General features: G+C 33.6%; 7 protein-coding genes, 1 long non-coding RNA gene and 1 pseudogene across 9 annotated transcripts; 4 read left to right on the top strand and 5 right to left on the bottom strand.

Annotated features, from left to right (window-relative positions):
* The first annotated feature begins 18,862 nt into the window (after window positions 1-18,862).
* Window positions 18,863-22,019, top strand: LOC114419863. 2 transcript variants are annotated; one of them, XM_028385666.1, is made up of 3 exons: window positions 18,863-19,353; window positions 19,600-19,690; window positions 21,152-21,488. In XM_028385666.1, the coding sequence occupies exons 1-2, from the start codon at window positions 18,941-18,943 to the stop codon at window positions 19,646-19,648; spliced, it is 462 nt and encodes a 153-aa protein (XP_028241467.1). In that variant the 5' UTR covers window positions 18,863-18,940; the 3' UTR covers window positions 19,649-19,690; window positions 21,152-21,488. The 2 variants fall into 2 exon arrangements, with proteins under 2 accessions (XP_028241467.1, XP_028241466.1); XM_028385665.1 differs by lacking the exon at window positions 19,600-19,690 and adding an exon at window positions 21,671-22,019 and having other exon boundaries at window positions 18,864-19,353; window positions 21,152-21,259.
* A 16,170-nt stretch (window positions 22,020-38,189) lies between these two features.
* Window positions 38,190-44,797, bottom strand: LOC114419861 (phosphate transporter PHO1 homolog 3-like). Its single transcript, XM_028385664.1, has 13 exons — window positions 43,994-44,797; window positions 42,407-42,788; window positions 42,274-42,322; window positions 42,109-42,180; window positions 41,876-42,005; window positions 41,552-41,672; window positions 41,172-41,430; window positions 40,981-41,085; window positions 40,853-40,897; window positions 40,579-40,728; window positions 39,419-39,697; window positions 38,675-38,811; window positions 38,190-38,555 (listed from the first exon to the last, which is right to left on the bottom strand). Exons 1-13 carry the CDS (start codon window positions 44,574-44,576, stop codon window positions 38,456-38,458), a joined length of 2,412 nt encoding a protein of 803 aa, XP_028241465.1. The 5' UTR covers window positions 44,577-44,797; the 3' UTR covers window positions 38,190-38,455.
* Window positions 44,798-92,070: 47,273 nt separating this feature from the next.
* Window positions 92,071-96,143, top strand: LOC114419860 (ribulose-1,5 bisphosphate carboxylase/oxygenase large subunit N-methyltransferase, chloroplastic-like). Its single transcript, XM_028385663.1, has 6 exons — window positions 92,071-92,618; window positions 92,963-92,991; window positions 93,150-93,361; window positions 93,697-93,822; window positions 94,137-94,541; window positions 95,602-96,143. The coding sequence occupies exons 1-6, from the start codon at window positions 92,146-92,148 to the stop codon at window positions 95,818-95,820; spliced, it is 1,464 nt and encodes a 487-aa protein (XP_028241464.1). The 5' UTR covers window positions 92,071-92,145; the 3' UTR covers window positions 95,821-96,143.
* On the bottom strand, window positions 96,103-103,452 carry LOC114419859 (rhamnogalacturonan I rhamnosyltransferase 1-like). The gene is made up of 9 exons (XM_028385662.1): window positions 102,940-103,452; window positions 102,532-102,827; window positions 100,173-100,240; window positions 100,003-100,091; window positions 99,754-99,916; window positions 98,002-98,291; window positions 97,381-97,585; window positions 96,719-96,876; window positions 96,103-96,625 (listed from the first exon to the last, which is right to left on the bottom strand). Exons 2-9 carry the CDS (start codon window positions 102,782-102,784, stop codon window positions 96,352-96,354), a joined length of 1,500 nt encoding a protein of 499 aa, XP_028241463.1. The 5' UTR covers window positions 102,785-102,827; window positions 102,940-103,452; the 3' UTR covers window positions 96,103-96,351.
* A 6,285-nt stretch (window positions 103,453-109,737) lies between these two features.
* On the bottom strand, window positions 109,738-110,529 carry LOC114417684. Its single transcript, XR_003667879.1, has 3 exons — window positions 110,362-110,529; window positions 110,166-110,267; window positions 109,738-110,071 (listed from the first exon to the last, which is right to left on the bottom strand). It is a non-coding gene; the product is annotated as an uncharacterized LOC114417684 (long non-coding RNA).
* A 2,419-nt stretch (window positions 110,530-112,948) lies between these two features.
* LOC114419858 (transmembrane emp24 domain-containing protein p24delta9-like) lies at window positions 112,949-115,966 on the top strand. The gene is made up of 4 exons (XM_028385661.1): window positions 112,949-113,410; window positions 113,534-113,743; window positions 115,192-115,268; window positions 115,533-115,966. Exons 1-4 carry the CDS (start codon window positions 113,177-113,179, stop codon window positions 115,675-115,677), a joined length of 666 nt encoding a protein of 221 aa, XP_028241462.1. The 5' UTR covers window positions 112,949-113,176; the 3' UTR covers window positions 115,678-115,966.
* A 7,696-nt stretch (window positions 115,967-123,662) lies between these two features.
* LOC114419857 (integrin-linked protein kinase 1-like) lies at window positions 123,663-130,964 on the bottom strand. The gene is made up of 11 exons (XM_028385660.1): window positions 130,393-130,964; window positions 130,053-130,127; window positions 129,848-129,964; window positions 128,942-129,036; window positions 128,396-128,516; window positions 128,211-128,290; window positions 125,834-125,893; window positions 125,511-125,632; window positions 125,332-125,417; window positions 125,133-125,248; window positions 123,663-124,110 (listed from the first exon to the last, which is right to left on the bottom strand). Exons 1-11 carry the CDS (start codon window positions 130,657-130,659, stop codon window positions 123,984-123,986), a joined length of 1,266 nt encoding a protein of 421 aa, XP_028241461.1. The 5' UTR covers window positions 130,660-130,964; the 3' UTR covers window positions 123,663-123,983.
* Window positions 130,965-136,080: 5,116 nt separating this feature from the next.
* LOC114417784 lies at window positions 136,081-136,841 on the top strand (annotated as a pseudogene).
* Window positions 136,842-141,614: 4,773 nt separating this feature from the next.
* Window positions 141,615-143,460, bottom strand: LOC114419856. The gene has a single exon (XM_028385659.1). It carries the CDS (start codon window positions 143,049-143,051, stop codon window positions 141,978-141,980), a length of 1,074 nt encoding a protein of 357 aa, XP_028241460.1. The 5' UTR covers window positions 143,052-143,460; the 3' UTR covers window positions 141,615-141,977.
* Between the last annotated feature and the right edge of the window lie 719 nt (window positions 143,461-144,179).

The following is a 144,179-nucleotide window of genomic DNA, read 5'->3' as shown; positions in this document are numbered from 1 at the left end:
GTGTTTCACATTTAACTCTGTTGGAAGTTAATATAATATAATAATGTTTGGTATATATTATTGGGCATATAAATGCTTGAGGTACCATAATTAAAATATAAAGGGTAAAAAAAAAATAACGGAAGGGTAGAATCCCTTTATACACGCGGCTTTCATTTTGATCCTCCTAACTTAACACACTTTTTGGACACAACTTTTTTTAGTTGAATTTTTTAATAAAAAAACACAAATTTTGTTAATCATGCATCTTATTTCTTTTCACTTGATTTTTTAACTTTTGATAATTTGATTCATAAGAAAACATATATTAAAAAAGTGATTTTCTCTCATGTAAGTATATTAGTAGCTCCAAATCTCAGCACTAATTTTTATTTCACTCGTTTGTAGAACTGCTCCAAATCTCAGCACTAAATTTTTCAGACAATATATACGGAAGAAATCTAGTCATATTGGCCCCCCACACCCTTTTTATTAGTTGTGTTTAGTCATAACAAGTAACAAGGTAGATAGGACACCATAACATATGGGACCAAACTACTATCCCAACTAGATCAAAGCATCACGAATGCTTGTTTTAATTGTAGACATTTCTACCTTAACTTTTTATGATGTTTCAAGATACAACTATAGAAAAAGACCAAGCTAGACCCACCATAAGACAGGGCAAGTGTTATGGAGTGTCCAATTTTAAACATTTGTGATTTGTTCAGAGGGGCAAATAGGTGAGGTTCTATCAGAACATGTTATCTAGTTTGATTTGATTTGTTTATTAAAAATTAGGCTTAAATTTTTTAAAAAGGTCAACTTTCAGACTTTGATTTTTTTATTAGTCGACATTTTTTATATTATATAATAATATAAAAACACAATTATTGATAATAATAATAATTTTAAAAAATATCCTATTTAGACTTATAGTTAATATTCTAAGTGTCATGAGTATTTTAGTAAATGAACTCAGACTTATAAGAATGATTATGAGTATTTTGCGGTAATTTTACAACAAAAAAATTCTACGCAATTGTAGAAAAATTCTCAAAACTTATTTTTAATATTATAGTTAATATTGTAACTGTAAAATAAAGCTTCTACAATTTTTGCAATTATATTTTGGCTAAAAATGAGATATAGTTAATTTGATGACCCTAGGGCCATTTTGGTCATTCTTAGGCTCTGGTCCTAAAATTATTTAAAAATCACGTGTGGATTAATTTGAAGACAATGGTGTGTGTCAAAATTCTCAAATTCTCTTTAGTTTTTCAAGTATAAATTTCTGAATAATTTAGAAATAGAAATTGGTAAAAATTGAGATGTTACATAGTCTTATATAAATTTTTAAAAAAATATATATATTTTTCATTTTGTTCCCTTCTGACTTGGACGCAAGAAGAAGAAAAATATATTTTAAAAAATAATTATTCATTTTGGTCCTTGAATGTTTCAATTTAATTAGTTATTGAATATTTCATTTTAGTTTTTGCTGACATCAACACAACTAAGAAAATAAAAAAAATTCCACCACATTTTGATATATATATATATATATATATATATATATATATATATATATATATATATATATATATATATATATATATATATGTTTTAATTTGGTCCCTACTACGACATGGATGCAACGTGGAAAGCACTTGTGAGAAAGACCCACGTCCGACATGACATTTCACATTGGTATTGTTCATTATCCACCGATAGTTACTAACGACTACTGATGAGAGAACTAACATGATGAAATGTAGTTTTAGGGATTATTTTACATTTAGGGACTAACTGCTTGTCAGCACTCACACTGTCAATAATTAATTTTGTGGTTTACTATACTAACTTTAATATAATACTTTTTATTAGTTGGGCACACACGTATTTTATGTATGTGTGTGTTTTCCCACCATACTTATTACTTGCAATTTTAACTTTAAAATTGAAATATAATTTACATGTTTGTTAGACAAACTAGTTAAACACATATACATGTTATTATAAAACTAACATTGATGATAAATACAGTATATAGTTTAATTAAGAAAATATTTAAAGATAATCAAATATCAAATTATAAAGCATTTACAAATTAACTTAACTAGATTTTAAACTATCCGACGGGTTTATTTAAATTATATGTTTTTAATATTTATATATTTTAGTCAAATTAAATACTTGTATATTTTTTTTAAAGTGTGAACATACATAAAAGTTTTTTTTAAAATGTTTAGTAATATAATATCGTATTAACATTCTAAACTAATAAAGCAAAATGTGTAGAAGATTTTTTTTTTTCATTCGTGATGCAAAAAATTAACATAAAAATCAATTAACGAATTAAAAGATAGTATTAAAAAATATTAGGCATCGTTGTATTAATGAATATAATATTTATATATATTTTTTAAGGAATAAAAACACAATCTTAGAAATAGTAAAAAAAAGAAATTAGACATTGTTTTATTTAAAATTATAAAAAAAATTGTGTTAAGTGAATTACATAAAAGAAATTATAACAAAATAAAAATAATGAATAAGAAGTAAGGTTGTAACAACAGTAGGCTCCCATTATGTCCTGTTAACAATAAAAGATATTGTAACTTTGTAAGTTGCTATGTTGTTTATGTGTCGTTAAAGTACGTAGTGTGTCGTTTTCCTTCTCACCCATTACCAAATTCAGTGGATTATGCCTCAAATTTATTGGATGATTCATTGTTGTAAAACTTTCTTCTTGCTTATTGTAAGTCAATTAAGACATATTGCGTCAGATTCCCTTTCTCTCAAATTGTAAAAGCAAAATGAAGGAAAGGAAGTGCTAAACAAAAAATGAAACAAAAAACAAATGAAAATATTAGTCCAATTTAAAACATCTATATGAAAGAATATATAAGTAAAAGTTATGCTGATGATTCAAATGTTTATTCAGTTTTACAAAACTCAAATAAGAAAATTAATTAGACCTAAAAACTGTATATAATCCTAGTTTGACCTAAAAATGATATTCAAAGTCACTGAAAAAATAATTATGATTTTATAATGAAGAAAACTATGTTGAATAATTAAAAGTTACCCTTCTCTTCAGCAAAACTAATAAAGAAGAAGTGACCCTTCAGTTTTTTTAAATGCGTTCATGATTTTTTATTATTCACTATATTTAAAAATATACTCTAAAATTAATGATTATATAAATAAATTTGTTTATTATTATTATTACCCTTTATTTTTTAAATTCAAAACCCACTCATTAAAAAAATATCTTTTATAAAGTTAATTTAATACAAAGTTTGAAAGAATTATAAAATATTTTTTTCTATAATGTACATGAAAGTTTTTAATCATTATATTTATAAATATATTCCAAAATTAATGATTTTATAAATAAATCTGATTATATTTATACGTTATTATTTGAATTAATAGGGCATTAAAGAACTACGTTATTGATAGTACATTAATATTTGTGCATGAACGAATCTGATTTTAAAAAATATTTTATTGTGATTGCATAACTAATAATATATTTAATAAAATATCAACTCGAGTACTAAAAACATATTTTAATGTGACTAATCAAATTTCTATTAATGCTAAATCTTATTAAATCAAACCAATAGCTATTGTAAAATCCAATTCTAATAATAATCATTATTTTAAAAATCAATCATAAGAAAGTAAAAGTAAATTATTTTACAAATATTATTTTTAATACTACATTATTTACTATTTTTTTAATAAATATGCAAAATATAATAATTATAAAAATAGTAAAATCTTAAAAATATATAATTTCTATTAACTTATAATTTTTCATTTTCCTTTTTTAATACACCTGTTTATGTCTTTTCAAAATCATTATTACTAAGTTTAAGATGTCCATTTAATAATTTTATTTTTAAATAAAATTCATATTAAATTAATATTATATTATCTCTTATTTTTATAAGAAATTTTAAAATATACGTGTATTAATAATTTATACACAAATTTAAAATAAACTTCAAACCTTTATAAAATATGCATACAGTAGTATTTTTGTAAAATAAACAGTAATTATTAAATTAATAAGCCGCCGTTTCATAATATTAAATTTAATATATTAAATAATTATTAATTTTTAGAAGCAAATAATTATTTTAAATCAAAGTTTTCGGATTTTAAATATATAAAAATAATAATTATAACAATAGTGAATCATTGTTTTAAAAAATAATAATCATCCATTAGTGTTAGATTACATAGAATTATATCAACGATTATTGTGAAGTGTTCGATCTAATGACTATAAAAACTTCAAGTGAAGCTTATATTTTTTTATTAGATTATAAATTATATATATATATATATATATATATATATATATATATATATATATAATACAAATAAAATAATAATAATAATAGATTGATAGATATAGAGAGAAAAATATTTAGATTTTCACATAAATTATATAATAAATGGTTTAATATTATTAATTTAATTATAAAATCAATTCTAATAAATCAATTAATGAAATTTTATACTACATTTAAAAATGGATCATTATTTTAAAAATTAATTATAAAAAAGTAAAAGTAACAAATATTTTAAAAACATAATTTTTGATGTTACAAATATATATGTGTTGGAAGTCCACGTTCACGTTCCACGTCCTTTTTTATTTTATTTTATTATTTTGAAAATTTTTGTTATTTCTGAATTTGGTCCATTTTTTATTTACATTTAACTCATATCTTTGCAACATATTTGCAATCACCCTCAGTAATAAATCACGTACTCATCCTTTATCTCACATACTGATAATTTTTATCTTACGTTCTGATAACACGTTGAGCTCTGTGACAGACTCTATAAATAGGATGGAGTGCTCTCAGTTTTGTATCACTAAACTCACTTCTCTATTCAGAGTGAGTAAGGGTCTGGAAGAACAAAACTGCCTTTCAGGTTCATGTGTGTGCCGCTTCGCGTTCGATTTACAATGGCTGGAGGTACGCTCTTAATATTTAATTTCCGCTGTTCGATCTGAATATGCCATTTAAATTGATTGACATGTTTAGATCAGTATATGTATATTTACATTTGGTAGATGAAGATGTGCGAAGATGGGCTGGTCTTGAACCCTTGCCCTGCAGCATGAAATGACTCCCTTTGCCGCTAAGCTATTGCGATTTAATTGTTTATTAGGTGCAGTTCATGTATATTTATAACTTCTTAAGGATAAATCATTTATGCACAAACTATTTAAAATTGTGTGTCTCTAAGTTATGCTGAACGTGCAATATTATGTTAAATACTGATATGTATTGGATTTAATCCTTTAAAGTTTATTACATGTTGAATGAATATACGTGTAATGTTATTTTGAATTGGTATACATGTAATTTTTGTGATTTAATATTGAGCACGTTTGCATTATTAAGTATGTTATGCAAAGATTATTTTTGAATGTTAAGTGATTAATATAATTTTATTAAATTAGAGAATAGGCACAACATCTTTAATTGAGTAAAATTATATGCTAAATTTATAATCACATTAGAAATATTAATTGTGATTAATCATATGTAATGTGATGAAATCTACCCACAGGAATTTTGTTGTATTTGTATGATTAACTAGGATAAAATATTAAATTATATTTCTTAATTTACCCTAAGGAATTAAGGGAAAGAACATGATTTAATAGTTGTATCATAAAATTGTATGATGAATCTAATTGAGTAGGAATTTAGCCCACAAGCAAGTTTTGTGTCACTAGATTCATATATTGAGACATGATTTGCATTGGCAAAACATGACATTTGTTTAGTCTCAAATTTTCTTAATGAGCATGTGTGTTTGTTTGCAGTTTCACAATCTATGAATATTTCTTGTGACCTTCCCATATTGAAAGGTGATAATTATAAGGTTTGGAAGGAAAGAGTTCTCCTTCATTTGGGCTGGATGGATATTGACTATGCTATAAGGAAGGATGAGCCACTGGCTATTACTAAAACTAGCGAACATGATGTTGTTGACCTTTATGAAAAGTGGGAGAGATCTAATCGTCTCTTCGTTATGTTCATAAAAACCAACATATCTGCTAGTATCCGAGGTTCAGTTGACCAACATGATAAGGTAAGAGATCTGTTGAAAGCCATTGATGAACAGTTTACGACCTCTGAGAAGTCGCTTGCTAGCACACTCATCATGCAATTCTCTTCCATTAAGCTTATTGGAACGAGGGGTGTGCGTGAACATATCATGCGCTTAAGGGACATAGTGGCTCAGTTGAAAACCCTGGAAGTTACCATGTCTGAATCCTTCCTGGTACATTTCATTTTGTGCACCCTACCTCAACAATATACACCCTTTAAAATCTCCTACAACACACATAAGGATAAATGGTCTATTAATGAATTGATGACCATGTGTGTTCAAGAAGATGAGAGATTGATAATGGAAGAGGGTAAGAAGGTAAATTTGACTACTTCTACGTCTAGAAAGGATAGGAAGAAGTCTGTAGGCACCAATAAAGGAAGGATTCCGACTCAACCAACAATTAAAAAGGAGTCAAAGTGTTTCTTGTGACACCCTCTACCCCACACATGTATGTACTAATAATAAAAGAAATAATTAAAAAAAATTAAACTTAATTCAAGTTTATAAAACATATTTAAATACAAGCCTTTCAAGAGGGTAGCAGGCTCACATTCACCTTTCTAACATCATCATAAAACTTTTCTAAATAAATAATAAATTCACTTCGACTCAAACAAGACCGTCTATAAAACCCTATACCCCAATGTCACATCCTATCAGAGTGTTGTGTCCCGACGTCCTTCAGCACATGGTTCCTTAAAGCAATTCACCTAGTCATCTGCTCCCCTGAACACAAAGTTCAAGATCATCACAGGATCCAAACACAAACAACACACGGGGAGTGAGTTATCACATTCCTAACTAATAGAGAAACAAGACAACTAGATATACATATCATATAAACCAAATAAAACTTAGTTACACGTAATTCACGTAATTCCACCACTTTGTCATTCAAAGTTCACTTTTCAATCATCAATCACATTACACAAGAATCACACGCTTTGATCAAGACATAATAGCACATCAATTTCATAATAAACAATTAGCAAGCGCATGAGACAGTTATGCTAAGACTCAAGCCTATATGCAATGTGGTACTATGTCAGTGAAAAACCACCCTGGGGCGCTTAGGAGTACATAACAAGACTCACCAAACAATGAGTTTGTTAGGTCACTCTCACTAAGTAAGATCATAGGGAGACTAGTCAGGGTCACGATGTTTTGCGACAATGCTCCAACCATATGGGATCAGCATAGGCTTAAAGGAGCACTCAAACCTAGAGCTGTCAAAACGGGCTAGCCTGGTCCACATGGGCTAGCCCGCAACGGGTTGAGCTAAAAATGGGCTAGCCCAGCTCGGCCCACTTTTGTGTGGGCTAACAAAATGTCAGCCCGGCCCGGCCCACCACGAGTTGGTGGGTTATGCAGGCTGGCCCACTTTTCTGCCTTTTTTTGTAAAAAAAATAAAATTATTCTAAACAACTTAAAATAAAATCCAATATAAAAACCAAACTAAATCAAATCCAAACATTCAATATTAAAGTGATTGAAGTCTTCAAAATAAACATTCAACATTAAGATAATTGAAATTTAAATGTCATAAAAAATAAACTTCTAAACTATTGAAATTAAACATTAGAGTCATGGACTGTGAAATCCATAACAACTTCCTCTTCTTTCTCAACATCACCATTAATTTCATCTACAAAGACAAAAAAAAAATATCATTAATAAGTCAAATAAATGAAACAACACACCAATAACAAACTAAAAATTATGGAAAAAGAAATGTAAATTACCAATATCTTCAAAACCATTTATCCAATTTTGGGTTAAAATTAGTGCTTGAACATTGGAAGGAAGAAGACTAGCACGATACTTGTTTAGCACACGAGCACCAATGCTAAATGTCGATTCCCTAGCAACAGTTGTTATAGGAATGCTTAACATCTCACATGCCAATCTACAAAGATTTGGATAACGTTCTTGGCGGTCCTTCCAATAGCTCAAAATATCCAACTTAGGAAAAAACTTTGGCTCAAGCGGTGTCTTAGCACACGAGCACCAATGCTAAATATCCAATATTGCTAGGGCACCCAGCAAACAGTGAATGGGCGAAATTGCCTTTTCGTGAAGACTCTTTCCAGAAGAACCTTCTTCCGGAACCACTCTGGAAGACACTTTTCCGGAAAATTTCCGGAAGAACCTTCTTCCAGAAGAAGATGGTGTGATTTCGGAAGAACTCTGGAATATGTTCCGGAAGAACGTGTTTCGGAATGTTTCCGGAAGAATGGTCTTCCGGAAGACAACCTTCTTCTTCCGGAAGAAGGTTCTTCCGGAAATTGTTTTTTTTTAAATGCTGTTTTTTGTAATTATTTAATTTTAATAAATAAATTACGTTATAAAATAAATAATATTATTATACATAAATAATTAGTGAACATAATTATGACTAATATTTGTAATTCCTTTTTTACGCGCATGTAAATATAAATATTAATTTGTGTGACAATTCAGTATAATTTAAATCATAAAAATTAATTAATTTGTATATTTTATAAAAAATATAAAATATTTATTATGATAACATTTAATTTGTATTACAAAAGTTAATATATAATAAAAAAATAATTATAATTTTATAACAACGTCAAGTAAAAATAAATTTCATTTTATAATAATAAGTAAAAATAAAATAATATTTAATGCATATGTAATGACGATTTTGCCCCTATGTAGTTTTCTTTAAATTTACTGCGCTTCCTTTTTTATTTACACTCGTCCATTCCTTCCATTTCACCTGCATGCTTCCTTTTTCATGTTCTTGTTGTTGCTATCCTTCCGTAAAAAGCTTTGAAGATTTGGTGGTCCTGTGAAGTAGTTGTTACGTATTTGAAGATTTGGTGGTCCCGTGAAGCAGGTGTTCCGTATTTGAAGTTTTGTTAGTCGTTGGTCTTTCTATTTCGTCGGAGGTACGCATTTATGGGCATTTTTTGCGTTTTCTGGGTCATTTTTAGAGAAGATAAACAATAAAAAGTTATTTCCGGAAGAAATTTTAACTAGAGGAGGAAGTAGTTCCGGAATGAGAATGTTGGATTTCCGGAAGTACTTCTTCCAGAAGTTACTAAGCTCAATTCCGGAAGAAGTAGTTCCGGAATTGTTTTCCGGAACAACTTTCGGAAATGAGCCTTAGTAACTTCCGGAATATTACATTATTAACAAATTTTTTTAATTCTGTTTTAAAATATATATATATATATATATATATATATATATATATATATATATTCAATTGTGGATAATTGGTTTAATTAAGTATAATGATTTAGGTAACATAATTGTATTTTGTTGTAGTAGAAAAATGTTTTATTAGTTGTTTATTATAGTGTTAAGTTTAGTTTAAGTAAATAATGTAGTTATAAATTTAGAATATATTTGTATTAGTTTTTAATATGTTTGTTAGTTAATATGTAGTCAATTTGTGGATGTGGTTATATGATAATTTGAATATACTTATGTATGATGCATATGTCCTGTTAATATGTTTGTTAGTTAATGTGTAGTAAATTTTTGGATGTGATTATATGATAATTTGAATGTACTTGTGTATGATGCATATGTCCTTAAGATGGACGAAGATCAATGGAGGTATGACTATGCGATGTCACAAGAAGTTCATATGGATTATGATTATAATAATGAAGAAGAATGTGGGGGTGAATGAATCACATGTCGATTGTTCAAATGCTTTTAATACGTCTCAAGTAATCATAGATAATTTGAGTCATTTGGTTGAATTGATGTTTTGTATAAAAATTAATATGTTTGGGTTGCGTTGTAGGTATTCGGTACTCGAGATGATGTTTTGCAATGGGCTCGAACAGTTGCCCATGAAAATGGATTTGTTGCAGTGATTATGAGGTCTGACACAGATACCGGTAGCAGAGGAAGAAGTTCATTTGTCTTAATTGGGTGTGAAAAGAGTGGTACGTACAAGTGTAAGAATAAAGAATTCGTTAGAAAAGACACTGGGAGTAGGAAATGTGGTTGTCCCTTCAGGCTTCGTGGGAAACCAGTCCATGGAGGGGAAGGTTGGATGGTGAAGTTGATCAGTGGGATTCACAATCATGAATTGGCCAAGTCCTTAGTTGGACATCCATACGCTGGGCGATTGACTAAGGATGAAAAGAAAATTATTGCTGATATGACAAAGTCGATGGTGAAACCAAAAAATATCTTGCTAACGTTGAAGGAACACAATGCCAACAGTTGCACCATGATAAAGCAAATTTACAATGCAAGAAATGCATATCGTTCTTCAATAAGAGGAGCTGATACCGAAATGCAACATCTGATGAAGCTTCTCGAACGTGATCAATACATTCATTGGCATAGATTGAAGGATGAAGTTGTGGTGCGTGATCTGTTTTGGTGTCACCCAGATGCAGTAAAGTTATGCAATGCATGTCATCTGGTGTTTTTTATAGACAGTACCTACAAAACAAACAGGTACAGACTCCCACTACTTGACTTTGTTGGAGTGACACCAACGGCGATGACATTCTCTGCTGGGTTTGCATATCTGGAGGCTGAGCGTGTTAATAATATTGTATGGGCTTTTGAACGATTTCGAGGCCAATTTTTAAGAAACGATCGCCTCCCTGTTGTTATTGTCACTGACAGAGACCTAGCACTGATGAATGCAGTGAAAACTCTGTTCCCGAAGTGTACAAATTTGTTGTGCAGGTTTCATATCAATAAGAATGTGAAGGCGAAGTGCAAATCTTTAATCGGTGAAAAAAATGCGTGGGACTATGTAATGGATAGCTGGGATACTTTGGTTGATTGTCCGTCCGAACACCAATTCGCTGAGTCGCTTCAGAAGTTTCAAATTGCTTGTTCGCCTTGGCCAATGTTCATTGACAATGTTAACGACACATGGATTATCCCCCACAAGGAAAAATTTATTACAGCATGGACGAATAAGGTCATGCACCTAGGCAACACAACAACAAACAGGTATTAAGAACTGATTTTATTTGTTAGTAAGGATTATTAATAAATGATATTTAATTGTTGTATATTTTCATGTTTGTTGTGTATTTTAAATGTAGGGTTGAATCAACTCATTGGGCTCTCAAAAGAGTACTACAAAATAGCGTTGGAGACCTATGTAGTATTTGGGATGCCATGAACAACATGATCACGTTGCAACACGTTGAAATTAAAGCATCCTTTGAAACCAGTACGCATGTGGTTGGGCATGTATATAAAAAAACCTTATACAAGAGGCTTCTTGGGATGGTTTCAAGGGACGCTTTAAATCATATTGCTTCTGAGGTTGACCGTCTACGTTATCTCGGCAACAATCCCTCTTCTTGTGGTTGTGTGATGAGAAGCACGCACGGTCTTCCTTGTGCATGTGAGCTTTCTAGGTATACTGCTTGCAGCATCCCAGTGGAGTCAGTCCATATTTTCTAGAGGAGACTTTGCTTTTTAGACCAAGGGTTATGTGAGACGGAAGTCAGCATCAAGGAAGAGATAGAGACCATATCTAAAAGGTTTGATGAACTTGATGTGTTTGGCAAAGTAACTCTAAAGAGTAAACTTCGAGAAATTGCATACCCTGATCATAACTCTATGTGCCCTCCTCCATCAAAGGTCAACACTAAAGGTGCACCGAAGAAACCGATGAAAAGAAGTCAAAGATCCACAAAGTGTGATCCATCTTACTGGGAGTATGTTGATGCTTTTCATTCTGTTCAAAGCAGCAACTCTCCAGTCAAACGTAGTGCATCATGTTCTGAACTGCCTTAGCCAACAAGGATCATCCCGATGTTGGATCAATTTGCGCCATTCATTCAAGGTTTCATTCGTGACGTTGTGGATGTCAAAGCGGACGGTAACTGTGGATATCGATCCATTGCCATTTTATTAGGTATGGGGGAAGATTCGTGGCCGTTAGTGCGTAATGAATTGATTAAAGAACTTGGCAGGTGGTCGCATGAGTACATGAACCTCTTTGGTGGCACAGAGAGATTTGAACAATTAAAGTTGTCCTTACTTGTTGATGGGTTTTCGAAGGTATGTTTTTAGGTTAATTTTTTTAATAACAAACTTTAAATTACTTACATGTGTATGTTTGGTTGATTCAGGTTAGAGTGGACAAGTGGATGGATATAACGGAGATGGGATATGTGATTGCATCACGGTATAACGTAATCCTTGTATCATTGTCCCGACAACAAAGCATGACATTTTTTCCTCTTAGAAGTCAACAACCACCTGATTCTTCTGGGCACCGCATGATATGTGTCGGTCACGTGTTTGGAAATCATTTTGTTCAGGTACATTGAATATAGTTAGTATAACAATTATGCAATGACTTCGCTGGTTCATTTGACACGGTCACCGCATGATATAATCTTTGTTCATGTACAACAGGTTTATTTGAAAGACCATTGTCCCTTACCGTCTCCAGCGTTGTTGTGGTCAAGCAATTGTTATTCTCAGGCAAAGAAGTGGACAACTCCATATATTAGTAGAATGCAGCAATACACAAGCTTGATGTCATTCAAAAGACACTATGTCGACCTAAATGAAGACTAAACATGCATTGTTTATGTAATTGTATTCATTATGCGATATAATTTGTTGTAAGCCATTACTAACCAATTAATATTATTAAGTACTCGTTTCGTTAAGCAAAAAAATTGTTGGTCTAACAAAAATCATTTACGCGTGTAGCATACATCATTGTCATAATTGACAACACATAATGACATGCACACGTATTAAAGTTTGAGCACGATAACACATTGACTGGCTTGACTACACATTCTGAAGGAAACATAAACATGAACCATGTTCATGCGTGTCTATTTTTTTGTAAACAAAGTGAAGTAATCACTTGGTCACAACCATCTCTATATATAGCAGACACGACTAATAAATCACGCATTATCTTGCTTTCACATAGTCTCCCAATTGATACACAAAGTATGACATTTTTAGGAGAAACTAGCAGTCAGACGATTGTCAACTCAAGGTTGGCTTTCATTTTTCCAAATGGATCAATTATTCACAATGATACTGGCGTTTACTTCCAAACTTCAACTCCGGTGCCCATTCGAGTACCAAACAGCTGTGATTTTGCAAGCCTAAAAACCTGAATACACAATACCCTTCAGCTATCCGACAAACAATTTTTGGATGAAATTCACTACCGGAAGCCATTCACCAATACAGGTAACCAAATTTGCTTTCAGTGTATGAAATTGATAAATGATGATGATGTCAACACAATGTTAATGTGTAATGATCAATTTTCTTGTGTTGGTCTTATTGAGTTATTATGCACCGTTGGAAGAACACCAGATGGAATAATAAACTTACTTCAACGCATTATGCCCCGTACTCATGACGCGATCCTGTATTACAACGGGAAATGGAACATGCCACCGCAGAACAAATTTGTTGGATGCGCGTTCACAGGAAAAAATCCTAAGAAATTTCAAATTCCTTCAACATGTACCATCGATGAACTGAAGAATTTAATAAAGCAAGTTGCACCTAAAAGGATTCCCCGTCTTGGAATTCATGAATCACAAACGGTAAGACGATTGTTTTTCTGCCAACTAGGTCGCTTTGAGTATTCAGATACGCTTATAAAATATGAAATAAATGAGCTGAGGACCAACGAAGAACTGCTGAAGGTGTTAGTACAATCTAACTACTGGAAAAAATATGGACCAATAGAAATTTTAATTGTCTTTACTAAATATGTTGTGAAAATCGAAGACGAGGTGACTGCGACATCGCTAAACAACTGAATGCAATGTTTATTTTTTTGCTTTTTCGTTGATGTAACCTTTATCTGTTTACGGCGTGTTTAAATCCCATAATAAAGTTTAATGTGTTGTTTCAATGGTCCAAAGCTAATTTATTTTAATTGTTTGACCTTAAAACCTTACGCATACTTAGAAGGGTCGGATTCCTATTTTTTTGGATTTTCTGGCTCTTTTTTTAGATGTTATTTGACAGAACCGGGAAACGAGAATAATTTTTTTGGGTTCTTTGACGTCCAAACATGAGAAATAGCGGTCCTCCATTGTCTTACGGCACTCGCACACCCATGGAAAAAAATTCCAAACATGGGTACTTGAACATTAAAAAGGGTCCCATTCCTATTTTTTTGGATTTTCTGGCTCTGTTTTATGTGTTATTTGATGGAACCGGGGAACGGGAATAATTTTTTTGGGTTCTTTGACGTCCAAACATGAGAAATAGCGGCCCTCCATTGTCTTACGCCACTCGCACACCCACGGAAAAAAAAACCCAAACATGGGTACTTAAACATCAGAAAAAGGATCTGATTCCTATTTTTTTGGATTTCCTGCCTCTTTTATAAAAACATTTATTTTTAATGTAATTCTTACGAACAAAACTCATGATTTTAGCTTCACTTTAAAAAAAAATTAAAACACTCCAAAACTTCGCTTAAGGACCACGATCGGAATCAGAATCGATACGTCAGTTAATATCATAAAATAATAAAGTGTGCAAAACAAGTCAACTATATTAAACTAAAAAGTGTAACAAATACAAAAATTCATGTCAACTACAAAACAAAAAATAAATACAATAATCAATGCTCTATACGGCGTCTCTGACAAGCCCTAACACTTCCATCAGCACTGGCTCCCCCTCTGGCGATCGTCAGGCAGTCCTGAACTCTGTGTCTGCAGTGACCATCCTAAGGTTGAGCACATGCTCCAACCTCTGTGCAATCGCCTCATATCCGTCGTAATCATCATGTGACAGTCATTAAAAACATTTATTATAAAATTTAAAATAAATAACAACTCATCAAACATTAAACGTGCAAAAAATCTTACCACTGCATGTTGAGGGGGGTCAAATGCCACTGGAACCTGGGGGCTGGGCGGCTGTATGTACTCCTCAGGGTCTGCGGCTGGTGCATCCCTGGGCTGGTCACCTGCCTGGGTCGGTATCATGAATGGGTGAGATATGCGGAAAGTTATCAAAAGTAGTAGGTGAAGACAACATCAAATGCTTTGAGGTTATATATAAACCTTCAACTTCTAATAATATTGTAAACATTCAAGAAGGTTTGGAACGAAGGAAAGTGATACAAGCCACTGCATAACCTATTAGACTGCCAACTATTTTTGTAACTCTTGATTGACTTCTGACAAGGAAAGATGAACAACAAGCTACTGAGTGGCTACTTCCTTCAAGATCATTGCCTCTATCTATTCGTTCTCATAACATTCCTACTGAACCAAACGTGAATGTCAGATTCTACCCCAATTTCAAAGGACATCGAATCTTAGAATGGAAAACATGCAACAAAGTCTGGAGAAGCAAGATAGATATTAGGACTCAGGTCCTTGATCCTAAGATGCAAAAGTTGGAGCTGGAAGCTCAATCTAATTAAGCTCTAGAAGGAAGGATTCCCAGGGATTGATCCTTTCTCATATCCATCTTAGGACACCTTACTTGAAGAGGAGTAACATGCTTTTGATTTCTATGGTGCAAATGGACCAGTCCTTCAAATGCTTCCTCCTTAACAGACTACAGTTCCCAATCCCAACAACATTATCTTTGAGCATTTGCCAACAAAGTACAAGGTTTATCCTCCTAGCGCGATCATCTGGAAAAGTAGAAAAGTTGCATCTACTAATACACCTTTCTCCACTACCATGAATTTACAACAGTTGATAAGTCTTCTATGCACATCTAATGTTGTTCTTCCCTAAGATCATTCTTAGTCTGACGTGACCTTCCAGACTGAAGATATTTTATTGGTTGATCCAGAAGCTAGTCTGAATTTCTCTGACTAGGAATCATCAAATTATAGGCTAGAACTTAGAATGATGTTATCTGCCTATAAAGAGGAGATTCAATCCAGACAAACCTTTTTAGGTAGAATTCAAAGACTCAACAATCATTTTCCCTTCATGTTGGGAACCTAGTTCTTGTGCTTGGCCACATCAGAAACTAGCTTTTAGATTGTTGTTGACAAGCTTGTACTCTGTCAGAAGATCAATTTCTATAAGGGTAAAAAAGTAATCCTTAAATATGACGAAGATGAAGCCTTTGTGCACTTTGTTAAAGCTTGTCTAGGGCGTCTGGTTAAACACGAAGATGAATCACTTGATAGGAAAATGTCAAAATCTGAAGAAAGCAGAATCTGAGGGGGAGCTAAGCCTATATGTTCGAAGGAAGCACAATCTAAGGGGTAGCTTCTATGGTGACTTATGTCCTATCTATTTATTATGTAATCCAAAATAAATCTCCTTGATGTGAAATTTTTTACATGAATAAAAGAGAAATGATTTTTGTTACCTGTTCAAACTTTGTCTTGAAGTCTTATGATGCTTTAAGTTTTCTTTTTTGTCTTATACTTTCTTGCATCTGATAAGACTACTAATATGTTTTTCAATGAAATACTTTAAGTTAGTATTCATCTTTTACATTTTTAATTGTTTGACATCATAAAAAAGGGAGAGATTGTTGAGTCAAAAGGACGTTTACGTCTTAAAGACGAATCAAGTTTCTTAATTATTTTGATCAGATGCAAACAAATACAAAGGTCAAAAGTTGTGGTATGCATCTGATATCGTTATAATATTTGTGTCTGATGTTTTTCAGATGATAGGAAAATAAAGTCATGATTTGCTACCACATGTGGTATAATCTTTAAAACTTCATTTATTACTATGTGTCTAAGATTCTGTTTGCAGAAACATTCTCTTAGGATCTGCTAAATCCTATGAAGAATATATGAAGTCAAGATCTGATATGTCATCTTCACTATCAAAAGAAGAGCTTTGCTACGCAAGACCTGCTTTGACACAAAGATGTGACTACCTGCTACAATTTCTTGTATATGCATGCCTTAAACAAAGAGATATCCGCACGAGGAAAGGATGGCATTAAATGCACCCAACGACCCTCTTTTGTTAGACGAGGATCAAGGGAAGATCTACTCGTTATGAGACAATGGATACTTGAAGACGAGGCCTATATAAACCATAAGCTTTGAAGACTAAAGTAGTTGATCTCGCACAAATTATTCTTACTCTTCTCCTTCAACAAGATTCTTTGTATACTCTTGTAAGATTAGAAAAAGCTCTTAAAACACCTTGAACATCCTGAGAGAAAAAAACTAAGTGTTGATTTTGTTTATGTGTTTGTAAGACGATTCTACTTTAATCTTTGAGTAATCCCCAACCACAAATTTGTCTGACTTGGTTAGAGCCAGCAATGACTTGGTAGAACAAAGAATATTAGGTGTTGATCAAACTTGGGATAGAGTTTGATTTGTAAGAGTCAGAAGTGGTTGTGGTATAATACGTGTAACTTGTGAAAAGTTAGTGAAACTTGGTGGTTTCCCAAGAACTGGACATAGTCTCAGTGGTAGAGAAAAACTAATATAACATTTTGTGTATGCTTATCTTTTGCCTTCTTTATGATTTTGACTGATCTTAGGTCTGAATTGTGTTTCGATTTTTTTAAGATATACTACATTTTTGCAAACTCATTTTTCTCATTGTTTGAAGTGCTCTTGTAATAGAGGTTGTTACAGTTTCTTACGTAGGTATCTTTATAGACAAACAACTTCCATGGTTTTGAACAATTTTTCAACATTACGTTAAATCACAATTCAACCCCTTCCCTTCTTGTAATATTTATCTTTATATCTATATCTATAATTAGGAAAACCTAGTGCTTTAAGACCAAAATCCTCTCTAAGATTCATTAAAAAAGAAAAAAAAAAAGTGCTAAAACCTGAGTATCACAAATAACAAAAAATGTGTGGACAAGCTAAAATTAATCTGACTAGAAACTAATGATCATAGCGTGTTATATAACAACATTATGACAAGTTGCTTTATGGATTGCCTTGTTGATCTTGCATGCTTTTTTCTTTCTTTTTATACAGCAGATTGTTTTTAGCAAACTTTGTATGGTGCAATCAACACGGAAGGAATTGAAGATCCTAATTGGAAACCATTTTTTTTTATCGTATGAAATAACGTCACGAAGAAACGTGTCGGCATTTTTTAAATGTAGAGACGATGACACTTACCCTCGTTGTGGGGTTGCTGGAGAAGGACATATGGAGCATAACAAAATGGTTTTCGAAGAGTTACCTGATGAGAAACAAGAACTTTGAGACGTATAACATAAAGAAAATAAGAAATTGTGGAAGAGGGTTGTGCTTGTGCAACAAATAAGAATTATTGTGCTGCCATTTTTATTTTATCGTGCCATGGGTGGGTTAGGGATTTGTTAAAGGTATTTTAAGAATTGAATGAAAAATACATATCTTAAATGACGTATCACCATTTGATTGGTGAGGCAGAAAGTGAGACAACATATTTAAATTCAAGTTAATGAGAATAAAATTAGTACAATAGTAATATTTTTTTCTTAAAAAAAAAATTTACCTATTTTTATTGGTATGTGTAATTTTGTTATAAGTGCCTCTTATTAGGGACCTAAGGAAGTACATTGAAGGTTTCCTTTTGAAGTATTCAATATAAAATATGTAAAAATATATGAAATTTAGGTTAAATTAGTCTATAAATTCTTCAATTATATGACAACTTTTAATCAGATTGTTTAATTAAAAAAATACAAATTCAAAAAGCCAAGTTCAAAAATGTATTTAAAAATAACAAATAGTTTAATGCCTAATTAAAAAGATTATTATTATTTTGTTTTTTGCTTGATAAAGAAGTTGAGTCAAGGGTTTTAGAGGGTTTTGCAGCATCTATTCGTGTCTTTCGTCCGACGCAGCTACCGTCTCAGCTACATCATCCCAACAATGTCCACACACGCGAACCAAGAACCTCTAAATTCCCACCAACCCGAAGCGAAACCCCAAGATCTCCCTCCTGATCAACCAGGTTCGGTGTCTCCCGGAGCCGAAGCCGAAGCCGAAGCCGAAGCCGGGGAAGAGGAAGAAGGAGAGTGCGGGTTCTGCCTCTTTATGAAGGGTGGCGGGTGCAGAGACGAGTTCGTAGGGTGGGAGAATTGCGTCGAGGAGGCCGAGAGCAACAACGAGGACCTCCTCGAGAAGTGCGCCCAGGTCACCGCCGCGCTCAAGCGCTGTATGGAAGCCCACTCCGACTACTACGAGCCCATCATCCGCGCCGAGAAGCTCGCTGAGGAACAGGCCATCGTCGAATTGGAGAAGGAGAAGCAGAATCAACAACAACCACCACCACAAGACCAAAAGTGAGAACCCTAATTTTTTTTGTTTCTCACTGACTGGCTCAATTATTTTGTCACAATAAATTGGAATGGAGAATGGAAAGTATTTTCTTACTTGGGTAATTGGATTCATAGATCTGTCTCTGTTGTTCAATTGATTTAATTTGTCATATGGGTGCGTTACATGGCATCAGTTGCTATTTTACTGTCTAGTTGTTACTGATTCATGCCGTGGTAACATGAGTGTGTGATCAAGGTTTTCAATTGCAGTTTGTTGTGGTCCTTGATAATGTGGGAAATTGCAAACACATGTGGCTGATGCGGCTGCAATTATGGTGGTGGCGACTCCAGAAACCTTGATGTTGTAACATTCTTTTAAAATTTTGTGTGTGATCTATGCATGTCTAACTCTAGGATAGCAAATATTCAGTTATTGAATGTGATATTGGGTTTCCAGCTTGGTGATTCAGTTATTGTTCATTTGCAGAATTTAACTGCTAGATCTAGTAGTGAATAAGAGATAAGAATTAGTGGTGAATAACAAATGAGAAATAGCTTGACTTCATGATTCTCAATTAGGAGTCAGTTTGGATAAATTTTTTTGACAAGTAGTTGTAAGAGAAGAAAATAAAGAGGGGAAATGAATCAATTGTTTTGCACAAGTTATATATATAGCTTATGTATCTTAGCAGGCTTTCAAATTGCAGTCACAGTTTTGTCACAATCCCTGATGTTGTGCGGAATTGATGACAAATGTGGCTTCAATTGCAGTTAAGATGCAGTCACTCCAAAAACGTTGGCATTGTAAATCATGATCATGTAAACCTTTTTTAAAACCTTGTAGCTTTGCTTTTAGAGAAGTAAGATGAGAGAACTCTTAAAAAGGTTGAGATGGATAAATTAACATTAACTTAAAAGAAAAAATTATTTATTTTATTGTCTTATTTTCTTTTCCTATAAGTATGTAGGAAGTTTATCTTGCTCAACTCATTTAACTTCTCCAAGGTTGAGGTGTATCAATTGATTTTAGTTTATGAAAGAAGTTTGATTCATTTTACTTATTTTTTTCTTATAGTGTTTTCCGATAGGTGTGTCCAAACTAGCTGCTATATTCAGATGCTGTTTCATGTAGATTGTGCAAGTTGAAATTTGCATCTTTTTTTTTTACTTTAACTCTGTGTTTCTGTTATGTTTTCATTTCCATTTGAAATAAATAAACAGGTTGACTTAGATTAAGTGTTATTGTTAATGCTAGTAACACGTAGCCTGTTTGTTTTACTGCAAAAGTCATCTTATGGGCCAGATAACATGGTTTATACTGTACTGCTTCAAAAATTGTGAGTTTCTGAAACCACTGCAGTGGTTAGTAGAATTGATTTGAAGGAAAGTAAAATCTTTTAGCTTTTTTTGTTGAGTATAATTCTTACAAATGCCTATATTTTCACTTTAAAGTTTATTTACTTTATCCTCCAAGCATCATCTTTTTAAATCTTAGAGGCATTAACATTGAAATCAAATTTTGTAACATCTATTCTTTGAAATCTATTATTTCAATGTTAATGCCTCTAAAATGTTAATAATATGGACTCTTAGCTATCCTATGATCCATAAGTCAGTGGAAGGTTTTGCATTAGCCATTAAAATAATATTGGTATGAATTTTGTGGATGAAAATATTGTGTTTGAGGTACTGACCTTAGAAGTGGATGAAGTATGAAGTGTTGAAGCTTGGATATTTGAATTACGGATCTTCTATAGTGAAATTTTGAAGTATTAAAGCAGTGTATGGATGCTCATTCTGATTACTACGAATTCATTCTCAGGGCCGAAAAGGTTGTTGAGGAAGTAGCCATCATTGAATTGAAGACGCCAAAGCAAAGTTTGACACCAAACGAGTCCCAACCCCCTTCAACTTCTAGTCAAGACCAAAAGTGAGACCCCAATTTTATTTCCCTTTTTTGTTTCTCTTAACCCGCTGTCATACTCATACCGGTACTGTCATTGCAAATAGATTACACTTATTTTTGACACAATAATCGTGACTCATTTTTTTGTCACAATAATTGGTATGACCAATATTTTATTGGATTCGCAACTCTATATCTGTTTGATTAATTATTTTTAATTTGCAATAGGGTTGTGTTGTATCAGTTGCTATTTTACTCTCTAGTTACTGACTAGTGATTCATGGCTTAGTAACAATAGTGCCTGATCTATGCATGTCTAGTTCTGTTTAGTTTGATCCACTCTAGTGTAGCAAATATTCAGCTACTGTGGGTTTCCTGCTTGATGTTTCTTTTATTACTTTATAATGGTGGGAATGCTTTACTGTTGATTTGCAGAATTTAAATGCAGCCAATAGTGAATAAGAAATGAGAAATAGCTTGACTTCCAGATTCTCACTTCAGAGCTACTTTGGGTAATTTTTTTGACAATTAGAAAGAAGAACATAAAGAGATAAAATGAATCATTTTTCTTTTCACAAGATATAAAAAGCTTATGTATCTTAGCAAGGTTTTAAATTGAGGTTGCAGTTTTTCGCAATCTTTGATGTTGTGGGAAATTGTGAACAAATGTGGACACGGTAATCTTAAAATGTTGATGTTGTGGCTAAAATTGCAGATACAGACCATTTTTTAAAAAGTTGTATCTGAGCTTGTTGAGAAGATGAGAGCGCTTTTAAAATGGTTGAGGTGGATAATTAATTTTAACTTACAGAAAAATCTGATTTATTATATTTTCTTAATTTCTATTCTTATAAGTACTTTTTAAGAATTTCATCTATCTCAAACTCATTCAACTTCCACTTTTGAAGAAGTGGAGGTATACAATTATAAATTGATTTATTTTACTTTTTTTTTTTCTCTTATAAGTGTTTTATGTTAAGTTTATCCTTGCTGCCATATTCGGCTGTTGTGTTGCTGATTCTGCTAGTTAAAATGTGCATCCTGTTCCCACCTCGTTGGCAGGATTTAACTCTGTATTTCAGTTATCTTTCTATTTCCGTATGAAATAATTAAAACAGGTTGGTTTTGTTAATGCCAATAACACTTAGCCTGTTTGTCTTACCCCAAAAATCATCTTAGGGGCCAAAATAACATGTTTGTACAGTGCTGCTGCAAAAATTGAGTTTCTGAAATCAATTGGGTGATTATTATAATTGATTTGAAGGGAAGTATAATGTTTTAGTTTTTATTATTGGTATAATTCTTAAAACATGCCTATATTTACTTAAAGATGATTTACTTTACCATCCAAGCAAAATCTTTTTATACTCAACTTTAAAATACCATTCTCAAATACAAATAAAATTTTGTAACATCAATTCTTTCAATGTCAATTCTTCAATAATCAATACTATTAAAATCTAAGCCAAATGGACTTTTGGCTATCTTATGATACGTTAGTCAGTAAAGGTTGGTTTGCATTAGTCATTGGCATAATATTGAAGTTTTGAGGATCGGTATATAAAATTGATGAACTATGAAGTGTTCTAGCGTGCATATTTGAATTTATGATATTTTTTCTTAATTGTATATTTAGTCTTTTAATTATAATTTAAAGTTTAATTTGGTCTCAACTATTAAATGTTCAATCAGGTTCCTTAATTGTTTGAGATGAAACAATTATGCCCCTTTCATCAAATTATAATTGATACCATTAAGTTGTAAATTGTGGCGGCATAAATTTGTAAATAGTGAAGATTAAAATCCATCATTATATTTATTATTTATTTTTAAAATTTTATAATAGAATAAAAAATATTTTTAAAAAGTGACTGTTTATAACCCCTAATTTAATTATTATAATTTTTTTAAAAAAATAACTATCAGATTACCCCAAAACAATTTCAATCAGTACCCTAACCTCCCCCAAATTAACACAATCATGACCCTAACCAGCTCAAATCAATACAATCAAGACCCTAATCACCTCAAATCAACACAATTAGAATACAATCAGAATGAAAAAAAATTTTAAAAAAATCCAGATTTGAGTTCATGGTTGTCATCTTTGTTGCCACCCTTTGTAACCGGTGTTTCATCGTCCTTCTTGGTCGGAGCTGCTCTTGGTTTCAGATCTGAGTGGTGGGTTCATAGAGGTTGTGGTGGCGTGTAGAGTTTCTTGTTTAGGATGAGGGTGGATCCAAGTTTGTGGAGGTTGGTGGTGGCATGACCGTGCTTGTTTGGGCTGGGTGCGGAGGTTGGTGGTTTCATGGGTGACAGTGCATAATGTGGGGCATTGGGTGTGGATGTTGGTGGGTATCGTGGGTGATGGTGTCATGTGGCTTTTGAGTTACTGAGGGTTAGAGAAAGAAGAAGAAAAGGCTGACCCCGTTGGCCAATGGTACAAAATTAACAGAATGGATATAATTGTTCAGTTCTAAACAATTAAGGGATCTGAATATTTTAATAATTGAAAAATCAAATTAAACTGAATTATAATCAAGAAATCAAATGTATAATTAAGTCAATTTTCTTTAGTGACATTTGTCATCCTTCTGTTTATCTTCTCTGCAATGCCGAGACTTTATTTGAGACGTGGATATCATTAGAAATGATGTAAATAACAAGTATTGAAATTTGAAGGGAGTTGTTTTGGGCATCCAATATTTTTGTTGGGACATTCAACAATCAAGGGGAAAGGGCTAAAATGTCATTCACCTTTTTGTTTATAAAATAAAAAAAGTGACTCGTACATACGAGTTATTTTTACGCCGCCTTTGTTGCTTCTTTCTTGATGTTCTTCTTCCTTTCCATTCCTTGGTGCTTCTTCTTCCTCCATTCCTACTCCTTTGTTGTTGCTTCTTCTTTCTTGTTTCTTCTTTGTTCATGTTCTTCATTACTTCCATTTGTGTTCCGTTCATTGACACATTTGCGATCTTCTTCGAGGTAAGTTATTTTCTTCATGATTGTTGGTGCATTATTTTGTTTGAATGATTGTTGGTTGTCGACGATGTAGTCTAACATTTTTTGTCAACAAAAATCATATGGATTGACAATCTGTATGACCCATGATTCGTATGGTTCATGTAGATTCTCAATCCGTATGAACCATACAGATCAATAATCTGTATGTCGTATGTTTTTTTATTTTAAATTTATTTTCTAATTTATTTTTTAATTTTTAAAATTCTAATTTATTTTTTATGTTTTAGTATTTTAAACGATTTTTTAAAATTTTAAAAAATAATGAAACCAATATTTAAAAGATTTGAAATTTGTTAGGTATAAAAAATATTGAAAAAAATTTAAAGTAATTTCAGTTTGTTACTTTGAAAAAAATATTCAAACCAATATTAAAAAGATATTAAATTTTTTAGTTTTAAAAAATATTGAAACCAAAATTTAAAATAATTTAAATATTGTTAGTTAGTTTTAAAAAATTGTTGAAACTAAATTTTAAAATATTTTAAAATTGTTTGTTAGTTTAAAAACTGATTGGAAACAAAATTTGAAATATATTAAAATTGTTAGTTAGTTTCACAATAATGATTGAAACCAAAATTTAAAATATATTTAAATTGTTAGTTAGTTTTAAAAAATGATTGAAAACAAATTTTAAAATACTTTAAAATTGTTGGTTAGTTTTAAAAAATGGTTGAAACCAAATTTTAAAAATTTTAAAATTATTAATTAGTTTCATAAAAAATGATTGCAACCAAAATTTGAAATATATTAAAACTGTTAGTTAGCTTTAAAAAATGGTTGAAACCGAAATTTGAAATATATTAAAATTTTTAGTTAGTTTTAAAAAATGATTGAAACCAAAATGAAAATTATATTAATATTATTAGTTAGTTTTAAAAATTGATTGAAAACAAATTTTAAAATATTTTAAAATTGTTAGATAGTTTTAAAAAATGGTTTAAATGAAATTTTAAAATATTTTAAAATTGTTAGTTAGTTTCAAAAAATGATTGGAACCAGAATTTGAAATATATTAAATTTGTTAGTTAGTATCAAAATAACGATTGAAACCAAAATTTGAAATATATTAAAATTGTTAGTTATTTTTAAAAAATGATTGAAACCAAAATTTAAAATATATTAGAATTGTTAGTTAGATTTAAGAAATGAATAACACCAAATTTTAAAATATTTTAAAATTGTTAGTTAGTTTTAAAAAATGATTGCAACCAAATTTTAAAATATTTTTAAAATGTTGGTTAGTTTAAAAAAATGATTGAAACAACATGTTAACATAAAATTGTTAGTTAATTTTAAAAAAATGATTGTAACTAAATTTTAAAATATTTTAAAATTGTTAATTAGTTTTAAAAAAAATTGAAAAAATATTTTAAAATTGTTAGTTAGTTTTAAAAAATGATTGAAACCAAAATTTAAAATACTTTAAAATTGTTAGTTAGTTTTAAAAAATGGTTGAAACCAAATTTTAAAATATTTTAAAATTAGTACATAGTTTCAAAAAATAATTGCAACCAAAATTTGAAATATATTTAAATTGTTAGTTAGTTTTAAAATAATGATTGAAACGAAAATTTGAAATATATTAAAAATTTTAGTTAGTTTTAAAAAATGATTGAAACTAAAATTTATAATATGTTAAAATTGTTAGTAAGTTTTAAAAAGTGATTGAAACCAAAATTTAAAATATATTAAAATTGTTCGTTAGTTGTAAGAAATGAATAAAAAAAAATTTTAAATTGTCATTTAGTTTTAAAAAATGATTGAAAAAAAAATTTAAAATATTTTAAGAATGTTAGTTAGTTTTAAAAAAATGATTGAAATCAAATTTTAAAATATTTAGTTAATTTTAAAAACTAATTGTAACTAAATTTTAAAATATTTTAAAATTGTTAGTTAGTTTTAAAATATATTAAAATATTTATTTAGTTTTAAAAAATGATTGAAACCTAATTTTAAAATATTTTAGTTTGTTTTGAAAAATGATTGAAACAAAAATTAAAAATATATTAAAATTGTTAGTTAGTTTTAAAAAATGATTGAAACCAAAATTTAGAATATTTAGTTATTTTGAAAGAATGATTGAAACCTAATTTTAAAATATTTTAAAATTTTTAGTAATTTTTAAAAAATGATTGAAACCAAAATTAAAAATATATTAAAATTGTTAGATAGTTTTAAAAGATGATTGAATCTGAAATTTGAAATATATTAAAATTGTTAGTTAGTTTTAAAGAATGATTGAAACCAAAATTTAAAATATATTAAAATTGTTAGTTAGTTTTAAAAAATTATTCAAAAAAAATTAAAATATTTTAAAATTGTTAGTTAATTTTAAAAAATGGTTGAAATCAAATTTTAAAATATTTTAAAATTGTTAGTTAGTTTCAAAAAATGATTGGAACCAAAATTTGAAATATATTAAAATTGTTAGTTGGTTTCATAATAACGATTGAAACCAAAATTTGAAATATGTTAAAATTGTTAGTTAGTTTTAAAAAATGTTTGAAACCAAAATTTAAAATATATTAAAACTGTTAGTTAGTTTTAAGAAATGAATAAAACCAAATTTTAAAATATTTTAAAATTGTTAGTTAGTTTTAAAAAATGATTGGAACCAAATTTTAATTTTTTTTAAAATGTTACTTAGTTTTAAAAAATGATTGAAGCCACATGTTAAAACCTAAATTTAAAATATATTAAAATTGTTAATTAGTTTTGAGAAATGAATAAAACCAAATTTTAAAATATTTTAAAATTGTTAGTTAGTGTTAAAAAATGATTGAAATGAAAATTTAAAATATACTAAAATTTTTAGTTAGTCTTAAAAGATGATTGAAAAAAAAATTTAAACTATTTTTGAATTGATAGTTAGTTTTAAAAAATGGTTTTAACCAAATTTTAAAATATTTTCAAATTGTTAGTTAGTTTCAAAAAATGATTGGAACCAAAATTTGAAATATATTAAAATTGTTAGTTAGTTTTAAAAAAAAGTTTGAAACCAAAATTTAAAATATATTAAAATTGTTAGTTAGTTTCAAAAAATGATTGAAACCAAAATTTGAAATATATTAAAATTGTTAGGTAGTTTCATAATAATGATGGAAACCAAAATTTGAAATATATTACAATTGTTAGTTAGTTTTAAAAAATGATTGAAACCAAAATTTAAAATATAGTAAAATTGTTAGCTAGTTTTAAGAAATGAATAAAACCAAATTTTAAAATATTTTAAAACTGTTAAAACTATGGAAAAAGTGTCACAAATATCATTAATGTGTTGGACATAATTTTAAAAAAAATGCAGAACGTGGACACTTAAGCATAGTTACAAGGGTCCAAATCATAGTTTTTTCGATTTTGTGCTCCTATTTTAAGGTGGCTGTCCATGGAACTGGCGCACGATATTTTTTTTTTGGATTCATTGACATTAAAAAATTTTATAAGATGACCACTTAAATATTGTTTTAAGGGTGACAAACATTTTTTTTAATTTTTTACTCTTAATTTGAGGTCTTGGTTGATGAAATCGTTGCAGGGGTTCTTAAACATATTTGATCCCATTATCACAACATTTTATACTTCAATGACCAAGACGATGACCAATCCCACAAGGTGGTGGACGTTGATTACATCGCGGATTTCTTCTTTCATGTATGACTGGTTCTCCCACGTCATGATGATGTTGTTGTTCGATATCAATATATTTAGTGTGGGTTGTTGTAGCTGAAGAACGTTGTCCTTGTTCTCCTAACGAATATGGTGCATCAAATTGTTGTAAAGAAGCTAAATATGATGTCGTAGAATTTGGTGTATTCAAATCGACACCAAATAAATTGATCATCCATTCATGGCTGGTTGCACTGAATGAGGATGTGAAATTTCAAAATGTGTTTGTTCAACACTTGTCCTTGCAACATAATGGGTAATTGTTGTACGTGGATTATTTAGTTGTTGTGCAACAGACAAGAACATAATAGTGTTTTTCCTATACTATTCCATGTACGCTGGTGTATGTATCACTATTCCTTCAACCCAATGCCCAGTTAAAACATCATTGCTTTTGTTTTTCCAGATATTAATCCACTCCTCATGATATTGTTGGATCAAGTGGCCTCAGAATAATTAAGAAGGGGGGGTTGAATTAATTATGAACGTGTCATAACTAATTAAAAATCTATCCTTCTTAATGTTACTAGATTCAATTAGGCTTTTACTACTAAGTTAAGAAAGTAAAGAACGAAAATAAAAACTTAACCAAAAGTAAAAGAAATAATTAAAAGTACACAACGGAAATTAAAGAGTGTAGGGAAGAAGAAGACAAACACAAGATTTATACTGGTTCGGCCACAAACCGTGCCTACATCCAGTCCCCAAGCAACCTGCGGTTCTTGATATTTCTTTCAACCTTGTAAAATCCTTTACAAGCCAAAGATCCACAAGAGATGTACCCTCCCTTGTTCTTTTTGAAAAACCAAGTGGATGTACCCTCCACTTGAACTGATTCACAAGAGATGTACCCTTTCTTGTTCTCAGTATAACAATCCCCAAGTAGATGTACCATCTACTTGTACCACAAAGGATGTACCCTCCAATGTGTTGGGACAAAGAATTCTCAGGCGGTTAGTCTTTTGAATCTTTGTAAGGGGAAACAAATGATATCTCAGGCGGTTAGTCCTTTGAAATCTTTTGCTTAAGGGGAAGGGAAGAATCAAAAGAATTCTCAGGCGGTTAGTCCTTTGAATCTTTTGTAAAGGAGAAGAGAGACACAAAAGAATTCAGGCAGTTAGTCCTTCGTTCTTTTGGCAAAGGGAGAAGAGAATGAAAAAGATGAATAACACAAGTTTTTGAACAAAGAACTTTTCTTGGAAGAGAAAGTGTTGATAAAAAACTTTTAGAAAGATGAAGAGAAATAATTCAGAAAGATTTGTTGAAAAAGATGAAAGAAGATATTGAAAGATAGATGATTGATGATAATCATTCTTGAAACTCATGCCATGGTCACATATTTATAATCTCTTGATGACTCAAGTCAGAGCTTGTGACTCTTGGCAATTTCTTTAAAACTAGTCACTTAAAATAGTTGTGTCTTTTGAAAAAATCTTTAGAAACAAGTCACTTGAAGAATTGTGACTTTTGGAAATGTATTTTTCGAAATCAGTCACTGGTAATTGATTACCATTAAGGTGTAATCGATTACACATCAACATATGTGACTTTTCATTTTGAATTTTGAAAATTAAAACGTTTAGAAGCTCTGGTAATCGATTACAAGTATTGTGTAATCGATTACACAAGTTTAAAATACTTTAAAACTGTTTAAACAAAAGTTATAACTCTTGAAATTTGAAATCCTAACGTTTTAAAACACTGGTAATCGATTACTACCTTCTGGTAATCGATTACCAGAGAGTAAAACTCTTTGGTAATGATTTTGTGAAAACTTCTTGTGCTACTCAATATTTTGAAAAACTTTTTTAGTACTTATCTTGATTGAGTCTTCTCTTGATTCTTGAATCTTGAGTCTTGAATCTTGATCTTGATTATTCTTCAAACTTGATTCTTGAATCTTGAATCTTGATTCTTGAAACTTGATTCTTGAATCTTTGGATTTTGCTTGACTCTTGATTCTTTGGCATCATCAAAATAACCTTGGAAGACATTGCTTCCACAGATATTCCATCAGTCATTGTAATGATTGCCTCGCACGTCAATTTGATGCAGTCGATCAAGATTCATGGGATCAACAGGGATATCTTGTTGTAGTCCAAATTGTAGCTTGACCCGGTTTGTTTGATGTCATTCCACAATCAAGAAACAAATAATTGCAGTACATACGTACCAAATCTCCATGTCTCTGTATGCATGTCTCAATAGGTGTTCTTCAAATCCTCTATATGGGACCCAAGAAAACTGAAATATATGCTAACAATGCAACATTAGTAAATGTTAATATGTACATATTGATGGTGCATTTCATGATAGTATTACACCTCATGGCTTTCCATATGATCTATATGAGATCTATATCCGACCAAGTCACCATGAGGTGTAACCCTATATTCTAATCTACCACCACTCCATCTGAAATGTAAAACATACAAAACCAATATTCATTGTAATGTTATAATACGCGCCATTGGAATTAAAAATTTACATTTCATCATATGTAAATAACCTTTTAGCTAGTGGATAAGTTGTTTCGGGTCGTGGGAGTCTTGGTGCAATAAAAGGCATGCGGTACCAGCCCATGACTGCAATAGTATGGCACCACCACCCATTACTTTACCAACCTCCGATGATGTCCGACATAGTTCTCTATACAGGTTTGCTAAACACGTAAAAAGGGTCAAATACATTAGATAAACTTTATTTCCAGATTTATCAGGAATTAAAGCACCACCAATCATGTACATTATGTAAGCTCTACAACTACATTGTAGTTGGTGTATTGTTAGTTCTTCAAGTAATGGTGTGCACAAGATGCTTAGCAACCATGTCAGCTTCAGTGAAGCTCCCTTACGTGCATTTCCTGGAAGGACCTCCCTTAGTAACTCGTCGCATAACTTATCCCAATGTAAGAAGCTAGGTCCAGTCACAACACGACCATTGACTCTAATGCCTAGATGTAGTGCAACATCTTCGAGTGTGATGGTGCACTCACCACATGGCAGGTGAAAGGTGTGTGTTTCAGACCTCTATCATTCAACCAATGCAATGATCAATACATGATCAATTTTGCACTGTTTGATTAGGGCAATATGTTGGAACCCAGTAGACAATAATAATGGTATAATTTGTGGTTCTGGTTCAGGTATTGTATGGTAATATGAAGTGATTAAGTCATTAATCGTGGCACGTGAACGATGAACGTGTTGATGATGCAATAGAGGTTTATGAGCCATGACAATGATGTCAAATGGTAAACCGAGTAAAAATGATATAAAATTTGGAGTTGGGTGATAAAAATATGGTATTGCCATGCACCGCCCATCTATTTATCATATAAACTGTGTTGAGATTCCAAAGCATAATACACTTTATCTCATTGTAAGGCCTCGAGATTCCAAAGCACATTTATAATTTGTCTCATTGTAAGACCTCGAGATTCGAAAGCATGTTAACACGACTGTGCTAGTGTCACACATCGAGATTCTAATTCACGTGAACCATGCTCCCATGATTGATTGTATATATAAACGTACCATATCCCCAAAGATTTATGCGTAAGTTTATATCAATGGTGACAAGACAAAATCGTTACTATTGAATTAATGGAACAGAAGCTCCACAATTCCCTGAAATTAGAATGAATAATTTAACATATTTTGTTGTTGTATTACGTTTAAGTTTTTCTCAGTCTTTACTATGTATTTGTAGTTGTTCCATGCTTTAAAGTTGTTTTTTTCAATTTACTTCAATAATAATAGTCTACGCATGCATGATTTCAAAGATGTGAAACAGTGTTGTACTTAACCCTCACATGCACCGAGAACCCCATTAATGTGTGGTGTTGCATACTTTTCACTCACATGCGTACGTTTACCACATTAATGTGGTTCTCAACAATTTGCATGGGCTCGACATTTTACTTTATCTCATTGTAAGGCGTCGAGATTCCAAAGCACATTTTTAATTTGTCTCATTTTAATGCCTCGAGATTCGAAAGCATGTTAACTCAAATGTGTCAGTGTCACGCATCGAGATTCTAATTCATGTAAATTATGGACCCCTCATTGATTGTATATATAAATGCACCATATCACCATAGATTTTGCATAGTTGCATCAAATCAAATTGTGAGAGCAAACAAAGAAAGCAGGCAAAATGAGGTCAGAGCCAATTTGTGCGTACATTTATATCAATGGTGAAATCATTCAAAGTTCAAGTGCAAATGCAGTTTTCAGAGGTAACAAGAAAAAATCATTACTCTTGAATCCAACAATGACGATGTCAAACATAATTACCGTAATACAGTCATCAATTATAGATAATGATGTTACGCCTATAATTAATGCACTTTGGTATCGTTGTCCTATATATGAATTCAATGGTCAAGTTCAATATAGGGCAATTCAAATTATTGACAAAGGTGTTTTATGCATCTTTCATACATTTGTGAATATGGAAAGTGTAATATGTATGGAACTTAAAGTTGATGTTCATAATTCATTATCACCTACTCAAGTTAATGATCTAAGTTGGGCCGACATGGAGCAGAAGCTGAATAATTCCCTGAAATTAGAATGAATAATTTAACATATTTTGTTGTTGCATTGCGTTTAAGTTTTTCTGTCTTTATTATGTAGTTGTAGTTGTTGCATGCTTTGAAGTTGTTATTTTCAATTTACTTCAGTAATAATAGCCTACACATGCATGATTTTAGATATGCGGAGCAATGTCGTACCTAACCCTCACATGCACTGACAACCCCATTAATGTGTGGTGTTGCACACTGTTCACTCAGATGCGTATGTTTACCCCATTAACGTGGTTCTCAAAAATCCATGTGAGCTTGGCACGCGATGCGGAACACCACGGTCAACACTCATGATGCAACGGACAATTTGTCATGTACATTAATGTGTGGTGTTGCACACTGTTCACTCACATATGTATATTGTTCCACAGTTGCACAGTATTCACTCACATGCACTAAATATCCTACCTATGTCTCTCACCTAACTCTCCTACCTAACTTTGCCACCTATCCCTCCCACCTAACTCTCCTATCTAACTTTTCCACCTAACCTTCGTAACTAACCTTACCACCTAACCTTCCAATATAACTCTCCTACGTAACTTTGCCACCTAACTGTCGTACTAAACTTTCTCAGCCTATATATATAATCTCACCATTTGATAACATATCACACATAATAACATTCTCAAAAAACAAAACTATGTTTGTAACTCTCACAGTATTTCCACTCATATCCCACATGCACCACCATGACTCCACCTAAAGAAATTGTGACTGTCATTTATCACAATGGTCACATAGCAAACGACCTAGTTTAGGGATCGGTGTACACATGTGCGAACCCAATATTTATTTATGTCAGTCATTCTATTACGTTAAAACAATTGATTTGGAAAATTAACAAACGTTTCCCTATTCGAGCAATTGAAAAAGTTGCTCAATTTTTATTTTGTGTCCCTATTTCATTTCATTAGGGTCAAACACGTTATATTTCAGCACAACTACTCGACAATGACGATCTCAGAGGTGCGATAGAAACAATTCTCCAAAATCCACAGTTGAATTCTGCCGAATCCTTTGTTGTTACTGACCTTATTCCTCAACCACAACCATCGTCTCCACAACCATTGTCTCCACAACCGTCATGTCCACAACTACAACTACGCCTCCACGACAATTACCGTACAACAACCTGGACCTCAATGATCTAGTGTCTTCATACAACAACCTTGAAACACAAGACTTATACTTCATACACACAACTATTATCCGAAAATGATTCTTTTTTTGATGTCCAACAAACCTCCTTTGACCAACAAAACCATCCTTTATCCCCCTTTAGGTCACCCTCACAACAACAACAACCATAAACACAAACATCAAACGGAAATGAACATCTCATCGCTAACAAAGATCCCATTTTACGATTTCATGAGAAAAACATTGATGATTTTAGTGAGGATGAAGATCAACAGTTCTTTGATCACATCAATCACCTAAGCGAGGACCAAAGTGATGATCAAAGCGATGACGAGGGTGTTGGCAAACCAACGACACCTCCATCACCTCCGTTGTAATATCACCAACCTAGGTGTCCAATAGACTTGAACCTTGACCACCTACCACACTACATTGATCGACACCATTTTGTTCAACAACAACATAATGTATAACCATCAACTAATGCACTCGAGGTTGGCATGACCTTTGATGAAAAAGAACAATGTATTTGAGCAGTCAAAGAATACAACACCAGACATCATTTTGATTGTAGAACAATTTATTCTAACCAAAGAAGGCTAAACTTCATGTGTAAATCACATGAAAATGGTTGTACATGGAGCTTAGACGTATGCAATTCAAAGAGGTATAAAAAATGGATTATCAAGAGTATCAGAGATCATCACACTTGTCTTGTGCTAATGCAATGCTTAGACAAGATCTTCGGCAACTCGAGAAACACGTCACAACATAGATCATCCAACCAATTGTCAAAACAAACTCAACCGTCTCCATCAAGACATTGATTGCAGAGATCAAAACGTTCATGAATTATACCACATCCTACAAAAAGACATGGTTAACAAAGCAAAGAGCGTTGGAGATGATTCATGGAAACTGGGAAGAATCATATGCCAAGCTGCCAAAACTTTTGGGAGCTTTGCAATCTTGTGTTTCTGGGACTGTGGTCGCTGCTCAAACAGAATCCGTATTTGAGGGAGGAGAAATCGTACTGGGCAAAAGAATGCTTAAATGTGTCTTTTGGTCATTTGCTCCATCCATTAATGGGTTTGCATAGTGCAAACCCATGGTAGAAGTAGATGGTGCATGGCTTTAGGAGAAGTATACTGACACACTATTGATAGCTACAACACAAGATGAAGCTAACCATATCTTCCCTATTGCCTACGCCATTATAGAAGGGGAGACAACTTCAGCTTAGGGGTTTTGCTAAAGAATTTGAGAAGAGATGTTACTCTACAAATTAACATTTCTCTCATTTCAGGTAGACACCCCTCAATTATAAGTGCCTACAACAACCCAAGTAACTTATGGGTTCACGACACATCCTATTTCTTTTGTCTGCGCCACATTGTACGAAATTTTCTTCGCGGTAACTCAAACTGGAAACGTTTAAAGAAACCACTCATGCTGTCTGCTGAGAATCTATTTTATTTCTTCGTTAAACTTTACTTTCAATCAAATTTCATAAGAAAATAGATTGATTGAATATTTACATGTTACGCATACACGGAGAATGCACTGGCGACATCTTGGGGATATCCGGGTGAACAAGCCAAGTGTAGCTGAATGGCTTGATCAATTACCCAAACAAAATTGGGTACAATGCTTCAATGAGGGGGAACGTTGGGGACATATGACTACAAATTTGTTTGAGTTTGTTAATTCCATGTTCAAAAACACGAGACATTTGCCGATGTCATCGTTGGTTGAGGAGATGTACTTTAAGACCGCACAACTTTTTGTTATTAGAGGCCGACAAACTAAGGCAATGATCAACTACAGCTCACAGTATTCTGAAGTCGTCTCTAAGGCAATGAATAGCGGTCACTGAGAATCAAATACACACATTGTAAACGAATTCGACAGATACAACCACACATTTATTGTAACATAGACCCAATCCCCACTTCAAACACCCAGACCACCTGGAAGGTTTAGAGTAATGTTACAATCCCAAAAGTGTGATTATGGTGAATATCATGCTAAACACTTATCTTGTTCTTCTCACGTCATGGCTACCTATAAATTTGTCAATGTTAATCCCATGAACTGTGTGTTGTCGCTATTCACTTTGCAACACATTTTGCACGTTTATGATAACTCCTTTGATTTACTGCTACACGAATTAACGTGGCAAGAATATGAAGGAGATCAGTGAGGTCCTAATCCAAGGAGAAAAAAGACCACAAAGGGTCGTCCGATTTCAACTCGCATTTCTGTTGAGATGGACGAAGACAAAAATAAACGGGAAAGTAGAAAAAAATGTTAAATTTGCCAGCAATATGACCATAACAGAAACAATTGTCCCAACATGTCTCCATCTTGAGTTTTTTCCTTAGTCAAATGTGATTGTTTAAGTATTTTATTCGTAAAGTAGTACAATGTTCTTCTATACAAATTTATAAACAAAAAGTATTATCATTTTTAAAAAAGCTAATAGCATAAGCAAACAAATTATATTTAGTAAAATAATAATATTAAAAGTCTTAATTTTTTTACTAAAGCAAATATATTATAAGACAAAATTCAAATTTTTTTAAAAAATGTTCACCTAAAAAATGTCTTATATAAATTAAATAATATAAGAAAAATAATTATATTTAATATTATCATTTTCTTATAAAAAAAAATTATTTTAATAAAAAATTATTTTAATTAAAAATATATTTATATAATATAATATTTATATTATTTTAATAATTTAAATTTTAGAAAAACAATGTACGGAAGTCAAGGTGGTCAAACCCAACTTCCTTAGATTTTCATTAAAGTGGTGCAATTTGGGAAATTTTTGAAGAAGTTGTGTATTTTAAAAAAATATCATTATAGATATGAAAAGAAAACCCAAAATCTATCAGGGTGAGAACATTGTCTGCAGAGGTGAAAATACTTATCACATACTTCTAGATGTAACAATATATTTTTTACAATTTTTATAAAGGTTTAAATATATTTTTTATCCTTGATATACACTCAACTTTAGCATTTGATCCTTGATCAATTTTTCTTTTAAATCGGTTTATGATATTTGATAACTTTTGTTTTAGATCCCTACTATTTGACAATTTTTGTTTTAGATTTCTACCATCAAAATTAAGTGATAATTATTTGTTTGAAAATCAAATTTTTGCAATTAACCCACAAAAATTAATATTTTTAAAATTACAAAAAAAAAAAAAAAAACAGTCAGCAAAACCCCCGAATGAGGATGTCGTCGTTATGCTCGGGGTGCGCCTCTTTGGTGAAGTTTCTAGCAACAACATTGCGTCGTAGAGAGCTTAGGGTATGTTTGGGACCCTTCCACTTAATCTGGAGCACGAAACCTTTCTCTACGGACGCGCACACCAGATCGCAGCCCTGGAGAGTTAGGGTCTTCACGACGAGCTTTACCTCGTACCTTTTCGAGACGAGGGAGCCACGACCTCCACCGCATCATCTTCACCACCATCGAAATGGTGTCGTGTCGTTGGTCGGCGTTTAAAGGGAAAAGAGAGAGAGGTTTTTGGAGAGAAAATAGAAATGAAATAAAAGTGGGATACAAATATAGGGGGAGGGAAGGATTTGGGTGCTCTCTGTGCTCTGAGGATGTCGTTCTCGGCTTCCATAGCAAGGGCCAGAACTTCACCACTGCGAGGGCGACGATGAGAGCTTCACCGGCTATCGCGACGATGCCAATGTCGCCGACGAGAGCTTCCACACCTACGACACCAACATCACCGGCAGCTCCAACGAGTTCAAAAACTATTCTAGCAACTCCAACATCCCCAAATGTGATTCACCACCTACTCCAACATCACCAACAGGAGAACACAATCGTTGAGATGAACGTTCCCGAACTCGCTGGATTTCTAGCTTTTGCTTTGAATTTTGGGGGTTTTGTTAGGTTAGAGAAATTAGGATTTTGCATATCTGATTAATTAGAAAAATGGGAAAATTGAAAGGACTAGGTAGGGGATTGAGAGGGAGTTAGTTCATGAGAAGACGTAGAACTGGTAGAGGAAGATGATGGAGAAGAAGTGGAGACGGATTTGTTTTAAATCTGATTGAGGAGTGAGGGAGATGATGGAGAGAGAGGCGATAAAGAAGAAGGGAATACGAGAGAGAAAAAAATTTATTTTAAACTTGATTTACTAACCCTTTTTTTAGTCGCCTCATACTATCAAATATTTAATAAGTACGTGGACCAAAAATATATTTAAATTTTTTATTAAACTAATAATTTTATAAACATTCTTAAATATATATTTACACTTTTAAATATTTGGCCTCAAAATTATAAAATATCATGAAACCTTTTCTTTTTGTAAATTTGGCTCAAACAATATTGCAAACATTTGATGAATATAATTTTTTACAAATAAAATGCTTCTTGTGTATCACTCTTCTCTTCTGTTAACTCACATCAATATGAGAAGGAAGTATCAAAATGTATGTAAGTAGAAATTCCAACCGTATCAACAGAATACCACCCCTTTTTTCCCAACATATTGTCAACTAAGTTACTTCTATTAACCTTTAATGTTGAAATCCAATGACAATGTTACCATTGGTGGACCAAGGTTTAGGACAAGTTCAAAATTGATAAAAACGATTTCTTCGGCCATATAACTACTATGCATTTGGAATATATGCCCTGAGTGAAGAAGTCGAATTTATCACTCGAGAGTAACAAGTGTAGTTACAAAGTTAGATGATACAAATAATATTGTGGTGCAGATTCTTGTTGTTCTGTGCTTGCTGTTCCTGCCAAATCACTCATCCTTATCTTCCTCCTCCTCGTAGTTGAAGGGTAGTGGCACAGACTTGAATGCACGGTACTTGCCAACGTTGTTCAAATGCTCATTCTCTATCCTGAACCACATAACTGTACTAATTAATACATAATGCAAATGAACTTTTGAAATAAAGTATTTTGGCTTCTGTGGCATGCAAAAACAGAACTAGAAAAATGTTATTTTTTTCTTCATTACCTAAAGAAGTTCCAAATGCCTCGACGAATGATCTCTAAGTTGGCAACAATGCTGACCATGGCTTGTCTATGTAAGGAGGAGAAATTCAAATTCAATATTGTCTGTAACCATGCAAACCTTAACAAGACATTCAGCACCTGTATATGGTTTGAATAAATCATTAACTTCCACGAATAAAACATACCAAAAATGAAATTCATATATTGACAGTTAGTATAGACTTAGTCTAAAGAGAATAGTATTATTAATAATATAGATATTGGTCTACCCTGCATGATGTATAGTACTAACAGATAATTCCATTAATAAGGAAATTCATGTATACCATTGGTGCATCAAAACGTTAGTTTGATACTTGCATATTATCAGCATAGACCTACAATGTTTACACTAACAGTTCAATTTTTGTTTAACAAAGTTTATATTAGCAGCCACTAGTCAAAGTACTGAGTATATAGATTTTTATTTTTCAAGTCAGAAAAGTAGATATTCAATATAGAATAAAAATGTATATGCACTGACATTATCGTAAAGTGCTTTTACACTATCATCCAAGCACAAGACATCTTCTATAGTAAGTTTGTTGACTTTGAAAATAACCACCCAAAAAATCACACCAAACATGACTCCTAATTGGTTGACAAGTGCAAAATCTTTTATGCTGACAGTACATAACCATTAAACACTTCAATATAAACATCTTGGAAAATTCTAAGTACAATATATTTGTTGTTAACAACATACCATAGCTGCGAAATATACACTTTTCTGAGGGACTAGAAGCTTGTCTCTGAGCCAGCGGTTCTTGGAATGTCTTTGGAGGAGGCCCCAATCTAAGACAAGGTCCCAATATGTGGAAAAAATGGCTGTAGATATTGAGAATATCCAGGCCATCACTTTCAATCCCATTCCTTGATGAAGAGTATAAGCTGTCCTTAGGCAAACAGCTGCAATAGTGAGGAAATACTTCAACGCGTTATATCCTTGCATTTTATCTTTCTCCTCGAACAGTCGCCTTAGGCACTAACAAGAGAAAGAAGATTATTCGGCAGTCTCAGTCATTTCTTAATCAAAAGCATGCATATTTACTTTCTTAATCAGGGGCATGTTTGGATAAACATGATAAGAATTTACCATATAAGTGCTTTTGATTCAGCAAACTTATTTTGATAAACTTCACAGTGAAATTTTTGAAATGAGCTAATAAGATCCTATAAGAGGGTCATAAGTCACTTTCATTAGCATAATAACTCAACACTTTTTTAATTTCAAACATAGTTGCTTATATGATAGAAACCCTTCCAAATGCTCCCTTTGTGTTTGTGTTCATGTTAGAAAAACTAATTATAAAATAGGGTATAAGACTAAACAAAGAAAGCAGTAAGATCAAACAAAAATGGTGTATAGGACTATACAGGAAGACAGTAAGAGTGTAGGACGATGCATAAAATAAAATAAAAAAGTAATCAGAAACCAAAATCAGACTCACATTTACCGACATACAGAAGGGAGCAAAAACTGTTTCATATTTCAATTATGTGCTCAAATGAAGTGTTACAGCATGAGCTTATGTAGAAAAGCTATGAAGTCCCACACAGGACAAAGCAAAAAGCAATAACAACTAAGCTAAAAAGTAAGCATCAATAGCCTATGATAACAACTAGCTTTTTCTGAACATAAGCAAGCTATGTCATTAAACTTTGCAAAGTAGTTTTGTGAATTCCAATTCACAGGAACGATTTTCTATGCATCATATGTAAAAGGAAAAAATTATTACTTACAGAATAAAAGTACTTTTCAGCTCTCTCAACTTTAATCCAAACATACACGCAATCTTTAACCAACTTCATATATAACTACTGGAAAATCTCAACATCAGACGAAAATGGAATGAAGTTTTGTACCTGAAGAAAGCGTGACCAGTATGGAATCACAGCAACAATGAACGAAAAAGCTATGAATATCCTGTTTGACTTGCAAGATGTTTCTCTTTGTTTGAAGTCTCCCCAACCATAGTAGCATATATAGAACTCAAAACTTCTCAAGGCTTGAACCTGTACGAGTAAAAAGGATTATTGTGTCTGAAGTATCTCGATCACTGAAGGGACAATGAGCATAAAAGCTATAATATGGGAGATTGAAAACCAAAGTTTATTCCCATTTTGGCTTTTGACTTACCTGGCTAGTAAACTGATCGGCCATGAAGAAATCTGGCAGTGTAACCTGAACCAGTGTTAGACTTCCAAACAAAATTATTTTCCAAATAAGTGGGGAACTTCAGTAACTTAGCTACAATTTTTCTTTACCTTGTACAGGGGAGCACAGATGCAGTGAATCAGACATGTAAGGAAGAACATACGGCTTGACCGATAAACGATGTTTAATGGGCATAATAAAATGGCAATCAGAACCTGCAGAGCAAAAATGAATTAACTATGCAATTTTAGAAACAAAACTCAATGACAAAGTTAATGTGATAGACTAATTATAGCCTTACTAGAACCAGGATAAGTGGCAAAAGTTCAGTGAACGCTTTGTATTCTTTTGTCTCTGGATCTATTTGCATGTCTAGATTCGCTAGGACACTGGCTAGTGCCAATGCTGCCAAGACAAAACTAAAGAAAAAGACTTGATGGTAGCTTAAGTCAGTGCCTTTCTTAAAACCAAATATGAATGAGTGATTCACTCGGTATCGCCTCCAAAAGTATATATTTGCAGCATACATGAGCATGTGTAAAACTACAAATCCAAATAAACTGCATAGAGAATTTGAAAATGGCAAGTTAGCTACACTTTTCCACTTCTTTTTCAGATTAGAAGGATTAAGAGTTAAGAGACAGACATGACATCTATTTCAAAATCTGCATATAAAGTAACCTGTAAAGAGGAAACATTATTTCCATGTATCGGGTACTTCCTGAATGATCCATGATTTTACGGGCACGGACAATTAGAATAAGGGCCACTGTTAGAGCAGCAGAGCATCCGGCAGAAAAACCTGTGAAGCAGTTATATGTCATGTGAAGATTGTTCAGGACCATGAATACGTGGTCATCCCAGACCAATGGAGACCATGTAATAATTTCTCATGAAGTTTATCAACATAGAAAGTCAGGGGAAAAGTACACATTACACATCAAAATTTCATTTTTTTTTTTTTATATATATACTATGTAAAACACACACTAATTACTGGTTTACCCATGGAAAATGTAACCCTATGCCTTTCTCTCTTCGGCTTTGGTCGCAGGACTCTCATTCCTATATTTCGATTTGAGTTGGAAAAATGCTTAATGAATACATTTTCTACCCTCTCCATAAGCCTAGTGACCTGCAGGGAAAAATGATTCACAAGGAAAAGCAATTAAAAGCATTTCATATATGCATTCAAAATGATGATGCCAAGGCTTAGGTCCAAACTATACAATTCTCACCTCATCAGAGCTCCCAATGTTGGACTTATCAACCATTTTCATGTAAGCTTTTGCTGCACCTCTTGATGTGATCTAATGCATAAAACAAAAGGAGGTCAATAGGAAATTTTATTTTGCTTTGAGGAGAAGCTTCAACTTCAAGTTTTTTAAGGTTGAATAAGTTACCTTATCATATTTCTTCATTATCTTTGAAAATGCCAACACATTTAGAAAGCTGTTTCACGAAGAACAAACCCATAAGCAATGTTATGACAACACATTTATTGATGTAACAAAAGATTGTGATAGCATCTACTACGTGTAGTTCTTTAGAAGTCGAAGCTTCTGATAGAACTCAATAAAAGCCAGTTTGAGTGTTTCTTCAACTTTGCTCAAATTTTCCTTGGTGAAGTTTATCTCTGTTTGGCCAGGGTACTTGATGAAGCCTCTTATAGTCGAACGAGGAGTCTCACAAGTGTTATTTAGTTGCACTCGGTTAAGTATTTCCACAGAAGCAGGTCTGATGGGTTTGATGGGGGTGATATTCTTCTTCTTCTTGTTCTGTACTTCAACTCTTTTGTTGGTAGTTTGAATCTCTTCACCTTTTTCACTATCCCGGGATTCCTCTGAATGACCATGATGGGTACTTCCTTCCTCTTTGATATCTTCAATTAGTGTGGGAATTCTTCCTGTCTGTGCACCTGAAAACCACTCAACACATAAATTGAGAACTTCTCCATCACTCAGTTTAAACATTAGAATTGAATTTACTAGGATGAATTTAATTAAGGAACTTAAGTTAGACACTGGACTGGTTAGTTTGTAAAATATTCACCATAGATTTAATTAAGGAGTATTAAGAACTATTATTCTGAAAATCTTAGCAACAGTTGGGAGAACAATTTTAAGAATCACTCAGTGTGAAGAGGGATCACCACATAAGTGCGAGGGGATAATAGGGAGGGACAATTTTTCAAGTTTATCTAGAAAACTTGTCACTTGTTTAAGATAACGAATAAATCTTAAGATGTTCTCGTAAACCTAGGAAAAAAAATGTCGAACCAAGTTAAACTAGTGCCCTTTCAGTATTTCCATTGTGTATTCTATTTCCTTTGATCCTCGTTAGAGTGAAGGGATTGTTTCCCATCAACAACTTGATAAAATCAACCATTATTTTTTAAATATAGCTCCCACACAAAATTGACCATATGGCTCTATTTTCTCGTAAATGACAATATGGCCATGTGTGCAAACAGTCAAGTGCAATTAGAAAACTCATTTTAATGGATTTGACAAACTGTCTATTCTAAAGTGAGGAAAAGTAAATGAATAATCTTTATCTCTTTAATGAAAAAAATTAACATATTAACCATTAATATTCCAGTACCTTCATTCATGTACACACAATATTAACAATTTTTTTTTCAGCAACAGCTAAGACTACTTACTTACTTCATCTTCTAAAATGTAATCTGAGTTACTTTATCTACTCTCTAATAGAGTAAAAGTAAGTTGCTAAATTTAGAAGAGTAAGATCCCAAAATAATTATGGAATTTAACTCTAGTAAGGTAACCCAATTTCAGTTGAGAAGAATTGCCTCGTTTGAAAGAGTCTGGTCCCATTTTAATTATGGAATTTGACTCCTACGAAGCGAGCAAAAAAGTAAAGTAAGTAACCCCTGACTGAGATCAATTTGAACACATTAATTATGGTTGAAAATCAATTTTTTTTATCCAAATCAATTCTACAAGACTCCAAACAAACAAGGCAAGATCAGGAACCCCCTAGTTGATTGCACAGACTGTGTGAGTTGTTGTAAAATTCTCAGTACTATATTTAATTCCTACGGATTAAAAAAAGAAAAAAAGAAAGAAAGAAAAGCAAGATTAGGATGGAAAAATTTACGGTTCAGCTGGACACCCCTGGGTGTAGAAGCATGCAATGCCGTGGCTGAAGCAGAGACATCAGAAGCAAGACGAGTCATCTCAACGGAGCCATCAAACGACGCAGTTGGGTGCTCAACTTTCACCCTGAAAGCCACCAAAGCGTCCATTTGCTTGTTCAACTCAGCAGCTTCCTTCATCACCTCCTCCACTTTGGACCTATAGAACTTGTCAACCTTGTTGAACTCATCATCGAGCCTCTTGAAGTACACCAACTCGTACTCTCCGCCTTCTTCTGCAGCCATAAGAAAATTAGTCTCATATTTTTCATGACCATCTCGCTTCACTGAGTGCACCAAAATGGGTTGGTTCTCGATGTCATGCTCAGGGCTCACGGGCTGGTAGTATCTGTGTGTGAGGCCGCTGAAGGTTCTGTTAAGTGATAGCTTTCGCATTAGTGCTGCTGGGGTGGCACTGGAATGTGGCTTCTTTCTTTGCTTGTGGAGCATTATGTCTTTCAAAAGGGATTTTAGGTAGCCATAATCCATGTATGCTTCCTGCCATTCTGGTACCATTTGTGCAGCAAATTCCTTGCCAAACTTCATTTTAATTTGGCCTTTTTTGTGCAAGCTAGACTCTTCTAGCAGCCTCTTTGGTATTTGGAAATAATGAGAAGTGATAAAGAACTAATGGATATGAACAAAATAATGCTCCCTTCTAGGCTTTATAGATCATCTTTGCAAAGTGAAAAAGAGAGGAGCTTTTGATTAGGGATCCAGATTGTTCTTATTTTTTATTTTTTTTAAGAGCTAATAATGGCAGATATAAGGGAGTGTTTCTATGCGGTTAATAAAGGTATTTGCTTTCCTATGCGGTTGAGGGTGTGTTTCTTCTTGTACGTTGAGTTGCTGACAGATACATCTCACCTGCATAAGGGTTTAAGAGTATTTTTTTAGTGATAGATTTTAAATTATTTTTTGATGGATATTATAATATCACATAAGATTGAAGATTTATGAAGATTTTTATCATTTTTTTCTTCTCATTTTAGTAAATAATTTTTAGTGAGTACATTGACCACTTTTATATATTTAAATATTTAATAAATATATAATTAAGTAATTAAATTTAATTAAATTAACAAAAAAATATATAAATATTAAGAAATAGGAAAATGAACATTAATTTAATTTTTATTTATGACTACATATTAAAAAAATGAAAAATAAATAAATTTGATAATAAAAAAATGTAACACATTAATTTTGGATCGAAGGAAACATGTTTAAATTGGGTGTATCTATCGCTAACTAAGATTGATAACTAAGATTGAATTTGAAAAATAGAGATTGACAAATAAAAAATGAAAATGAAAATTGGGTGTACAAATTTTTACTGTTTGAACTAATTTATTAACAATTTTTTTTATTATTACTGTGCATTTTTTCCAACCATTCATACTTCTTCCTTCGTTCAATTTTTCAATTGTTATTATGTACTGTTAGTCGTCTTATACGACTAACTTTTGTATAAAAAACTTTTGCAAAATATGTATAGTTTTCCCCAATTTATAGTTCTTTTGTACGTAGGAATTGTAAATAAACTTTGTTATGTTTTGATCTCTGTCATTAGGGTCTCTTTTATTGGAATTAATGATTAAAATCTGTACAATTTTAGGTAAAAAAGACCTAATTTCTTGAAGTGCCAAAGGGGTCGTCGCGCTAAGCGAACTCAGTGGGCTTAGCGTGTATCTATCGCTAAGCACGACTTCAACGCGCTTAGCGTGAAGAAAGAATCTGGAAGAGCACCTGAATCGAAGCAGAGCGCTAAGCGCGAGATCAGCTCGCTAAGTGAGTCATCCGTCTCTTGCCAGGCTCAGTGCAGCATTGGCGCCAAGCCCAAATCCACTTACTCGCGCTAAGCACGACGACGTGATTTCAGAGCCTATTTAAAGCCTGAATTGTCAGAATTAAGGTAAGAAATTATTATGCTTTTGCACAGAATTTTACACACAGACTTTGGAGAGTGAGCTCTGAAGATAGCAGAGGAGAGGCAGCACAGCAAGGAGCCTAAGGTTCATCTTTGAGAGAGATTAAAGAGTGTTTGAGTGATTGTGAGGTGCCAAGAAGTGGAGGAGGGATCCCCCTTCCTGTGTAAGCAGCAATTTCTCTGTATTCTTTGTCTAATTGTAGAAAAGGCCTCCTTTTTATGGCTTGCTAAAACCCTAGTTGGGGATGTTGGATCAAGTGGTCTCAGAATAATTAAGAAGGGGAGGTTGAATTAATTATTCCTAAACCCTTACTAATTAAAAATTTACTTTTCTAAGGCTTTTACTATGTTGTTAAGAGAATAGGGAGTAGAAGAGAAACTTAACCAAAAGTAAAAGCGGAAATTAAAATGCACAGTGGAAAGTAAAAGAGTAGGGAAGAAGGAGACAAACACACAAGAGTTTTTATACTAGTTCGGCAACAACTCGTGCCTACATCCAATCCCCAAGCAACCTGCGGTCCTTGAGATTTCTTTCAACCTTGTAAAAATCCTTTTACAAGCAAAGATCCACAAGGGATGTACCCTCCCTTGTTCTCTTTGAACCTAGTGGATATACCCTCCACTAGAACTGATCCACAAGAGATGTACCCTCTCTTGTTCTCAGTCAACAACCCAAGTAGATGTACCCTCTACTGGTACCACAAAGGATGTATCCTCCAATGTGTTAAGACAAAGATCTCAGGTGGTTAAACCTTTGATACTTTGTGAATGGGGATACAAAAGAATTCTCAGGCAGTTAGTCCTTTGAAAACTTTTGTATAAGGGAAAAGGAAGAATCAAAAGAATTCTCAGACTGTGTCATTTTGAATTCTTTGACAAGGGAGAAGGGAGACACAAAAGAATTCAGGCGGTTAGTCCTTCGTTCTTTTGGAAAAGGGAGAAGAGAGACACAAAAAGAATTCAGGCGGTTAGTCCTTGGCGAATTCTTTTTGGCAAAGGGAGAAGAGATGAAAAGAATGAATAGCACAAGTTTTCAAGGTTTAGAAAACCAGAAAACTTTGGAAAGCTTTTTGGCACAAAGAAGAAGAAGAAGTTCAAAGAGATTCAAGGCTTGTAAAGGATTGTAATGAATTGATTGGATAGAAAGATTCTTTGAAAGATTGAATGAATGAATGAATACAAAACAAAGTCTTGCTTTTATTGACTCTTCATGTCTAGTCAAGAGGACCATTTTGAAGAGTTATAACTTTTAGAAAAACTTAAAACCAATTTGAAAAAGTCAAAACCCATTTGATGAGTTACATCTTTTGATTTATTCAGAAACAATCACTGGTAATCGATTACCAAATCAGTGTAATCGATTACACAAAGCTTTTATGTGAAAGGATGTGACTCTTCACATTTGAATTTGAATTTCAACGTTCAAAGGTACTGGTAATCAATTACCAAAACATTGTAATCGATTACAACCTTTTTGAAATTAATTGTAACGTTGTAAATTCATTTGAAAACTTTTTCAAATTCATTTTGCTACTGGTAATCGATTACAACAATCTGGTAATCGATTACCAGAGAGTAAAAACTCTTTGGTAAACATGTTTTGAAAAAAATCCATGTGCTACTCAATTTTTGAAAAAACCTTTTCATACTTATCTTGATTAAGCCTTTTCTTGATCCTTGAATCTTGAGTCTTGAATCTTGATCTCTTGAATCTTGATTCTTGATTCTTGAAATCAACTTTCCTCTTGAATATTGAAGTATTTTTTATTCTATCTTGAATATCTTGAACTCATTCTTTGATTGACCTTTAAGCTTTTTGTCATCACCTTTGTCATCATCTTTTGTTATCATCTTTGTTATCATCAAAACATCTTTGAATCAAATCAATCTTGATTCATCATGAAGCTTTGCTTCTACAGGGGATTTCTAATGAGCAGTTGATGTAAACACTTTTCATATCTAATTAAGTGTGTTTTATGTGTTCATTGCTTCTATCGATGCTTTATTGTTGCATGCTTTTGGTCTGATCACCCATTGGTGTGTACTGTTAGGAACTTTAGCACTGGAAAGTGTACTGTTTCCTTAGAACTTGATAGAGCAGGGCTAGATAACTGCATTGCCAGGGATAGATTGCAGGTTTTTTAATTTTTAATTATGTTGTGATTATAATACTGTTTAAATTAAGCCTATTCCAACAAGAGGGATCTGAGGACGAAGCTTGGTTCAAATTAGTCTAAACTTACGAGGGATCGAGGTTTAGCACTTTAGTCTTCAGCATAGAACACAAGAACACTCTTAATTAGAGAAATATCTTTATATGCATCAACTCTTTTATTAGAAAGACCCAACGCTTTTAAACCACTGTTGTCACTTTTAATTGCTTGCGTTTACTATTTTTCTAATTAGGATATATCATACTTTTATTTCAATTCACAATTATTATTTTTCGTCAACAAAATGCCTGATTATTGAACAAAGCTTTGCCGAATAAACAAGTTCCTTGTGCTCGATACTCGGATCATTTCGTTTTAATTTTAAATACTTGGTGACCCGGTGCGCTTGCCGGTATATCACTTCCCCTTTGATATAAGTGTTTGTAAATTTAAAGAAAAAAGAACTGTGTGGGGAGGCGAACAAGTATTTTTGGTGCCGTTGCCGGGGAAACTTATTTTCATTTGGAAAGTTTAGTTCAATTTAAGGCATTGATTCATTTTATTTTTTTTCCTTTGATTCATTGATTATTTTTGTGAATATTTAGTTACTGTAGAATTTATTGTTCTTTTGAATTGGTTAACTGTTTTTTTGCTTGTGTTGCGTGCAAGGAAGGTCTTTTGCGGGTGTTTTGATTCCCAAGACTTGGAAACTAATGCTAGTTGCAGGAAAAGAAATGCAGAAAGAAACAGAAATATTTTGTAGGACATTGAAGTAGCAGTAACTCTAGAAGGACCTCTATCTTTTGAGGCATCTTCTAGTTTTCCAACTCAAGGGCAATCTCACACAGTTTTAGCTGAAGCAAATATCATGGCTGAGGAGCCAAGAAGAGTTACTCTGGAAGACTACTCAAGCTCAAGTGTGCCGCAATTCTTTACTAGTATTGTGCGGCCGAAGGTTCAAGCACAAAATATAACCTATCCACATTCATTAATTCAGTTGATACAGAACAATTTGTTTCATGGTCTGCCTAACGAGGACCTATATGCACATCTAGCCACTTATATTGAGATTTGCAACACTGTTAGATTGGCTGGTGTGCCTGAGGACGCAATTAGATTGAGCTTGTTCTCGTTCTCTTTATCTGGGGAGGCTAAAAGGTGGCTTCATTCGTTCAAAGGTAATAGTCTCAAGACTTGGGATGAAGTAGTTGAGAAATTTCTAAAGAAGTACTTCCCAGAGTCTAAGACAGCTGATGGGAAAGATGCCATTTCATCCTTCCACCAATTTCCAGACAAATCTTTGAGTGAGGCATTGGAAAGATTTAGAGGCTTACTGAGAAAGACACCCACTCATGGATTTTCAGAACCAATACAACTCAACATTTTTATTGACGGGTTGAGACCATAGTCCAAGAAGCTTCTTGATGCTTCTACAGAGGCAAAGATCAAATTGAAGACCTCGGAAGAAGCTATGGAATTAATTGAGGACATGGCTGCTAGTGGCCATGCAATTCTGCGTGATAGAGCCCACATTCCTACCAAGAGAAGCCTGCTAGAGCTTTCATCGCAAGATGCATTGTTGGCACAAAACAAGCTGTTGTCCAAGCAATTGGAGGCATTGACTAAAACATTAAGTAAGCTGCCAACTCAATTAAATTATGTACAACCTTCACCTTCTTCTGTTTTGCAGGTTGCAGGTTGTAGGTTGTGTCATATGTGGTGGAGCACATGAGTCCGGCTGTTGTATTCCCCAAGAAGAAACAACACATGAAGTAAACTACATGGGGAACCAGCCAAGACAAAATTTCAATGCAGGTGGATATTCTGGATTTTAGCATGGCCAGCCATACAATTCACAACAGGGACAATGGAGGAATCACCCTGGAAACCACTTCAACAAAGACCAGGGTGGTCCCTCTAATAGGCCACCACAACAAGGGCCTAGTCTCTATGATCAAACAATGAAGCTGGAAGAGACTTTTGCTCAGTTCATGCAAGTATCTATGTCAAACCAAAAGAGCACAGAGCCAGCCATAAAGAATCTGGAAGTCCAGGTGGGACAGTTGGTGAAACAATTGGCAGATCGTTCGTCTAGCAGCTTTGGAGCTAATATTGAGAAAAATCCAAAGGAGGAATGCAAAGTTGTCATGACTAGAAGCAGATTAGTGGCCATGAAAGAAGGTGAGAATGGAATAGGTGCAGAAAAACAACAGCTGGTGTCTGGCCCAACACTTGATCCTATGGTAGAGTCTTTGAGTGAGTCTGATGAAGAGTTAGAGGTAGAAGATGAGAAGAAGGAGGAGACAACAATAAATTTGAGCGAACAAGAAATAAATGAGGATAAAAATAAATAAAAAGAAAAAGAAAAAGGAGAAGAAAAAGACAAAGAAAAAAATGAGAAAATAGAAAAAGAAAAAGAGAGAAAAGAGGAGAAGAAGAAAAGCAAGAGTGAGTGTGCTAGAGAGAAAAAAAGAGAAGCATCTTCAGCTGAAGGGAAAGAAGTACCATATCCTTTGATACCTTCTAGGAAGGATAAAGAAAGACATCTAGCTAGATTTCTGGATATTTTCAAGAAGCTAGAAATTACCATGCCCTTTGGAGAAGCTTTACAGTAGATGCCGCTCTATGCTAAATTTCTGAAAGATATGCTAACTAAGAAGAATAAGTGCATTCATAGTGACACCATAGTCGTGGAGGGAAACTGCAGTGTTGTGATTCAACGTATCCTTCCACCAAAACATAAGGATCCAGGAAGCGTCACTATACCTTGTTCTGTAGGTGAAGTTTCAGTAGTCAAGGCTCTTATTGACTCGGGAGCTAGCATTAATTTGATGCCGCTTTCCATGTGTTGAAAACTTGGGGAGTTGGAGAGAATGCCTACTAAGATGACTTTACAGTTAGCAGATCGCTCTATCACCAGACCCTATGGAGTGATTGAGGATGTTCTGGTTCAGGTCAAACATCTTATCTTTCCTGCAGATTTTGTGGTTATGGATATAGAGGAGGATCCTGAAATTCCCATAATTTTGGGACGTCCTGTCATGTCCACCGTTAGTTGTATAGTAGATATGGGGAAAGGAAAATTAGAACTGAGTGTTGAGGATTAGAAAATTTCATTCGACTTATTTGAAGCAATGAAGCACCCAAGTGATCAGAAAGCCTGCTTTGATGTGGAGAAAGTAGAAAGAGAGATAGAATTAGCAACTATAGCCATGGTACTGTATTCCCCTTTGGAAAAAGCACTGAATAATCATGTAGAATGTCTGACCAAGGAGGAAGAACATGAAGTGCAGGTTTGTATTAAAGAGTTAAAGGGAGCAGGAGAAAATTCTGAGAGACATACCATGTTTGAAGAATTGAAGAACAGTGGACAAATAGAAAAACCCAAATTGATGGTTGTCTATCAAATATGAAAAAAGTATTGTAGAGATGTGAAGAGTCTAACTTGGTGCTTAATTGGGAGAAATGTCACTTCATGGTTCAAGAAGGCATAGTGCTGGGGCATAAAATTTCAGTGAGGGGAATTGAGGTGGACAAGGCAAATATAGATGTCATTAAGAAACTTCCCCCTCCAATGAATGTCAAAGGAGTGAGAAGTTTTTTAGGACACGACAGGTTCTACAGGAGGTTTATAAAAGATTTCTCAAAAGTAGCCTGAAAGGAAAATTGCACGGAGTTACCATCAACGTTTATTCGAGGAAAACATCGAAAAAACCGGAAAGGTGTGGTCTACGAACTTTAATCGTGAAAGGTTCGGGAGTTGTTTTTATGCACGGGGAGGGTATTAGCACCCCACGCGTCCGTCACAAGGGACGACAACCTTTAATCAAGTGTGCAAATATGACTTCAAAATGTTTTATTTTCCCTTTTTTATGTCTTTTTGTGTTTTTATGCTTTTTATGTTTTTAATTTTGGTGTGGTCGACAAGGGTGTTTCCCTCGCTCCTACGTATCCTTTATTGCGATGAGGAAATCAGACATACGTAGTTCTTTCAGAACTAAACGTTGGTTAAGTTGTTTTGATCTTTTTCCGCAAGATCAATTTTAACCGAACAAAAAATCATTTAAGGCGTTGGACCATTAAATGATCTTTTGATTCTTTTGAAAGGAGAGAAACGTTAAGGCGTTGGACCATTAACGATCTCTTGGGGTGGTCGACAAAAGTGGGGCTTTTGCTCCTACGTATCCTCAATTGTGATGAGGAAATTAGACCTACATAGTTATTGCAAAAGTGATAAAGTTACATGTTGATTTTATGCTTTTGAAAGGTCCACGTTAACCGATAAAAGCAAAGAGGACCATTTAAGGCGTTGGACCTTAAAATGGTTTTTAGTGATTTTTGCGGACAAAGCTTGATTTGTGAGTTGATTTTAGCCTTGGTTTCACTTTGATTATTAGTCAATTAATTCAAGGAAACTTCCAAAGAAAAACGTCCGATTTTATTTTTTTGATTATTTTATTTAAAGATATTTTGATTATATTATTATTATTTTGCTTTTTTTTGTTTAACCGAGGTTACAGCGTTAACAATCGATTAGATTTTGTTTTAACAGTGATTAAACGAGATTACAACACAAATGATCTTTGAAATTCATTTTATCATTTATTAGGTGAGAAAACGGCTTAAATAAACGGTTAAAAACTCGTTAAAGCGGAAGAAAAGAAAACTGAAAGTAAGCGAAATTATCGAGTAGATATGGGAGCAAGTTAGCATATGACATCAAAATTTAGGGTGAATCCTACAGGCTTTTTGCTGCAAAATTCCTTTTTGGTTGGTGTTTTGGTTTGTGCTAAAGGTGGTGTTCATCATTGGAAGTGCGGTAGATAGACTTTGTGGTTGATTTAGGGATGACCTTTGTGAATGATTGGGTGAGAGGGATTGTTATTGGCTGAGTAATGACATTGTTGGGCTGATGGGAAATTTGACCGTGTAGGAATGGCAGTCATAGCAAGGGTTTCTCCCTCATTCTCATCCTCTTCATTTTCCCCAGCTTTCTCACTCATCAAAGTAGGATGATCAAATTTGCCTCTTTTCAGACCCACTTCGATCCTTTTGCCGGCGAAGACCAAATCCGCAAAGCTTGAAGGTGCGTACCCCACCATTTTTTCATAGTAAAACACTGGTAATGTGTTTACTATTATTGTGATCATCTCTTTCTCCGTCATTGGAGGTGCCACTTGAGCTGCCAGGTCTCTCCACCTTTGGGCGTATTCTTTGAAAGATTCATGCCCCTTTTTGCACATGTTCTGTAGTTGCATCCTATCCGGAGCCATATCAGAATTGTACTGATACTGCCTAACGAAGGCAACCATTAGGTCCTTCCAAGAATGGACTCGAGAAGGTTCCAAGTTAGTGTACCAAGTAACAGCTACCCCAATAAGACTTTCTTGGAAGAAATTTATCAACAGTTCCTCATCTTTTGTGTATGCCCCCATCTTCCGACAATACATCTTTAGATGGTTCTTGGGGCAAGTAGTCCCCTTGTACTTGTCAAAGTCCGGCACCTTGAACTTGGGAGGGGTGATGATATTGGGTACTAGGAACAACTCTTCTAGGTTAACAAAGGCATAATCTTTGGCTCCTTCAATGGCCCTGAGCCTTTCCTCTAGATGATCCAACTTTCCCATTTCTGCCATAGCATGAGGGTTTTTAACCGCTGTGGAATGTGAGGGGTGTGGTTGTGGGTGATACTGAGGGCCCTCCAAAGTGTTTTGCAGGGGTATACCACCAACTGCTTGCCCTTCAGTGGCATATCCGAGGCAAGACTCAAAGTCCGCTAGATTATGGTGGGGCATTTCATGTGTCTCCCCCATGGGTTGAGAGGCATGTGCATGATCAGTTTGAGGTTGTCGGCTTTCAATGAGTATGGGAGCAGAGTTATTGACATCCTCACTGGGAGTGTATGCCACATTGGGTAGTGTATAGTTGGGAGGCAAGCCATATGGTGGAAAGGCGTGCTTGTTTTGAATTTGCACATAATAGTGGCCGCTCATACTTCCCAAATCTTTGCCTACCATAGCTGAGGTTGGATGATTCATTTGGTTGAGGCCAGATGGGGGCATCGGGTTCACCTTAGCAACAGCGTTGGTAGCGGCAATTGCAACCGCATTGGATTCCATTATCTTCTTCATGCTCATCATGGCCTCCATCATTGTGGCCATTTGCTCTTTCATGACCTCCATGTCGGCCTTCATCTGCTTTTGCTCCTTCTCTACTTCACCCATTACTCTAGCTCTAGCACGGGTTCAGTAAAGGCGCCGTAAAGCGTGTTCTTTCCTTTTGATAACAATGATTAAGTTCATTTTTTTTCAAGGAAAGAATGCAATGAACAATGCAACCAATGAAAAGCATGGATGTATGCGAATGATGCACAGTTGAAGTATTGCGAATTTTTACGCAAGACATAGGGTTGAATCAATTTAGATTTTCAACATGGTCCATGACATCTTTGTCAAGGTGAAACTAGAAGTAATAAGGACATCAATAGTCCTAAATGTGTTTGGCAGTAGACGAAGCAACGATGTAACCCGATCCATCTTTTGCCCCAATTTTTGCAAGATGGTTACTTCCATACTTCAACTTGACTTGATGAACTGGTTGTTAAAAGCATGAGCTTGGTTCAACCCCATAACCCAAGGAATGGCAATTTTGATCGCCAATACTTCGACAACATTTCATAGAGATGAAAGACTTGGGAATATGTATGTTATGCATGGAAAATGTAATTATGAGATTGAGATGCCCGAAGAAACATCATTTCCTAGTTAACCACGCATTAGGTACCATGCTCAATCATTTTGTTTTGTTTTTTTTTTTTGGAAATAGGTTTATGATCCCAACATGATTGGCTCATGGTACCTAACACATGAAACTAAGAACACAACGTGAATTTTCATGCTTCTTTTTTGTTTTTGTTTTGCATGAAAATAAAGGGTATGCAAAAACATGTTAGATGCATATGCATGGTGATGAAATGACTTATGCAAAATGCAATGCATGAAATGATAAGTGACAAATGCAGGAACGATACGTCCATTATGATGCCATGGAGAGATTCTTATGCGATGCATGATATGAATGCATTTACGAACACGAGAGCCTAGAAAATCATCTCTTCTTACTTGCGCATTCAGGGGCACAGTGCCCCATGTGTGTAGTTAAGAAGGTGATATGGACCTTCCGGCTTCCTGTGACAAAAGATGAGACCAACATACAACACGTGCATGACGACATGATGCAGATGCACAAAAGCACAACACCGGGATGTACACAGTATGGAAATATCCACAAATAATCATACAGCAAAAGCGTACATGACATTTAGGTTATATGCATGGCAGTGTTAAAAAGGCACGCAGCGTGTTCGCTTCGTGCCCCTATTTTAGGGACCTAAATGGGAGGAACTAAAAGGCTTTTAGTGATAATTCCCAAGGTGGTCATATCTCTCTTGATGGTTTCTAGAGGTATCATCCCCTTAAAAAAAACATATTGTGGCAGTAGGGACTACCGGCAACAATATGTTATCAAAGAGAAAAACTCTATATGAGGGTTCACTGTTATCAAGCAAGTCGGAGACCCAACATGACCACAGATTCACCTCCACTCCTTATGTTCCCATGGACCCGGGTATAGGGCCCCTTTTCAACTCACCGTGTGTACAAATAGTGTTGGTGTTTGTGTGCATCAAATGAATAAATATCTATCTCATGCATACATTTCTAAAAACACACTAAAAGCATCAAAGAGTTATTTACAAGAACGTAAGAGAAATAAAAGGAAACCGACAAAAGAAGAAGTCATGATATTGCATGAGATTAGAAGGCCTAACTCTCTAAAAATAGTCCCCAGTGGAGTCGCCAACTGTCGTAGCCTACCCTTCGGCGGGAGGGCGACGCGGGGCTTAAGGGTGCGTCTTCCAAGAAAGGAAAATGCACGGAGTCGCCACCAACGTTTATTCGAGGAAAACGTCGGAAAAACCAGAAAGGTGTGGTCTACGAACTTAATCGTGAAAGGTTCGGGAGTTGTTTTTACGCACGGGGAAGGTATTAGCACCCCACGCGTCCGTCACAAGGGACGACAGCCTTTAATCAAGTGTGCAAATATGACTTCAAAATGTTTTATTTTCCCTTTTTTTATGTCTTTTTGTGTTTTTATGCTTTTTATGTTTTTAATTTTGGTGTGGTCGAGAAGGGTGTTTCCCTCGCTCCTACGTATCCTCAATTGCGATGAGGAAATCAGACCTACGTAGTTCTTCCAGAACTAGACGTTGGTTAAGTTGTTTTGATCTTTTTCCGCAAGATCAATTTTAACCGAACAAAAAATCATTTAAGGCGTTGGACCATTAAATGATCTTTTGATTCTTTTGAAAGGAGAGAAACGTTAAGGCGTTGGACCATTAACGATCTCTTGGTTTTGAAAGAAGAGAAACGTTAAGGCGTTGGACCATTAGCGATCTCTTGGGGTGGTCGACAAAAGCGAGGCTTTTGCTCCTACGTATCCTCAATTGTGATAAGGAAATCAGACCTACATAGTTCTTGCAAAAGTGGTAAAGTTACATGTTGATTTTATGCTTTTGAATGGTCCATGTTAACCGATAAAAGCAAAGAGGACCATTTAAGGCGTTGGACCTTAAAACGGTTTTTAGTGATTTTTGCGGACAAAGCTTGATTTGTGAGTTGATTTTAGCCTTGTTTTCACTTTGATTATTAGTCAATTAATTCAAGGAAACTTTCAAAGAAAAACGTCTGATTTGATTTTTTTGATCATTTTATTTAAAGATATTTGATTATTTTATTATTATTTTGCTTTTTTTGGTTTAACCGAGGTTACAGCGTGAATGATCGGTTAAATTTTGTTTTAACAGTGATTAAACGAGATTACAACATAAATGATTAGTTGAAATTCATTTTATCATTTATTAGGTAAGAAAATGGCTTAAATAAACGGTTAAAAGTTCGTTAAAGCGGAAGAAAAGAAAACTGAAAGTAAGCGAAATTAAAGTGAAAGTACACAAAACAAGTAGGGACCACTAAGGGTGTATAGAATGAATTGAAAGATTCAATTTTGGGAATTTACCGGTTGAAGACTGAAGAATGACGAAGAACGAACGAAGAACGGTGAAGAACGATGAAGAATTTCCACAGAAACGCTTACGGAAGCACCTCGGAAGCACTTCGACTCGATTTTTCTTCACGAAAACATGTTTTTTGCCCAAAATAGCCGAAATGCATAGCCAAGGGGTCCGGAATATTTTGAAACAGCCCCTCCTCCCCTATTTATAGGGAAAAAGGGAGGTGCTTGCCGCCCAGAGACTTCTTGAGGAAGATTTCTAAGTGTACTCCAACTACTAAGTTCACCCTCCTTTTCGTACTTTACGGAAAAGTTACGGAAGCCTTACGAAAGTGTTTCGGATTTGATTTTCATCTTTTTTTCTCTTCCCTTTCACCAATGTTAAGTGAAATATGCTTACCCAAGGTTTTTAGAAATTTTACGGTAGCATTACGAAAGCCACGGAAGTCTCGAAAACCATTTTTCAGCAACGTGGAGGAGCTTGTCGCCCAGTTGCTTCCTCCTTAAGCAACACAACTTTCAAAATGTTCTCGAAAGGCCTAGATTATTGCTATTTACACCCCTATCTTGATAAGTTCACCCCCCATTTTTGTGTTTTTGACTGTTTTCTTTCCAAAATCTCACGAAACACTACAGATTCCACCGTGATGAGTGTTTAAGCCTTCCGAAGCGATCAACAATGGTCCTCGGATGAAATTATAGTGTAACAGTTTATTTACACACACCCCACTTTGCTAAATACACTCCCGTTTTCGTGTTTTTGACCGGTTTCTTCTCGAAATATCTCAGAACTTTACGGATTCCATAAAGATGGGTGTTAAACATTTTGAGGTGGTCAAACGAAGGTCGCATGCCGACAAACAATGGTCCCCGGACAAAATTAGGGTATGACATAGCCAAACCACTCAGTAATCTATTGAATAAAGACGTTGCTTTTGTGTTTAATAAAGAATGTATGGAAACATTTAATGATCTCAAAGCCATACTAGTATTTGCTCTGGTGATTACAACACCAGATTGGGGGCGAGAGTTTGAATTGATGTGTGATGCAAGTGATTATGCTGTAGGTGTTGTGCTTGGACAGAGAAAAGGCAAGATTTTTCATGCTATATATTACGCCAACAAAGTTTTGAATGATGCACAGGTTAACTATGCCACCACAGAAAAAGAAATGTTGGCAATTGTCTATGCACTTGAAAAGTTCAGATCTTACTTGGTAGGATCAAAAGTCATCATCTACACTTATCATGCAGCTATTAAATATTTGCTCAACAAGGCCGATTCTAAACCTCATTGATAAGATGGGTCATGTGAGAGTTACATGAAGGAATATGTGACCTCCATACGGGGGGCACTCCCTGGAAACCAAAGTAGTGCATGCTAGTTACTATTGGCCGACACTTAAGGGCGACACCCTCAACTTCACAAGGAGGTGTAGATGATGCCAAGAATTTGCAAATGTTCCACGCACACCACCCAACAACCTCCATAACTTGAGTTCCCCATGACCTTTTGTCGTGTGGGGGATGGACATACTAGGGTCGTTGCCAAAAGCCCTAGGAAAAGTTAAGTTATTGTTAGTCGTCATTGACTATTTCACTAAGTGGATCGAGGCAAGGCCACTACGAGAAATTTTGGCTAGTGAGGTAGAGAAGTTCACCCGAAAGCACCTCATATGCAAATATATTCTTATTTACACCATTGTCGCTGACTACAGCACCCAATTCAAAGCTCAAGCCTATGAAGAATTCCTACCAAGGCTAGGTGTCAAGCACCTCTTGACTTCTATCGAACATCCCTAGAAAAATGGACAGGCAGAGGCAACAAACAAGGTTATCCTTAAAGCCTTGTGCACAAGACTTGACAAGTCCAAGGGCCCGTGGAAGGAGAAACTCCCCAACATACTTTGGGCTTATCACTATTCACCCCAGACGAGGACTAACGAGACTTTTTTTTGCCTTACATACGGCACAAATGCCATGATCCCTGTTGAAATCAGGGAACCATAAGCAAGAAGATTGTTTTTCCAAGCGCACTAGAATGAAGAAAATATGAGGGTGGAATTAGAGATGAAGGATGAAGTCCAAGAGATGGTCAAAATCATGGAAGAGGTCACCAAGCTCTGAGTATCAAGAAGATACAATACCAAGGTTCAACCTCGAGCCTTTCAACCAAGCAACCTAGTGTGGCGAGTTTGAGGTGAAGCAAGAAAGGACCCATGAGCAGGAAAGTTAGGACCTAATTGGGAAGGTCTATTGAGGGTCGTGGCAAGCTTAGACAATTGAGCATACATACTACAAGCACTAAATGCAAAAGCAATTCCAAGAACATGGAATGCTGCCCATCTAAAATTCTATTTCAGCTGATCTACAAGAAGCCCAGGTGTTATACTCTTTTTCCTACTCAAGTCTTTTGTCCCAAAAGATAAAAATAAGGGTTTTGGATTGAGAGGTTTTAATGAGGCACACCTAAGGAATGGAAGGAACTTGTACTCAAATGATTGAACTAAAAAGAATTCCTTCTCTCTTCAGTCTTTATTATTTTCTTTGTGCATATATTGATGACATGAACCTCCAAAGGCTCGTCAAACCCAAGGTCAGTCCCTGGTGAGTCTTGCTAAACCCAGGACAAACATGTCCCTGGTAGAATCTCCAAAGGCACGTCAAACCCAAGGTCCACCCTTGATAGGCCTTTTTACCCTTAAGGTTTGTCTTTCACAATTAACACTCTTGGAGAAGTCACAATCAGGGTCCAAATTAACTTAACATGCTACTCGTGTAAGTCCTCATGGCTTTAGGTAAGAAGCTCCGCAAAGCGAAAAGGGAGTAGCTTCATGTTGAACCTAACCCAAGATTATTGGGCAAGACTTTCAACAAGGCTGAAATTAAACCTGAGATGATCGGATGATATCTTGTTCTCTATTTTGTACAAATCCATCAAGTAAGGCAAAATTGCGCTTAACGCAAAGGACCACTCTCATTATTCTACGACAAGTATCAAAGGCTAAACAACAACATGCAAGTCCTTAACACCGCAGGAGAGGACAACGATAAAAAATAAAATGCATTAAAGAAGAAAAGATATTGTCAAAGTTTCAAGGCTAGTACGACCATAAAACCAAAAAAATAAAGAAAAGTAAAAGGAAACACGGCCTAAACATTGGCCTCATTGTCTTCTCCATCATCGTCCTCCTCCCCAACAACAATCTCCTCCTTGTCAAGCAATTGATCATCCTTCACATCTTTAAACGGGTCAAAAAGGCATAAGTCAAGACCCTCAGTGAAGAAATCGACCTGCTTGACGGTCTTGAGGAATCCCTTCTCGTGTTGCTCCACGACTTCCTTTTTAAACATTATTAGCTCCTCCTCAAGCTCTTTATTTTCTTCCTTCTCCTTTGCCACTTTAAGCTCGAACTCCTTTAGCTTAGCCTGGAGACTGGACGCAATAAGCTTTGACTCTTTTACCCAGGCTTAGAGATCAACAATCTCCTTAGCAGATTCAGACACTATCGCATTAAGTTCTTCCTTCTCTTTAGTGAAGCGCTCTACCTTGCTCACGAAGTCATAACTTTCCTTCAATAAATCTTTGCAACGTTCGAACACCTCATCACCATCCAGTCATGTGCTCACTAGCTTAGCAAAGACATCATTGCCCATGAACTACAACTGGTAGTTAGACCTAACGACTTCAGCAAGGGCAATAGTAGTGTTGGCCACTTTAGGATGCTTTACTCACCACACAGTCCGAGTAATGGCTCTCCATTTGGTGACCTTAGTCTCTAAAGATATAATCTTGTTCAGAGCCTCCTTGTGCCTTTTCCATTCTCCTCCAAGATAGCCAGACTCCTTTGGAGAAAGACCTTCGTAGCAACGGTTGAATTTTGTACCCCGACTGATCGAATAAGGTTTTGATAAAAAAAGGGATACAAAGTTAGTAGGATTCCTCTGCTTAGGCTTGTAGACCATGCTCCACAATGACTTTGTATCCCGACAAGTGTATACATGGTCTAGTGAAACACTTGGAGGCGAAGAGGAGGAAGGTATTGCTGAAGGCAAGATGGTTGGAGCTGAGGGTAGCAAGGCCGAGGAAGGAGGATGCAGGTTCACCAAGGCATCTATTGTTGTCACACCAACATTTAGCAATGGCATCATAATAGAAGAAAGAGGAGCAGAAACAGGAACCACCAAGGGGGTTGACGTAGCCAGCATAGTGGAAGGGATCGCCTGAAGAGGCACAAATAGAGGTATAAGGGAATCAAAAATAACCACAACAACAACAACAACTTGAGAAGGCAAAGGGGCTGAAGGTGAATCTTAGGAGCTGGTAGGGAAAGGGCGACTCAAACAGGACATCAACCTAGTAGCTTGCTTCAAAGCTCAAAGACTAAAGGGGGCCCTCAACTTCTTGCGCTGATCGGACCCCCTAGCCCCTTCATTGCGCTTCCTCTTGGTTGCCACAGGTGGAAGCACGTTGGGTGTAACCTTAAAAACTTCTTCCTCATCAGCTTCAAAAGCTCGAGGAGGGTTGACTCTGGCTTTAGTTTGACCTCCTTCCCTAGCAGAAGGCTTAGGAATGACGAGGTAAGAGGATGTATATCATCTCCAGTAGGTCCAACATGTTTTACCAAGGGCCACCATTCAAAAATCAGAAATGACAAAGTTATACTAAACAAACGCAAAAGAGAAATAGTCAAGACATTTACCATCCAGAACAGTAAGGGGGTCGCTTGCCAAAGGTAAAGACAGGATGGCACGTGCGTCAAGTGAGGTTGGCAATCATTCCAAGATAGCCATGTTTGTCCTCTCCTCTGAAGACATTAGACGCTCATCGAAGGACTTGAACCTCTTGGGGTCCGATTGCTAGTAAAAGGGGAAACGAGGTTCCATATTCCAATCATGCATCAGTGGAAACTTATCAGCGATGACACTGGTTGCCTTGACCTTGAAGAAACAGTCCTTGAATATATGAAACACGTTTGACTTGAACTCGAACATCTTCTTGGACACACTGCTCAACAACACCCAACCAATCTTCCCAGTCAACTTCATTTCAAAGAAGTAGAGGAACATAGGCACGTTGGATCTGATATTGAAGAATGGACACAGGACCTCAAAGGCCCTTACCATCGCCTAGCCATTAGGATGAATTTGGGAAGAAGCTACGTTCAAGCGCTTTAGGAGGGCAAATTGGAAGGTGTGTAGCGGAAAAGTCAAGTTCAAAACCTCAAACATGTAGCAGTAGACTTAGAAGAAGGGTCAACAGCCTGAACCATCACACATGAATAAAAACTCGTCCTTCCTACAAACTAGGACAATCATCTTACGGGAGTTGCCCGGCTTGGCCAGCTCAAGTTGGTGCCATAGAGCCCATTGAGGATGTTATCGAGGAGAAATACCTTAGAACATCGTCCTTCACCCATTTGAAACCAACAACAAAGGGAGGGGACGAAGGCGCTTCGATACCACAATGACGCCTGTTTTGAGGAAAAATCCTAACTTCACCTCCGTTACCTCTTGTAGTAGTCGCCGAAAGTTCTTCTTCCAGAGCAGCAATAAAGGGCTCTACCCCTTCATGGGGTCAGGAGCTACCCTCGCTGACATGACTCGGCTTCATCAACCTCTTGAAGAAGGAGGACTCGCTGTCAGAAGCCTCATGAGGTGATTCCTCCAATGAGTAATCACCAATGAGAACCACTTCCCATTCCACCATGGGTTGTTGGATGGAACACCCGAAATTGCTTCCACCTACACCTAATGCGGAACCAAAAATAGAAGACATTGTCGAGAATGAGGAATACCTGGAATGACGAAGAAAATCGAATGAAGGAAACATAGAGAAAAGGTCCAACAAATCCAGATAGCATTTGGCCGAAGTTGTGAAGAATGCGACAATCGGGGCATGTTGCAAAGACAAAGGCAAAAGAGGTGCTTAAGCATGATGATGACGAAAACCTAATGTACACCCCATTTAAATGACAATGCGACCTTTCGATAACTGACAGGAGTTGAAACGACACTCTAAAAACCCATGCAACGACGTAACCCCCACCAAACCACATAACGCGTCTTTAAGACGTGCCCTCTCGTAGAGTGACACATGTACAAAAGCAACATGCATGCATAACACGCGCCCACCTTAAAGTAAAACAAAACATCTTTCTTCAATGCTCTTTCTAACAGTCAGAAATGTCAAAATTGTCAAATACAGGGGCTTCTCACATAAGAACACTAGACTCTACTCGAAGGGATGAAAAACACGCTTACCCTAGACAATCTATCCATTTTAACCTAGATAACATTTGTCCAGGTTGGGGGGCTTGACAAGCCTGCTACCCCTAAAATTTGTCAAGGTTATCACCCTCAACATTGAACAACCTCTTTTGGCAACAAGTTAAACTCAGAGCTTGCCGGACTTATGTATTGTTCAGGGTCCACAAATTGATATGGCAAGTGATGTGGCGTTAAAATGTACACGTTAGCCCTCCTCGTTAGCTCTAGTACAAGAGCATAGACACTACTCGCTCAACAGCCGAGTGGTTGGGCTGACAAGCTACTTATATATGTTTGAATTTTAATGATAAGATTATTATTTGTTTATCAAATTGTAGGTACCTACTTATCTAGTGGCCATGAATTATCTATAGAGTTGTTATGCTACTATAACAACCCCCCACCCCCGGACAATCAAGGACCCAAGGCTCCCGTTCAATGTTACAAATAATCAGGTTTTACCTTTATTTTCCATCTATTTTTAACTCACTCACATATTTACTTGAACGTCGGAGTCCCTTTTACAGGTAACTCCCTCTCATTCCTGTGGTGGAGGACACCTACAAATACGATGTAGGAGATCGTTGAACCCATCCTAATAACAGTCAACCTTAACATTAATCTATTCAAATTTCAATGAGTACAAATATATATATATATATATATATATATATATATATATTGTGTGTGTACTTGTGCGTGCATCAATCCATGTCAATGCTTCTCAGTCCAATAATCCTGAGTTTCTTACACAGTAACTAGAAAACAACCCTTTATTTCTTATATGATGGAAGCTTCAAATAACGTATGTACTATTGAAATTCCCTTAGAGTGTGTTTGGATGGAGGAATTTAAAATTCTGAGAAATTTAAAATTCTAAGAATTTTAAATACTTCAATTGAAATTCTTTTATTTTCAAAATTTTGTGTTTGGATAAAAAAAGTTAAAATTATGAGGGTGAAAAAAAATGAAGGAAAAAAAGAAAAGATATGATTGGTGTGCTAGTTATACGTGTTTCTCTACGCTCAGACCCGATCGATGTTCCACAATCTCATAGGGTGTTTCTTGAAGAAGACTGTAAGAAAAGAATTTCAATTTCTCACCTTTTAGAAGGAAATTGAAATTCCAGATTTTTAGTTGTTTAAAATTCTGTTTTAAAATTCCAAAATTTTAAATTCTTCACAAAAAAACATCCAAGCAATGAATTCTAAATTACAGAAATTCAAATTCTCTGATAAATTACTTTCCTCGATTAAAATTTTCTATCCAAACATACTCGATTTTCAGGAAAAATTCCAAAGATTAAATATAGGAAAAAACAATGAAAAAAACTTCTTGATTTTCAGGCAAAAACATGTAATAACTAGTAAATGATAGATCGGAAAGGACTAAAACTCAAGAAGAAGAAAAAATAAAAATATACGTTGATTGACCACAAAAAAGTTAGGGAAAGAGTGAACATTACATTTAGCAAAAGGTGTGCCCCAAACTTGGTCAATAACAAGAAGCCGTATGCTGGTTCTTAACCCCCAATTTTCTATTAATAAAACCAGCTCCCAATACAAATAGCATCTATATTCGAATTCGAGACTTGAAACGAGAGCGAAAAAACAAAACAGCTTCTCAAATGTAATTGCTACAGATATTATGGTGCTTTTACTGCAGACACCTCCTATGCCGTGCATAGAACGCATTCTTTTAATATTGGGTTGAATAAATTTCTTTTCAGATGTATTTTTAGAAGAAAAAAATAAAAAAAAAATAAATTAAACTTTTTAAATGTTAAGATTAATTTATGCATAAATTAATTTATAATTTTTTCATATAAATTCTTTAAATGATTATTATTTTTAATATATAAGCTACTTATAAAAAATTAGTTTCATTTTTTTTCTTATTTTCTTCTTATCATACCACGTGATTCTGAAAAGCAACATGTATGTCTCTGACCAGCTGTGGGCAATAATTTATCACGTTAATTACTAAAGTGAGTGGATGCCAAAGTTGGAATCCAAACAATTGCCTCGAGAAAAATGGGGGTTGAGGGATGCTAATTGCTTTTGACTGATACGGTAGCAGAGATGGGAAGGAAGTATAGCTAATTTGTCCTCCACGTTATATATAGTGAATATTGCTAATCGTTGAAGGTATGCGCGGCCATGAGAGGAAATAAACGAGCAATGAAAATGTTAAATGATCAAAATCAGCAACTCAACTTTATTGAATAATAACAATGATATTTATATACAAGTGAGAAGAAAGCTTGGTAGGGAAGCTTGTTAGTTACAATAGAAAGCTAACTAATCTAACAAACTCAGTCTCACTAACTATACTTGCTAACTGATTTATTATTGTTGAGACTAGTTACTCTGATTAAGCGAACTTATGAAATTCTGATTTCTAATTCCAGGGGAAGGGTTCATGTAGTGTCATTGGTGAAAGGCTTAAAAATAGTTTTAGTTCCTTAGATTTATAACTTTATTTTGTCAATCTCCTAAATTATAAATTGCATTTTTTAATACTTTAAATTTATGAGACGCTTATTTTAGTTCTCCTGCAATAAAAAATTATCACTAATTATACATATAATAAACTACCGAAAATTCGTCAAGAGAAAAAAAAAACATTTTACAAGTTTAAAAGACTAAAAAAATTTTAATTTAAAAAATTAAAAAAATTTAAATGTAAGGAACTAAAAATATACTAAACTTTTTTTTTTGTCCGTAACACTTAATCTAAGTTTTGTTGGACTGATATTATCCTTTTCAAATAACTTGATTAGATGGGAGTCTACTTCTCTGTATTATAAGTTTGGGTTGTGCCTTATATAATATAATATAATTTTTTCATTAAAAAAACAAAAATCTACTGCTCTTTTAGTAGTACTGGCATAAGACTTATAAAATGTGTATAAAATGGCAAATACCCATACTTCTATGTGTTTATCCATCCCCACCCGCAAATCCAAATTATCTGACAACTTTGTCTTGTCAAAATATCTTTTCAAAATTTTATTGGAAACCCATACTAGATATAGAACCATGTATAGAGTTCTTTCGTATGTCATCGTCATTGTATTTACTTGCAAATAATGTATCGCTTTTTTTTTTTCTGAATCTGTAAATGTCACTGTATTTTTACTCTACAATTCACATGCATGTTATGTTGTACTTCAATCCTTGTCCATTTGTATTCGTATGGCTCCTTTCTCTAAGTCGATTGTTCACAAAAGAACAAAACATATGTAAATAAGGAAAGATTTTTAGAAATTATTTATTAATGAAGGTGGAGTCCACCACACTGTCCCTTTTCTTTTCCAAGTCAATGGTAGTCAAAGATGTCCGCTGTTTTCTAGTACCGCAAATAGATACATGTCTAAATTAAGCTTTAATTATTAAAATAATCCATTTATTTATTTAAAAAGTTTAGTCAGGCTTCTCTATTTCGAAATTATTTTTATTTTTTAAAAATATTTCAATGTGATTCTTTATTTTTTTTTTAAAAATGCTTAAATGTGATCTTTTTGTCCGCTTGATGTTGACCGCGTTAAGTTACAAGTAACATTAAAAAAAAAGACTACAATAGGCCTTTTTAAAAAATATAGGAACATATTTAGCATTTTAAAAAAATAAAAGAACTTATTGAAACTTTCAGAAAATAGAAAAAACAATTGAATATTCTAAATAAATAAATAAAAATTAAATTAATAATTAATCATTAAATTAAAGCTATCAAACTTAAATTTGAATTAACTTTATTTTATAAATTGAGCTTGCAAAAATAATATTAATATTGCTTTCAATTGAAACTTAATTTTAGGCTAAATGTTAATGTGCTAACATATTTTGAAGGGAAACTAAATATACCACCAAGATTGAGTTTATTAGACAAACCTATGTTTGAAAAGTCCAAACACTAAACCAATTTAGTGTGTTTGAATTTCAGGTGAGAAAGTTTAAAAGTGTGTTTAAGAGTAAAATCTATCTCACTGATGAAAGGTGGGTTTCTTCTTTTATGGGAAGTTTGTTACTGTTGGAACAAGTGACCTTGGAATAATTAAAAAGGAGGGGTTGAATTAATTATGAATGTGTTTTGACTAATTAAAATTTATCCTTCTTAATGTTACTAGATTCAATTAGGCTTTACTACTAAGTTATGACAAAGTAAAGAACAGTAACAATAATTTAGACAAAAAGTAAAGCGGAAATAAAAAGTGCACAGCAGAAAAGTAAAGAGTGTAGGGAAGAAGAAAGCAAACACAAGATTTATACTGGTTCGGCAACGATCCGTGCCTACATCCAGTCCCCAAGCAACTCACGGTTCTTGAGATTTCTAATAACCTTGTAAAATCCTTTACAAGCAAAGAGTCACAAAGGATGTACCCTCCCTTGTCCTCTTTGAACAACCAAGTATATGTATCCTCTACTTGAAGCGAACCACAAAGGATGTACCCTCCCTTGTGTTCACTATTACAACCAAGAAGCTATCTGCTTCTTACACATAATCCTTAGACGGCTAGTTCTTTGAATTCAGTGTTTAGGCAAAGAATTCTCAGACGGTTAGTTCTTTGAATTCTTTGTTTGGGGAATCAAAAGAATTCTCAGACGGTTAGTTCTTTGAATTCTTTGTTTAGGGAATCAAAAGAATTTTCAAACGGTTAGGTCTTTGAATTCTTTTAGCAAGAGAGAGAAGGAATGAAGAAGAAGAAAAACTAGAATAACACAAGTTTTTGACCAATGAACTTTTCTTGACAAAGCAAGTATTGAACAAAAACTCTTAGAAGAATGTTTTGAATGAATGAAAGAAATCTCTCTCTTTAAAATTCGTGTCATGGTCACATATTTATAATCATTTGATGGCTCAAGTTAAAACTTGTGACTCTTGGCAATTTATTAAAAAACTAGTCACTTTAAAAGTTGCGACTCTTAAAAAATCTTCAGAAACTAGTCACTTTATGAATTGTGACTTTTGACAATTTATTTTTCAAAACCAGTCACTGGTAATCGATTATCATTATAGTGTAATTGATTACACATCAACAAATGTGACTCTTTATGTTTAAATTTGAAAATCAACGTTTAGAAACACTGGTAATCGATTACCAATATTGTGTAATCGATTACACAAGTTTAAAAATGTTTTATCACAAGTTGTGACTCTTGAAATTTGAAATCCAACGTTCAAAAACATTGGTAATCGATTACATGCCCATGGTAATCGATTACAACTTTGTAAAACAGTTATAAAACTGTTTGGGCTTCTTCATCGGTGTCATCCGAATCTATTTCATTATTTACAAAACTTTGTCCTTGACACTTTTTATCTTCTTCTCATTTTTCAACTACTTTAAGAAGCCTTTGGGAAAGGTGAGTTTCTTCTAGGAAAGATATTCCGGGTTGTTTGTGTTCCTCATAAGGAATGTATGATTCAAAATATGAACAATGCCATAAGTTCATCATGGACATTCTAGAGGGTTCCATTTCCTCTTCTGGGGGATTTTGTATGTCTTCATAATCAGTAAATCTTACTGAAAGACTATTTCTTCTATTTGTTATTATGGCAGAAGCAGGAGTAGTTATTGCACTCCTAGAGGATCCGGCATCAATATGTGTTTGCCATTGATTATTTTGGTTTATGGAGGAATCAAAAATTTCTGGTGGCAAAAATTGAATTCCATCTGATGATAGGGTTGTTACCAAAGGATTAGTGTTTATCCTGTATCTTGGGGATATTTGGTCACTTATTCTACCAATGAAGGTAATATCTAAGTGCAAGTTATGCCCCTCAAAATTTCTTCCAAACCCTATTGTTTGGACTTCTAGGTTTATATTTTGTATGAAGTCACTAAGGTTCATTGTATAATTAGGGGCAATATAGATCAGGGAAACCGTTTGATTTAGATCTATTTCTATCATCCCTATTATGGCTTGAGAGTTATTATCTCTAAACCTTTGATCAAAGAGTACTACAAAAGCTTTAGCTCCTACGAAGGATCTTGTTAGAGACCTGACACCTATGGCGATTAGTCCTACGTGTACATATCTTCTATTTGTATTTAGGAGTTGTCGTCCTGTTTGTTCAGAGATTAATCTGATAATCTCATGTCTTCTGTCAGGGAGATGAAAATCATCAATCCTTCTGTATCTGTATAGGCTAGTTCTATCCGAGGCCAGCCAATTTAGGTTATATAATTGTCTAGGATTAAGGGAGTCTATCCTAGAATTTGATCCAATATCAACATTGGATTCTATATCTACTATTTGTTCCAGTTGTCTGGTTCGAGAATTTGTCCTTCTAAAGAATCTATCTAAGATTCCAGGAGATTGGTTTATGGATTCTGTAACAGGATTGTGTCCTGAGACTGTTTGTGAGGTTCCGGTGAATGGTATTGTCCTCATTTTCTAGGTTTTGCCAAAATGAATTTTGTAGAAATCTGGCTCTTGTCTTTCCTAAGTCAAGTTTGGAAAGCTGTGTTGTAATTTTATCTAGTTCGTTTGTAGATAAACGAATTTGTTGGTCCTTAGTTTTGAGAATATTCAAAATATCGTTAATTTTATTTTCTAATATTTGTATTTTGTTAAACAACAAATTTTGTGTTTTTGTTAAATTGTCTAAGGTTTCAGATAAATCTTCAAAAGATTTTATCAAAAATTTGTTACTAGAGTTATTATTATTATTTATATCGCGATGTCTATCGAGAGCTAATAACAATAAAAGATTTTGAAGAGCCCTTAATTAATAGCTACGATGCGTTTTTTTATAGTACTATAGTCCTACTTGCAGAGCAGGTGGCAATGAAAATCTTTAAACGTCTGTTGCTAAGAACCCTTATTTTTTCACACCTGAAATCTTAGACCATACCCACTTTGCAGATATACATGGTTGTAAGGGTAAGGTATTGGGGTGTAAACTATATTTTTAACTTTGCCAATAAATTATCAAAGCAAACTAAGTATGTTTTTGTGACCATTTGTGGGGATGCAAACTTACGTTGGCAAGATGATGCATTCCTTTACATATGCATTTAAAATTGATATAAAAATATATTAAATTGAAATTTTGAGATGAATAATAAAATATAAAAGGTGAAATAAATTGCTGGATCCATTTAAGAAACCTATTAGAGTTACTAAGAAAAAAATCAATTGAGTTATTTAATATAATAAAATATGCGTATTACAAAAAAAATTGAAATATTATAAATACTAAATACTCTGCAACTCATGAGATGCTAGAATAAAGATTCCCTCATAACTTTCAAATTCATTGATCCATTATTTATGATAGAATTGCAACATCTAAAATCTTTAATTTTGGTGTAGTTTAATAAAATTAGTTATTTTCTGGTGGAATTTTCCAAATCCTCAAAGTTACAATTTGCAAGAGTAACAAACAGGTCAACGATATTTAAAAATCTTGATCCCTTTAATCAATCTAAATAGGAGAATTTTGTGTCACCAATATAAATAGGAGAATTAGGACATCTCATAAGTCGTCAAATAAGCACTCTTTATTTTTTTTTATAAGTAATTTTTTTTATTAACAAGGATACTTAAATTGAGCACTCAAGACTCCAACCACCATTGCAGTACATTAGAATAGCTATAAAACCCATGAGTGCCAAGCTACAAGCCAATGTAGCAAATGACAATAAACACCTTCCCAATAGTTATTGAACCCATCCACAAAGAATAGACAGTAAAGTGCCCAATCATGTGACAGAACCGTGTATTTTCTACACTACTCTTTTAGTTGCTTCAATCTCTTAAGACCCTATATGCACACCCATGGGTCCCCAACCTCATTGCATCCTACGACCTAATTGGCGACCAAGTTGTTGTAAACCTAAAGTGGTGGCCCTTCATGCCACTTTGATGGGCCATGTTCCCGTTTAATACAAAACACTACACGCGTCAATTTGTGACATCAAATCAAATATAGTGGATAAAAACTCTAGGCAAGAGACCTGTCAACAGATTCTTTGTAAATCCATCTAAAACCATCACTCTTTGTCTTTCTTGGGAATTGCTATTGGCCCCTCCACAATTGCTATCGGCCATACCATCTTCACACAAAGATTAAAATATCCTTTCCTCCAATATTGGTACCCACCCACCTTTTATTTCTTTTTTCTTCCTCCTTTCTATTCCTTCTCTTCCCTAGTTCCCTCATGAATCTCTCCCTTGTGTAGGCATTTTTTATCCATGTTTGTCAACTCAATGGAATCATGATTTCGTTGTGCAATTTATATAATAGAATAGTGATTTCATTTTTATTTTTATTTTCTTGGCAATCCAACAGAATCACGATTCTATTGTGTTGTTAAAATCACCTCACAATGGAATAGTGATTTTGTTGTGTTTCAAATTCCCCCATGTGTTACAATTTCTATAACACAACAAAGTCACGATTTCATTTTGGGACCAATTTTCAACACAACAAAATCGTATTTTTGTTGTGTAACGAAAATTGCAATACAACGAAAGCAGGATTTTAATTGTGTTGCAAATTATGCCGCAAGCAATTTTAAAAAAAAATAACTAGTTTTTTCTCTTGATTTTGTAGGACAATGGATTGAAATACTTTTATATTTGACGAGGTTGCAATGCCAACTGGATGGAAAAATATGGATGATGGAAGCTAAGGTTTCTTTTACCAACCCGACCTTTTATATGGAGTTGAGCCTAATGATACTGGTTTGGGGAATGATAATGATGAAAATATGGGTGGTGATGACATTGATATGCAGCTGCAACCTAACTATCTTGACTTTTCTAGTTATTTCATTACTAATGAGGTATATTTCATGACTTTTATATGTCTATGTTTTGTGAAGCATTGTGTTTTGTTACTTCGTGATTTTTTTATTCTTTTAGGTTTTTCAAGTGATGATTTATTAAATTTGGCTCAACGTGTGAGAAAGGAGCACAGGTTTGTGGTTATGATTCAAAAGTCAAAAGCAAGTAAAAAAACATACATTGTATTGGGTTACGAAAAGAGGGGAAAAAAGTACAAACAATACAAAGACAATTTAGTGTGCAAGACCATCGGAACCAGAAAATGTGGGTGTTTGATAATTGTTGTGCATACTTAATTTGTACATTTAAATTATATGACAATTATTTAATTTCTTCTCTTTTAAGGCTTCTTTTGATTTAAAAAGAGAGGAATTTAGCTTTTTCTAAGTTTTTATCCAGAGAATGCTAAAATTAGTGAATTCACAATGTTTTGGTTTAACTTTTTTGTAGAGATGGACATAGCAGCAGAGGTCTGGAAGATGTTGAAGAATTGGAGTAGTGCACTCAACACGAGAAGCCAAGTTGGAAGCCAGTTGTATCGTGCATGTGCTCTAAGCACACATTTGGAGGCTTAGCGCATCATCACTAAAGCCAACAATATTTTGCATGTGAGATTAGCGCGCACATGCAGTCTTAGCACACAGTCATTTTCAAAAAGCATGATTGTGCAGTGTTTTGAAGAATGTAAAAAGGTGACAATGTGCTTTTGGAGGGAGTTAGTCAACAAGGGCACGAAATAGAGCCAAACTCACTCACATGCAAGCTTAACGCATAGTCATTTTTGAAAAGCATGATTATGCGATGTTTTGAAGAATATAAAAGGGCACATGATTGTGCTTTCGGAGGGAGTTAGTCAGCAAGGGCACGAAATAGAGCCAAAGTCACTCACTTTGGAGCTCTTCTTCCATTTTGTTTGTTTCATCTTTGTTTTCTAGCCTCTCATGACTATGAGAGGCTAAATTACCCATTGTTGGGGGCTTGGATACCAAACACTCTTTGATGTAATGATCTTTACTATACATTTAATGTTATTTTAATATTATTGCTTTCTTTCTAAGTTTATTGCTTTGTTTATGGTTTGATCATCCATTCACATGTATGTTATAGGATTTTAATGATTGAGAAATGTTTTTACCCTAAGAACTTGAAGGAGCTTCTAGGCAATCCATGTCTAGGGATAGAATGGTGTTATTTAGCCTTATTTATGCATTTTTATTCTCAAAACAAATTATTTAGTTTATATCTTAAGGGATTAAGAGTGAAATTAAGTGATTTAGGCTCTTTCACATGAGGAATCATGGTTAGAGTAGTTTAGTGTTGGACAAGTGGCCTTAGAAATTTTAAGAAGGGGAGGGGGTGAATTAAGATTTCATTGACTATTTCTAATTGAAATTTTCCCTTTCTTAATTATTCCCTAGATTCAATTATTTCTTTGTTAATAAGTTACTGAAATAATAAATGAAGGAAAATAACTTGCGGAAATATAAAGACAACAGAAAGTAAAAGAGATAAGGGAAGAGAGAATGCAAAACCAGATTTATCTTGGTTCGGTCACAATCCGTACCTACATCTAGTCCCCAAGCAACCCGCTTGAGATTTCCACTATCCTTGTAAAATCCTTTACAAGCAATGAACCACAAAGAAATCCCCTCCTTTGTGTTCAATGATTACAACCAAGAATGTATGCCTACTTCTTGAAAAGAACCCAAAAGTGATTAGTCTTTTGAGTCCAATGATCAACCAAGAAGTTATACCCACTTCTTACAATGAACCCAAAAGTGGTTAGTCTTTTGAGTCCAGTGATCAACCAAGAAGACCTTCTCTTGAAAACAGTCACCAAGAGTACGGTTCTTGAAAAGCTTTTTGTAAGAATGGAGAAGGAGAGGAAAATAGGATAGCACAAGTTTTTGCCCAATGAACTTTTCTTGACAAAGTAAGTATTAAACAAAAACTCTTAGAAAGATGTTGAGAATAATTCAGTAAAAATGTTCTTCTTGAAATTTGTGCCATGGTCACATATTTATAGCCATTTGATGGCTCTTGAAGAAATCATGTTAAAAGTTGTGACTCTTGGCAATTTCTTCAAAATTAGTCACTTTAAAAGTTTTGACTCTCTTCAAAATTAGTCACTTTAAAAGTTGTGACTCTCTTCAAAACTAGTCACTTTAAAAGTTGTGACTCTTGGCAAATTCTTCAAAAACCAGTCACTTTTAAAAATTGTGACTCTTGGCAATATATTTTTCAAAACCAGTCACTAGTAATTGATTACTATTATAGTGTAATCGATTACACATCAATAGTTGTGACTCTTCATGTTTAGATTTGAAAACCAACATTTAGAAACACTGGCAATCGATTACAAATGTTGTATAATCGATTACAAAAGTTTGAAAATGTTTTCTCACAAGTTGCGACTCATGAAATTTGAAATCCAACGTTAAAAAATAATGGTAATCGATTACATGCCCATGGTAATCGATTACTGTCTTATGGTAATTGATTACCAAAGAGTAAAAAATCTGGTAAAAGATTTTTCTTTGAAAAATTCTTTTGGACAAATTGTGCTATTCAATCTTTTCTTTGAAAAAATCTTTTTATACTTATCTTGATGCTTTTCTTGATGTTCTTGCATATCTTGAGTCTTTTCTTGATTCTTCACTTGAATCTTGATTCTTGATTGAATGACTCTTTGATTCTTGAAACACTTGCTTGAATCTTGATTCTTGACTTAAGTCTTTGGCATCATCAAAATAAGCTTAGAAGCTTTGCTTCTTAAGCTTGGTTAAGAGTGAAATTAAGAGTGATTTAGATCTTAAGGGATTAAGAGTGAAATTAAGTGATTTAGGCTCTTTCTCATGAGGAATCATGGTTAGAGTAGTTTAGTTGGTGAAGGTAATAGTTGGAATAACTTTAAATGGTGAAAAATCATTTACATTGCATCAAGAGTAATTTTGGTAGGCCAAGCACCCAACATTTCCACAAAAATTTGCACTAAATATCACCTTCCACACCTAAGTGTTTGTTTTTCTTGTCTTTAACACCTTGCCCTATTTTTATGTACTTTATCATTGTTGAAGTTTACATTTCTACATTTTAATTATGAAATATATCTACTTTTAGTCATTTCGTTGCTTAAAATTTCATATATACAAACTCTGAGCATAATCAAAGTTCACGTGGACTCGACACTCAGTCTTACCATTTTAATATTACTTTGATAAATTGGTACACTTGCTCGATTTTTATATCCTTTATCGTTGTTGAAGTTTACATTTCTGCACTTTAATTATGAAATATATCTACTTTTAGTTATTTTGTTGCTTAAAATTCACTACATACAAACTCTAAGCACAATCAAAGTCCCTGTGGACTCGACATTCGGTCTTACCATTTTAATATTATTTTGACAAATTGGTACACTTACCAAGAAGTTAACAATGTCGTTTTAAATTAAAAAGGAATTTTGTGAGAACCTTAGGATGAAAACTTATTGCATAATATGGTTTGATCATAACCATAAAGTTATGGCAACATTGCTTGGTTATTCATATGTTGGTCGGTTAAGTAGTGAAGAAAAAATTATGGTTAACCAATTGACCAAAAACATGGTGAAGCTTGATCAAATTTTGTTGACAATCAAATCAAAGATCAATATCCAAAAATTTTAGCACCATCAAAACCATATACAATAAATGTCATAAATATCATTGCGACTCACGATCAAAAGGGTCTAAGAACAAAAATACATCTCATGAAGTTGATAGAATGCGACAAATATGTTTACTGATTTAGACTGTTGAACAATGAAGATATTGTCAAAGATATATTTTAGGCACATTCAAATTCCATCAAACTCCTGAGTTCAATTCCAAAAATGTTGATTTTTTATACAACTTATAAGACAAACAAATATTGTCTAACTCTATTTGGAAATCATTGCTATCACTTAAATAAACATGACTTTCGATGTTGCCTTTGCTTATTTAAGTTCTAAGAGAATGAATAATTTTGAATGGGCTTTAAGTAAGGTGCAAAAAAAATTTGTGAAAGATGATATATTGCCTTGGGTTATTATCATTGATATGGATCTTTCTTTAATGAATGCATTGGAGACTATGCTTCCTTCTTCAACCAACTTGTTATGTCTATTCCACATCATAAAGAATGATATCGCAAAATGAAAAATCCATGTGAAGAAGACTAAAGAGTGGCAAAATGTCATGGATACTTGGGAATTATTGTTGCAATCTCCAAATGAGGAATCATATAATGAATGTTTGAAAATCTTCTCAAAATGGTGTTTTCAAAGTATTTGTTGAATATGTTCATAATACATGGTTGATGCCTTTTAATGAGATGTTTGTATACAAGCATCGGCTAATCAGATCATGCAACTTGAAAACACAACAAATAGGTACATAAATTTGTTGAATTGCATAATTACTTTGACATTGATTATTTAATATTAAATAATTTTTTACATTACAATTTGTTGCATAAAAGAGTTGAAGGCGAGCATGTGAGATTGAAGAGGTTGCTTTGTGATAGCATTAGATATTTGTGTAGTTGTTGGAATGCAATGAATAACATGCGTATATTGCAACATATGGAAATTAAAGACTTTGTTTGAGAAAAGCATAAATGTGGTTGAACACATGTTTAATGTAAACATAAAGAGTAGATGAAAATGAAGACTCGGTTTATTTTGATAATGTATCTGTATTATGGAACCTTAGTCATTATTAGGATGTTTGTTTATACTTAAAATGCTTGAATGTGTGTGGTAAATCATGCATACATGCATCCTAGACAAGGAGAAGTATATCAATATTACTCTACATGTTGATCATTGCATTGATCATAGATCTTAAGCCTTAAAGAGTTGAAATTCTTAACTTATTTTTCAAAATCACTAAGTTTCCACTCTACATCATGACAATCGACTATATGCTATTATAGTTGGCTATATCGAGCCTTTGAATTCTCATAATTGAGAACAACTCGCAGATAGTCAACTATCTTAAGTGTCGAGTTGATTATTTGGTTCTGAAGAAGTTTTTCAGATTCACAAACAGTCAAGTAAATGGTGATATAATGGACTATTTGTTTTTCAGAAAACCCAGGTGATGTGAAGAAAAATTTAGTCAACTATCTCTATGGCACAATCGACTATTTTAGTTTTGAGGCTACAAGAATGAGTTTCGAAGGACTTTGGTGTGACACCATTTTCATTGTGTTTTCACTAAGAGAGTTTCTAAAAACCTTAGAGTGTCACCACCACCTTGATTCTTGACTAAAAACATTATTTCACATGGATTCAATGGATCTTGGCATGGATAATGAAGAGTAGTTCGAGGCTACATAGGAAGTATTTCAAAACTTTCACATTCTTCACAAATTTGTGTTTCTAATTTTCGTTTTCATTGAGTAGATTTCTCAATAGTGTGCATGTAGTGGGTTTATTACATGTAGGTTTAGATAGGAATTTGTGGTGCATATTTGCTTGTGAGTTTGTTTGTAACTCAAAAGGTTATAATGGAAAGATTCAAGTGAATTACTTGGATCAAATGGATGTAGATTTGTTTGAAACCGAACCATTATAAATTGTTGTGAGCATTTTTTCCTTTAAACTTTAATATCTTGTTTTGCTTCTTGCATAAGTTTCTTATCCTTTGAGTTTTAAATAATTGTTGTTCATATTTGGGTAAGTGTTTGATTGAGTTTAAAGAATCAAAGAGTATTTGTGACACACCTAAATCTCTAGGACTAAGAAAAGTATTTGCAAAAAGTTTTCATTTGGGGTCATAAATCAATTTGGAAACCAATTAACCCCCTCTCTTGGTTTAAGATAATTCTTTCCATTATTTATAACATTTAATACCCTGGTATATAAGAAGATACCTGGCTTTGTATCAAGAGAAGTACAAAACATAATTTTCCATGAGTTGAAACAAGTTGACACCGTAGGTATTGACAACTCTGCTTGTGGCTGCATAGAGTTGCTCACTGTCTACCATGTGCCTGTGAACTTGCTAGATTTATCAATATCTATCGCTTCATTCCCTTGAAGTCTATTCATGTACATTAGAAGATGTTATCCTTTTGTAGTTCAGATGATATGAGCGACTCTTAGGGGGACTTAACTCTAAGACATGAGGTTAATACATTGTTTAAGAGATTTTCTAGACATGTAAACATGAAGGGTTTATGAAGACTTTGTAATTCTTAGTGTTTTGTTGATGATGAGTTGTAAAATTTATAAACACTATTTGATTAGGATGATTTTTATTGCTTTATTGCTTAATTGTGTGTGATATCATGCATATATGCATCCTAGACCAGGAGATGTAATTCAACATGTTCAAAATGATTGACATTGCATTAATTCATGGTTGTTAGCCTTAAAGAGTTGAAACTCTCGTAACTTAGCTTTTGAAATCACTAAGTTTCAACTTTGCATCATTATAATTGACTCTATACTGATATACTAGATTAAATTAATCTTTTATTTTTTTAGAATTGGGGTTCATTCGCATTTAATTGACTATACTTAGTATCTAATCGATTATATTGGGTTTCATGAGTTTTTGTTTTCACAAAATAGTCGACTATATGGTAATATAATCGACTATTTGTTCATCAGGAAATCTAGGTGATGCAAAGAACAATTTAGTCGACTATCTATACGGGACAATCGACTATATCTGTTATGAGGCTATAACATTGAGTTTTTCAAAGGACTTCGGGTGTGACACTTTTTCTCATATTTTACATTGTGATTTTCATTGAGAGAACTTCATAAAGTTTAAGTGCCATCACCACTTTCATCCTTATTTGAAAACATCATAGTACATTAGGTGCAATGGATCTTTGCTAATGATCATGAAGAAAAGTGGATACTATAAAGAAAATGTTTTTAGACTTTCACAATATTTGGTGAAATCTTTCCTTAATTTGCGTTTTTTTATTTTTATTATCATTGAGTAGGTTTCTTAATGGTGTGCATATAATGGGTTTTCTACATGTAGGTTTAGTTCTTTATAGGTTTTCAAGAGTTTAGGCATTTATGGTATGCATTTATTTGTGAGTTTGGTTGTAACTCAAAGATTATAGTGGAAAGATCCTAATGTGTTACTATGGATTAACTGGATGTGGATTTCCTAGAAATCGAACTAGTATAAATTGTGTGTGCATCTTTTTCTCTATCCCTTCAACTCTTTATTGCTTATCAATTAAGGTTCTTAACACTTGGCTTTTGTAATTTGCTTGGTATCTTTGTTTAAACCATAATCTATGTTAAAAGAAAACATAAGTGTGTTTACAATATATCTTACTCTCTTGGATTAATTGGATTAAAGGAAAAGGTTTTGCAAAAATACCTATGATTTGGGTATAAAATTGTTTTAAAACCAATTCAACCCCCCTCTTGGTTTGTGGTTTCATGCGCCATTATTTCTAACAATTGGTTATCAGAGCTTTATTTGATAGTCATTCAAATGGTTTTCATAAAGATCTTCATAATGGCTAGAAATCATCAAACCTTGGTGGAAAGTGCTTCTATAAACTGACCCCTCTTTTTATTGGAGAAAACTATTCATTTTGAAAAGTACGCATGGGAGTTTTCCTTGAATATGTTGATAGAGGAGTATGGGATCCCGTTATGAATAGTCCTTACATTCCTAAAGTTGTTGTTGATGGAAAAGAGGTAGAAAAAGACTTTAATTCTTGGACGCCGGAAGAAAATAAGTGTGCTCAATATAATGTTAGAGCTAAAAATATTCTTGCCTCCACTTTAACGCTTGATGAGTTTTATCATGCTTCTCAATGTCCAGATGCCAAGGAAATTTGGGAAATCTTAGAAGTGACTCATGAAGGTACTAAAAAAGTCAAGAGGGCAAGAAAAAACACTCTTATTCAAGAATATGAAATATTTCAAATGTTGTTGGGAGAAAACATTTCTGATGTGAAAAAGCATTTTACACATGTGGTGAATCATTTATTGGCTCTTGGCAAAACAATGGAAAAACAGGAGCTTAATGTAAAAGTTCTAAAAAGTCTCAATTGAACTTGGCAACTCAAAAGTACAATGATATCAGAATCTAAAGATTTAACTACAATAACAGTATCTACACTTTTTGAGAGGCTAAGAGAGTTTGAGTTAGAGCTTGGGAGACTCAAGGATGAAGAAGTTGACAAGAAAAAGAAGGGATTAGCCTTAAAGATGAGTACTTCACATCATGTAGCTAGTGATGAAGACCCTACAGAAAATTCGGATAATAAAAATATGAATTTGCTTGTTGAGAATTTCTCCAAGTTCATGAAGAAGAAAGGAAGAGACAATTGAAACTCTAAAAAGAAGAGCACAAAGAAAATTGACTCCACTCTCACAACCTACACATGCATTAAGTGTGGGACACAAGGTCACATAAAAACATATTATCCAACCTACCTCAAGAAACAACAAGGAGGTGATACGAAGCAAAAGAAGTCATTTAAGAATAGAAGAACATACATAGCATGTTATGATAATGATGCTAGTTCTTTAAGTGACTCAAGTGATGAAGAAGAAGCAGACTTGTGTCTCATGGACGACATTTATGAGGATGAGACCAAAAGCAATGTAAGTGACTCTTTTTCTGAATCTAACACAAACTATGACAATCTACTTGATGCATTCAAAGAGTTACATGAAGAAGCACAAAGACTAATCTTTGCAAACAAGACTTTAAAAGGCCAAGTTAGATGGCATATTGATGTAGAAGCAAAGCTTCATGGTGAATGTGATTCAAAGGTGTTTTGATGATAACAATGATGACAACAAAAGATGATGACAAAGGTGATGAATAAAAAGCTCAAAGATCAAAGAACAACTCAAGTGAATCAAAGAACATCTCAAGTGAATCAAGAACAAGATCAAGATTCAAGAAGAAAGCCTAGAATCAAGAATCAAGATCCAAGATTCAAGACACGACATTATCTCTATGTTCAATTATATGGCAATTGCAGCTTTGGTAGGCTAGGTTGAGGATTTTTGGTCTCTTATTCACCAAGATTTTATTCGGGAAATTCAAACACGACACTATCTCTATGTTCAATTATATGGCTTTGAAGAAAGACTGTTGGAATTAATAACCTCATTGTATGTTGAATGTGGTCCAATACCCACTACAAAGTGGATGACCATTCCAAACATGGGTTATGTCATTGCTAGTCGGTATAATAATGTATTGGTCCACTTATCTAGGCTGCAAAGTTGGACCTTTTCTCCACTTTGGAGTCCCGCACTAGTTGTGTCCTATCTTATTGCAATTGGATATGTCAATGGAAATCACTTTGTGCAAGTATATATTATCTACTAAAGATACCATTTAGTTTTGTCAATATATATTGATTTATTCACTAACTTCGCCTTTTGTATGATAATGTAGTTTTTTTTAAGGGATAAGTTGTCCCTTGCCTCCTATTGTACCACAATGGATAAGATACTGCAATCGTAAACCTCGTTCATGGAAAAGGCCTTACACTTAACGCATCTAAGTTTCAACTTAATATAAATTCATTCATCTAGAGGATCTCAATATATAGTAGACATTTCTATGGATTGAAATAATTTTAAATGTCTAATGTGTATTCAATTTTAGTGATGTTATCACACAATAACTATGCAAAACTATGAAATTTGTTTTAATACCTACGTTATTTCTATCTGTCAAACCTATCTATCAAATAATGAAAAAAAAAACAAAAAAAGGTTAAACGGAAGTATGATTTCATTGTACATTGTGCAACAAAATCAAACTTCCATTGTACAATGGGCACATGGGGAAAAAACTATACAATGGAATTAAACTTTTGTTGTACTAACCCCTAGTTGCATAACAAAATCATGATTCTTTTGCATAATGTTTTTTATACCCCCACTGGTATAGAGGAAGTGTGTTTCCGATGTGCATTGTGGAGGAGGGTGTTTCTAGAATTTTTTAGTATTGGTAAGGGCCAATAACAACTCCCTTTTTTATGTTCCTTTGGTTTTGTCTTGATTCGAGCCCATTTCTAACCTTTGAGCCACAAAACTTCTTATGCCCACCAGATATATGATGGAAGCCCAAATAAAAAATTAAGAGCAACTTAAAACAACACCTCTTGAGTTTTTATTAAATTACACATTATTTCTTCCTTTTTATTTTCCTACAATAGCACCATTTAAGTTTGAAAATATTATACTAGCACCCCTTTATATGTTTGGAAATATTAGACTGACATCTTCTCAAACCTTACACTAACACTCCCTACAAGGGAGGTGAAAGTAATGGTTTAAAAGGCAAGAGGACTTACGTAATTAAACAAAACCTTAGGGGATGTTGCTATAATTTGTTCTATAATTAAGTTATGCTTCAAATCATAAAAATCTCTTGTGTGCCAATTCATTTTTTTCTTCTAAAAAGCCAAACAAATTTTTATGAAGATAAACCAAGCAAGCACAAGATACGCATGAGCCAGGTCACACAAAAACCAACAGCACCACCAAAGTTCCCCAAGTACTGACAATCACAAAACTCCAAATAATATAAAGTAAAACCACCAGACTTTGACTTACCAATGCATAAAACTACCCACTAAGCACCTTACATGCTTACTACCTATATACATTCACTTGGTTTGCGCATACTCCTCTTGCGCATCGATAGAGTACACCTAAAAAATACAACATGTAATTGATAAAATAAATGCATGGAACTATTGAAATAATGATGTTGCAATCTGGTATCAAACTGTGTCTTCCAACCCGAATGTCCTAGTTGCTTCACACCAACTCCTGAACCGACCAGTTGCTTGTAAGAATGCCCCTTAACAATGCCCTTGTAGATCCATCTTCCCATCAACTCACAGTGTCCTCTCCAACCTCCACCATCCAACAAACTCCCTCCTTTAATAATCATATCACTTTAATCTCCCCCTACACTCCCCAGATTGTTCCCGCTAATCAAATATTAACATCAAGCAAAGTTTAACATCAACTCCAATGATAACCCCAACCAGTCTAACACATCGAAACACAACCATTCCCCTATAAGCCTCATATACTTTTGAGCCCCACAAAACCTATACCATATAGTTACACTATCTCATCTTAGAAACACACTAACCTTGCAAATTGATATTTAACTTTTGATACCCTCTATAGCATCTCAACACCCAATGCACATTAATGGACTCATCATCCAAGCTGTCAATGATTAGCAAAACCCTTTCCTTTTAGCCTTGATCCATTTCCAACTCATCACTTTAGCCGAATCTGGCAACTCTAGACAATTAGATACCTTATTGTGGAAAATCACTATAAACGCAACAACTATAGTTCTTTTCACTTGGAAAGAAATTTTACTAGTGTTACAACCTGAATCATGTTTTTAGGATGTCTACCAATTTGCATCGTTAGAGATCAGAACACAATTGCTAATATGATCATGTAATATAAGTAAGTTGAAGTTAAAATATCTTGGGTTTCTCATCAGAAATTATATACCTTGCAATGGAAGGTCTTTTTTACTATAGGTTTAATGGTACTTAGTACTTACTATTAAATTCCTTTTTGGTACCTCAACTGTGATCCGAAGATTTTTTTTTTTATGCCTCCTGTGGGTCTCAAATTTAACTTTACATAATTCCTAAGTCAATAGCCTGAGGCAAGCTTGATTTATGTTTCACTTAATTTTTTTTAGGATAAATTACTAGGAACTAGGCTTGAATTCTACTATAACCAATTAACATTTACACAATTATAAAGATGTGTAGGTAAACCCTAAAAATTAGTTTCTACCTTTTCTTGGTAATAAAAGTTTCTTATATTACAGGTTGACCTTGCCCATCTACTAGCAACTTGTGATCAAGAGTTACATACACTTTTTGTATAGGTAATTTAATTATTTCTTGTTCTAGTGTGAAATGCTTGTGCAAAAGTAAATGTGATCATCTTAATGTGCCTTTATCTTGTATATAAAAATTCCAAATGTACATTTCTATAATGACTTTTATAATGAGTCATTTTATCCTTTTGGCAAAATGTTGCTAGTTAGTAACCCCAATTTTAGGGAATGTCCCTGAATCTCTATTATTTTATTTTCAATTTACATTTTGATTAAGCAAAATGATCTTATACATGATTTTTTGCCATTGGTTTTTGAAAAGGAATTAAACTGTGTGATAATTGTAAAGGGAAATAAATTGTGTGATGTTTATAATCTTGCTGGTTTTTCTAATTATTTTAAAACCTAGATGGATAAGCATCATGACATGTTGGAAACTAACACAATAGAGATAGAAGAGATGTTACCACCATGCTCTGTAGGACCTAAAAATCAATCTAATGCATGGGATCACTTTGACAAATTGCAGCACCCAAGCTAAATGTAAGAACTATGGTGCATCGATCAAATATTTGAGTGGAACAACCTCTATGAATACTCATTTGAGAAGATGTCTAGGTATACCGACCGATGCAAGCAAGAAGCAAAAATCAAGTTCATTCTCATTGGCCATTTCTTCTTATTCCTTTCCCAATATTGACATAGAGGCATGCCAAATTGCATTAGTTAGAATGTTTGTGGCAATGGAACTCTCCTTTTGATTGGTTAAGCATGAAGCCTTTTAGGAATTTTTAAGCATTGTAGTCCCATTTCTTGTTGTCATCTCATGCACTACCTTGGCATGTGATGTTTTTAAACTTTGGAGTAGTGAAAAAGCAAGGTTGAAGAAATATTTTACCAACATTGCCGTAAGGTTTGCCTCACTATGGACACATGTACTTCATCACAAAATCATGGTTATATGAGTTTGATGGCACATTTCATTGACAACGATTGGAATTTGCATAAGGGGGTGATAAAATTTTGTCAAGTCTTAAGTCACATAGGGAAGAATGTGGCAAAGACAGTTGAGCATTGCTTAAGTAGTTGGCGATTAACTCATGTTCTTTCATTGACGGTTGACAATGCCGCATTGAATGATAAAGCAATCAAATATTTGTGGTAAAGATTAATGTCTTGGAACTGTCTAGCTTTAAATGGAGATCATCTTCACATGTGTTGTTGTGCACACATTACTAATTTGATTGTGTAAGAAGGTTTCAGAGAGGATATTAATGCTCTTTGCAAGATTCATGTTTTTGTTAAACATGTAAGATCCCCCCTTCTAGATTGGCTACATTCAAGGAATGTGTTGTGCTTGAAAACATTGAATATAAAGGCCTTGTTTGCTTAGACATAGAAACTAAATGGAATTATACTTTCTTGATGTTGGATGCTGCGTTAAAGCATCAAAAGGCATTTGAGGAGCTTGGGCTGTGAGATAAAAAAATATAGAGACAAAGCTCCTGGATATATTGATTGGGAATTTGTGCATTCGATCTTGCCATTCTTGAGGATATTCCATTATGATACTTTACACATTTCTAGTTGAGCTTATGTGACTAGCACTATGTATATGATTGAGGCCTTCAAGATTAGAAGTAAAATCAAGCAAATGTCTATTTCCAAGGATGTGGGTGTGAATGTGAGACTTATGGCTAACTGAATGAAGAAGAAATATGATAAGTATTGGGGCAATGTTGATTGTCTAAACATGACATTAATGATCTCTTTTAAGTTGCATCCGAGATTCAAACTAAAATTCACAAATTGGCTATTTGCTGAAAGTTTTGATGGTGAATTGGGCCAGTTGTCATGTGATTTGAGAGATAAAGTAGAATTTAGATTGAGATCACTTTTTGAAGAGAATAGTGGCAGCAAAAAAGAGTTTGAAGCTAGCTCATAGGAGGCTTGACTAAGTGAAGTAGGTCGTGATGATTCTTATGGTTTCAACTAATTTTTCTAATCAACCGGGTCTCATAAATATGAATTAGATAAATACTTGGAGGAAGCTTTAGACCTGAATCTAGGAGATTCAAATGTTTTGAATTGGTGGAAGGTAAACTCGAGTTGATTCTCAATTCTTTCAAGCATGGCAAGAGATGTGCTTGTTATACCTGTGTCGATTGTGGCCTTTGAGTCCACCTTTAGTACTAGAAGAAGAGTTCTTGATCCATATTGTTCTTTGCTTACAACGCAAATGGTGGAAGTGCTTGTTTGCAAGCAAGATTAGAGCAAAGGACCACCATCACCATTGCCTTTGAATGAAAATGAGGAATTTTTGGAGTTTGAGAAAGTTGAAGAAGGTAACAAGAATTTTTATTCTATGGCATTTTTATGTACTAATAATATGAGTGATAAATAAAAAGTTGTTTTCTTCATGTTGCAGAACTTGTTCCCTCGCGGGCCACACTAGATGTACTTATTCAGCCTGCTCTACCTTTACACTTGATGATGGTTGAAGATTGAAGAACTCTTCTTTTTATTTTCTTTTAGTTATTATGATTGTTATGTACTTAATTATTTTGATCTTAATTTGGACCTTATAATTCTTGTTTAATATCTTTGTTTGGATCTTCTTTGGACCTTGTGATTTGGATCTTGTTATTAGGTTATAAAATGAACCAATTAATTACACCCTCTTTCAATTTGCTTATTGTTTTAGCTGCTATATTATTAATATGCTCATTTGGTCAAACATGTTTTGTCATTTTCATTATAGTTTCTTAGGCCTTTATGTTTGGTTAATATTTCCCAACAAGACATAATGGTCTTAGTGTGTCTTAAATTATTGAATTTTAATTTCCTTTATTTGATGTTGCATTGTAGGTACCAACTTATATAGTAGCTCAGGTGGTTGGATCCAAGAAGCATCTAACAACCATAAAAGTCAATTCCTAGCAAACATGAGGTTTGTTTTTCAAGTATAGTTTTGGATACATATAAAAGAAGAGCTAGGTTTATCCAATTTATGTTCTAATTTTAAAATTTAGAGAACAAGGAACAATTTATCCACCAATAATCAATAGCTTGAAGGAATATGTGGCAACTACATTTACATATTTTATATATCTCTAAAACATGTGTTATGAAACATGTCGATTTGTTACTTATGACATTGTACTCCAACTTTTTGTGTTATCAAATTTACTGCACTCCAAATATGGTTGATTTAGTAAACTATTAAGACAAAATATTTATTTTTTATAAAAAAATGCACTTTGAAAACCAGATCCGCTCTTAAAACCGATTTAAAACTAATTTAAAACTAATTCAGTTCCAAATTGATTTAGAACTAGTTTTCTAAAATAAGTTCGGCAATTCAGTTTAAAAACCAAATTGTTTAAACCAGTTTGAAACCAGTTCAATTCAGTTTTCTCCCTGAATTGGTTTTCACACACCCTTAAACACAGGTTGCTATGTTCAAAACAAATATTGATAAGACCATTAATAAAAAATACTCCCTATGAACTAAGGAGAGGAAGATAAAATATTTCATACTTTTATCCCTTCAGTTGCAAGTGCTTTATCCTTAAGACTAGAGATCAACTTGCAAAACTTGATTCAAAGGTGGACAAAGAAATCTTCTCAAGGTATTTTGATACTTCTAAAGCATATAGAGTGTTTAACTCAAGAACTTTAGTTGTAGAAGAATCTATCCATGTTAAGTTCATTGATCGTCTGACAACTAATAGGAATGTATAAGATCTTGAGGATAACTTTGCATATACGTTGATAGGTTTATCTGTTGTACCTAAATAGATGAAGTCAAACAGCTTGATGAAATTCTTCCTCATATTGGATAATCATCTGATCAACAATCTCAAACAAAAGGACTGGAAGTTTGTCAACTACCACCCTCTAGATTAGATCATTGGAGATCAAACTAAAGGAGTCAAAACCAAATCATCATTTAAAGATCTTGCGTCTCATGCCCTTGTGTTTGAAATAAAACCTAAGACAATAGATGAAGCACTGAAAGATGATGACTGTAGACAAAGGATCAAGCTGAATGTTTTGATGATGCCAAAGGTTCACATGCTTCTCAAAGCTTTATTCAAGACAAAGAAATTAAAGATATTCAAGATGGATGATCAAGACAGTCTCTAGAGTCTTAGAAATGGTGTATTAAATAGGAAGGGAATTCCAATTGAAGTAGAAAAAGGTTTGGCCAAGAAATTTAAGTTAAAAAGTCTTTTTCAAAGAGATTTACTCTCTGGTAATCGATTACCAGTGGCCAAAACTGATTTACAACAGCTATTAAAATTTGAATTCAAAATTTGCACTGTGTAATCGATTACACATATATGGTAATCGATTACCAGCAGTTATTGAACGTTTTAATTCAATTTTTAAAGCTTGTAATCGATTACACAAATACTGTAATCGATTACCAGAGCAGATTTTCAGAAAATATTCTCAACAGTCACATCTTTTTATGTGGTTCTTGAATGACTATCAAAGGCCTATATATATGTGACTTGAGACACGAATTTGCTAAGAGTTTTGCAGAACAAAAAGGTCTTATTCTCTTAAAAAGCAAAATCGTTTTATCCTCTTACAAATTCCTTGGCCAAAACACTTGTGATTCAATAATGAATTATTTTAGTGCTCAAATTGTTCAATCTACCTCTTTCAAGAGAGATTTCTTCTTCTCTTCTTCTTTATTCTGAAAAGGGATTAAGAGACCGAGGGTCTCTTGTTGTGAAAGAATTCTAAACACAAAGGAAGGATTTTTCTTGTGTGTTTAGAACTTGTAAAAGGAATTTACAAGATAGTGGAACTCTCAAGCGGGTTGCTTGGGGACTGGACGTAGGCACAAGGGTGTGGCCGAACCAGTATAAATCTGAGTTTGCAATTTCTCTTCCCTTAAACTCCTTTATTTATTATTGTTTTATATTCATATTCAAATTGTTCTATTTGAATCAATATTTAAGAAATTCATTATTAAGGGAATTTATAACTTGAATAGAAAGTTAAATAGAATTTTTAATTGGGGAAATAATTTGTAATATCTTAATTCAACCCCCCCCCCCTTCTTAAGATATCTGAGGCCACTTGTCCAACAAGAATAGATCATTGCAATGGAATAAGAACTCCATCAATTTACCAAATATGGTGTTTGGACACTAGTTCCCAAGCCTGAAAACAAGAGCATTATTGGAACACGATGGGTGTTTAGAAATAAATTGAATGAACAAGGTAAGGTGATAAGCAACAAAGCTAGGTTAGTAGCTTAAGGCTATAACCAGCAAGAAGGTATAGATTTCATAGAAACCTTTGCTCGTGTTGCTAGACTTGAAGCTATAAGAATCATGCTTGCTTTTGTTGCTCATAAAAACACAAGGCTTTCAAATGGATGTTAAAAGTGATTTCTTAAATGGTTTTATTGAAGACTAAGTGTATGCCAAACAACCCCCTGGTTTTGGGGATCATACTCTTCCAGACCATGTTTTTAACCTTAAAAAGGTTCTATATGGTCTAAAACAGGTATCACGTGCTTGGTATGAGTGACTTAGATGTTTTCTTTTAGAAAATGGTTTTATGATAGACAAAGTAGATATAATTGTTTTAGGAAATAGGCTTTAAAAATTTCTAAAATCACAATTCAACCCTTCTTCTTGTGATATTTGCCTTTACAAAAATATCTTAAATTTGACTTTTGAGGTAAGTATTACAAAAGTCAACAATCTCATTATACATGTTAATCAATGATTAAAATTATAGTTTAATAAAAAAATTGCACTATTAGTACATTTGTTCATATATTACAAATTAGAATACACAACATGGAGATCAAGAGTTTCATATTGTGTTTTTTAAATTAGTAGAGTTACAAAAAGTTACAAATAGCAAAAGAAAAGGGATTCTTTAGAGAGTCAACACACTTTAAAGACAATCTACTCATCATTAGTAAATCTCAAAGTCAATTTTGTTGGAATTTTGTGGGTTAGCATTATCTAGTTGTCAGATTAAATTTTGGATATTAGTTAATTGGGCTTATTATGTTAGGTTGTCTATGATGGGTTCAGCTTTCACTTGGTGCCCAAATGAGAGTTCTGATATACTCTCTTTAGGGGGTTATAAAATTGTTGTCCCATTAGACATTGAGACACAACATTGTGTTGGAAATCCTAGTTGCCAATCAGAAAGTAGTATCTCCCTCATTTAGTGTTTGTGATTCAATTAAGGCAATATGGATGAATTTCATCTTTAGGTACACATTTTCTAACCCTCTTATGATTTTTATTAGTTGTTATAAACATACTATAATTGTGCATCAATTGGTATTAGAGCCAAATTGATGCATACTATTGGTTGTTTTGTTTATAAAATCTTAGATCCTATCAAACCTTATTCTTCTCTCTCATTTTATATGATATAGAGTCATATGTCATGTCATGATATGGTAAGGTGATCTTTTGATAGTCACCTCAATAGTTAACAACAATTAGGTAACGACAATAATTAATAATAAAAAAATATTAAAATATATTTTTCATCCTCATCAAATTAAAAATGTTTGAATTTTTCTTTTGTAAAAATTTTTACTTTTTTTTGTCCTTGTAAAAGTGACATGTCATTGTTTTGCTCTTAGAAAGGTTCAAATATTCAAACTTACTTAACTACTTTTACATCGGTTATATGTATAACCGATGCCAAAAAAAATTATATTTACATCAATTATATATAAAATCAATGTAAAAAAATATAATTATATATTTGGATTAACTTAACTCAGACAAAAATTTAACACATTCTAATTTTACGAGACAAAAAATATACTAAAAATTTTATGAGATAAAATTTGAATATTTTTAATTTATGAGAATAAAAAACATATTTTAGTAAAAAAAAAATATTATGGATATATTATATATAGGGACTATTTAAAAAAGTAAATAAAAGAATTGACATCAAAATGTGTGGATATATTATAGAAAAAATCATTTAAACCAAAAAAATTCTGAACAATCTCAAACTATTATTCTATTGTATATATTTGTATACTTAATCCTTTTAATAATTTATTTCTTGTAATCTATTCTCTTTTGTCTCTATATTTGGATTGATTATTTTTTTAAAATTATTAGTAATTACAAATAAAATTTAAATATGTTTTCACTCTTATAATAAACTAACCTTTTAAGTTTAACTTTTTAAAAAATATTTTCATAATATTCAAGTTTTTTTTATTAGTTCGTGTAATTACGTACTTGGTTTTTATCAACGACCACTTCAACCTATCATATGATAACACAATAGTCCTTGTAAATATATTTCATTTTTATTTTAGTAACTCTAATATACTTTATTTTTTTATGTTAGTATATGATTCTTTAGCCACCACAGCAATTAACGATGACTAAGTAGCAACAGTAAATAATGTAGTTGTAAGAAAAAAAAGTAAATAATGTAAAAAGAATTGAATATTACATAGACTATCTTAACAAAATTACAAAAGGCTGAAATCATGAGAATATTACAGAATCTAAAACATATTTATACCTTGAAAAGAATCTTATATCACAATTTAAACTTTTTATTGAAAATTTTAAATATAATTTATACATTTTTTGATACATTAAATATGTTTATTTATTATAAATTTTAATAATAAATATAATTTTAATATTAAATATATTTTCATTATAAATTTCAATTTTATAAAATAAACATTTATTTTATGTAATTCATTGGCTAAAATACTGCTTCATATTAAATTATTTTTTTTAAAAAAAAAGACCAATTTACTATTTATGCAAAAGGGGTTAGTTTATCTTATAGAATTTATCTAAATAAAATTGTCTAATGTTTAATTTAGCAAAAAAAAAAAAAAAAGTTGAATGTGAAAGGTGGGCTCGAAGAAGCAGCAAGGAGAGAAGAATCTTAATATCTTATCCACATCCACAACGAAGATCTTAGTCTCACCTTAGAGACACAACACAGCACAGCACAACACAATATTCAAAAGCAGTAACCAGAGAAAATGGCTAGTGTCTTTTCTGCATGTTCAGGTTCTGCTGTTCTTTTTCACAGCAGAAACTCCTTCTCCTCAAAAGGGTCTTTCCTTCACCTCAAAAGGCCTCTCTCAGCCAACTGCGTAGCTTCTTTGGGGACTGAGGTATCAGTGTCACCAGCAGTTGACACTTTCTGGCAGTGGCTCAAGGAAGAGGGTGTTGTCTCTGGCAAGACCCCAGTGAAGCCTGGTGTAGTGCCAGAAGGCCTAGGACTGGTTGCACTCAAGGACATTTCTAGGAATGAGGTTGTCTTGCAGGTCCCCAAGAGGCTGTGGATTAACCCTGATGCTGTGGCAGCTTCAGAAATTGGGAAAGTGTGCAGTGGATTGAAGCCTTGGTTAGCTGTTGCACTGTTTCTGATAAGAGAGAGGTCAAGGAGTGATTCTCTTTGGAAGCACTACTTCAGCATTCTGCCTAAGGAAACTGACTCTACTATATATTGGTGGGTTTCTTTTGGTTTACTTGTTAGGGCGGATAAACTTATCCAAAAACCAAAAGCATTTCTAAGGACAGAAAATAAGAAGAAAAAAATGAAAAGAGTTTATCTGGAAGTTAAAATTAGCTTATTTACAAGTTAAAAATAATCTTTTTAAAGAAATTATATGAAAGAACTTCTTCAAATTAATTTATGGAGATGCTCATTTCATTTTTTTCTTCTTATTTTCTTCTCCTAAAAGTACTACGGGAGAAATTTATCCAAATAGACCCCTAAACATGCTTAATGGGGATTTGGGTTGTTTTCATATGGTTGGTTGATTCAGTTGGTAATTGGTTATTCCAGTGCAGGTCAGAGGAGGAGCTCTCAGAGCTGCAAGGTTAGTAGTTACTTAGTTCTGTCAATGTTTTAATGCCAAAGCATGTAAATAAATGATGAAAAGATTGTGCTTTGGCGTAGTTGCTTTGCTTATATTGTTTACTCTTGGAAATGGGTTTGTAGTGTGGTTTTCACTGCTGATTGAACTGATTTGTGTAGGGACTCAACTTCTGAACACAACTAGGAGTGTGAAACAATATGTGCAGAATGAATTTAGGAGACTGGAAGAAGAAATTATAATCCCTAACAAGAAGCTTTTCCCTTCTTCTATTACACTTGATGACTTCTTCTGGGCATTTGGAATTCTAAGATCAAGGGCATTTTCTCGCCTTCGCAATGAAAACTTAGTTGTGATTCCATTAGCTGACTTGGTAAGGTCCTTTTCATTTTATATCTGTATAGTCACTGACCCACTGTAGTGTATACTGAAGCAGTGAGACTTGACTACCGCAATACCTCCAGAGCAAAGAAATAAAGATTAAACATGAACACATATAACTGTTTGTTACTAATACTTTTAGAGAAGGAAAAAATATTCAGTACTCCAGGAGATTGTACTCCTTTTATCAAAATCATAACACCTTGCAAGTATGGTTATTTTTCATTTTTTTATAGATAAAAATTAGAAAAAAACTACCAATTTAAGAGGATTAACTGTCAAAGGAGTCAATTTACTTGTCTTCCACAAATTCAATTTCTGGATCAGATAAACCATAGTGCCAGAGTAACTACAGATGATCATGCTTATGAAATTAAAGGAGCAGCAGGCCTTTTCTCCTGGGACTACCTATTTTCTCTGAGGAGCCCCCTTTCTCTCAAGGCTGGGGACCAGGTGAAGTGTTGTTGCCTCTTATTTTTCTCTTTTCACGTTCCACTTATACACAATATACCGTTAAATAATTAATACATCTATGTCCATCAAAGGCCTTTTCTCCAATAGGAGCATTATTGTATCTAAGTCTAAGAAGCTTATATATAAACTAGCCTGCATTTATGTATCAAAGGAAAAAGAAGCATGGTGTGAACAAAATTACAATCCATGTTGCATTCAGGGGCACAAACTGCTCTTTCAACTGTGCAGTTGGTAACATAAATTACATTCATAACATGGTTTCACATAAGAATGGAAGGAACTTTTTACTGCAGGTATATATCCAATATGATTTGAATAAAAGCAATGCCGAGTTGGCTCTGGACTACGGTTTCATAGAACCAAATACAGATCGGAATGCATATACCTTGACACTGCAGATATCTGAGTCAGACCCCTTTTTTGGTGACAAACTAGACATTGCTGAGTCCAATGGTTTTGGAGAGACAGCATACTTTGACATCTTCTACAACCGCCCCCTTCCACCAGGATTGCTTCCATATCTGAGACTGGTAGCTCTAGGGGGCACTGATGCTTTCCTATTGGAGTCAATATTTAGAAACTCCATCTGGGGTCATCTTGAATTGCCTGTGAGCCGCGACAATGAAGAGCTCATATGCAGAGTAGTTAGAGAGACCTGCAAAACCGCCCTTGCTGGTTATCATACAACCATTGAAGAGGTATGATTTTGGTTTTAATTTAGGTGAGGGAAAAAAGCATGCATATTAAAGGATTTTCCTCTAGTTTATTGGTATAAGGTATCCATATATCCCATCGTGAGAATAAACCATGATGAGGTTTGGTTAATATAACACTTATAGAGTATTGGAAAAAACCCAAGTTTCACATTGGCTAGAACTAAGACAAAGATAGAATATATAAGTGGGGGATAACTTTCACCCCATAAGCTAGTTTTTGGGATTGAATTAGATTCAAGCCCACATTCTAAGATGGCATCGGAGCTTATCATAGATCCATTAAATGGGTCACCTATTATGATAGAAAATATGAATAACAATGCCATTTTGGAAATAATTAAAATGGAAAGAAAGGGGATAGAAAAACTATCTTATAGAAATAAAATTCAAGGGTCTGTTTACTTTAAGAAAGGCAAAATTGCAAAATTGGTCCCCCACTTTATCTTCAATTTCGAATTTGGTCCCCAAGTTTTTAATTCACAAATTTGGTCCCCTATTTTGTAAAATCATGCAATGTTAGTCCCTCAGACCACAATTGGACGTTGACTGTTACAAAAGAATGTTGACTACCACGTGTTATGTTTTGATTGGTCAATGAAACCAACATTGCACGATTTTACAAAATAGGGGGACCAAATCCGAAACTGGAGATAAAGTGGGGGACCGATTTTGCAATTTTTCCCTTTAAGAAGATATGTTCTTTTTTTTTTCACTTTTAATTACAAAAATACTACCTTATCTCACTTTATTTCCTATTTTCAAGAATGAATCATTAAAAACATTTTTTTATTGTTTTATGTTCATTATTTCCTATATAAACTTTTGAAAACAATGCAACACTTTGTAATTAAAAGTGAAAACAGAAAATGTTTTCTCAAAGTAAACTTGTCCCAAATTTCTCTTTCCATTTGCTCTTCGATTCAAATTTCAATTTTTTTTCACTCCACGCTTTCTTTCCTCCCAATCAAATGGAGCCTAGATTGTGAAAATTTTGAAGCTGATTGAGGTCAGCAAATAACTGAATAAAGCAAGTGAATGACAGGATCAAAAGTTGAAAGAAGCAAAGCTAGATTCAAGGCATGCTATAGCAGTTGGAATTAGAGAAGGGGAGAAGAACCTCCTACAGCAAATTGACGAGATCTTCAAGGAAAAAGAATTGGAATTGGCCCAGTTAGAATATTATCAAGAAAGGAGGCTCAAGGACCTTGGACTTTGTGGGGAAAATGGTGATATCCTTGGGGACCTTGGAAAATTCTTCTAGGAAGCAGAAGCAGTTGCAACCATAAAGGACACGCTTTTGTGTACATTTCCAAAAGGACGAGAAAACATAAACATCTTGGTAAATCACAAAAGGAGGCTTCCAAGACAAATCCATGCCATTTATTCAATTGATTTTTGAAGATCATAATCAAGTTTTTGACTCACCCCCGTTTATTACAACTTATTGCTTGATTATTGTTTGTAAAGAGAAAGATGTAATGAACTTTGGAGTGCCTGGTCTGAATTTAAGGCTGAGACATGAACTATTGTCATATAACTATACTGACCTCATAAATAAATCAATTAAGGGTGAAATTGACGATACATCTTTGCATGCCTCGATAGAAGCTGATATTTCCTCTCTTTTTTTGTTTTTCTTTTCATGGTTCTCATTCACGTGTACATACTTATAAAGGTCATCGTGTGTACAGCACTTACACAATTAAGTGGGAAGGAGCAATTTATAAATTCCTCTTTTAAACTTGTGGATGGGAAGAAGTGTACATTTCTTTTTACATTTGACAGCTTTTACTCATCGTATTTGACTAGAGTTAAGAGGACCTAGCAAGTCATCACACTTTGTTCCCTCACACAGACACTCATAAGGGTTGGCATAGAAATAATCCTCTTCCTTCGGCTTGTCTACATCGACTCTCCGATGAGTTGGCTGTCCCATTCTTTTTTCATGAACCTGTCGAACAGCATTTGAAAATTCATTCCATGGAAGGGTTCCATTTTGATGCATGTCAAACAATTCTACGAGCTTTTTCCGATCCAATAAGATGGATTTCTTAAAACCAGAATACCTGCAGGAGGACTGATTAGAATTTTGTTTTTAAGGATGTTTTTAGCCTTCTGTATAAAATCAAATTGCAACTAGCAAGAGAGTGCATGCACACCTGCGATGGCCTTCCACAAGTTTTGCCATGTTACCATAATACGTAGGAACAAAGGTGTTACTGGCTACTGAAACCATAAAATCTAAAGCTGCCATTTGTGATGAATGATTCTGAAACTGCTGCAACTCATCATTGACCAGCAATGTCTCTTTCTTAACCTAAAAGTCAAAAGAATTTTATGAGATGGACAGAAACCATGCTAAGGGAGAGAATGCATAATGTAGATCAGGTAGGTAAAGCATATGAAATATCTTTCGAAAGTATTTAGTTGAATGTCATGTAATATTTGTGATATGATCTGTAAATGGACAGTTTTGCTTATCCCCCAAAATCCATTATAGCATTTTATTATATCCAAGAAAATTAAAATTGTGTTTTCAATTTGTAAGATCTTACCATCTTTGCAATCCTGATCTCAGCTTAACACTTTTTTGGTGAATTAGTGGGATCGTCAAGTAAAACAGTAGGATCAATGGGTCATGTGATCCCACTATGTTTCAATTTGAACCATTTTTTTCACATTAACTGGAAAATCCATGGGCAACCAATTTTTGACCCAGTAGGTTCTTCATTATAACTACCTTGATTATATCAAATATAGAAGAATCAAAATATAAACAGAAAGGATGGGGTGGGGTGGGGGGTGTTAATGGTGAACTCACAATTCTTGGAAATGCAGCTCTGAGTTGTGCTAATCGATGTTCACCACCATAAATTTCACCAGCTGCAATATATATTGGTGTCTCCCTGTCAAAACCCAAGGCTTGCAGAATTAAGGCAGACTCCTCTGGAGTCAAAGGACAGAGACCCTGTGATCTCCTTTCTTCAGAAACTATCTCCTTCTCTCTCCAGGAAGGGAATGCATACCTGAATTACACAGGCAAGATCAAAATTTTGTGAGAAAGATCCCTCTTGTTCCAGCTCATTACAAATAACTTTGATCACAGGAATATTTATTTTTAATTAAGGTAACCACTAATGTCTAATTGTAGAAATATGCAAAATTCCACATATCATGTAACTCATGAACTACAGATCCACAGCTCTCCTACAACTAGATGGTGACTCCACCAGCACAAGCAACTAGCATCCAGGACTCTATGATAGAGCAGGAGCCAGGAGGTATTATTAACTAATCAATGGAAATTTAGCAATGATAAAAAAACAATTATAGTGATCCACATCTTCCCCAGAAACTGTCAGATAAGAAGCACCTATTTCTCAATAAAACCTATCCATAAGTATATGTACAGCAAAACTGCCAAAACATGAAACATAAATACCTCATCTGCTTGAGCTCCTCAGCTTCTTCAATAGAGCAACCATGCGTACAACCTGAGAAAGCCAGCATATCCATCTCATATCTCAGATGCAATGCCAGAAAGGGTCCATTTTCACGAAGTATCCGAATCAATTTTTGGCCCAAATTCTCAAGTTGAGGAGTAAATTTCAATGCCTGGAAATTTACACGACACCTAAGTTTCTGTAGATCAAGTGGGAGACCATTGTTTGCTAGACGTGCATCTGTTTTGTTGAAATGTACCACCTTATGCTTGCCAAAAAGTGGCAGAATCTGCAGTGTGGAGTCAACAGCATTGAATTAAACTCAAGATATGCACTACTCAAAATTAGTGAGGGAGAGAATATAGAAAATGTATAATTTTATAACTTACACACACTTGATTGCTAAGTGCTATTTTGGAAGTGGATTTTGCTACATCAGAATCTACTCATTTTAGGTGCTAAAATACTAGAAGCCACCCATATCTATAAAATACTAGAGGGCGAGCCCTGGTGCAGCGGTAAAGTTGTGCCTTGGTGACTTGTTGGTCATGGGTTCGAATCCGGAAACAGCCTCTTTGCATATGCAAGGGTAAGGCTGCGTACAATATCCCTCCCCCATACCTTCGCATAGCGAAGAGCCTCCGGGCAATGGGGTACGAAAGAAGAAGAAGAAGAAGTATAAACCGATACCTATTCATTTGATAAGTTGAATTTCTCCATTCTAATTGTAATTATTATTATATGATTCTGATAATACAATCAATAAAACCCTCAACATATGTCTTCCGTATCCTGTCATTCCCTCTCTAAAGTAAAAGTCAGTAATAATGCATCTAGTAATTTACAGATTACCAATTCTCAGTTGATAACTGCCAGCCTTGATGGAAGAATCAATTATTTTGGGAGAAAAGGGGGGGAGTGTCAAGCATTTCAGTAAAGATCAAACAGGCAAAAACTCATGGACATTCATAAAGAGAAACAAAAACTTGAAAAGAAAAGAAGTCATATGGAAGAAAATCCTTAATTAGCCATTGTCTCACCCTCCCACTACAGACAGGTGTAAAAAAAAGTAGAGAGGCAATTTATTATTGAGACAAATATTAGCAATATTGTGGAACTCCTATTTTATATGCAAATGATCACTGTTTTATAGTCTAGGCGCATCTAATAATAAAATCAAGAGTACAAATCTACAGCATAAGTTCGTAACTAGCAATGTGAAAATTATGATTCAGAATAGATATCCATAATATGGAAAGTCCCATTTAATTTGACAAGAATACAGTTTCTGACATTTGTCATCTGCCTCACCATCATCATCATCATCATCATCATCATCATATACAAATATCTATGACCATTACAATCCTACAATCACAAAAATTAACTGTTCTAAGACATTCCTAAAAACTCCCATGTACACAGAAAGAAAGTTAGGGAAATGTTAGAATACTGGAAAAATAAAACTGTATATACAGTAAAACTAGAACCTCAAAATATAAATTTGACGGGGGTCTAACTAACAGGAAACTAACCCATCAAAAGCAACCTGAGCACAAAACATGGTATTCCCTTAGACTAAAATGTTAAAAATGCAGAGTCCGAAGATGATAAACATCATTGTCTTAGAAGTTAAGCTGAAGAATCATTAATCAATCATTGTTCAAACCTTAAATTACCATATAAGAAAAAGCCTGATTAACATACAGTACATAATTTTAGCTCAAATGCAACTAATACAATCTGCTGACCTGCTCCAAGTAATACTTTTCATTTGACCAGCTAACAGGAGGCATCTTCAGGGTAGAGTATCCACTTTTCCTACTAAACCTTTTGGGCACTCTTTTTACTATTCGAACTTCATCTTGTAGAGAATCAATGAAATGTCTCACATCAAAAATGTCCTCAAAATTACTGCAAAAAGAAAACTACAAAACTTTAAAATGATAAGCAGGCCAAATTAGATAATACTCTTAATTTTTATAAAACAAATGATATACCTAGGGTCTGCCCAAAATGACTTCTTATCAAGCTCTGGAACAACCAATGTGAGATTCAACAGTCGAGCAACTGTCACCATGTCACAAATCTGAAATGCCAATCTGCTAAATGAACATCTAAGATTATCATAGAATAGGAACAGAGAAATAATAGAATAGGAAGTACAAACCGCTGCACGCATTTGATTTAAACCCCCATTGCAGGACACTCTTAGAAAACCATTACTTGTATAATTTCCTGAAAGATTTCAGGTCATAAGGCTTTAATATTTACCAAAAGGTGTAAGAATAGTATAAAGTACAACTAATACCCTATCCACCAAACCATCAATTAATATGCCTTGATTTATATTACATATACTCATTCACATAGTTGTTTTGAATATTAAGAATACATAATACTGAAAATCAAAAGATGAGGCAACTAGGATGTTCATGGGAGGTGGGAGCCCGTCTGAAACAACAAGACACAATTTTGATCCAGCAATTGGGCAACGATCAATAATATTAGTATCCAAACAAAATGTACAAGTCACCAGCAAACTGCCTCAAGTGAGTACATACAAATATATTACAATTAATATACAGAATAAGTTAAATGGTAACATAAAAGCTAGAAATTGAGTTTTATGTAATGTTTTGCAACAATGCTCTTTTTAGTTTCAACTTATAATGGTACATGTAAACTATTTGGCTCCTCTAAAGTGAAAGATTCACTTTAGAGAGTACAATGAGATGTTATAACTGTTGATTAGAAAATCAATAGGTAAAATTTGAACCGGATCATAATTTATTATACATTTGCATGCATTTAATCAAAATCTCAACTGTTGATTTCTCAATCGATGGCCATAGCTTCTCACTTTATTCTCTTTCACTTTAGAGGAGCCAAATCCCTTACATGCATGAATTAAAAGATGCAAGTGTAAAGAAGGGAATCTATAGTTACAGTCTTATTTGCTTTCCAATTTCCATTAAGTGATATGGAGGTTGATGTGGATATCACATTCAGAATTCAAGCTTGGTAAGAAAAGGATAAATGCTTCATTGCTTCAAGAGTTCAAGTATAATTTGTGAGCGCAAAATGCCAACGAATTTAAGGAAAATTCTACTGAGCAGCTATAGAATCAGAAATACTGTTTGGCAGTGAACACTGGCAGTGAAGTGCAAACAAGAGCCAACTATAAGTGTAGTTGAGATGAGAAAACTGAGGTGGATCAGTGGACATACAAGAAAAGATGGAAGGGATATCGTCCTAAGGTGGTTTGGTTATGCGAGAAGAAGACCAACATAGGCTTCAATGAGAATAAGATAGGAGCAGACTGCAGAGGAAGAATCAAAATTTGGTTTTAGGTATCTTAGAATGTGGATTTGGGCCTAACTCAATCCCAAAAGCTAGCTTATGAGGTGAGGGTTGGCCTCCACTTATATATTCTATCTTGCCACTATCTCTAGCCGGTGTGGAACTTGGGTTTTTTCCCAATACACCCCCTCACACCCAACACTTTTGGGCTTGGTGCATGGATGGTGGGTGGCCCGTTTAATGGATATAGAATAGGCTTTGATACTATATTACAGGAATTGTGTGTAATCCAACACAAACTGATCTTATTTATAATCACAAGGGAATCAACGTAATTAAGGATACATGGAAAGGAAATAAAAGGAAATCCCTAATTTCTAGCTTTCTATATTCACAAAGATAATATAATATATTTAACAAGGTAGAACCCAATGGCATCAATTGATTTATGTAGCTGACCTCACCAAGAAGAATATAACTTGATTGTCGTTTTCGAAGGCAATAAACAGTATAAACTATAAAACAAGTCATCTTTGGCAGGAGTCCACTAAACATGATGGTAAATGTCAACCAATTAATATTGACCTCATAACTCATAATTTACTATGACATCTACATTTGAATTTTAAGGCATATTTTCATTCTTCCTCCTAACTGATTGTACAATCCACAAATCTACTTCAAAACAAGCACCAATCCAAAAAAAAAAATTTCTTAAAAGGGTCTACCAACTGATTACATTCAGTAATCAGTACCAACTTTCAGCTAAGCATGATCATCACCTCCTAACAGCAAATATACCACAAATTCAACAATGTGGATTTCATTGCTCAATTACATCACACATAAGGTTGCATGATTGCATCATTACAGAACCAAAGCTACACTTCTCCAAACCCACATCATAGGCTCTGTTTGGATATACTTCTCCATAAATACTTATAGGAGAAAAAAATAAGAAGCTAAAATGAATTGAGCTTCTCCCATAAGCTAAAATCAACTTATGCACTTAACTTTCATAAAAATCCTCTCATTTAACTTCTCCAAAAGCTAAAGTGCACAAATTGATTTTAGCTTATGAGAGAAGCTCAGGTCATTTTACCTTATTTTCTTCTTCTGAAAGTGTTTATGGAAAAGTTTGTCCAAAAACAGGACCTAAGCATATTTAACCCATCAATAACTTTGCTGATACAGATATGTATGAGGTAAAAAAAAAAAAAACTAACTTGCGGGAAGAAAAGGTGGGGGCGGTTGAGCAAGTTCATTTTGCGCTTCAAGAGGACTTTGATTTGTGTGATATATTCGACTACTGATCCCCAAAAAGAAATGAGAATGCCATAATTCACTCACTGTCACCAACTGAACCAGACATGTCCACAGCACAATGCTTGAACACACTCGAATGAACCAAACCCGCAAACGGCTCCTCTGAATCACACCACCCTGAAGCTTATCGCACCTCACCTGAATACCCTCCATTCCTCTGCCACACACCTCATTGCCACCTCATCACCACAAGTACCTTCACATAACACCAAAATCAGCACAATAACAAAACAAGAGAAACGCAAAAAAGATACTCATTCATTCGTTCATGAACAGTGCATTGAAATAACATGAAATTGAAGACCTACCCAGATACAAACAACACTGCGACGAAGTGAATCTGCACTTTTCGCGGCTTTTGAAGAAATTGAAACCGGCCCAGAATTGAATTTGAAGAGCGTGATTGATGGCGAGGCTCAAAACATGATCTTTTTATGCCCCCCCAATTGGTTGAACAGAATTTGAAGGTCTTATTCAAGAATCAAAGAGGGAGAAAGTGTTTGGAAAAGAGAAAAGGGAGAGGTTTGTTGTCGCGAAAGAAGACAAGGAGAACAAGAATTAAAGATCTAAGAAAAGATCTGAAAGTGACGAGGAGGATTAAATCGGAAGAATCAAACAAACATTGAAGATTCATGCATTTCTATTCCCTTTTCGGGGAAAACCTTGTTTCTTTTTCTAGCTTTTTATTCCACCTGACAATTTCAATGGAAACTAGCGTTGTCTATTTCTAGAAAGATGTTCGTCTTCTCTCTCACACTCTGATCCACCTTTGCATGAATTTGACGTTGTGAATTATGATGCATTTTGTTGTAGGATAAAATTAACTTTTCATTTGAAAATTTGGGTGTTTTAAACAGAAATCTTAGTTATTAAAGATGTGTTTGATGTTGACGATGAAAATAAATAAATTAAAAAATATTGTAAAAAGTGTGAATCTTAAAAAAAATACAAAAATTATTTTTAATATTATTTATTTCCTTTATATCAAACACGCCTAAACTTATCTTATGTAACAATAAAGGCCAACTCCTATCTTTTAGGAAATAGGTTAGGACTAAGAAATCAGTAAGCTATGAAAAAAAGAATAGTCCAAAATAAGTCTCAAATCTATGGTAAGACCCTGTGATAAATGGATGATAATATTTTTTTTTTGTTATTAAGTCTAAAAAAATATTATCAAGTGTTGATAAAAGAAAGATTTTAGATTTATCTCACTATGTAAATCCTTGGAGCAATCTACTTTCTTAAAGGGCAAGTCTATCCTAGATAATTTTTGTCTATGAAATCATTCACCATATGAAATGCAAATCCAAAGGTAAAATAGGTGAAGTTGCTCTTAAGATTGACATTAGTTAGGCTTATGAGAGGGTTCATCGGAATTATTTGTTGGCTTTAATGACAAAATTGGATTTTCATAAATTCGAGTTGCTTCTTTACTCACTATATCTTTTTTCAGTTTTTTCCTTCTTGGTTTTCTCTCTTCCTCAATTATCCAAAATACCTTGAACTTTTTTTTGAATTCTCCAAGTTCAAGGTATTTTGATAACTAATGACGATACTAAAGCAAACCCTCTGTCTTCTTTTTCATTCCTTCCTTATGCTTAGAATCCATGCACAAATCACATTTTCGTCAAGGTGTTTTGTATAATTGAAAGTGGTCTTCATGTTGTCCTGACTGTTTTTTCTATTGAACCTACACACTATTGGACAAGTGGCCTCAATAACTTAAGAGGAGAGGTGAATTAAGTCTTACAAAATTTCTTACTAACAAATTTTATCCCCCTTTTAAATGATATATGATAGGCTCAAAATGTAGAAGAAGAAGAAGAAGAAGAAGAAACAATCAATTTAACAATGTTCTTTTAAATGCGCAAGACAAAGTAAATTGCAGTAAAATAACTGAGATAAAGGAAGAGAGAAATGCAAACTCAATTTATACTGGTTCAACCACTTCCCGTGCCTATGTCCAATCCTCAAGCAACCCACTTGAGATTTTCCCCTTTCTTTGTAAATCCTTTATAGACTTTGAACACACCTTGGGACCCATACCCTTGTGTTCAAGATTCTCATAATCCAAGAAACAAACAGTCTTTTGATTACAACTGAGTTTATGAGATGAATAGAAAGATTTATCTCCTTTAGAGTAGATGATACAAATTGAAGTTCCTAGAAGAATTCTCAATAGATTTACAAGTGTTTGACCAAGAGTTGTTTAGAGAGGATTTGACAATTAAGTTCTCTTTAAAAATCTCTCTTTTTTTTTTGAAGTCAAACACACATATATATAGGCCCATTGTGCCTTTTCAAAAAGATTTGAAGAGATGTGTCTTTTTATGACTTTTCAAAGTGTTTTATGAAGTGTTGTTGCTGGTAATCAATTACAAGATTCAAAATTCCAATTTCAAAACCCTTTTTGAAAAGCTCATTTGTAATCTGTCTCTAGTAATCAATTACAATGTCTGGTAATCAATTACCAGTGTCTTGAGTTTTTGAAAATAATTTGTTTGAGGCCAAAACTGATCAATTAGTGAGATTCTTTTAATAAATAAACTAAGGCCTTATCTTTTTCATGATCTTGTTTGCTTAACCTTGAATTAATCTTGAAGCAATCTTGTTTGATTATACTTTGACATCATCAAAACCTATATCCATACATTTACATTCTCTCCCTTTTTAATGATGACAATCATTATCAAGTAAATTCTTTCTGACATCATCAAAACCTGCATGATTCACATTTTCCCCCTTTTTGATGATGACAACCATCTTTAGGTAATACTTTGGCATCATCAAAACCTGCATGATATGCATTCACACACACTTTTTCATTAGCCTTGGACTATGTAGGATGATGGTTGATTCCCCTTTATGGTTCCTATTGTATACTTTGGAAGCCATTCCCTAGAAAGTGCAAGTCCACTAGACCCCGAGTTTGGGTTTGACGTCTTATTTTTCAAAGGTGTATATTTCATGGTCGGAGTGGTTTCTCGAGGTATGATGCTGATAAGGTTATAGAGTGTCACCCTTTCTTCCTTCTTTGGTTATTGGCTTATGTCTAGGGTTGGAGTGCCACTAGATTCATTACTTTTTGTTTTGGCTTTCTCCCATTACTTTGATGTTGGATATTTGTCTCACGTCAATGTGAACTAGCTTGACTTACTTCTCTTGGTAGAAGTCAAAGCTTTGAAGATTTGCTTGAGTTGCATCCCTTGGTTATAGAATTGTTGATGATGACTGAGGTTACTTGGTTTTTGTTTTATTCTCATCAAGAGTAAACATATTCCTGTAATTTACAAAGTATTGATCTTATAATATGTGTGTATGTGTGTGTATGTGTGTGTGTGTGTGTAACATGATGAGTATTTGAAGAAATGTTACCAATACAATGTTCTTTTCTCATTGTTGAAATATTATCGATTTTGTATGACTTTGTGTCATCGCTTTGTTTATCTGCTTTGTACGTTTATGCTTTTATTCTTCAAGGGATTTCTCGGGTATGAGCAAATCAATTGCCAAGGATTGAGTCTTCAAATGATTTCTCCTAAGTATGAGTGAATCAATTACAAGGGTTTGAGTCTTTAAACGATTTATCACCAGTATGAGTGAATCAATTATTAGGGTTCCAATCTTCAAACGATTTCTCCTTGGTATGAGCGAATCCATTATTTGAGTGAGTCTTGATTATTGTGGAGCATAATTTCTCATTTTATTCAATTGCTTTTAAAGTAATGTAAGGGCATAATATATGCCACCCATTCCCTGCAAAAGAAAATATATGTTAACCCGACTTAGTTTAGTTGTTGTAACATTTTAGGTTTGCTACATTCCATGTTCTGGGAATTGGAATCCTGGGAGGGTTTCTAGCCACTAGGCACCGCACCCTTTTCTGTTACATGTTTATTAATCTTTGTGTAGAATGTGTGATAAGAACAAATATTATGTACTCCTATGTGCTCTACATGTTATCCAAGTGAGTTTTTGGCTAGTTGAAAGCCACTAAATGCATTATAGGAACAGATAAAAATAGACGCCAGTCCTTGTTTTCTATAACTATAGTGTTTAGCTTTTGAAATCATAAAAGTGTTTTTTTCTTAAATCCTTTGTTGGATCTAGACAAGAATCTAGAAGAGGGGTTGAATAGATTCTTTCAAAATCTTTAGCAAAAAGATCTTTAGAAAACAAAAACTTTGATGATGACCCTTAAAAACAATTCCACTCCCAAGATGATTTCAAAACTCAAAGTTATAAAGAATAAGATGATCACACAAGAGTTTATAGTAGTTCAATCCGATTCAGACTTACATCCAATTTGTTCTAAGTCTTCTTAGAACTTCCACTATATAGAAAACATTAGTACAAAACTATGCACACACAATTCAAATAAAAAACAAATCTTTCTCTTGAACCCTACAAGAAAAGATCTAGAATTGAAACCCTATCAATTCTTTAACATCTCTGGTAACCCTAACCAAAGATCACAATCTAAAAGAATAAAAGACAAAAGATTGAATACACCTAAAATGTGTAGATCTTTCATCTTCAATATTTCTTCACTAGTTGATCAATTCATGATTATAAAATGAGTGATTCTTTGATCAACATCTGACTCTCTTAAAAATGTTTTTCTCAAAATCTGAACGAATCAAAAGTCTTTTAAAAAGAAAACACATAGGAATTTTTATAAATTTTGACAGTTAAAACAAATATAATCGATTATAAAACTAGATAATCGATTAATTCGTCAAAATCCCATTTGTTTTGTATTTCTAAAAACTAGTTAATCGATTATCAAAAAGGATAATTGATTAATTTGTTTCAATATGAGAATTTATGTTCCTTATGTGCTGACCGGATAATCGATAATCATGTGTGGTAATTGATTATAGAATCACATAGAAAACTTCTCTTTGTTTCCTGGAGCTGGGTAATCAATTATCAATTGGGATAATTGATTATCCTAAGTTGCAGATCATTCCTTCTTCTAAAACTAGCTTGGACATTCGATTATCAAATGAGACAATCGATTAATTTGATGCTACTAGCCAAATTTCAAGTAGAAGTAAATTATTACGAAACTTAGAGAATAAGAAATCTTCATCTACTTCAAGTATGAAAAAGATTAAAACTATATCACATACATGTCTAGTTTAAAACATTCAATACAAATGTTTCACCTATTAAAACATATTAGGCATTACAAAATTATCAAACCAAAACTAAAACTAGGGGCTTCAAGCTTTGTTGTAACATCCTTAACATTAGTTCTGATTTTTACTTTCTAAAATCCTTTAGCATTAGTTATAATCCTTATTAAATCACATGTAAGCTACTTTTTTTTTAATATATTTCTTTCTCTTGTATGTATGTTGAAGTATTCTAATAAATTTCTTTATCCATTTAAGAAAAACATCATAAAGTTATTGCATATGTTTTTTCCCTTAGGAGACATACTTGCATCCCAAACACTTAAAGAACTACCTTGGAATCAAGTAAGTGTATCTTTCTATAATTTCTTTATCTTTTGTTAGTTTATTGTTGTTTAATTATAGGTTCAACATAATTATTGATTGATCTACGATGTAGTGCTACAATTTTCATTATATGAAGTACTTTCATGTTAATTAGTTTGTTAAGGTTTATTTATGTATTGTAGTAGTTCTTATTATTATGACATGCACTTTGGAATATTTAAACCTACACACTTTTCTTTTTTACGTGGTTAATCAAATAATATGTTATTTTTCAATGATGTTATTATTTATTCATGTGTAATTTTTTGCTTTATAGAATCTAAACACAAATTGTGGAATCAATTGTTTATATATATTTATTATTGTTGTTGAAGTCATATTTGTGTTTTTTTATAGTTTTAAAATATATATTTTGTTGTAGATTTTTTTTAATAAAATTTTACCATTTTTATTATTTTTTTAGAAGGTTTAATTTTACTATTTTTTATTTTTTCAGAATTTTTAATTATTTTTTAAATTATTTTATATATCAATATTTTTTTATATTGTATGATTTCATAATGGAATGGGATGAGATAGAACAATTGACTTATTTTTTTTCATATTCAATTTGCAACAACTTTTTAAAAACTTAAAACAAAAATTGGTTTTGATTTTTCAAAATTTCAAAACTAAAAATTAAAAATCACCCCCAATGTAGACATAAATTTTGAATCTTATCACTCAGATATGCACATATAATATGTTCTCAACACAAGATATACTCAAAGAAGATTTTAGAATATATGTCCTGAAAAATCTTTAATCTATGTCCTAACTAATTTCAATGGTATTAGAAAAAGGTAAATTATTTTCACACTCTCTTGTTCAATTTTTATAGGGATTAGTCTCTTAGTTTATATTTTCAAAATTAATTTAACTTCTCATTCTTTAGTCACATTCCTTTATTGATCATTGATCAAAAGTGGGACATCCAATTGCATATATAGACATTTGAACAGTGCAGGCTACTAAAGAATACAAGAGTATATAACTTTGTCAAATATGGATAGTTTTCTTGCTATAGAATTACATACGTAGGTTTTTTTGCGAGTGGCAATTGGTTATTTAACATTTATGTGCGCATGATGTTATAAATGCTCACTAACCGGTTTGGGGTTGTGACTTATATATTTTGGTTGCTTAATTTGTTGTTTGTATCTTTGGGTACCTCTAGTACCCTTATTAATATTATTATCTTTTTTGCTGATTAAAATTAAAACGGTGCAAGCTACTACTTTAACCTGATATTTCATTACACTCAGTTTTAAAGTTGAGTTTGAGGTTAAGGGAAGATTTTATGAATGCTTGAAAAGGATGGTGGGGGGAGATATTGATAAAATAAGTATATAATTGATGGTCAGTTTGAGGACTTTAAAGTCAACGTGGGTTTTTTGCAATCCAATAAATTTCTGCACTTAAAAACAAGACTCCAATACAATGGTAAGAATCTTACGATGGTCATCCAGAGTTGCAAAAGTTTGTTATTCACGTGTAGAGCTTAACATGTAGTTCCTCTGGATTTGAATGTAATCAGCTTTTGAGATGGTAAGATTTAAGAATATGATTTTTATTTCTTCAAAATTAACTAGAAGGTTAATACTTATAATGTAATAATTGACTTTTTAATTATAGGTTCACACCAAGAAAAGAAACATCCAACTAATAAAGCTATCTTTGATCCCATGAAGAAAATGGACATGCCCTGAAACCAATTGCCTCATAAGATTGCCTTTGCATTTTTTTTTAATCTGCAAAAAGACATGCTAGCTTAACTATTTGCTCATTGAATAATTCAATTTTTCATCGCTCACTGGATTTTCTTGCCCAAAGCTGCGTCGGAACTTAACAATTTGTCCTAAAATCTCGGCCACTCCATTGCCTAACGCATTATCCTTCTTCATCTCCTCCCAATATGCAACCTCACCACCTATACAGTACACATACATTTCATCAAACACTTGGGAGCAAGGCTAGGAAAGTCAAAATTCATGACTCATGGAGCAAAATAAAGTACCATATACCTTACTTCCACATATATTCACCTCTCTCTTAACTTGTCCTTTAATGTCAACCAATTAATCCAAGGCATGCTTTCTAACATCAATTGTGAGAAACTAGTAATGCTGAAAAAAATAAATGAAAAAGAGAATAGGAGAGTGACAAATAATGTTGAAATAATTCTAGAAGTGTTGAAAATAATGAACGAAAAGGGCATACCAAACGGTTCCATCTATGAGCAAAACAGGGACGGTGCCCATGAAAGGGTTTGTCTTTCTCTCTCCTATTGGATGGTTCCGGTATTAGAGAGGCACCAAACTTCTCAAGCACATGTAGAAGATCGTGAGGAGAGGAGAGAAGAACATGAGCGAACAAAAAGTGTGAGGATTAGCGTGAAACTAAAAACAACATCAACAACGCCTTATCCCACTAGGTGGGGTCGGCTTAACGTGAAACTAAAAACAAGAACAAAAAACCTATTTTTTTTAAAATAAGGTAAAAATTATTTTAAAATTAAGTAGAAAAACAATTCAATCTCATTATGTTTTAAAACCAAAAAAATAAAAAAAAACTCACAACTACATGAGACCTTATTTTCTAAACTCCATCCATAATTTGGAATGGATCTACTTTTTAAAGAGAGACAAAGAAACGGATTATTTTAATTTGTAGTTTTTTTATTTATCTTTTGTGACATATGACAAAGTTGAATCAATTTATAAACAATTTAAACCTATACATAAATATTATTCTTCTTAAGAAAGCAATTTTCAAATTATATAAAATGAAAAGGAAAAGTTATTAAACTTCATGCAACAGAATCTTGCTTTGCTTAGTCAACTAGCCAATGAACCCATGATTATTGAAGGTCCCACTTTAGTACATTTAAATCCTACTAAGTACTGTTTTAATTATTGATTTTTTATTTGTTAAAACTCATATAATTCCTTTCTTTCATCTTATTATAATAAAACACATCTTTTTTTCAAACAAAATTCAAATATATAAGCTAAGAAGCAACATGGGTAAAATTTTGTTTATGTCTAAAAAAAGTGAGAAAATTTATTAAAACGTTTTAAAAGAAGATGAATCAAAATATCTTATTATTGAATTAAATAATAAAATACCAAACAAAAAAATACAAAAATAATTAAGCTTGTATTTTGATGAGTGTAAGAAAACCAAAGGAAAAAAATTAATAAAAAAACATCTCTTTTGTTACTCATAAGGAAAAAAAAACTTGCTCTTTCAATGGATGTTGAATGTGGAAGGGTAAAGGTGTACATTCTTTTAATTGTTTAAAACTTTTTTTTGACATTAATTTTTTTATTATTCTAGAAATTGAAGATAGGTAAGGGCATTTATACAGGATTTAAATCACTTGTCCCCTATGGTGTCCCCAATTCTTGTCCCACCAATGAAATTATGCCATCTCAATTAAAAAATACATGTCATCTTCCTCATCATTTTAATGTCATCAAACTTAAACCTGTTGATGTATTTCCAATCCCCTAATATTTCCACTCCAAAGTTATGCTATATTTACAATAAAATATCAATAACCACTTCTACCAAATGGGTGGCAAGATTCCCGGATGTGCCGACAAGGTTCCCAGCTTCGACAACAATATGATTGGAAACTAATTTGTATAAGTTATACCCTTCATCGTCGTCACTTTGTCAAAAATGGTTAGGTATCAATATGTTAAATACTTGTGACTTCATGGGTGAAATAATATCTCTCTTCAAAAATGCATGTTGACCCAATTCGACTCCCTCTTCCAACATCCACATCATGTAATTTGCGCTTTGAACAAGCCTTTTTGCTCTTCGATGGGTTCATCTTCTTGATTAAGGCAAGTCTCACCACCAACGACATGCCTTCACGTTTGACAAACGGTTCGTGGTAGGGGGGCACTTTAGTGAGACGCTGGACGACATCCATGAAGTCATTGGGGGTGACTTAGATGACTTTGGAGGAAACAAAATAGATTATGACTTTAAGAGGGGTGGATGGGCCCTTGGAGTTGAAGCTCTTACTTCAACAACCAGGTTCTGCCAACGAGAAATTCTGATGAACATCAAGATTCAAGTTGTCGAGCCATGTATCTCACTCGACTTTGGAGTGAAAATGTGAGGGTTTGAAAATATAGGTTTAGCTATGTTAAAACGATGGGGAAGATGACATGTATTTTTTAATTGAGTTGACATAAATTCATTGGTCAGACAAGAATTAAGGACAGAGATAAAGGATAGATAATTTTAATCTATTTCTACAAATTCATGTACTTATTCAACTACTAAACTTCTTTAATAATGACATTAATTATTTAAAATTAAAATCATCTTTTTATGATAAAAATAATATAACAAGTAAGTAATATTTGTTAAAATAATTTTTTTAATTATTATAAAAAATATTTTACATTATCTATTTCTTTCTTTTTTATTATTTTATATTTATTTAAATAAATTATTTTTAACATATATTTAATTTTTTTTGTTAAAGTATGTTAATAAACTTATATTTTAAGATAATTCATAACTATATAACTTGTTAATGTATTGCAATTAAGAAACAAATAAATATACATTAATAAACCCCAAAAACATAACCTCATATTAGTATATTTTAAGATAATTTTTGGTTATAAGTTATTAATGCATAAAATTTATTTATTTGTTTCTATGCATCAAAATGTTTTTATTTTATTTTATTTTTTTAATCATTTATTTTCCATCTAGTTTCTTTCTTTCTTCTCCAAGTCACTCCTCGTGCACCCGAAACCGGGCATTCGAGTATGAAAAATAATACGTGTATCATCCAATAAAATACCACCACGTAAGATCCAAACCTTGACCTCCTCGCTGTTCTCTTTACCAGAGTGGTTGGCATTGGCACCTTGTTTGGTTGCACACTTCAATTACCTTACCATTATTAAATTCTCATCATCTCTCTCAGCTAAATCTTCTTCTCCACCATCTCTTCGCCCATAACCTAATTAGTGCTCAATCACAAAACATCAATTTCTCTATGATCATGATGATGATGATGGGTTCAAACACAAAACCCCTTGTGCACCTTTCTCTTCTAATTTTGGTTCTCTTTTCTTCTTCAACCGAATCCCTCAGATTCGAACTCCAATCTGGGCACACCAAATGCATCTCCGAGGACATCAAGAGCAATTCCATGACCGTGGGCAAGTACCAAATTGTTAACTCCAACGAGGGTCAGCCTCTTCCCGATTCCCACAGAGTCACCGTCAGGGTACTGCAACAACAAAAAAATAATAAAAATTGAAACTTTTTACTACCCAGTATCGAATCAGATCGTGTTCTGTGATTTTTGGTTAATGGGTCTTTTTTTTTTGTTTCTTTTGTTTGGGGTTAGGTGACTTCGTCTTATGGGAACAACTATCACTACGGGGATCGCGTTCAGACGGGACATTTTGCGTTTGCGGCAGTGGAGGCTGGAGATTACATGACTTGCTTTTGGGCTGTGGATCACAACCCTGTGGAAACGTTGACTGTGGATTTTGATTGGAAAACGGGTGTTGCAGCCAAGGATTGGTCTAATGTTGCTAAAAAAGGCCAAGTTGATGTGAGTGCTAAGTAGAGTAGTCACTGCTATGTGTCACTTAACTAGTTAATTTGGTTGTTGAGTATAGTGTTGTTTCCTTGGTGTCTTTTTGTGGGGGTGGGTGTTAATTTTGTGGTATTGTGATTTGTGCCCTCTAGTATGATAGGTTCCATCTAGTTTTGCTGCTGAAAATTTTGGAAAAGAAAAAATAGAATTTGTGTTTCGCTAGATTTACTTGTTAGTAGTTTTCTAAGGAGAGCTTATTTGGACTAAATTCAGTGTTACTATGTGGTATTTGTGCTTGTGTCAAGATTATTTGAGGCTAGGATGTTTTACATGGTACTTGATCTGGTTCTTGATGATTAGGAATTTGAAATTGTAGAAAGTTGCTGCTGATGGGGCCGGCCTCCACCCATGATACAACAGCTGCAATTGTAGTTGCGGACCACAATTTAAAACCTTGATTAGGAGTACACTTGGTATTAGCGTGTGTGCTTCAGGGAAAAATTCAAATTAATAAACAAGTAGGACAAGTAGCTCAAGTAGTTTTGTATTGTATATCAATTTTTGCTTTTCTAATTTAGTGATGGGAGGAAGTTGTTAAGAGAGATTTCATGGTAAATAATTTTAATAAGGATGTTGTGTTGCGTGATCTATGTAGTGGATCTCACCTAGTAGGATAAGACTTTTGTTGTTGTCGTTGATTGTGTTTCTCATGTACATCCAAGGAAATTAAAGGTTGACTCTTTTAGTCCATCCCATAGCTTATGCAGCATATCTGATATGAGGCGAATGTATCCTATGTGAGATTTACTGGCTGAAGCTCAATCTAATCTGATTGACCAAATAGTTTTTTTTTTTTTTATCGGCAAGTGTTGTTAATTGTTAGTTTTTTTTATCAAATAGTGTCTGACGTCAGTTACCAGTTAGATAGACAGAGATCTGTATTATAATAGGACCAGAGAGTAGCTTTACTGATGAAATTCTTATCATGGTAAAGCCTATAGGGCATGTTTTATTTCTAATTATGGAAAACTTTTTGACTGTATGATATGTATATTGAATGGATAAACGTATCATCCTTGCAAATTTGTAACTCGTTTTCCCTAGTTGTAAATTTTGTTTGCTTTCCACTTATATGATTGATATGTGGTAGTTGGCTCTTTTTGTTGCCAAACAAAAAAGAAAAATAAGTGGCAATTTCACAAATTGGCTTTCTTGAATGGTTGCTAAACTCCAAATGTTGTTTCTGGAGTTCACTGTAATCCTGTGAATATCACTAAGATTTATGCCATATTCGTGAGCAAATCAGAACCCACTCAAAGCCTCCCCATCCAACCCCTTTGCCACTTGAGGCGTAACTGAACTCGTGATTCTTTGATTTTTCATTTACTTGTAATCTTTTCTGACATAATGTTTGGTAAAAGAAAAAAAAATAATCTTACATTGATTTCATTCACCCGTACCAGGTAATGGAGCTAGAGCTAAAGAAGTTGCAGGATACTGTTTCCTCCATTCATGAGGAGATGTTTTATCTTCGTGAAAGGTAAGCATGTCACAATTGCTGAAATGTTTGAATTCAATATATTGACATAGGAAATTATAACAAGCATTATTCTTATTTTTGTCAAAATACTTAAGAAATATATTCTGTAATCGAGTTAAATGACATTGTGTAATCTATGTAACCGTCTTCAGTTAGTATGATAAGGCTTTGTAGTTGATGTACTTAGTTAAATACATTGACATGGGATATTGTAACAATCACTATTCACTTTTTTTACTATTGTTTTACTTTTTTTATTTTCAGAGAAGAAGAAATGCAGGAACTCAACAGAACAACCAACAGCAGAATGTTCTGGTTGAGTTTGCTTTCGCTCTTTGTCTGTTTATCCGTAGCAGGGATGCAACTATGGCACTTGAAGACCTTCTTCGAGAAAAAGAAACTTATTTAAAATTTTGTGATAGTTTTTTTACATTTTTCTTATGTGCTCTTGTAACATATACCAGCATTAATTTATCCAAAGGATACGCATAACGGTAGTCAGTATAATCTCAGAATATTTCCTTTGTTAAACGCAAATCAGAGTTATGGCAACACGAGTTTCAGAGGAAATGTTGGCGTTCTTCAGTTTAGGGCCTTTTTTCGTTTTCTTGTTTTAAATTTTAAATAAAAAACCATTAAGATGTGGGAATACTTCGGGAATCTTATTGGGGAGTCAAATATTCTAATTATGATGATTACCTTGTAGATGATTATGCAACACAACATATATTCCCACCTCAAATCAAATCAGAGGGTGAGTGAATAGATTTCCAAAGTATGTATTTAACATTCCATTTCTTGTGGTAGGCACTTCAAAAATAATTTTGAATAAGAAGAGGCCACTAATGAGTAGAATTATTTTTCAATTCAGTTTTCTCTTTGGAGTTGACTATTAACAACCTTATTTACAATTGTGTTGTTCATTATCATTGTCATTATTATTATTGTTATTGTAACTTATGTTATTGTAACTACTACCACTTTCACATGGAGATAATAGTTTCAGCGGTAGTCAAAAAACAAGTTAAATTCAAGTTCTATAATTTTTTTAAGTTAAATTTTAAATTTAATTTTCTTAAATAGATGTATTCTTTTACAATTACTTTAATATATTTTTTAGCATATTAATTATAGTCTTCAGTAATAAAAAAAAAAGAGCATATTAATTATGGTCTAATTTTAATGGTGTATAGATTAGACTTTATTGAGAAAAGTAAGGTTGAATCAATGGATAATCTTTATAGTTTACCCTTTAAATGGGATTAATTTTTCACAAGTTAAACAAGTTAACTTGTCAATTATTTGTACCTTATCTATTGTAAGTTACATAAGTTAGATTTAGGGGTTTATAAATAATTAAAGTTTTTAAGATCAGTTATTTGTGCCTTAGTAAGAAATTTGTCAAAAGAAAAAATAATTAAATTTTGAGCTAAAAATTAATATATTTTTAAGATTTACAAGCTTAGTATGTGTGCATTGTACGAGTCTTAAATTTATATTTTATAATTTATATGAGTAATTTTTTATATTTATTTTTAATTTGTAATATCTTATTAATTATCTAGTTTAAATTTTAATAAATGTATGTTAGTAGATATGTCAATAAATATTTAAATATATTTTTATATACACACATATTCCAAAAAAAAATTATTATTGGAGGTATATCAAATAGGTATTCGACAAGGTCAATAATCTCTATTCGGTCCTGTCCAATAGGTATTCAACACAAGAAGACCTTAACCGCCCCAACAACATAGTAGTTAAACCCATGATAAAACAAGACGATTTTATTGAGGAGAAAGAAATATTTAGGTTGCTTAACCCTCATTTAAAAAGTAATCCTTGTATGAAAGCCCACGATCCAAGGCCCACAAAGGTTTGTATGAAAAGGGGGAAACCCTCAAGTAAAAACCCCCCATTCAATTCTTAGCATTACACTCACCTTTGCCTATCTATACTTATTGCTCACAGTCGAACACTTCCTTATTAAGTTTCCTTGACGCCTACTCAAGCTACAATCAAATTAGGGTGAGCCTGATACATGAAGACAAGACAAAATCTATAACCAATTCAACAAACTATTACTACAAAGTTATGCCATTTAGACTAAAAGATGTCAGAGCTACCTATCATCGACTAATGGACAAGATATCTAGCGCACAACTAGGCCAAAACCTAGAGGTATGCATAGATGACATGGTCGTCAAATTTGACAACTTGTCGGCACACATCAAGGACATTGAGGAGGTATTTGGACAACTTTGAAAACACCACATAAGGTTAAATCCCGATAAATGTGTCTTCTGGGTACAGGGAGAAAGTTCCTAGGTTTCATGCTGACACATAGAGGGATACATGTGAATCCTGATAAGTGTCAGGCCATTCTAGAAATGAGGAGTCCTAGGAACATCAAAGAAGCACAAAGATTGGCCAAAAGAATAACCTCCCTATCAAGATTCTTGCCTAGGATCGCTAAGAAGGCCAAACTAATCATGAATCTCCTCAAAAAGACCAAAAACTTCCAATTGGATGACGAGTGCAAAGCAAATTTTTGGCAATTGAAGGTTACACTTGCAAGCGTTGTTGTACTTTCAAAGCTGAACACCAACAAAATACTCATAGTGTACCTTTTGGTTTCTGCCAAAGCCATAAGTGCGACCCTTGTTCAAGAAGAAAACAACGAGTTGAGACCCATATACTTTGTGAGTCAAGTATTACAGAATCCAGAAACTCAATATCAAGAAATGGAAAAGGTGGCCTTGGCCTTAGTCAATGTTGTTAGACGTCTTCGGCAGTTTTTCCAAAGTCACCGAATCACCGTCTAAACTGATTCCCCTATAGCCAAAGTATTGCGTAAACCTGAATTGGCTAGCAGGATGATCGAATGGTCCATTGAACTATCAGAGTACGAGATCCATTACGAACCAAGAGGTACTATTCGAGCCCAAAGCTTGGTAGACTGTGTAAACAACTTTCATCCCCAACCTCAATTTCAGGAATATTGGTGGACTCTACATGTAGATGGGTCATCCATCCAACATGGTAGCAAAGCCGGAGTCATTTTGGAATGGCCAAATAGTGTAACCGTGTTACAATCACTACTTTCACTTTTAAGGCCACGTGCAATCAAGCCAAATAAGAAGCACTACTTTTTGGCCTCAAGTTAGCTAAGGACGTAGGAGCCCTAAAAGTCAAGTGAAGAAGTTATTCTAAAATTGCTTCCATACAAATCAACAAAGTGTTTTAGATTAAAGATCTCCAACTATTGAAGTATTTTGATGGTTTCCAAAAGCTTAAAGATGAATTCGATGAAGTTTAGGTAACCCACATCAACTAAGACACCAATGATCAGGTCAACAAACTAGCAAGGTTGGCATCCTCACCCCAACCTGGACACTTAAAAACTTTTATCCAACAAACCCTACCCACTCCTAGTATATCCGCCAAAGAATGCTTATAGGTGGAAGGAGAGGAACCGAAAGGTTGGAAAACTGACATTGTCGAATACTTGCTCAGAGGAATCCTCCTGGTAGACAAGGAGAAGGCAAGAAAATTGAGAACTCAACCCGTAAGATATGTTGTAGTAGCTGGTGACCTATACCAACGAGGTTTTTCCTCACCTCTCCTCAAATGCCTCAATGGAGAATAGGTCGACTACGTCATTTGGGAGTTTCATGAAGGAGTACGTGGCTTGCACTCTGGGAAGATCAATGCCAACTTAAGCATTAAAAGTTGGGTATTACTAACCAACTTTGAAGATGGATTGCGCAGATTTTGTCAAAAAAATGCAATTCATGTCAAAAACATGGAAATTTGATTCATTGACTGACTGAGGAGTTACGTCCCCTTACTTCCCTGTGGCCATTTTCCATCTGGGGAATGGATATCCTTAGACCTTTCCCCATGGCCCTCGGTCAGAGGATATTTTGCTAGTAGTTGTCAACTATTTCACCAAATGGGTAGAGGTTGAGCCTTTGGCCACAATTACTACTCAGAAATGTCCAAAGTTTTTGTGGAAAAACATCATTGCACATTTCGACATTCCATGTGTCATCATAATTGACAATGATTTACAATTCACAGACCAAAAATTGAATGAGTTCATGACAAACCTCGACATCAAGCACTGAGTGACAACTGTAGAGCACCCTCAAACCAATGGTTAGACTGAAGCGACTAATAAAGTTATTTATCAGAGTTAAAGAAGTGACTAGGAATGGCCAAAGGAAGGTGGGCTGAAGAGATCCTGAAGGTCCTATGGGCATATCAATGCATCCCACAGTCCAATACCAAAGAGACCCTTTTTTAGCTAGTGTACGAAACAAATGCTATGATCCCATTAGAAGTGGGAGGGATGTCCCTTAGAAGGAAAAATTTCAAAGAAGCCGAGAACAAGAAGGCCCTACAGGTAAACCTAGACTTTATAGAATAAGTGCTAGAAGAAGTCGTCATCATAACCGAAGCATGCAAACAACAAATGGCTCAACACTTTTTAACTCCAAGTTAACTCCTCGATAATTTAAATAAGGAGACCTAGTATGGAGAGTTTAGGGTGAAGCTCGAAAAGACTTTGCAGAAGGCAAACTAGCCCCAAATTAGGAGGGACCCTTCAAAGTCCTACATAATCTACATAATGGAGCCTACAAGCTCGAGGAACTGTCTGGAAAAGTTGTACCTCGAATATGGAACTCTACTCATTTAAAGTTTTATTATAGCTAGTCGATGTAAAGGGTGATGTACTCTTTTTCTTATCTCAGTTTTTTATCCCTATAAAAATGTGAAAGGGTTTTTACCGAAAAGGTTCTAATGAGGAACACCTGATCAAACCTTATCAATGAAGACATTCACATTATGCTATTTTTTGTCTCAATAACATCCTTTCGAATACTCTCTTTGGACAGGGAGGATTTCTTTTTTGATTACCCGACAGTTCCCTCTTGACAAGACCATTTCAACTAAGGTTAAACTCAATCCATCTAACAATTTCCTTCCGAAAGACCATTTTGGATAAGGTTGAACTTAATTTGTCTAACAGTTCCCTCTCGAAAGGCCATCTAATAGTTCCCACTTGGAAGACCATTTTGGCTAAGGTTGAACTAAATTCATCTAAAAATTCCCTCCCAAAAGACCATTCCGACTAAGCTTGAACTTAAAGTCATCTACTATTTAATAGAAACACCTATTTTGATTAAAAATGAATTCCCAAATTATTTACTATATGACCACAAGCTAGATGCATAATTTGGTCTAAATACATATAAAGGAGAACACTTCATTAAAAAGTGAAATATTTCATTAATGGATAAAAGGATGAGGGCCATCATTACAAAAGGCGACACTATCGGTCGAAAGTACATAAAAACTTAAAAGTTTTTAGGAACCTTCGTCGTGATCATCCCCTTGTGCACCTCGTTGTCATCATTACCATCATCTTCATCCTCCTAAACCCCGTTGGTCATATGGGTCGCTACAGGAGGGGTCGTCGACAATTCAGCAATAGAAGCCCCATCTTCGGGAATGTCATCAATGGGAATCAATTGCCCATTATAGACATCCTTATCCATGTTAAAGATGGACTCATCTGGCACGTCACAATGAAAAAGCACTTGATGAAGGTGGTGATTGAAGCTGGATGCATGCACCTCAAATACATCATCACAAGCCTTCTACTCAATGCGAGCCTTCTCCTTCCTGTTGTCATCCCTCTCTTTGTTCACCAAAGCAAGTGAGGTCCTTAGCCTCTCCATCTCCTCATCACTCAACTTGGAAGAGTCTTCAACTTTGATGGCTTGAGTCTCAAGTCCTTTCGCCTCTAGCTCAAGGGCAACAACTCAAGCCTTCAAATCCGAATTATCTTCGACCAAGTTAATGTTAAGGGAGAACACGACGACAAGGGATTCTTCAACTTTCTTCAACTCCTCTTTCTGCTCCTTTGCCCTTGAAGAGCCTTGAAGGTGTTGGGCAATGGTTGTCGTCCATTCTTGAAAGGCCCCAAAATTGGTCCAATTGGCAACATTATCACTCTTGTTTAGCACATGGCAGTCGTGTTTCGAGTTATGGGCCAAATCAACAAAACGGCTCAACAAAAATTCATTGGTGAAGAAACCACCATTGGTTAGAATCGAGATGTTGGTGAAAGGGTGAACACTCGAAAAATCCAACATTCATTGTTTCATCTTTCTTCTCAACATGGACCGCTAGCGTTTCCAAGGTGCATCTTCAGCCAAAGACTCATCATTTTCTTCCCTGACTATACTTGTCCTTGAAAGGGCCCTGACTAGACGATTTGAAAAGCCTGTCGCCGTATTAGCATTATGACCGACCCCACGACTGATGTTGTCCACTATCTGCTTCAAAAAACTATCCAAAAAGGTGGAGAGGTCAGTAAAGCCCTCTTTAGCAAATGAGACGGTCAACAAGAATGAACCAGACTCTATGGAATCGGAACCTAAGGACACGACAAATACCTCTTCATTCGAACCCCTGACCCTTGAACCTAACTCCTCAGACTCCTTTGAGTTGTCTCTAAATGAACCCATTATTCCTAAATTACAAACATACTTGATATAGAAAAAAGAGTGCTCGATCAAGAGAGGTAAAAATAAGCAAGGGTGAAAAGTTGACATCTTTCACCCCTTTTATAACAATTGGGCCCTAGCCCAAAACAAAATCCCACCGTAGGATTATGTTTGATCAACGGTGGGGAATGGAAAGCGCTTCAGTTATCAAACAAGGAAGATGAAAAGACAATGTCAGAGCACATTTTTTCATCCCAACTACCACGACCATAAAACAAAACTACCACCAACTTATGCAAGCCTTTTCTCCCGCACTATGTCGACCAAGAGCCCCTCACGTAAGCCCCTCTCGGTCACGTATGACCAATTAGGCTAGGGGATCAAGTATATTGGATAGGTATTCAATAGGGTCATAGGTTCAATCATCATTTGACAAGAACATGGGGTATTATCCTAGGTAGGATCCCCTTCACTTTGGTGATGTCTTGCATGCTTCATTTTAATTTTTTTTTTAAAAGTTGATTTAGTTCATTTTTATTTGTTTTTGATAACAATGTTATTGGTATAAAATATCTAGTAACTTTGTCGATAATTAATATTCATCAAAAAGTAACATTTGTCCAAGTGACAAAACCTTCTTTTAATAATAGTTTTACATTTATTTTTAAATTAAATTAATTAATTAAATATGTTGATTTTGTTTCAGTTTTTCCATTTAGTTGGTTGCTCCCACCCGAGTTGTTAAGAGCTCAAGTTCTGTTAAGATTCCAAAGGAGAAGTAGACTAACATCCTTTGAAACACCTCTAAAGTTGGGGAAAAAAAAAGAAGTAACAATAGAAACGTTTCATGCATTGTTATGCAAAAATAAAGGAAAAGGACAAAAGAAAAGAAGGAAAAAAAAAAACCATTAGATATTGAAGAGAGGGAGTAGAGGAAGCATATAAAAAGGAATGGAATGGAGAACCTAAATTTGAAATAGGATACAAAACCCATTAAGGAGAGTTTCCAAATTTATCTTAATTTTCAAATATTTTTATTGTTACATGTTACGTTTTCAAATTCAAAATTTTAAGTCATAATAAGAATTGATACGGACATTAAAAAAACTTGATATGGATACTTCACACTTAGTCATTGCATCTGAAATTTATCTTATTTAAAAAATAGTTTCTTTTTTAATTATGTTTCCAAAAATAGATGTTGTAATAAATTATTTTCCGTAGTAATTATTTTCATTTAAATTTAAAATATGTCCAAAAATATTTTTCCAATTTTCTATTATGTGTTAACAGAAATAATTATCATATCAAATATTGATGATAATTATTTATATAATTAAATAAAGATTATATATATATATATGATTGTATTTAATTTTATTTTGTTTAGTCTCATTTTGATTTGAATTTGAATTGCTTCCTAAATGTATATCATTAAAAATAAAATATTTTTATTTTCGTGTAGTATAGATTTATTTTACACACATTATCAAATCAGAATATAATTATCAAAAAATAGATTTATTTTAAATTTTTTTGGAGTAAATGAGTTGTTTATAAAATGAGCACTGGATATACTCTTATAGCTCCAAGAAACTAAAGAGATCGTAAGGCACATCTGTCATTTTGTTTTCTTCCACTTTTGCATTTAGGCAGAAAGTGGGATTGAAGCTTGCACCTATTTGCTCCTTATGGTCCCCGGTGCACAATTTATTAAACTAACATTTATTCACGTGAAACTAGCGAAAAGAAACTCCCATGAAGTGCAATACCAAAATAGTTGGTAGCATCTATACCAGAGGAATTGGTAAGAGAAAATAGAAGAGTGAAAACTATTATTAATTTTTAAACGAAAGATGGAACATTTAACATCGGACAGCATGTGAAGTGGCTTATTTCCTCAATTAGTTTGTACGCTTTGTACACTTGAAACGCTTTACACTTAGGCAACAACTTGCATATATATGCTCGCTTGAATGAAACGAGAGCTTTAATGAGGTAAAAACGTAGTAACCAAAGGCAGGGCAATCAACATCACCTTTTTCTGCTCATTAATCCAAACAGTTGAAAACAAGTATTGACTTTGCAGGTTTTCCAGTATGCTCAACCTATCCATAAATCCGGCACCAAACCAGAGAATGGTAATGTTAAATAAATCATCTGAATTTCTGAACAAATTAATGCTATTAGACATTTATGAGGTAAACAAGTGCCAGTGATTCTCTGTAGGTAAATTCTCCTTGATCTTTTCAAGCCGTTTTAGGATCTCTATGAAGGATGGTCTCTGACTCATGTCATGAGCCCAACACTGCTCCGTTAACCTAAAAACAACATGAAAGGCCAAAGTCCATAAGATTGCTCATATGATCAAGGCCTGCCTAAACGAAATAAATGTTTACTTGCTATAACTTCTAATAACCTAATTTACAAATCATTCCCGAACCTCTAATTCAGTGATCACAAAGAAAGAGTTTAAATCATATTTATGCTAGTCACACACTCACTTGGGGTTAGTGAAATTGGAAGTACTAAGCAACGACAGTAAGCATATAGTTGGTCAATGTTCGTCCATGTATGGTGAATGAGGGAAAATTTGTAACCATTATTAACCATCCCTTTCAGTGTAAAGGTAAAAGATGGGACAACAAAATAAGATGTCTTTCGTGCTGTTAGGGCAATATACAATAGTAAGCTTAGTAAGTAATGACATATCAAATGGCTTAGATATCACAGAACATTTAAAAACACACTAGAGGATATGCAGTTAAAAATCTCAAATCAAACCAAACGAGTTTGTAACAAAGCAAAGAGAATAAATCAATCCTAAGTCAGATGTTGAACGGTCAGACTTAAAATGTCAAGGATATCATTAATTGTAGGGATGCGTTGCTCAGACATGAAATATCTTCTCTATTGTAAGCATCTTGGAAAGTACTTATATAGGACACATCTAAGTAGGTGAACTTCCAATTGTACCATTTTTAAGATATCAACTTTCCTTTTCCTCCCAAAGTGAAATTAGACCACATTATCCACCTAATTTTAAGCCAGGACACAAGTGGCCTACATTAGATACTTTTTTTCTTTGACTTGTAAAGGACCTACTCGCTTAAAAGCTTCAACTATAAGGTGCAAGCCTAGAAATGATTTATATATCTCAAACATGGCTTGTTATGTGAAAGCCATATTAGGCTTGAAGTGTGAACAACCATAGACGTAGACCCACTTAGAAGAATGATAACAACACAAGCTCTTCAACATTTGGTGAAAGAGCACCATGTCAAGAATTAGCTTTCAAAATAGAGTGCTGGAAGATTAGATAAAAGAAATGTATCAGACTTACTCTTGCAATTCAGGAGTATAACCCTTTGCCCGAAAATGAGGCCTGTGTCCCTCAGCAGCGTATTTTGCTCCTTCATAAGGTTCACGACTTGCAAAAGGTGGTTCACCTTCAAGCATCTGCATGAGATAAGGATATCATGCATTAAAATTAGCTTCAAATTGTATTACATAAAACTCCAGTATTAAGTAAGCAGAATTACCTCGTACAAAATCATTGCAAAGGAGTACACATCAACCTTCTTATCATATCTCCGATGTTTGAAAACTTCAGGAGCCATGTAGCGGTCTTTTTTTTTATCCCCAAGAAGAAGGAAATTAATTTAAGTTTTGCACAAGAATGGGATACTAACACTTAAAAAGAAATTCTGAGAATACTCACAGCTCCCAGTTTCACCAGTCATTTTGTATACATCATGAGAACTCTGGACCGTGATAAGCTTACTCAATCCAAAATCTCCAACTTTTAAATGGTCGGCACTAGAATTGACTAAAAGAACATTCCTGAAATTTCAGAAAATAAACTTCAACATATAATACAAAGGCTTCTGAATTCCAGCTGCACGTGTTTTACGGCATAAAATTTTGTCAATCTGGTTTCTTCAATTTGTTCATAAGCAATACATCATGACATACTGTCTGTAGCAGCCTAGCAGGTTATCCATAATAATATTTTCATATCTAGGTTGCAAATAACCAACTTACCTTGGCTTTAGGTCTCGATGAATTATAACATTTGGTTCATTGTGAAGATAGGCCATTCCTCTACAAAACAATATTCACAAATCATATATTAGCATAGTGATGAGATTAAGCAAAGCTGAATATAGACAAATTCTTCTAGATTTCCTAATTCTATTATCTCAGATGATTAAATACAGGATGTGTGAAATTGGCTTAGATATACACTGGTCATAGTATTTTATAGAGATCAAGGAGGCTAGCCAAAGCAAAATACAAGCGATACATTTGTGATTCATGTTAGTCCAATGACAAGAGCTTGGGCTATGAGAAGTAAAGGGACTATGGCAAACCTAGTTGCTAAAATTTGTACAACAGTCTTGGATAGCAATAGAACAGCATGGGTCTACTAGATTGAAGCTTTGAAAGACTAAATGGAGTAGTTTAGGCTATGTTAATAAGTGAAGTAAGACTTAAATAATGAGTTGAAATTCATATGAGCCTTGCAAATTCAATATGGCCTAATTTGGGCTTCTAGTAGTTTAGGCGTACTTTTGTTAGTTAATTATGAATTTTGGACTTGTAATGGTTTAGGACTTATTTTCATTAGTTGGTTAAGGATTTTCAGTTAGCTTCCATGTTTTGAGCTTTACTTAAGACCAAAATTGTATTGGTTACTTTTTGGCTACATAAGCTAAAGAAAACATTGCTTTTAGGAGTTGAACATTACTTTGGATAAGAAATTTTGGATTCTCTTCTCCATTGGTGGCAGTTTATTTTCTTCTCAGGGGTTGTAAAATTCTACTAGAATGTTATTGAGAATCATGAGTAGAAATCTTGTGCAAAGTTCCTCTCCTTAGAGTATGTGATTGCAAAAGTTCTCACTGGGTCAAAGTTGATCAATTTTGGTTCGCCGGTGAATATTATTGTGGGTTTTAGGAATTAGACTCATACGTAGTCAGAATCAAATTTCAATTCATGTTTTTCTTGTGTCCACATATCTTTATCCATCTTCTTTTCTGTATCAGTTTGGTATCTAAGGTTCCTGATTGTTAGCTAAATATTATTTGTTTTGTGACTTTATATTTTCAAAAAGAATAACAAAAACAAAAAAGAAAATAAAACACTTCTGCATTTGATATTCCTTCGATTCATCAAATTATTTTCTTGTTCCTACATCCTTTTCTGTTAGTTGACAATTTGTCATAGAATCGTACCTATCTCTTTCATATCCTTATTAATTATTATCACGTAGTCCTTATCAATTATTGTTGTTTCTATTAGTAGATATCCTCATCAATTCTTCTTGTTTATACATCATTATCTATTAGTTGTTAGTTTGTGACCATAAGGTTGTCGCGCTCATCTCTTTCTTGTTCATCTATCTTAGATATTCGAGATTTGATCACATGTGATAATCCAAATCTTTTCCCTTATATTTCTATAATTCTGAATTGTTTCACTTTTACTATAGCATTCTAAAAAAAGGAAACAGAAAAGGCAAAAGAAAAAAGAGAAAAAAAAAGGAAAAATATAATTAAAAAGAATAAAAAAATATTATATTTTGATCTTTAGACCATAATAGTGTTTGGAGTGGTCCTAAGTCCTTTTTTGTCTAAGTGGTTTGATTGTTACTCCTTTCTAGTTTCCTTGTGTTCATAATTTTTTGTCTAGTGATCTTCTTGATTTCTCAGAAAACTTGCTACCAGGATCTTACTCTTCTTGATCTTATTTAGTGATATTTGATCTCTCCTTTAAAGAAATTAAGTGGTGGAACTGAAATCAAGTGAACAAATATGAGTGTGTGAGGTCATTATTTGAGTGCATAAACATGAGAATATTATTGTGTGACTTTCTTTTTTGTTGACTAACATTTTATGCAGAGATTTTATCATGACTTCTAAATCAAGCTACATGGAAGAATAAGAAGTTGCATTGATCTTGAAAGCTATGCATCAACAATTAGAAGTTTAGAATGCATGAATACTGTGTTAGAAGAAATAAAATTGCATAGGCAGAGTAAGGAAATTACAAGCTTAAAACGAGATTTAGGATGGATAATGGTGGAAGTAGGCAAGCTAGCTGATATCCTAATTATAGAGAGGACTTTGAACAATAAGAGAGTGAAGTTGAAGGTTTCTGGCCTAGAAGGGGTAGAAGAGAAATAAGGAGCTTCTGTGGCAGGAACTCAATGCCACAGTTCTTCAACAAACTGCTGGGTGTTATATAACAGATGTAAAGATAATAGGAGAGCACTTTTGGGCTAATTTGTTTTTTATGTGCTTAATTGTTCATAGTTAAGATAATTTCCTCCTATCCTCCTCTTATGTATATCCCTTCTATTCTTAATTTCTTTTTAGAAGAAAAAAATAAAAAAGATAGATATGGTAGGACACCATACCTGACAATATCCATGGAAAAGTTGATAGCTGTTGCAGGACTAAGTGCACCTTTTTCTTTGAGGTACTGATGAAGATCACCCTATATATGAATGAAACAGAAATTCAATTAAAAGCATAAGTTTGTTAAACCAAAAACTAGGTGTAGATTGCTTAATCTGACGGAAATTATGTTTTATTCACATACCCCTCTTAGATACTCAGTAATTAGCATAAGGGGCTTCCTGGCAGTAACAGCTCCAAGAAACTGAACTATATTGGGGTGTCGAAGCTTCACTAACAAATTGACCTCATGCCTGAAGTCCTGACTGTATAAAAATTAACACACAAAATATAAGATATTAAAAAAAAAAAACTGGGACAGAAAATATGATTTATATTGCTGCAGCCCCCCCTCCCCTTCCAATAATTTTGATAATTCATCACACACAGACATAACTAACCATCCAAATATCCAATGGATTAGAGTAAATCATTTGTCCCTAAAGAAGTAGGTTCAACCTGAACAACATACATTTAGCAAAAACAGTTCAATTACTAGCTAATGTCTTTCCCTATAGCCCCGTGTAAGATGGGGCAGATGACCGGTAAAAGCAAGTCCTTAGACCTTAGTTTTAACAACTTCACTAGTCACAATCACAAGCAATCAAAAGACATTCGCATCACAAATAACAACTAACTAGCAGCAACCTAATTGAACACAAAATACTAGAGACAGAAGAAAGAATCTCACATCACCAATCTATCTTCTGAAAGAGATGGAAGAATACGTTTAACAGCAACTGGTGTTCCACGCCAATGGGCTTTTAAAATCTCACCAAAAGAACCCTTCATGAAACATAAAAAAATACAAGAAAACAATTTAAGTCATTGAAAAAAAAAGAAGCTAAGATCTTGTTTGTTTATTATTTTTTTAAAAACAGTTTTGTATTTTCTAAAATTTGTTTGTTCCTTGAGCACCCATTGAACACATTTGGAAATGCTTGTCTCTTGACCATATTTATATTTTCTAAAATCTTGTGAACACTTAAAACAGAGCATTTCAACAAAACAGAAAAAGATGAAAAGAAAACATCTTTCAGTTGTTTCTATTTTTTGGTTTTTAAAACACTTGTATTGAAATAAAAAATCAAAACTTAGTGTTTGGTTTGGTGGTGAGGGACCCAAAATCATGGTGGCACCATGAAAAACCTGGAAGCAACTAGCAACTTAGAGTTGCTTTGCCTTCAATGTAGAAAATAAGAATTGATTTTGGCAAAAGTGAAGGCATTAATAGCTCGTGGATGAGAAATAGATTGCTGATTAGTGTAAAATTGTTTTCAATATTTTTTTTTAAAAAAAAAAGTGTGAGAGGAATCAAACAGGCCGTAAATCGTTCCTTTCTTCCCACAATCAGTGATAAATAAGATCGAAAACCCGACAACTGTCCTTCGATTATGATTACGAAACAACAATTGAATTCACTATCAAACTTGCTACTCTAGGCACTAAAGCATACAACTAATCCATGTTTAAGAAACAATTGCTGAAATGTAGTGGTGGAACAAAGAGTTGACCAAATCAGACAGCAAGCTGTGAAATCCGTTGACCAAAATCACGTCCACCACCGAAACAGAGAAAATGCAGAGGCGAAACCTACCTTTCCGATTCGCACCGAGTTGGAGAAGTCGAGCTCGGTAGGCTCGACTTCCCAATCACACTTGTTCGGCAACGGCGGCGCTACCGGCTTCGGCTCGAAATGGCTTCCATTTTGCCCCTGCCACCAACCATCACCACCGTTCAAATCTCAACAACTTCACTCATCACTGAATAGAAAATTAGACACAAAACAAAAGGAAACTCACAAAAGACAATCCTCCATGCGATTGCAAGAGCTCGATCACATTACTCTTCTTAGCTCCTTCCGCATCCGCCAGAGGCTGTCCAAAATTTCCAAAACCTAAATTTCATTCACTCATTTCACAATGAATAATACTATCATATACAGTGAGAAAGTAATTATAATAATTACAATAGTGATAATAATTAGGATCAAGGTTTTAAATATCGGTGGCAGTCGTATTGCAGTTTTGTCACGTTTTTTTATATCCTACAAATCGCGGACAAAGCCGATGTAGTCTCAATTACGGTTGCGGACCGATTTTTAAAACCTTGATTTGCATTGTTGTCAGTATAATTTATTACGGTGTTTTTCCAGCGATCTTGCGCGTTGACGTCGGCGCCGAACTCGATGAGGCACGTGGCGACGTCGATCCAGCCGTGGAGGGACGCCACATGGAGCGGCGTTCGGTTGTCGTAGTCCCTGGCCTTGACGAGCGAGGGATCCTCCTGGAGGAGCTTGCGCACCGATCCGGCGTCGTTTTGGTGCGCGTGCCACAGTATCAGCGACGTGCGACTCACCCTCTGTTTCTCCTTCTCCTTCTCACTGCTGTGGCTGCTACCCGAACTCATCGCTTCTTCTTCGAACTTGAATCGAAGAAGAACGGTTTAATTGTTATCTTCTGGTTTTGGTTTTGGTTGGTCCTTTGCTCAACGATATTTTGAATGTCACCTCATAATTTTTATTTTTTTTTATTCTTGCTCGTAAATTTCGTCGGGGGATTAAAGCGCGTGGGGTATATTATATTTTTATGCTTTGCATTTGCTGCCCCCTCTATTTTTCATTGTTGTTAGTTACTATTTAACTGCTTCAACTGAAACCGGATGTTTACGTGGATGGATAATTTTACTACCTCACCCTTTCTCGTCATAGTTATGAACCAACGATATTATGCATATTTTAATATGAATATATAATAATAAGAGTTTAATACAGTGTTTTACACCATTAACAAACAAATTATGACAAATTTTAATATAATTATTACAAAAAGTTAATAAATTTATTATAGTGATTAGTTTTGATTTAATAATCGCATAAAACTATGATTTTACACTTATCCCAAATAATAATATGATGTAGTGTTTATTCATGCACTTAACTGATTCTTATCGCGTTTTTTTAATTATGAAGTCTCTAGATCGTGACGAAGTTAAGGATTTGGACTGAAGAGATGATTTTGGCTTCATCGATAGCTTACTTCTTCAAATATATATTTTATTTTTTTCTTAATTATCAATTTAATTCCTAAATTATTTTAAAAGATTCAATTTGATTCTCATTTTTTTTTAAAATGCATTAATTTGATCGTTTGTCCTATTAAATTAACTTTGTTAGCATTGTGAGTACTAGCAATTAGGCATGACAACGGGGGCATTTGGAGACAGTTTTTACTTATCCCACCCTGCCCCTGAATCTCAACCGCCCTCATCCCCGCTCCAGAAGCGGAGTTAGAAATTTGTCCCCCATCCTTAAAAATTCATTGAAATATCTCGTTAGCAATTTAATCATAAACAACATTCATAGAATAAATACAATTTCAGACAACAATGACATAAATCAAAGTGATAATTGTGGATATCAATCATAACCTATGAAGCACGGACACGCCATTGAAGTACAGCGTCCCGCGTCGAAGGCGCACCGGACACGCAAACGGGTAAGACTCCGGTGCGACGCGGTGTCCGTTGCCTCCGCCGTCATTGGACACGGTTGGATGTAAGAAGCGTGCGATTGGACGCGGCCCACGAAATGGACACGTGCGATTGGACGCGGCCCAAGTCCAACAAGATATTTTATTATTTATTCAAAAAATGCTTACCAAATACGAAAATGATTCTTCTTCGTCTTCTCCTTGACGTTTCCCGCAAGCGGCCTCCACTGTTGCATGTCGTCGCCTCTGTTTCCCTGCACAGGTAGCTCTTTCCAATCATCTTCTTCGTCTGCTCCCTGTTTCTTTTTTGGTTTTTGTCACTGCCGGAGTGCCAGTTCTAGTTTCTCGGCTTCTCGCTGTCGTGTTACTGTTTTTTGGTTATTCTAATTTGGCTGCCGTGTTATTCTCGCTGTCGTGTTAGTGTTTCTTCATAATGAATAGTATAGGACCTGTACTATAGGTATGGAAGATTGGCACTGCCAAATTTATTGAAAGCAGGTATGGGCCATATTTTTTGGTACAAGATGGCACAATTTATCCGCCCGTGATTCCATGAATACCTGCTTGTGAATACTGGCAGTATTGGCATGCCTTATTTTTTGCCTTTTTGAAAGAAATAACCACACTTTCAATATGACTTTGACAAATTTAAAATTTTTTGATGTTAGATATTTAGCTCATCTATGTCCACTTAAATATGATTATTGCATGCGACAAAACTTTTTATAAGTTATACTTTTGCAAAAATATTATAGATTATTTATATGTTGATTTTTTTCCTTCATATATAATTTTTTTTCTGTAAAAACTTAAGCGTATAAAAAACTTAAGCATGTAATTTTATTTTATTTAATTATATATATATATATATATAGCCGTGTCCGTGTCCTACATTTTGGAGATTACAGGCGTCTACGTGTCCGTGTTCGTGTCGTGTTTGGTGTTCGTGTTAGTGTCGATGTTTCTTAGATCACAACATAAAACATATAATTATCAATACCAAACAATTAACATAAGTTTCAAAAATTTCACACAAGATTCAAACAAGTCTTAAATGTATGTAACTAGAATAAAATTCCAACATTAGATGTAGTGTTCATTCCTCCAAAATAAAACTAGCTACACTCCTAATTCTTCAATCATTGGATGTAATATTCATTCCTTTCCCATCATATTAGTTGCATTATCACCTGTATAAACCATAAACCAAAATTTTAATATAAAGAAGAAATTGATCATTAAAAATTTACATTCTTATTTGGCATATACTTTCATCATCTAAAACTATCTCATTAACCAAAGTACTACTTTGTGCAAGAATTTTAGATTTCAAAATACCTGTATCAAATATAACATAATATAAATAATTAGTTATTAAATTAGAAATAAATAGTCATTTAATATGATAACTAAATTAAGTATTCAAGACATTACCATAAATTTCAGCACTCAATAACGAACTTCTAGTGCACATCAATGTCTCTAAAGTAGTCCAATGAAGACGACTATGACTAGGACTTAAAATTTGGCCATCAGTACTAAAAGCATATTCAAAAGCTACTATTCATACATGAATAGCTAAGATATCATTTGCAGTTGCGTCAAATGTTGGATACTTGAGACCATTCGACCTCCACCACCACAAAATATTAAAATCAGTGGATCTTTGTAAAACATCATCTTCTAAATAATGACCCAACTCTATTTTAGCATGAGAACTTATGGCCTTTTTTCCCTTGAAATATACTTATCAAATTCACATAATTCATCACCTTTAACATTACCACCTTCAGGTATTGGAGAGCTATGGAAGGAGTCATCATTCATCTTAAATTGATAATCAGAAACCAAGTCATAACACAACTGCCTTATCTTACTAACTTGAGCAAAACAGTCACGTTCATACAAGTTTTGATAATAATATTGCAACAACTCCATTTTATATCTTGGATCCAAAACAATAGCAACTCCCATTATATCATGAATCACATCCCAATATTTATCTAATTTGATCATAATCTTTTTTGTCATTTTATGAATGAGTTCATTAGGAGAAGTAACCCAATGCTTGATTGCCAGGTTGATCTTACAAATCTTTGAAAAGTACATGTTAGTTGTTGGTTGTTTAGTAGCAAAAAATATTTTCGTTACAACATTAAACACTTTCAACCTCCCACACACATCCTTGGCAAAATTGCCACTATGAAGAAAACAAGTATATTGGGACTCCCGCTGCTTCAACCGAGTAAACACAACTTCATATGATATAGCAATTTGAAGCATTTTATAAGTTGAGATCCACCTAGTTGGACAATCTAAAACCAAAGTCTTAGTGCACGGGATCCTTAATTGTTTCACTGTCTCCTTAAAATTTTCCTTCCTTTTTGGTGTGGCTATCCAAAATGCTACACTATCCCTAATCTTCTCTATCCCATCTTTCACAAATTTCAACCCATCTTTTACAATCAAGTTGAATATGTGTGCACAACAACACATATGAAGTAAAGTCTCATCCCTTAATAAACTTCCTAAGTGCAACTTATATTTAATTTTGTCAATGATTTTGTCATTCGTGCTACAATTAACTAAAGTGATAGTGGACAACTTTGTATCAATGTTCCAATCCATCAAACACTTAACTAACACATTACAAAGCTTTTCACTTGAGTGAGGAGCGAAAACATAAGTGAACTTAAAATAATATATAAATAATTTAATCACAATCATACAAAAGTGCAAATAATATATAAATAGTTCAACAATTTTATCATGCAACAATTCTACAATGATATAAAAATAATTCAAAATTTTTAACATACCTCAAAATTTGACTTTTTAAGTTCCAAGAGGCATCTATATAATGAGCAGTGACAACCATATAACCCTTTTTTTGATTGCTCGCAGTCCACATTTCTGATGTGGTGACAACTCTTCCTTGAAGACTATCTAATAACTTCAAAGTTATTGATCTCTCTTCCGGATAAATTTTGAATATTTCTCTTTTGATTGTGTTTCTACAATGAACTTGAAAGACAGGTTGTAAAGTTGTTGAGTGTCTCCTAAAACCAATGATCCATAATGGAAAGTAGATACCCATGCATAATAATTGCATTTGCAAGCTCTGTCCTTGCATTATCTGCATCATAAGTTTTTGTACCTAATTCTTGCTTTCCATGGATGACCTTAGGCACGAGAAATGTTTGCCTTGTACTCCCTCCCATGGAAATCTTGTATTGAATACAAATTTGTTTATGCCCCCATAGGTGCGTTGTTCCATTCTTTGATTTTCCTCCCAACATTTTTTTAGCAATAATTGCATTGGGCCTTGTCTTGTCTATTAACTTTGACCTTTTCAAAATGCTGTCAAATCTCACTTTTAAGCCTACTTGTTCCTGTTTGTGTTGTCCCCTCCAAATTATCAGCTATTTCTTCTGCTTCATGTGGAAGAATGGATTCATTTGGTGTTGCTGAAGGGACATGGCCAGCAAAAGGTGAAAGAGTATAACAAGGACTAGGAGAAGGTGAAAGAGTATAGCCAAGAACAGGAGTTGTATCTTGATGTCCACTTTCTTGATCTGCCATTTCTTTAGAAGTAGTCAAATAAGAAACAAAGTTAGAAATTATTAAGAAAACGAAGATAGGTTTAACACAACTCCAATAAACAAGTGTATCATAAAAATAATGAAGTGTTCAAAACCAATCAATTAATTAACTAGTTTAATACGACTACAACAAACAGATTTAAAAAAAAGACAAGTTTAACTCAATTAATAATTAATCAATTTATTATTTATTAATCATTTACTAATTGATTAATTAACTAGTTAAATATAATGTACAGTTAAATATGGAAGAAATTGGTGTGCTATTTTATTTATTTGATTTATTAATGATATTGTTTATTTTTTTTGTCTTTGTAGATGAAATTAATGGTGATGTTGAGAAAGAAGAAAAAATTGTTTTGGATTTCACACACCATGACTCTAATGTTTAATTTTAATAGTTTAGAAGTTTATTTTTTATGACATTTAAATTTCAATTATCTTAATGTTGAATGTTTATTTTGAAGACTTCAATCACTTTAATATTGAATGTTTGGATTTGATTTAGTTTGGTTTTTATATTATATTTTATTTTAAGTTGTTTGGAATACATTTTTTTTTAACAAAAAAAAGGTAGAAAAGTGGGCCAGCCCGCATAACTCACCAATCCGTGGTGGGCCGGACCGGGCTGGCATTTTGTTAGCCCACACAAAAGTGGGCCGAGCTGGACTAACCCACATTTAGCTCAACCCGTTGCGGGTCAGCCCACATGGGCCGGGCTGGCCCGTTTTGATAAAGTAGACTCTATATTGGTAACCTTGATCTTAGAATTACAGAGTGAGGCTTTCTAACTACCCACCAAGACTTTGTTTTTGTTTTGTGGTGAATGTGCATACTGACATATTCTCTCCTTTTCTTCTCAATATGTTCCAGAGTTGCTTTGCTTAAAATGTTTTCTCCCTATGGAAAGATAATTTCTGAGGACTTCTTATGGCACACGCGCGGCCCAAAACGCGGGGAGTCACATGGTTTTGCTTTTATCCAGTTGATTGAATACATTAGTTACTTTACTTTCTAGAAATTTCTGATTTCCATTGTTAAAGTGAGAATGCAGGAAGCAGAATTAGCCAAGGAGAAAATGCATGGGAGGTTAGCTTGCGGCCGGCCACTGGTGGTTCGTCTTGCCGGTGATAAGTGCATGTTGGAAACAACTGATAGGTCTACAAAAGCAGCTGGTGAAGGGCACAAGATGCATCTCACTGGGTGGTGGTGCCATGGGACAAACAAGTCGCAGTGCAAAAATTGTCGCTACAAAAAACAAATTGAAATCCTTAGAGGAGGAGAGTTCTAGGACCAAGAAGCAGAAGCAAAGTGATTATACTTCTTGATTCAATTGTGTAAGTATATAATATGCAGAATCAAGGGATAATTCAATGGTGTATGAATTGAAATGTGGTGCAATTTGGGATAATCCTCATCCTGATCTTATGTTAATTAAAAAGGATAATTCTTTCTTGCACGGTGATTTAGGTTGGTTTTCTTTAGTGCCATAATTGGAATTGGGACCAGAAGATTCTTCTTTCCTTAAATTATGTTTTTCCAAATATTCATTTTCATTGGTTAATCTAACTAGGCAATTATTCATATGATACGGTGATGAAGATGGGATTTGACTACCTTTTCCTCTTCCAAATATTCATTTTCATTACTGGGATGGAAGTCTTTCTAAGTTTAACAAACATTATTCTTTGGTTACCAATCATTTCCTAACAAACATTTTGGGCAGTCTGTAAATTGGTTTAGTTGCTTAACTGTAACTCGATTTGATCAGGTTTGTGATGGTTGGCCTTACATTTTATTTTCTTTTGAAGATTTGTTTAGGCCTAAATGGACCTGATTATATCCTGTTATTAGAACTATAAGGTTGGTGTAACCCGTGACAAGGATGAACCTGTTTATTGGTCTTAACCAAAGTGGAGAATCAATCTATTGGCTTGACAATTCAAGTACTATTTACTGCCACCAAACTCTACAAATTTTAAATATCACTAATCTATAACTTCAATTCAAATCTTGACTTATCTGAACTCGTGCAATTCGGATATGACTATAGTGTTATTTGTAAGTTGACAATCCGGATATGACTATAGCATTAATTTGTATGGTGCAATTTGAATATGACAATTCACCAATAATAATGTTACCCTTCAAATTCTGACTTATTTGTAACTTGATTTGCTTTAGCCCTTAAAATGTAATTAAAGAGGATTTTGTAATTTTAAATGATATACTCTTATTTTTAAGCATCAATCGACTATACCAAGCTTCTTATCTCTCTCCCTTTCTTTTTTTTTTCATTTGGAAACTTTCTTAATCCAATCAAAGCATAAAGTTCAATTTATACATATGTTTGTTTTGTTGTAACTTCATTTAATTTAAGATCAAATTTAACAAGGTGTTTTAGCTTAATAGTTTATTTTCAACATAGAAATATGTCTATATTACTGTAGTAAAAAACCAAATAAAAATAAAAAATTAAATTTTATTACATAAAATTTTTACTATAAAAATGTTATTATTGTAATTTTGCAAATATAAATTCTATTATTTAATATCTACGTAGTAGGGTTGATATCGATTGTGGAAAAAATAATTTAAATTTAATTTGATCAAGATATTTAAATTAAAATGTAATATTTTTTTATCATATCTATAACTTGATATATTAAAAACTTATTAAATAATATACAGTTGTGTTCAAAAGAAACGATAATTTAAAATGAAAATCATATTTAAATTAATTAAAAATATATTCTTGATCAAATAAATTAACTTATTTTATTTTTTGTTTAGTTTTATTTCTTAAATCAATTTTTATAAAGATGATTCTTCAATTAAAATGAGCGTATTACCTATTTTGTGAAGTGTAAGTAAAGTTGTTCTATATATATATATATATATATATATGGCAAAAAGTTCATCCTACATGTATCATGTTGATTGAAAGTTTATGCGTCTACTTAAGTATTTACAGTAGAAATCTCTAAAAGAAATCATAGCACAAGTATCACCGATTCAAGCTGACATATATATGATTCAATTTGATTATATATAACTATTTTATTTTGATGCCAAAGTGGAGCTAACATATATATAACTACTTTATTTTAATGACTATTAAGTCACAAGTATCACCGATTCAAGCTGACATTAAATTTGATATATATATATATATATATATTATGTTTTAATTTGATCATTTTTTTTGTTATCAAATAGTTGGTGATCAAGAGAAACAAGTGCGGATTGGTACTGTGGGTCCTTTTGGTCTATATATCATGAACCAATGCACAAGAAAGCACCTCAAATGAGAAAAGAAATCATTGAAATCCATACTTTCTAAGAATTCAGATTTCTCTAATAATTCTAAAAATCTGCATTTTCATATTTTTTTAAATTTTCTTCATTTTCGGTTTTTGGGATTTAATGTATTTCTTGATCTTTTTCATTTAAGGAATTAAAAAGTTTTCTACCGACAGCAAGAAGCCATGGGAAAGTGTCTATTCTCATCCAGCTTTTTAATGATTAAAAATATGCAAGTATTGGATGGGAAACAAAATTTTATTCACAAGAAAGCATCTCAAATGAAAAAAGAAATCCTTGAAGTTTTCACTTTCTAAGAAGTAAGATTTCTCTAAGAATTCTAAAGATATGAACTTTCATATTTGTTTTTAATTTTCTTGATTTTGGATTTTTGGATTTAATGGATCTCTTAATATTTTTCATTTAAGGAATAAAAAAGTTTTCTACCAATAGCAAGAGACTATGGGTAAGTGTCTATTCTCATCCATCTTTTTTTATGATTAAAAATCTGCAAGTATTGGATGGAACCAAAATTTTATTCACAAGAAAGTATCTCAAATGAGAAAAGAAATCCTTGAAAAATCTGCACTTTCTAAGAATTCAGATTTCTCTAAGAATTCTAAAGATCTACACTTTCATATTTGTTTTTAATGTTCTTTATTTTTTGGTTGGGGTTTATGGATTTCTTGATGTTTTTCATTTAAGGAATCAAAAAGTTTTCTATCAACACAAGAAGTGGTGAGTAAGTGTCTATTCTCATTCATCTTTTTTCATGTTTAAAAATCTAGAAGTATTGGATGATACAAAAGAAAGATAAAAAATACTGATAATAATGTGTTTTTTTGTCTAATTTAAGAAAAATAAAATTATCAGTCTACTCTAAATTTCTTACATGATTTATAGTTCTATGAACTAATTAAAACATATTGTTTGGAGTAAAGGAATTTTCATCTACTTCCTCTTTTGCTATTGCTTTCTTTTATTTTTTTTCTGTTTTGCACAATTACTCTTAGGCTTGAAAGGTTACCACAAGTCATTCTCTTTTGAATAAAGTCTTTATTCATTTGGCTACTTGATTAAAAAAAAATCCTTGCTGAAGAGAAGTTAATTGGAGGATGGGAAGCAAGGGTGTCTTCATTCTTGTGTTGCTTGGGGCACTGACAGGTATGGAAGAATTCAAATGATAGCTTCTTCTAAGTTTATTTCTGGAAGTATTAGATGATACAAGAAAAGGTAAAAAATATTGATAGTAATTTGTTTTTGTTAAATTTAAGAAAAATAAAATTATTAGTGTACTCTAAATTTGTTACATGATTTATATTTCTATAAACTAATTTAAAACACATTGTTTTTAGTAAAGGAATTTTCATCTACTTCCTTTTCTACTATTGTTTTCTTTTATCTTTTCTGTTTTGTTCTCTTGCACAATTACTCTTAAAGCTTGAAAGGTTACCACAAGTCATTGTGTTTTCAATAAAATATGTATTCACTTTGCTACCTGATTAACAAAAATGACTACTTTTAGAAAGAAAAGTAGTGGTTTTTTTTTTGCTTTTTTTAATATATTTTTTAAAGGAAATAATGGACCATGTTGTACAATTCAAAGTTAATTTAGGTTTGGTTTTCAAAAAATATAAAATGCTTTCAAATGCAACAATATATAATGGTGAATATATTTAAGCACAATGTTTCTTAAGCCTTTAAATGCTTTTTTACTCTCTCATAAGATTAGTGTATATTTATATCATTAGTAATTCAATTTTAATTAATTTTGGTTATCATTTACTAAATTCGACACAATTACAATTAAATGAATACAATTATACTATACATTTAATTTTGGAGCTTATTTGTGTGTTGCACGGTTTGAATAATAATGTGTTACTTAATATAATTTTTTTATGCTTAATATATATATATATATGTCGTATCCTCGTGTCTTATGTTTTAGAATTTAACCGCAATGTTGATGTCGTGTCCCATGCCGTGTTGAAGTCCATGTTTCATAGGTTCACACATATAGCGCCTTAAATATTGATATATCACCTTTGTTGCTTTCATAAGTAGAAAGTTACTGCTTTCACTTAGGGAAGTAGAATGGCCATTCTCACCTTTGTTGCAAATTGCAGGGGCAGATCACCAAACTAAACTATACTATACTATGGTAGTATTTTATAACCTCGTACCGTCAACAAGTGAAACAACAAAATTTTGACAAGACTAACAAATATTCTCATACATAGAACTAGAATTAAGGGATCTAACTCAATGGGTTGAACATTGTGTGTGAGTTATTGTAAATCCCCTGGTACCTGAGTTCAATTTCTATGAATAAAAAAAATACATAGAACTAGAAGGAATAAGCAGTTAGGCACACATAGAAAGATCATTCAATGCAAGCAAAATCAGAAGGAATAAGTAGTTATGCACACACAGAAAGATCATTCAATGCAAGACAAAATCAGAAGGTGAATCCCTTAGACAGTAATCTACATATAGAGATTTCTCAATGCAAATGAGCTCAGTATACTTTTTCAAGAATTCACTTGGTCCATACTGATTACCAACAGATGAGCTGATTCTTTATATGTAAAAAATTTAACAATGTATTACAAATTGTAAAAGGCATCACGTCCATTGAATTAGAGAACAAACTTTCAAACATCACAGCAAGTATTTTCCCTTAGTAGGAAGATTTTTACATACCAACCTAAGACCTCTCAGAGAGGCTTGTCGCATGCCTTAGCCTAGAAAGACCCGTAACCATTTTAGAACAAAGAAATATACTTTTAAGCATCGGGGGATATTTGTAAACGACGGAGACAAATAATAGAACAGAATTTAATAAACTCGCCTTTTACATCTTTCTCGAATAGCACAGATTTTAGAGAAGAGCATATTAGTCTACATAAGCTAATTGTAGTTCATTAATGTTTTAAATTAAAGATCAAACTGTGTATCACAAGCGAAAAATAAAAATGTGGTTCAATTTAAATTAATTTCTTCCATTTTTGTCTATAAAATATTAGCTTTTCCACTGACACTCAAAAAACAAATACATCGAATATCCCGCTTATATGTTTCTCCATGTTTGTAATATAACTAAAAGAAGCCATTTCCGTAAGCTGAAATGAGCAAGCTCAGTAAGGTAAAAAGCCATCCAAAGTCATTCACTCTATATAGCTCTCCTATCCAATGCTCAGAGGAAGAACTGTTGCAACTTGCAAGGTTCCTCAATGGCCAACACAATTTTCTGGGAACAATCTCTTACAGCGTCCCTCTGCATCTTATTAATTCAATCGGCACAATCAATGTCATCATGCTGGCAATGTCATTGAAAGCCCACTGATTCAGCCGAAATGGCCATAGTTTCTAAAATTGACTTGCCTTCACTGTCTGAGATCTCCATGTTAGAAGATCTGCAACTGAAATAGAAAACTGCACTCATCATGGAATCTATAAGCACCACAAATGAATACATTACCACCAAGAGCGGCCCTTCCCACACTCTGGAAGATCCATCACCATAGCTCAATGTCTTTACTCTGTGCTCAAACAAGCCCTCCACAAAGGCCATTCCTATTGTTGATCCAAGAAATATCAGCAGACCCACCTGTGTCTGTCCCTTGATCAAAATACTCGACCGAAGCATCGCCTGCGCTCCTGAAACATCCTCCAACACCGAGATCACCATCGCAATGTTGCAGATGATTATGGCTTTGGCAAAGACAACCGAGAAAACCAGCCCAACCAGCATTGCACAGTACACAACAACATCGGGCGAAAAACCAAGAACAGCCAAAGCACTGCAGAACGCGACAAGGAAAACACAGAACAAGGTGATGCAGCCAACTACAACTGTACACACCCACATATATGTGAAAAGGATTTTCCTCCAAAACTTGGCAACAATCACACAAAACTTGGAAGCATCGACCTTCTTCCTCGAATAAGTACAATCTACAGAGTAGACAACCGCGGCCTTCGACAACAACAACAATGTAGCATAGAAAGGAAAGCACATGGCCGATGAAACCACGGTCTCCGCGAACCGCTGACAAGACTGTTTGATGATTGGTCTCAGAGGGAGACCACTAGTCTGTGCAACCAACATAAGCCTAATGGACAGATTCTTCACAATAGACTCATCCACTATTACATTAGACAAAAGCACGGCAGAAACAGGACAAATAAGCATGAAAGCGATTGCCATGAAACCCCACGAATTGAACCTAAGAATCCTAATAGTCTCTCTCAGAATTTCCAAAGCGTTCATCGATTGGATTTGATAATTGCGATCACGAACAGAGAGTTCCATGTGCTGAAAAGGGGTTCCCTCGGATCCCTCTTTTCTTGAATATTCAGACCTAATTCTGGGAGAACAACCTCCACTGGAAATCTCCATTTGGGTGTTCAGAATAATAGTAATAAAAAAAAAAAGATTATTTCATTGGAATTCAAGATTCACGCTAAGTTTGAGGTAAAACCCAAGATCTGAAACAGCTAGATTGAGCTCAGAAAAAGTGAATCACGAAGTGGGGGTGTCTTCAACAAGGGAATTATGAGCGGTGGAGGTTGAATTGAAAAAAAATGAAGGAAGAGAATGAAGAAATTGGGGAGATACAGTACCTAGAAGATGGGAATTGAATTGTGGACCGTAGAAAAGTGCAGCATTGAAGGGATTTTGTGTGGGAGAAGAAGAAGAAAGGGATTTTGTGACTACCAAATTCTGTGTCCCTTGCACAGTAACAGAGGAAGGATTGCAAATTGTAACTTAGAATTCAGATTTGTATTCTAGCTCTCAGGCTGGAGCTGTGTACTGCTCCAAAATAAATAATTTGTTTTGTAATTATTATTTGACCTTAGAAGCTTCATACCTTTTTCGGTAAATATTCAAAAACATTTTTTAATTTTATTATTTTATTTTAAAATGAGATATTTGAATAAAAAAATTAATCAATATTTTATTTTTTTTATTAGTTTTATATTTAGTATAGTTTTATTTTTATACGACTAATATAAATATTATAAGTTTTTCATTTGAGATATTTAAATGTTGTGAATGTTTTATTTAGCCTCTTTATAATGGGATAAATTTAAAATTTAAATAAAAACTCATAGAAGTTAGAAATGTTAAATGAGAAAATAAACAAACAAATAAAATACTAATGGAAAAATTACCTAATAAAAAAAATTATAGAGGATTTATGAGGGACATAATTAAAAATAAAGGATTAAATTAAAACATCATAAATTTTTAAAAGATTTAGAATCTTAATTAAGTTATTATTTTCATTTTTATTAATGTCAACTCTAAAGTTTGCATTAGATCCTCCAAAGTGAGCTTTCTCAATTTAGGAAGTAAAGTGAGCTTATCTCTATCATCTAATCATTCAATGATTTAGATTTATTCATATTTAAAATTTTCAAAATAAAAATTAAAAAAAACAAAAAAAAATCTTACTATATTATCATTACTAAGATATGTCTTAAGCTTGGTTCAAATCAATTATTGTGATGAGTCCCAAAGTTT

The sequence above is a fragment of the Glycine soja genome, chromosome 7, assembly GCF_004193775.1.
Source record: "Glycine soja cultivar W05 chromosome 7, ASM419377v2, whole genome shotgun sequence".
NCBI classification, from domain to species: Eukaryota; Viridiplantae; Streptophyta; class Magnoliopsida; order Fabales; family Fabaceae; genus Glycine; species Glycine soja.
This window is presented reverse-complemented; position numbering and strand designations above follow the sequence as displayed.

Coding starts and splice junctions, on each gene's coding strand:
- LOC114419856 (XM_028385659.1), bottom strand. CDS start 143,051: ATGGAGATTTCCAGTGGAGGTTGTTCTCCCAGAATTAGGTCTGAATAT.
- LOC114419859 (XM_028385662.1), bottom strand. CDS start 102,784: ATGGAGGGTATTCAGGTGAGGTGCGATAAGCTTCAGGGTGGTGTGATT. Junction 100,241..102,531: donor CCCACCTTTTCTTCCCGCAA/GTTAGTTTTTTT, acceptor GAAATCTTTCAG/GAAATTATACAAGTAATGGT. Junction 96,877..97,380: donor GAGCTGCATTTCCAAGAATT/GTGAGTTCACCA, acceptor TTTGACTTTTAG/GTTAAGAAAGAGACATTGCT.
- LOC114419857 (XM_028385660.1), bottom strand. CDS start 130,659: ATGAGTTCGGGTAGCAGCCACAGCAGTGAGAAGGAGAAGGAGAAACAG. Junction 129,037..129,847: donor ACTCGGTGCGAATCGGAAAG/GTAGGTTTCGCC, acceptor TGTTTCATGAAG/GGTTCTTTTGGTGAGATTTT. Junction 125,894..128,210: donor TTTTCCATGGATATTGTCAG/GTATGGTGTCCT, acceptor ATTGTTTTGTAG/AGGAATGGCCTATCTTCACA.
- LOC114419858 (XM_028385661.1), top strand. CDS start 113,177: ATGATCATGATGATGATGATGGGTTCAAACACAAAACCCCTTGTGCAC. Junction 113,411..113,533: donor CCCACAGAGTCACCGTCAGG/GTACTGCAACAA, acceptor GTTTGGGGTTAG/GTGACTTCGTCTTATGGGAA. Junction 115,269..115,532: donor ATGTTTTATCTTCGTGAAAG/GTAAGCATGTCA, acceptor TTTTATTTTCAG/AGAAGAAGAAATGCAGGAAC.
- LOC114419861 (XM_028385664.1), bottom strand. CDS start 44,576: ATGAAGTTTGGCAAGGAATTTGCTGCACAAATGGTACCAGAATGGCAG. Junction 42,006..42,108: donor ACATTGGGAGCTCTGATGAG/GTGAGAATTGTA, acceptor TTTTCCCTGCAG/GTCACTAGGCTTATGGAGAG. Junction 41,086..41,171: donor TGCCACTTATCCTGGTTCTA/GTAAGGCTATAA, acceptor TTTGCTCTGCAG/GTTCTGATTGCCATTTTATT.
- LOC114419860 (XM_028385663.1), top strand. CDS start 92,146: ATGGCTAGTGTCTTTTCTGCATGTTCAGGTTCTGCTGTTCTTTTTCAC. Junction 92,992..93,149: donor GGAGCTCTCAGAGCTGCAAG/GTTAGTAGTTAC, acceptor TGATTTGTGTAG/GGACTCAACTTCTGAACACA. Junction 93,823..94,136: donor CTCTCAAGGCTGGGGACCAG/GTGAAGTGTTGT, acceptor TTTTTACTGCAG/GTATATATCCAATATGATTT.
- LOC114419863 (XM_028385665.1), top strand. CDS start 18,941: ATGTCCACACACGCGAACCAAGAACCTCTAAATTCCCACCAACCCGAA. Junction 19,354..21,151: donor CCACCACCACAAGACCAAAA/GTGAGAACCCTA, acceptor ATTCATTCTCAG/GGCCGAAAAGGTTGTTGAGG.